Here is a 121,972-nt window from a genome sequence, read left to right as displayed (position 1 = left end):
CCCCTCGTCGATAGTAGAGATTGAGATGATACCTTTGATTTATTGCACAGCCCTTGTGTTGTGCCTTTTCTGTGGCTTGCCGTAGACAGATTGGAAACAGGGTACAAAAAAGGCCAGGTGATCTACTAGTGCAGTGATGTTGCGTTTTTCTTTTTTTTTAAACTTTTTTTTATAAAAGGAAGTACGACAAATAGCCAGTAAAGGAAAATGAGCTTGTGCTTGCTGTTCCGTTTTAAAATGGGAACAAGAAGGTAATACAATCGCCGCCTGCAACCCACTGCGAAAGATAATATCACTGTCAGGAAGGTATCCGTATTTATTAAAGATGGGGCTCAGGAGCAGATTTTAAAAGAACAACAGCAAAGGGGGGAAAAAAATGAATCGGAAAACGGTGCATCCTCGATGTGAGAGCGGTTTGGATGTGTCTAATGCTCACCTGACAAAGTGCTCTCAGATCCAGACGTTCGACCATTCTTTTGCTTAGTAACCATTTTGCTTTCAAGATTTTGCTAACTAATGTTTTTTCTTTTTTTTTTTTCTGTGTATGTTCTATTTATTCAAAGATGCAAGTTAGTTTTCATTTTTTAGTTCTTGTTTTGATATTGATGATGCAGGGCTGGGGTCCGATGGGTTCCAAAATCCTGCGCTCTCAGGAACTTTTGAAAATTGTTTTGTTTTTCTAGAATTAGATAAAGACAACGCAGCACTTTGCCCCCACCCCCCTAAGTCTAGTGAACCCTAGCTTTCCCAGCGTCCTACACCTGAATGATGTTATTATTGCTGAAGACAATGAATGGCTCAAAGCGGCCAGCTAAACCTATTTAATACTTGTTTACATATTTCTGGTTATTTCTGACGTTTTCACCGGCCTCAGCCACACACTCGACCTGCACAGACCAACTCCACATAAATATTTCCATCTGTACACGCACTTTTCTGCACTTGCTTTCGACAAATTCTGCCTGTTTTCCTACTAAGTAACGTTTCTAACTTAACCATTTCCTTCTATATGGGTACTTTTTGATTTTTCACGTGTTGTACAAAGTTTATGCAAAAAAAAAAAAGCTACATTACTACAAGTTTCAAATGACACTCAGGGAATTGTCGCAATGAATCGAAGACAGAATACAAATAAATGAAGGTCCTGAATTTATATCGGGAGATGCATTTGGGCCGCCCCGAGTCGCAACAGTCAAATGCAGCACCTTAATCTGCAATACAACTATGTATTGTAAAACAGTACTTTTCAAAAAATAATGTTGTAACGCTCTTTCCGTTCTGTTCCTCAACGTTACACGTGGACGCATATTGCTGCATGAATTCTAATTTATTAGTTCCATAGTTTAAATTAAAAAAAACATTGTCAGATATTTTCTTTCTTTGTGTCGTTTCTCTCTTCATTCAAAATGGGCTCTGACTGAGCAGCACTTCGTTAATCAAGATGAAGGCATTTTCCTTCAGTCTAACAAATGAAGGTTTTAGCAGGGATTAGATTAGAGCATGAAAGAGGTCAATGATCTCCCTTTATCTTCCGGCTGACGTCTTGTCCTGAATGAAGACGACTCTATTCACCCTTTTTTTCCTTTTGCTTTCAATTCTACATCTTCCTATGTGTTTAATTACTTTTTTATTTTGATTATTTTACTTAAGCTAAGATAAGAGATAAGATCATCCTTTATTGATCTCACAACGGAGAAATTCACTTGTTACAATTGGCATTCAACAAGACCACTCAGAGTCAGTTAAATAGTAGAAAAACGAGGTATCTTAGGTACAATAAGTAAAGCAAAAATCTTAGGCGACGGAATTATAACAATAAGGATACAATAGTAAATAAAAAAAGGATAAAAATTAGAACAGATTATACAAGAATATTGGGGTGTAAAGTTACAGTCCTAGTGCAAGTTAATAAGTCAATAAGTGATGCTGGTACAGGGAGTAAAGTGCAGCTGATACATAGATTATTGCACATAGTTTTACAAGGGGGGTTATTGCACATGTTACTTTACAGTCTGACAGCAGTGGGGATGAAGGCTTTGCGGTAGCGCTCCGTCCTGCACTGAGGGTGTCTCAGTCTGCCACTGAGAGAGCTGCTCAGCTCCTCTACAGTCCCGTGCAGTGGGTGGGAGGTGTTGTCCATGATGGAGGTGAGCTTGGCTAACACCCTCCTGTCCCTCACCTCCTCCACAGAGTCACCTGAAAGGACTGGAAAAGATATTGCCAGGTCTGATGATTGATTTTGGTCATTTCAATCACGCTGTAGAGACAAATCCTGATGTAAACATTGCAACTCAAATGCGGCAGTATGACACATTTATTATTAGGCTAAATGCGGAATTTTGCATTTCAGTAAAAAAAGCATAATTTGAGACAATGCTTTGATGTAGTACTTTGACCAACATCTCACTTTCCTGACATTACCATGTATGCCCCCAGAAGGCTACTCACCCGGCTCAATGCGAACCCACGACACCATCTACGGTGCTATAGATATGTACACTCACTGTAAAAATATCAGACAAACTCGGACTCTTCATGCACATACTGCTCCTCTGTTGCCCAATGAGGCAGTGCACTGCTGCCCGAGTGATGATGTGGGAAATGAGAAATGTGAGCTTCTCCCTTCAAAGCCAGTCTTCCTCACTTGAGCGGCGATGTGGAGCCTAATCACTTTCCAGTTCAGGGTCAGCCTGGAGATTTATGCATGTGCTATTTCTGATGGACTGTCCTCAAAGCCATTTTTGGTAAGCTTCCTTCTTCCCTCTCTCTCCCTCATTCCCATTGCCGTCTCAAACTCACTCGAGACAGTCTTGTAATCAGAAACCATTGTCATGAAATATGAATACTAATTATATTTTTGCACAGTATCATTTGGTTAGGTTTTGCAGACTAAAAATGTAGCTGCAGTCTTGATTAAAGCCACGCTGTGGAAGGTTCCAAACATAAACAGACCAGCAACACCCTAAGCATTTGGAAGAGAATGTAGCATGTTTATAAGTCACGTTAGAGAAGATCTGGTGTTGTCCCACTCCAGCAACATTAAGAATCAGGTCTGAGGAGAGGCTCAAAGTAAAGATGCATTTCCTCTAAAGGCACCGTGATGTAATGCATAGCCCATTCTCGTGCATCGTCATTCACAGTTAAAACAAACATGCACAAATACAAGGGATAGATACGGCATAGGCACACTTATTCAATATTTAGCATGATGGAGCACACCATTATGTAAGAGCCCACTTGTTTTTTAAATGGAGTCTGCATGTGACTAACTGTTACTAGCTTTGAAAAGTAGTGGTCTAAATTTAGAGCTCTGTAATCTCCACCCCCCACCCCAAACACTGACATGAAAGGCAAATCTTCTTATTTGACATATTTATATAGATAGACAACCTCTTTGCAAAAATGATCCAACAAAATCATGGTCCTTTGACGCATTTTTATTATTATTTCACTTTGACATCAGTACAGAGACCACACACTTTTTTTTTCCAATTTTCTTTTTTTGTTTTTCTTGCAACAACTTTCCCAAAGCTTAAAATTTTAAACAAAAGTCATAGCTAATACAAAACAGCTGATGTTAGTGAACACCATCTAGAGATAAAAATAAGACTCGCAAAAAAAACAAAAAACAAAAAAAGACATTAACAAAAAAGTCCTCACACGCACTCCTTGCACACGATGTGGACGAGGGGGCAAAAGGCGAGAGGGGAGGGGACAGGGGACAGGGGGAGAGACATGCTTCAAGATGGGTGAGTTTATGAGGGTTTTACATTAGAGTCCCAGTCGTCTGCAGTTATAGCCTTCAGAGATGCTATTATTATGCATGCTTTCAACACGGCAGGAGCAGCACAGAGGTCAGACATTAGCGCTCGGCCTTGAGGCGAGAGCGAGGAAATTTGAGGTCATTTGAAAATTCAAAAATAGCATAGTTTTTTTTTTTTATTATTCACGTCCTGGCTTTGGTTTACATGTGAGTAAAATTAAAAGGTACTGTCGGACACATTTGCACTAAATGGATAAAAAATAATAATAATGCACTGCGGTCGTATTTCAAAACATGTTCCCTCTTTCTGATTGGACAACTGGGAAATGCAGGCTTAACCAAAACAAAAGTATTTTCCTGTCCGTTTTTTTTAAATATTTATATATTGAAATGAAATGCTTTGGGCAAAGTTCATACAGTACCTTTCATATTTTACAACCTTTTGAAATTGTTTTGTGATGGCGGGAAAAAAGTGCGATGAACAGTCTTCAGATTAGCATGTAGCATCTTAGCTTGCTAATGCACAACAAAGCCACACACTTCTTTCAAATTCCATTTACGTTTTTTCAAATGATCTTTTTCACAAACTAGACCGACCACAAGGACGTAAACTTGATATAATCTTATATGGACTATAATGCAACGCTATTAAAAAGCTAAAATACATTAGGATCTGGTTGCGCAATTGATTAATCTTTATGTAAGCATGAGGCAGTTTCATGGTAGGCCACAATAGCCAACAAGAAGAAGCAACTCCAACTTTTTCTCTTTTTTTTTTACTTGACCATTGTTGGTGTGGTGGAGTACATGATGGCAGACTAACAGCATGCATAGTAGGGGATGTTATGTTGATGATTAGATACTGCGACTAGGGGGACATCTAATAGGCAAACTCACTTTTGGACAGGACAGTGAACTCAAACAGTCATCTTACTTCATTCTCTATAATCATCTCTTAAAAACATATGGAGATGTCGTAGTAGTGCTACATGACTTTTAGCAAGACACCACTGAAACAATCACAAAAATGGAGAATATGGTACAAAGCCTATATCAAAAGGGACATCCAGCTCCAACTATGACATGCGTGCAACGGTGTCAAAAAGAAGAAAAAAAAATGGTCCTTAGATGAATATGCGATGCAAAAATCTGCTACGTTCCCCACAACACTTCGTCCTCCCTAATGTTGTACAGCCAAGAATAAAAAGCATGTTCCAAAGTGGCAATGCAAAAGTAGAACTAAATAAATTAATCTGCTAAAGAAAGTAAAGTATTTAAAAAAGGGCAGGGAGAAGGTTTCAAGGGCATTTTTTGGGATTGCAGGCCGTGACCTCAACATTAGGGAGTGTGCCTTATCTCAAACAGGACTTTTAGAAAAAGAAAAAAACAGCACAAGCTCCTGTTTAAAATGTAAGCTAACTGAGACTACGCCAAGCTGAGGGTGAAAGCAGCCATTCTATGTCAGTAAAGTGAGAAAAATCGAAAAAATTGTTCAAGTGAGTGTGAGACCTCAACACTGTGTGGCTAAAGGGCTGCTGTATACGAGCTGGGGTATAAAAAGCAAGGCTAATGTGTTAAATACAGCAGAGCCTCTTGGGGTGGTGTATGTACAAAAAGAGCGTGAACTAGACCAAATTATCACAGCTGGCTCAGTGTTCCAGTCCTTTTATTTCCACCTGCTCAAGTCCAGGTTTTAGAAAACAAAACATCAGTGCATTGCAGAAAACGTATACACAAGCGCCTGTAAAAGGTGAAAGAAAACAACAGGCCAATCCATAACAGCGTGCCTAAAACCGGCTTCTGACATAAACCAATATCTGCAGAGCAAGAGCAGGAAAAAGACTAGTCACGATAGCATTGAAAAGTTACATTTTTTTTCTTTTTTTTACATATTTATTTCTTATGGTCTAGCTTACCCAATGCATCTACCTTCAAGGAAATGTGTCATTTTAAATACAGACATTCGCTTTTGAGTGACAAACAGCCATCCTCCATCCCCTGCTCAATGTACAAAACCAAACCAGCTCGTGGATTCAGTCTAGTTCACTCCACCCTGCCTGCTTCCCCCCCGCGGGACACCCAAAAACAGGCTGGAGGGCAGGATTGACATCACTTCCTCACCGGTGGTGCACTTCTGTCTGCACAGGCACAGTTCTTTACCGAATGCTCGAGTTAAGCTGCGCAGTAGTTCGGGAGTGGAGAAGCTCAGATGTTGTTTTCTACCTAGCGAGGTTCGGTGGGACAGGGCGGTGGTACGGAGGCAAGGAGTTAGACTGGGGTGGGGCGCGGTAGAGGGGCTAGGGCAAGTATGTATAGTGATGTAAATGACAATGATGGTGATGGAACGCGCTCAGGGACGAGGTGGGAAATCATTCACTTTTGGTGCGTTTCATGGATCCAGGAAGTTTCTCTTGCAACCTAAAAATACAGGGACAAATAAGCCTCTCCATTATATTTAGACACCAATGAAAGACTATTAAAGCTTCAGAGAATAAATGAGGAATGCTTACTTGGCCATGGTGGAGTTAATCTGAGTGCGTACCAGGTCGATGTATTGGTCAATCTGGGTCTGCAGAAAAGAACACAGTGCCAAAATGGAGTTAAAAATATGCTTTACCAAGTCATTTCATCATTCAAAAGGCTCTCTTTTTTGCACACAATAAAATAACCAGGACAGCCTCAGCGGCAAAGCATGTTCACATTCCTAATGGCAGTGTTTGGCTTTCAGAGATTCTGGTTACATATTTGTCCATCCAAGCAGTTCAACAACTTCACCTGCGAAACTGGCGGTTATGTGCATAACTTGTGCAACATCATAGATTTTACAGTGACATTAAACACTGTTTTTTTTAGAAGTTATGCAGATTTAGGCCAGAGATTTTTTTTTTTACTGCATTATAGAGAGTAGTTCTCTTTTAGAGCAACAGATCATAATAAACAAAGGCAAAAGAATATTGTCTAATTGCCATAATAAGTATAGTAAAAACATGCAGTATATCAAATAATGTATGTATTCATTCTTGTCATATCTGCCACCCCTGGCTTCTAACATTTCTAACATTCTGAGTCATTTGGTGATGACTTCATGTTGAGCAGCTGTGCCTCAAAGGCCTCAGTGTGCGATAAGGGCTGTGCTCATCAGTGAGCTCACTGCTTTTAGACCATATGAGGTCACAGCTCTGTGCGGCTACAGCACACTCACCTTGTTCTTTTCGTAGACTGGAGGCACAGCAAAGAGCAGGATATCAGCTGTGGGCAGAAGAGGATAATATGCATTACATACACACAGCATAATAATATCACAACACGGTTTAGAACATTATTTAAATTATGCACCTAAATTATTATTTTTTTTAAATCATATGCACGAGTGCCTGAGAGCACTGGGCCTGGTCAGTAAGAAGCCACTCGGCCTAATTAAACCATCCAGAGCCACTGACCAACAAGCCCCCAATAGGAGCTGAGAGCTGTCAGCCCTTTGCACATCACTCATGTTCCTATGGCCTCATTCCTCAAGAAATCTGGAATTAAACAGCAGTGCCCAGTGGGTCTCATCGGGCACTGCCATTTTTTCCAAGCGAATTTGAAAACTTGTCTTCGAATCCTTGCCTAACAACATTCCTTACCCAGGATGAGAATGGTGATGCCGTTGAAGACTGCGCCAACATAGGTAAACAACCACATGACCACAGCCAACTGCACAAAAGACACACACACAAGATAGAAATTTTATATCATGACAACTTAAAATAATTTTAGTAACCTTGTTCATAACCTCCCCAATTAATACAAATATGCAATATAATAATTAACATATCGATGCCACTCCTCCTTTCAATGAAACTACAAGTGTGAGAAGATATGCAAGGTACGCAAATGCTTCCCTTCGGTGAGTAAGCTAAAGTCACATACAAACGCAGACACACACCCATGACCCAGCCCTGGAGGAGCCGTCACAGATAACTCTGCTGGATTCACCTGTTTGTTTTGTTGCACCTGTTCAGGGCGGGGCAGTCACACCGATGTACAATGCTGTACACTAATGTTCTAATCTTTATTAACTAAATACTCAAGCCTATTCCTATGTGGCATAAACAGAAACATATCATAACATGGATTTGAGACTACACATGTGTATGTAGTTAATTAATAAGTTAGTTTTTATTAAAGAGGGGGTATTATGCTTTTTTCAGCCACATAGCACCAGTCTATAGCACACTACAATGATGACCAAACCTTCTGTTGGTCTGTCAATGCAGTAAATTAGAATAACTGCCTTGTATAAAATTGCTCTTTCAAAATGGCGGAAGCAAATGACTTGAAATAGGCCCCTGTCTCTTTAAGAACCTCTGACCCTTTCCGACACGCCCCCTCCACACGCTGTCAACACTGCGCTCGTTGCGCTCGTTGTCTCAACAGTATTGAAACTACGATCGGTGCATTTTAATTTTTATTGTTGGAAAGGAGCTACTGTTTATCACTTTGTGAACAATGGCCACACAGGATATTATTTGGAGACGAACCTTCCACACCGGACGCTTGGAAGGGGCTCTTGCCTGAAAAATAACTGCTGTTTGGAGGCTTCTCTTTGCATCTGCCATGCCCTATGGATCTCTAACTATACCCCCATGGACGACACCAGGATCTGCAGGAGCCCATACGATTCAAAAGACGGACATTATCTGTGCAGGTGGACAATGGTTTTTCGAGGTTACCCGTTAGCTTGTTATAATCGACTACAGCTCATTGTTGATGAAAAGTCTGCAATAAACCACAAATGTGTAAAGCCAGGCTCATTGTGTGATCATCGTAAAGGCTGCTTCGAGTAGTTGCTGCTTTATTGACGTTATTTGTGCATAATATGCTGCCTGTTTTCAATGAATGTTGTGAAGGTGAAGGTTGTTAGCTTGTCGCGGCTAATAGGGCCTTAGCTCCGGGAGAAACCACTCGGCTACGACACACTGCAGATGAAATGTGAGCAATAAACTACAAAATCAACAAGCCAGGCTCCGTGTGTGATCGTCATAAAGGCTGCTTCAAGCAGTTGCCTGTTTTAGTGACGTTTTCAATGCATAATATGCTGCTTGTATTCAGTGAATTTTCCCGTTAGCTTGTCGCGGCTAGCTTGTTAGCTCCGGGAGAAAGCCACTCGGCTATGACCCATTGTAGATGAAATGTGAGCAATAAACTTCCAAATCAACAAGTCAGGCTCCGTGTGTGATCATTGTTAAACGGTTCTTTATGAGTGTGGTGGTTTTATTGACTTTATTTGTGCATATTTCTCGTTTTCACGTGATGACTCGAGGTTTAGCTTAGCATTAGCTTTCTCCGGAGGCTCTGTGCATCATCAAGGCCCAGCGCAGAACCAGACACTGAAATAAGTGTTCTTGTCACCGGTTTTAATCCTGGGTGTTTCGGTAACAGAAACACTGATGTGTGTCTTTGTAAAAGTCTGCTGTGGCTCCGGTCCACAACACATGAAGCTAATCCTCCATGATGACTCTGTTTACATCTTAGGGCTAGACACTGCGGGGAGGGGGTTCTGCTGAGGAGCAGTGGTTGGTTACTCGGCTGGTGACGAAAGGTCGGAGGCGTATCCTGGAGGTCGAGGGCGTTTCCTGAAGGAATCAGGCGTTTTATCCCTAAAATGGCCGCCATCAGAGTTTTTACAGATTACTCGAAAATACGTGAATGTGCTAAGGCAACACTTCAGGCATGTTTTCAATGAGGGAATGACTTAATAACATGATGTAAAGCTTGAAAAAGTCGATTTTGCATAATACCCCCCCTTTAAAACTGTCACTTTTCATTCATTGATCCTTTTAAGAGTCTCACCTTCAGGGAGTCAACAAGGTCCTCGACCAGGAAGAGGCGGCTCAACTGCTTCAGCGCTCGGTTGATGTAGGTCAGACTGGCGTCCACGTGCTTACGGAAAGTCTCCGGGGGAATGCTGACATCCTTTTCTATGAGTGACCTGCAAATGGAGCAGCACATTAGCAAGCAGTCGCACCAAAAACTTATTATGGGTAGACTGCCACTACTAAAGAGTGCTGCTACAACATACTGTAACATTATTTATAACTACACAATTTTGGTCTATTGTTAATTCACACCAACTCCTTTACAAACAAGCCGAGATTTATTGTTAAAGGTTTTCATCAGTCTAGAGCTAGATATGGAAATGGAAATGACAGTTATGACAGGATCCTATGGTGTGTATTATAAAAAGTCTCATCAGTAAGAATGTGACGTACTTGAAGGGGTGTCCGTCGCTGGATTTCTGCACAGCCTGGACCACAGACTTGTAGATGCGGAAGGTGATGGTGACGCAGAGCAGGGCCAGGAGCAGGTAAGAGATCACACTGATGACGCTGAAGGCTGCCAGCGACAGCAGCATCAGCATGGACACTCCAAACACCACGCCCGACTTCTTGGGGTCCCGCCAGTGGATCAGGTCCTTCACTACGAAGACCAAACCAGACAAAACATGAGTATATGAGGGGGATACAAGTAAAAGATATATACGATACAACACTCAAAATCTCCACTTAATTGAGGACTAAGTGACGGATTTGTGAATAGATTTGCGATGCAAGTTTTAAACTCACGATCCAGTTCACATTACAGGTCTTGGAGCATTAACATTTAAGAAGACTGAAATACTATGAACTGCTAATGTAACACCAGAATTGCTGAACCTATTTGAAGAGTTTAGACGTTTTTATACAAGAAGTGGTAAAAAAAGTGACTGAAAAGGAATTACAACGATGATGTTATTACTGAAGTGAAGTATAAAACCAATAAACAGCAGATCACTAGCTGCAACTGATAATCCAACTCTGGCCCAGGGAAAACCTACTCCCAAATCAGAGTTTTGCCACCATGAATAGCCTGGCTGTAGTGCGTTGGAATGCTATGTCCTGGAGAAGTCGTGCATGCAGAAGTGTACAGAAGAAAGGCAGTTATGTAACGCTGCACTGGGCTGTCGGAGTGGCACTCCCTGCCTGAGCGTGGTGGAGCAGGGGATCTGAAAAGCCTTGTATGAGTGGTGGTGAGGCACGTGGGGTGGTGCCTCGGGGCCCTTCAGCTGCTCCAGCACGTTCACAAGAGCATTGGCTGTATAGGTCCACAGAAACACCACACGCTTCTCCCCCCATGCACACAACCTCTATAAACTTATTTTGGATGTCACATACTGCACTGTCATAACCCGGCCTGAGAAATATAATTTTACAGGATCTTAAAGTGTGCGCTCTTAATCTATAAAATAATGAAAGAAATATCCACATTTAATTGTTAACAGATTATGATGTGATTTGAATCTGAATCTGAAAGTCAAGTTCAGGTTATATACTAATAAAAAAAAAGAGAGACTATTGACCTGTGTGAGACGTGACTGAACCACCTTTTTGTGCCTCATTTTGACTGAAATGTAAACAAATCTTTGACCCAATTTACTCCACACTTCACTCGAAAAAGACTATTTAAACCGCTCATATAACAATACAAAATTACTGCAGGGATTAAAGAATGGACTATGGAGGTTTGTCTTTCCATAAAAATTGACAACAGCATCTCCTGCACCCAGCATGACAACTAGCACAGCTAACACCCAACCAACAGCACCCGCCTAATAACCCACAGAGCTGAGGAACAGCAGTGCAGAGGGGCACCAAAATAGCAACAGCGCCTGACTCCAGGACAGGGATGCAACATTATAGTTGGATTTACATGATCTTCTATAGGTGTACAGTGTTGTACATGCACAGTACTGCACTTGACATTTTCTTCATCTCTCTCTTGCACATTTAGTGTTGCTAGAGGCCTCCCAAGGACACTGTTGTGGGTAGTATGAAGTTATGCATTGCACACAAACTGAAGCACAGTGAGTTTGGATTACTGTCTGCTACTTCCAGGCCTGTGTGTGTGGAATAGAGATCAGGTTGTGTCGGCGCGAGAGTGGCGATTGGCTCTGTCAGTAACTCTACCTCCATTTAGCACCAGCACTAACTAGCTAATAATTATGACAGATGCCATACAAAAATACACGCCACATGGGCAACCTTATTCTAAATTGAACAACCGTTATAAACGCACAGACCCCAACGTTTTTTTCTCATGTTTGTTACTGAATTTTTACATGTTTTGTGCATGTTGAAGGAAGACGGACACCTGACACCAGAGACTCCTTATTGAGCCTTTAACAGCACTTGTAAACCAACACCTGAGCTCCATAATTAAACCGCAACAACTGCCACACAAGTAAAGCAAAGGACAACAGAGTGCAAGTTGGATGGATGAACGCATGGTTTGATCTTATGATCTTAAAAACATACCCAATAATAAAATTGCCCACTTCATAATATATGAACAAATGACAAAGTATTTCTCATCAAATCGCTGCATATGGACGTACTTCGGACTTCTATACATTACACTTTGTGCACAATGGGTAGTATATTCCTATAAGTAGAATATAAAATTAGCACTAGAGCTAATTTCAGAACATGCAGCTGGATTACGGGTCAGGGAAGTCTATGGTTAGCAGGCTTGAAAAGAAGAGGTTACCTGATAAGTGGGTTAGTACTGCAGTCAAGACATGCTCAGCAAGATGATACGCTTCTGCAACCCATTCATCGATGGCTTCTACCTCTCTCGCATACAGGCTGTCGGGTGCAGGGTTAGACTGGGAACTTGTGGGTTGGGTATTCGGGGGACAAGGGGACTGTGCTTTGGGCTCTACTTCGTACTGTTTTACAGATTGAAGTGGGGGCTCCAGCTCTTCCTCTTGACTGCTTCCAAGCTCCTTGAGGGCACTGATGGTGAGCTTCTCCTGTTCAAGGTCCGTAACCACAGACGGAGAAGAGTGAGCATCTAGCAATATGTTTGAGGTCACACAATCTTCTGTACGGTGCGTTTCTTCATCTTGCCTTGACTTTAAACATTCCCGCATGAATTCTACAAAACTGTCTGCTGGCTCAGAATTTGACGTAGGGTCAAGGTCATCTGGGTCTGCTTTTGTCTCTGGTATTAGATCTTCTCTTTCTGTATGTTGAGGTTCAGATGCCTGACCTTTGATTGTATTGCAGTTATCATCTAGATTCGTCTTCTGGGTTCTATTATCAACATCTGGTTCACTGCTGCTCACTGGTGCAGTATAGAAAATGGAGTATGGATCTTGCGGATATCTCTTCGACAAAACATCCTGGTTGTCATCATTGTCGTTCTTGATGGCACTTTGGGAGGCGTTTTGCTCCGTCTTGACAAGGAAGGGGTTGGTGTAAGGTTGATCTATGCCAAGTTCGGGCTCACTGTCCTCGCCATCATCTGCCGGAGACGTTTGTGCATCGTAATCATAATCAAACGATTCCCTATCATAGATCTCATCCTTCATGAAGCTAGATTTTGGATTGTGTGCTTCAAGGGGAGCCTCCGTGGTTTCTGTTTTAGCTTTTTCATCTGTTTTGTACGTGGTAAAAGATGATGGATCGGGTGTCGCACTGATTGGTTTTACCAGATCCATTGTTTGGTCGCCCCATTCATCTTCATGGTCAGAAAAGTCATCAAAAGGCTCCTTATCTGGCAAATGGTCTTTCGATTGCGGCTTATAATCATCAACTGGGTGGGGTTCTTGTGGTCCTTTATCAACAACTTCATGAGATAATTCCTGTACTTTGTGTTTAGGAGAGAACTCTGTGTCAGACTCCACAGGTGAGGATGTGGGAGAGTACCCCTCCACGAACTGATTGTCCACTGGATGTTTGTCGGCTACTCTTTCGACACAGCTTTCTGGAATGGTTGTATCTGACATCTTTACATCTTGATCCTTGGATAGGTTTACGCCTTTTTCCTCTTCTTCTTCTTCTTCTACTTCCAGCTCCATTTCTTCATCGCTGTAATTGGGCTCATCGGTCTCGATAACATTGATAGTTGGAACCTGCATTAGCTTCCTCTCTGACTTCACTGGTGGTGCCTCCTTTTCGTCTTCGGGAGCATTACAAGGTGTGGAAGCAGAATCAACATCTTGTTGCGGCTTGGTAGATTGTAACGCAGCAGAAGCATGAACAGGAACACCATCCTCTATAACTGTATCATCAGACTCCCCTGAGCTGTCCACTTCTGGTGCTTCTGGTGGGTCTGGATCAGCTGTGAATTGTGTTTTTTCATTGCGTTCAGGTGATGTAGACTCAAAACCAGCAGGAGGCGACATTGCAACCACAGCATTGAAATTCTTTTCCTGTTGATTGCACATGTAGGCCGTCGGCAAGAAGCTGAGGTCAAAATCACACTCCTCCTCGGCGTATGGATTCTGGGGAACGGTGGCATCATCAAAACTTTCACCTTTAACAGGAGAGTCCATGAAAGCATCCGGGACACCAGCAAAGGAGACTGGAGCGTCAGGGCCAGGTGTGGGTTGTACTCTTTCTTGTTTGGAGGAAACATTTTCAGTAACTGGAAGTTCTTTTGGAATGTCATCCGATGATTGGAATTCTGTCACAGAAGGTAAGTGAGCCTTCATCCACTCTTCAGTGTCTTCAAGTTCCTTTAACGGCTTATAATCTCCAAGTATTTCAAATGGTGAATCAGGGGATTCTTTATCTGAGGAGCTTCCTTTTTTCTGAGCAGTTGAAGTCGTTTTCTCATTTTTCTCAAAGGCAGCTTTTTGAATCTCAATGGAAGAACGTTTGTCAGTGTGACGATCTCTATAGTGGGAGTAACCTTCGCTTCGAAAATCAGGCTCTTTTTTCTTGGCCACGAGTGCTTCCAGAGCCTTGATGCGCTCGGAAACAGGTGAGGTCTTTACTGGGGAATCTGGAGCTTCATCTGACTGACTGCCACAGTTTCCAGGGGGTGAGGAGGCAGATTGTGAGGAGACGTGTAGGGGTGTTTTCACAAGTTCACTGTTCTTGTCAGAGTCTACCCTTTTGTCTGTTTCACCAGGTGGGACCGTGGGGAGGAAAGAGGAGGAAGGTCACAGATATAACACTCTATACCCGTGCATTTTATTAAAATCTATCATTATTTGTAGATCAAGCATTCATGCACTGTGCGCATGACTGAACATTATGGTTGATGCCATGCAGCAGTACTTAAACAATTATTTAATATTTGAGATGACACATATCTAAATAATGGAGGCCAAGGGAAGCAGGAAAGAAAAAACTTGGCTTGCCAATGTTTTGATGGTGGCTAATCGAAGTTACTTGGCTTACTATGTGTGTAGCAAAGCGGTTCTTTTTGCGTGTGGAACGGAAAACCTATAGTAAAAACTGTATTTCGTCAGTATTACACACTTTTATTATGTTTCCAAATTTTCTAAACCAACAAGGTCCAGCATAATAGTATAACATCTACATGACAATTCATCTGTTTAACTGTCTTTAGTCTCTTTTATAATGCCTCGTTTCCTCTGTGTTATCAAATATTTCCTGACACACACTTCTTATTTTTCATTTTACTTTTCATTCTATACTTAAACATACCACATATGGCATATTTATCTCCAAAACTATGAAGACATTTTTAGAGATTCCTAATAATAAACACAAAGGTGTTGGTATCAGTTAAGAGTAGACCATGATTTACTTTGGCACCTGTTTTAGTCAAGTACATAAATGTCACCTTTTCTCAGCATGTGGCCACTCTTGAATGGTAGAGACAGGACTGTTTCACATGATCTCTGCCTCTGTGCTCCAGTAGTCCTGTCAAGTCATGCTAAACCTTCATGCCAACAGCAACTTGACTATTAGGAGACCAGCTGCTACAGTCAACCTGTTCAACCTTGAAATTTCAGACAAAAAAAGTTTGGTGCCAAACTGGCTGTTCTACAATGCCCTGGTTAGAGGCGTCACCATTTCAACAATACGCCTTTGTGTGGTGAGCCACATGAATGGACTTCCAAACAGCATCGTAGTAAAATTCCTGAACAGCTCAAATATGGCTGCTAGTGTTCAAGGCAAGACATATGGAGGGAGCTACATAATCACAGCTGTGTTTCAAGTAAAATGATCAGTCGCACTGTCGTGAGCCTCTGGTCACACACTGGTGCCAAATGAGCAGCAGATTTACGTAATCTGTTGTCAGTCGGTCGCCACACAAGTTATGCAATTGTGAATCAAAGGAGTGTTGTTTGCTAGAAATAGCAATGAACAAATATCATCATGAGACTAACTTCTTACTTTTACACTGTTTGAACTCAAATCCAACACTGCAGGTAAATTTCACACCAACATAAAGTCACCGTTCCAAGTTTCTGTACATCACAGTGCCACAAAACAAATTCAACAGCAAAGGTCCGACACTCAGACCCAAACTTCTAAATTGCAACATCTACCAATATATCCACTAACCACCATTTCAAAAAGAACCTCAAGGTGAATAAGCAAAAATGATCAAAGGAAACCTGATAAGTCTATGCAGTGAAGTGAAACATGCACAAAGCCTAGAAGCTGCAGCAGCCGAGTGTCGGGGGGAACGAGCAGCAACAGCCAATGGCCATCCAGATTACTGGATATTCTCCAGTGCCACTCATCCTCCAGGGCAGTGGGGGGCTCTGATACTGGGGCAGGAGGAAGGTAGGACCACCCCTCTGGGACATCCAGCTCGTCCATTTTTAGATTTCGAGCTTGAACTTCTCTGCTTTCTTAAAATAAAGTGGCAATCTTGGGATTATCTTGAACCTTGTGTAGTGCTGGTGACCTACATAATACTCACAGGCAGCAGAGTCTGACATGGATCTGACTACCAGCAGCTGCAGAGCTCAGATTTTACAGCTTTAAAATCATGACAGTTCAGTCTGATGACTTCCTTTAAAATAATTACATACTCTGTTTTGACAGATTTCGGTTAGTAAACTGTAGAATATACTTCATAGTTAAAACAGTCCATTCAGCATCACATAAAAAAACAAAACAAAACATTTTTAGAAGAACTTTTAATCAAGAGAGGACATTTCTTTAGAAAAAGATCTACACATTTAATTTATTGGGAAGATTATTATCATTATAAAGGATACTACAACCGCAAGCAAGAGGTATCCAAGTAATAGGGTAAAGTGCAGGAACACGTTATGTTAGGCAGAGGGCAAAAGAGAAGCCATTATTGCCATGAGGAATTGAACAGCTAAAGCTACGATTAGGGCAGTTGCTGCACTGGGAACAGATGGAGGAACATCTGAGAGCTTTGGAGGAGGAGGGTTTAACAGGCAGCAGGTCTGGACTGGACTTTCTTGCTGTTGTTTGGGTCATTGTTTAATTTGGCATTTGCATTGCGAGCAGGTGAGGGGCACTAGAAATAAAGGATGAAGAGCGGCAAGCCAGCGAGAGACAGAGAGAGGAAAGAGGAGCAGGCGAGCAGCAGAAAGAGAACCAGACACTTGCCTTGAGGAGACTGAATGAGAGATACAGGCGAAGAGGAAAGAAAGGAATCTGAAAACATAAAAAAGGACACAAAAATGATCAACTCTTATCCTAGCAGTTAGACAGGACTTATCCAGCCTCTATACACCCAGCCACGACATCAGTGGACCTGAGTAAACCAGAAGCATCATGCAGAGCTATACAACTTATCTGATAGACAAATTTGCAGACAAATGTGCAAATGAGGCAAACAAATACACCAGCGAGCAGACTACAAACAGGTTCCATTGCTGAAATCATTTACAAAGAAATATCTGAACCTATTTCACAAATGAGTGAGACTTTTGGAAGTTTGCAAATCTTGTGACGAGTCAGCCTCATGCTCAAAGTAACTTTTGACCCAGTAACTTCAGCACTGACTCAGGGAGTGGGATGTGGCAGAGGTTTACTCAGGGGGTGCGGTGTCTCCTGTGGGTTAGCCCTCATGGAGTGGTACAGGCCGGGCAGGTTGGGGATGCCGTACCCTCGTCCCTCCACATTCCTTCACTCGCACTCATACGGCTGACTCTTTAAATGCCACACCTCTGTTCTTTGACCACAATAAATCTGACACATGCGAGACAGCTGGAGGACTAGCTCTGGCATGTGTAAGAAATGCTCAAGTGAATGGATGATTATACTAAACCCTGACATGTATTTCAATATTGGTAGTATTAGAAAAACAAATCAAGCACTAGAACTGCGGCAGTTAAAACCAGGGTAAACTGCACTTGGACAAGCAAAAAGCATCATATTTAAATGGGAAAGTATTGCAAAAAAGCAATTGAGCATGTGAAATTATATGTACTGCCCACATAAGAACACCTAAAACATGTTTCAACCTGGAGCCCTTTTGATGAAAACAGCTGTTTTTCACTTGTACAGACTAGTACAGGGCAAAGACCAAGCATTTTTACATTTTCAACTATTCTGTATCCAGTCACATTCTACGTAGCAGGAGATTTCAATTCAGTCTATCATTGGCAGCTCTGTCTGTAGCCTCAGGGCTGAGAACAATCGATGGTGGTGGTTGCGACAGCGAGTGTGGTGGTGCAGATAAAAGCTTCATGTCCACTCCGTGGACAGTGGGTCAGTGCTTGAGATGGGGGAAGTGAGACCACAGAGACAAAAGAAACAGTTCTCTTCACTGTTGCTGGATGCAAACTATCATAAAACATGAGCTATGCACTGCCTGGCCCATACAAAGTAAACACGCTGAAATAATAATGACCGGCTGCTATCAAACAAAGTTAAAGGTTAATCGTTTGTAAAATTTGATTTGTGATCCACAGTGCACCTCTGAATAAAAGCCAGGGTGAAGCATGAAGACGGTGCATAGGAAGCTGATCCAGTGAAGTGAGGTGGGGTTGAGGCCTTCAGGCATCAAAAGGTTTATCTGCTCACAGAACATTCCAGTGAGGAACAGGAACACTGTGAGCCTTAGACTTATGTTTTTCCCTCAACTTTGGTACAAATGTATAGTGTGCAAAAGCAAATAGCTGGAAAGCGTTTAAAGATGTCCAACTTCCTGTTCCAATCTGCAGCAACAGTGGTGTAATGAGGTCCTTGTTGTAATGTGTGTCACTTCCTCTGTGACTCGTGTCACTTAACAGCTTGTATGTCAGAAATTAGGCTCAGCGATGAGACAGAATCAAGCCAAGGCAAATGTAAGATGGATTCATGATATGAAAGTACCGCTGTATTCTCCGCAGGCTCTAATGATGTTCATTAGAGGTTGACCGATATATCAGCCGGTCTAAATAAAATATGAGTACTTTACAATATCGGCTATCGGCAGATATTATGTCGATATCTCCGGAACTAAATTGATAGACTCCCCGTTTTGCATCGGAAAGAACTCAGTCAGAGCCACAAAAAGAGCCTCCCACAACTTCCAAGGCCTCAGGGGAGCTGAAAATCTATTTTGTACGACGCTTGGATTGTATTTATATATTTATGTTGCAGACTTTTGATTTTAATTTCAGAACCAGAAGATGGAGAGACTTACCGTTTTTGGGTTTGGAATCTGCTGATTTTGACTTTCAAAACCAGCTCCATCTGAAGAACCTACCAAACATGAATGTCCTAAATATATCAGCCCTATGCCCCTCATGAAGCGCCCCCTGCTGTCACAGTTTAACATTTTACAATTAAGAAGCATCATACACAGGATTTTAGAAAATACATTTTTAAAAATCAAAACATTGGCATTGGCCTTAGAAGAATCAGAATCGTTTGTATTGACACTGTTAGAGAACAGGTTCACAAACTAGCAATCGGTCGACCTCTGATATTGATGGCATTTACTCTGCCCAACTTTGTACTATGCATGATTTCATTCAGTAAGACGCATGTACAAGCCTTCATTACACCCCAAGTTACTACAGCAAATACAGTCATTCATTGCCCAAAGAATTCAAAATAAACTAGACCAGAATAACCTTTTCCTCATGTGTGCTCCCCAAGTGTTTTAAGCCGTCATCAAAAGTGTATTAGTGCATGTGTGGTGTGCAGCTGCCATGTCTATACATGTGGATCTGAAAACACACTCAGGTCTCGGGCTCAGCACTAAACCGAAGGCCAAGAGATCCACATTTCAAAATAAAAGTTGATTCAATAAGACTGTGTTGAGGTGACACATCCAACTCAGCGTAAGAACCAATCTTGTTTTACAACATTGGTTCTTGCCAACTATACTCATTCATTCCCAATCCTTTACTCATCATCGCTTACGTTTTTGGGGTTGGAGAGTGTCACAAAATGATGCAGTTAGGAATGTTTAGTAACGGCCATGTTTTGGTGACTCAGCGTGGCTACAATGACTTGCTGAGCAGAGGCCTGTTATCTGTCACGGGATTGTTTTTGTCAAATCACAGTTAGCTTCAGGACGATAAGCTTATTTGACAGCAAACGAAATGAAAATAAATATATCCGTTAAATAGCAAGCAATCTCATGTAAATGTCTGTTTAAAATGCACACCTTAATGTGACTTTCATTCCCAAGTAATGCATCTCAGACTGACACTACGCATTAAGAGGACACCATTCTCTGCCAGATACAGCTCAGGCACAAATCCACGTGCCATTTTCTTTAAATCCAACAATCCTTTTGATTACAAGTAGTGAACTTTAAAGGATTTTCAAATGCTTTGCTAGATGCAGAGGCCGGCTATAACCAAGCGGGATCAGATGGGGGTACAACATGATGGCCTGAAGCTGGAGATGCCACTCCCTGCCTGTAACACAATAAGCTGTCAAGAGGCCCTGCTAGCATCAGTCTGGCACCTCCCTTTGTTACCCGTACACCTGTCTGCGGAGATGTTCACTACTAAAACGCAAACACTGGGTCATGTTCAGGGGAAATTGCAACAGAAATAATTCTGATTGTGAATAAGCTTGAATTTGGTCCCATTTTCAAAACACCAACACAAACGGGCAGTGTGCCTTTAAGGGGTCCTCCCTGTGTTGGCTCCAGCCCAGTAACAATCTGCAATGCTGCGCTGTAACATTTAGTTCTGATCACTATTTCTCCAATTCAAATATAATAAAGCAAATGACTTTCTAATCTGCCAGCATTTCATGTCATTATTTACATGTATTTTCATTGGCATATCCCAATATCCATACAAAGAGTGAACAGACAGCAACCAGGCACCTATAAATGTGTGTGCTGTTCAATAATACCAGGGCATCCTCAGTGTCTCGACAGTATTCTGCTTAGAAATGGCATATGACCATGTTTACAGGCAGCACACAGTGTTCCGTGGTGGCACTAAATACAAAGGGCTGAATGTCTATTCATGCACACCATGACAATGACAAATGTGACTTCCACCTCACTGGGACTTTAAACGGTGCAGGGTATTGGTCATAGGGCACACGGGACAGTTGTCCGCATGTAGATCACACAGGCCGTGGTAGATCACCACAGGTGATTCCTATATTGGCTAAAACGAGCTTAACCCCACAGGCCATCAGTAAAGATAACAAACACGGAATACAGCGCAAAGGCGACCGTCAGTGTTTTACCTGGCCAGACGAACAGAAACAAACGGGAAATATTCACCAACAGCGCGCTTTCTTACCGGACAGCTTTGACTCTTTGGCAGCAGAATTGTGTCCATCGGCGAGCCCCTGCGACGATGATATCTGGGCGGATTGAGTCATCGGATCCATTGTACTGTAGCTTCAAACCAACTGCACAATAGTGGTGAAATGCTCAGCTTTACGTGTGCGTAAAGTGTCCGATTAACGTATCAAAGTCGACTGACTTTCCTCAAATTTCCCCACGAGCGGGACTTGGTTCCGCACCTACACGCACTGTCCGAGCACTGAGAGAGCGCGGAGATGGAGGGAACAAGGCGGACTTTGGAGGAGGGGAAAACATGTCGGCTGGGAGGCGTTTACGGTCTGCACCAGGGCTCAGAAAAGAGCGCTCTACGTTCAAGTACAACGTTTTCCTCGCTTTGTTTAATGTGCTCAGTATCCTGTATTGCCCTAAGAGAAAGCCGAGGAAACGTTTAGCATTTTAAATCCATGTTTCCGGATTTTGTACGTTTATTGACCAAACGTAAAATCATGTTTTAATTTTCGACAGACTGCAAGTGAAGGCGACGAATGGAATATTCTTGAATTCAGCCTAACATGAATAAACACACGATTAAGGAACAAATAGACCAAATAAAAATATTTTTTGGATCTTTCCAACAACTATTAGAAACAACAAGGAAGTAAATCCCAAACAATTGTATAGTGTATATTTTAGCAAATAAGTCTTTTAAACTTAAAATGTGATTAGCTTTAAATTATGTAGTAAAATACTGGCATACTTCGTAACATTATGCCACACAGCAGCTTTTTTCCATTATGTAACATTTACCTTTGTTCTATTTTCCACCTGCTCACAGCACCGCAGCGCCCTCTGTTGGTACTAGAGAGGACAAACTTCGTGAATTATCCATGACTACAAGTCCCAAAGTGCAATGAGGCAAAGTGGACGGTAAAACTGCTGATCTGTAAGCCAATGGATGGTGCTCACATGGCATGCTAATGCGCGGCAGATGCGTGTTATATCTGTGGTGTTACGAAAGCGAGGGGGCTCGTAGCGTACGTCAAAAGAGTCTCTGGCAGACTGAACTGCGCGGCAAAAGAAGGAGAAACAAACAAAAACATGTGGTTGAGGATGTGAAAAACGGGTATGTAATTTTCTATACCGGAGTCATATCTAGCGCTGGTAGTTGGTCTGTTGATCGCCATGAATCTGATGATGATAGTATAATTTTGATAAATGTGGTAGATAGAAAGCGCTGACCACAAGAGATGAGTTTAGCTAACTAGCACTTCGTTAGCTTATTAGCGGCAGCTGACACTAGCCTCCATTCAATCTATTCATCAGGTCTTCTCGGCGCATTTTGCACTGTTTTACCTCTCGCTAACGCTTCCCCTCGCTTGTACTTATTTTATTTTCATTTCATTATAGAAATAGCCAATTTGGACTGCTATTAGCGCCAAAAAAAAGTATTAACCAATTTTTAACATAAGAAAAAAAAAAGAAATATACTTTGAATGCACCTTAAACATTAACGCTATTTGGCGTGGATCCGTGGTGTCACCGCTGTTGTTTAAGTGAGTAATATGTGGGAATAACGCCCTGGTTGATGTCGGTATTGAATGTACGCAGTCAGCTATAGAGGTGCCCCGCCCACCTCAACGCCATATAACTAACCCAAGCCCTATGTTCAAAGCATTGATGTAACCATTACGCAACCACTGTCTGGGTCAATGTTCTCAACAAAAAATATCTATAAAAGTGGGCAATTAAAGATTATAGATATTATATAAACAACACACATTTGTAACTTTGGCTAGTGTTTTGTTATGGTGGTGGTGTTATTATCAGGTAGTAAGGTTTAATCTGGTTATTTATATGGGATGGGAGCTAAACAAACTGTAATCGGAACATTACAGTTTGTTTAGCTCCCATCCCATATAAATAACCAGATACATACACATTTTATATGAACAAAAGACTTTATTTATTATTTTCCACATTGGTATTATTTTGAAATGGTTGTATCTGTTCAGTGGCACTTTCTTTTTTTTTCAATTGTTTATTAAGGGAAAAGTAAATAACCCATTTTATCAGTTGCACTAAATGTGTGTTTGCTTCCCACAGGTGAGGATTATACACCGCACTCTCTGGAACTTATGACTGACAGCAAATATGGGTTTGCAATCGGCCCAAAAGAAACACTTCCCTTTACGTGGGATCGAAGGAGTAGTCCAGCTATTTGAATATGAGCTCTCGAAGTCTGAGCCGGACCTGGCCCTCCTCTCGCTGGTCTTGGGCTTTGTAGAGCACTTCTTGGCTGTGAACAGAGTTATTCCCATAAATGTGCCTGGAGTTCGCTTTGAACCCCTGGAGCCAGACTGTCCCAACTCTTGCTTTCCGACGGTGGAGCTGGGAATGATCTCTGCCCTGTACGAGCGCTTCACTGCGCAGATCCGGGGCGCGGTGGACCTGTCTCAGTACCGGAGGACTACTGCAGTCTCCAGCAGAGAACTGGTCAAGAAAGTGTCTGACGTCATCTGGAACAGTCTAAGTCGCTCCTACTTTAAAGACAGAGCCCACATTCAGTCGCTCTTCAGTCTCATCACTGGTAACGTTGCTTTGTCTGATTGTATATTTAAGATACTTTCTTGAAAATGTGTTTTATGTGCAATTTGTCTTTAACCAGGTACCAAACTGGACAGCTCTGGGGTCGCATTTGCGGTGGTGGCAGCGTGCCAAGTCCTAGGTCTGAAGGATGTCCACCTGGCCTTATCTGAGGATCATGCATGGGTCATTTTTGGGAAGAACGGAGAGGAGACCGCGGAGGTGACGTGGCACGGGAAAGGAAACGAAGACCGCAGAGGGCAAACTGTAACAGCAGGAGTCAGTGAAAGGGTAAAGGCGTCATCGTGTGTCTTCATGTTTAAATTAGGTTGCGCAGCATCTTTGAATGTAACATCTTTTTGTGTTCTTTTTCTCTGTGTTCAGAGCTGGCTGTACTTAAAGGGGTCTTATATGAAATGTGACCGAAACATGGAGGTGGCCTTTATGGTTTGTGCCATTAACCCTTCACTGGACCTGCACACAGACAGCTCCGAGCTGCTGCGGCTACAACAGGTAAACAATGTAGCCAAGATGTAGAGTCATCAAGAGCCTCAAAACCTATAAATCTTTTAAAACAAACTAAACCATTCATTATAAATATTCACTGTCCACTCCTTCATGAGCACGTCTCTAATCCAACCTGTTTTTTCCTTGACATAGAAACTCCTCTGGCTGCTGTATGATAGAGGTGATCTTGACAGGTATGCTGGCACATAACACCACAAACTCACTGCTTATCTCAATGTTCTTGTGGAAGATCTGCTTCTTATTTTGATTGTCAAACTAGATATCCAATGGCTATGGGTACACTGGCAGACCTTGAAGACCAGGATCCCATCCCAGGAAAGGACAACCCTTTGAATATTCACCTCAAGGTGCATATACACACCACAGCTCCACTTCAGGGCTTGCATTCAGTGAAGGATTGGAGAAATAAAGACTTGGCTTGTTGTTTGTGTGTTTTCCAGGCTGTGGGTTCTTCCCTGAAGCACTATAACAACGAGCACATTTACCCGTACATGTACTTGGCCGGGTTCCACTACAGACACAGGAATGTACGCGGGGCTTTGAAGGCTTGGGCTGAAGCGGCCCAGGTCATGCAGGAGTGAGTCACTGCCCTTTCACTGAACACTTTAAATCAATAAAATAAAAGATAAGGGGGAAACGCCGTGACATTTTGAAATATTTTGATTTATATTACATACTCAATTTGTATTTCTCTGATTGAAAACATCATATACACAATAACACTGGTTAACGGCATAACTTATCTTTTATTTAAATACATGCGTCACCTTCACACTCGGATATGATTTTATTTTACCACTGTAGAGCAAAAGCCAGTGTAAGTAGCTCTTGAACATGCATTGTCTTGCGTGTGTCAGTCCGAGCCGCTGAAATAGAACATAATGGAATAATACATTGCTCTTACTGAGATCCACCACATAACAATGACCACAGACTGACAGCAGATGGCAGTAATTGCACATCAGTGTGATTACTGGCATAGATAGTTGTCAAGGCAACCAGGGTGTTTTGTTTAAACCAATAGTATTCTAATGCCGTGCCAGTGAAATTAGCCTACATTACCCTCCTCTTATGTAGGACTGGAGCCCTTATCAGATTACACGGGTGCGGTGTTGGAGGAAGTGTCCAGCACCAGTTTGTTTGCTGACCCCCCTCTCCTTTACACAATGTCCATGAGCCAGACTAAAAATACCATTGACCGATGCACACATTCCCTCCGCAGCTTGGCGCTTCCTTTTCCTGACCCCTTTTGTCCGGCTTCCACCAAAAACAAAACAAAAAAAGCGATCACTTTTTCCAAATTGTTTCCTCACTTCACTGGTGGAAAACTATGATTAATACTTACAGGCATTATCCCATCAATCTAAGTAATAATTACAAAAACATGACACCTGTCCTTTGCAGGTTTAATAGGCTCTACTAAATTACATGTCCGAAGTGCTATTCTTGCCTCCTACCATTATCCAGTCATTATTCAACGTCCCGCTCTCTTTCTCTCTCAGCTATAACTATTTTCGAGAAGATGAGGAGATCTATAAGGAGTTCTTTGACATCGCTAATGACGTCATCCCCACTTTGCTCAAGGAGGCGGCGGCGGCTGCTGAGAGCGCCGCAGAGGAGGGTGAAGGGGTAGAGGGAGCGGGAGCGGAAACAGACAAGGTGAGAGGCCAAAGCTGGGGAAATGATATGGCCGTCATGTTGCATTATGTTATTTAAGAGAGAAGAATATTGATATAAAAGTATGATATGTCAGTGTTGTTTTTTTAAATTTGTGATTCCTATGCCCTTCTTCAGGAGAAGGAGGATACAGCCCTGCAGGACTCTGAATGCTTTGCTCACCTGCTGCGTTTCTATGACGGGATCTGTAAATGGGAGGAGGGCAGTCCCACGCCGGTCCTTCATGTGGGCTGGGCCACCTACCTGGTGCAGTCTCTCAGCCGCTTTGAAGCTCAGGTGACTAACCACCACAGTTTTGACTTTGAACTTGATAGACGGTATAAATGTGTGGGCCGCCACGGAGACTAAGTCAGATGGTCATGGGAACAAACAAAAAAGATGTCTGTACGTGTCAACAGGGGTTAGTATTGAGTTACAAATGCAGTTAAGGCATATTTGGTTCATAATTGGGCATATTACTTTATACAGTATGACCTATAGGTGAATGAATTCTAAATGACCAGGGAAATTATGATTTGTTCAAGTATTTGCTTTTGTGCATTCACTGATTCATCTGTCTTCGGAAAACATTCCACTGGCTTTTTATTATTGCTCAGTGTTTTTGAAATACTGACCATGTTAGCTTACCTGGATGTGTGTGGTCATGCCCCTAAACCCCTCGCTGCCCGACAGGTCCGGCAGAAGGTGTCCATCATTAACAAAGAGCCGGAGTCCCAGGAAGAAGACGACCAGTCGAGTGATAACCCCGCGGAGGGCCGCCGACGCGTCCCCAGGAGAGAGTCCAAACTGGATGAACCGGGCTCCTCTCCTCCACCCGCACCCCCCACCTCTCCCCCAGCCCCACCAGCTCCGGTGGCCCAGCCCAAGAAGGTAGGTGAGGCGGGGGGTCGGCGGCGCTCCTCACAGGGGGTCCGGCCCGGGGACAGCGAAGGAAAGCCCAAGTCCCCCAGCCCAGAGCCCGCCCTCTCACCCCCACAGCAGGAGACCTCCCCCACCACTGTAGCCGGGCCCGTGGTCGTCTTCCAGAGCGAGAAGATGAAGGGCATGAAGGGGCTGCTGGTCGCGGCCAAAGTGAACTCCAGCGCCATCAAGCTGCAGCTCACGGCGCAGTCGCAGGTCCAGATGAAGAGGCAGAAGAGTACTCCTCCTGGGGACTACTCCATGTCCTTCATGAAACGCCAGCGCAAGTCTCTGTAGAGATGAACAGAACTGTGAACTCCAGAAACACCGAACCATGTTTCTGAACCTTTTTATCAGTATTTTCATCCAGGCATCATTTCAGTCAATGTTCTACTTTCCAGCAATAGATCAGCATTTACATTTAGTTCTGCAGTGTCCAGGGATTCGTCTTCTTGGACATCTGTGTCATTTATTAGTGGTAGTAGTAGTCAGGGCTGCACAATATCAAACAAATACACAATGAGTTTACAACTAAAAGAGTAGTCGTTTGTTCAGTAACCTTTCAAAATGACGTACTTATTGACGTAGTGCTAGAGTGTTGAATGTTTATTTATATTGTGATATTGCTTCCATTGGCAAAAAATGGCACTTGAAGCATGAATTTAATTATTTAATTTTGTTTGCAATAATGACACTGGTTTATCTGGTATTGTGCAGCCCGAGTAGTGCGAATAGTCTTAGTGTAGGTTATTTAATTGGCAGCCAATTGCACATCTCACAACATTCGTTCTATTCCATGTGTCTGAAGTTTGAGATTCGGAGGGACGAGGACAGCCTGCCTTCTCCTGTCCATTGTGTAAATATCAGTTTGTACTGGAATGACATGTGTGGACAACTGACGCCTTGGAAGTGATTGATTTAGATTAGTTACTGTGTAACGTTGTCCACTTCTGTTCTATCGACAGCTTGTTTCTGCTATTGCTCTATGTTGCCTTACTTCGCCTTTGTCATTTTATAACGTAGGTGGCCTCTAGTTTTGGACAATTACTGATTAGGCCTGTTTCTAATGACCAGACATACAATAGGAAGACCGTGCACTGTTGAAAGGAGGTCACACTAGGTGGTCCCGCAAGACTAGCAACATGACTTCTGTTTTTGTATTTGCAAGAAATAAAGATCTGGTTAATAACACGTCTTTTGTCGGTGGGTAGTGTCTTTTACCTGATTTTTCAGCAGATAAAGCCAAGATATGGATCACTTGTATTGGGTTGCCTCTTCTCGCGACTACAATAGAATCTTGACACACAAGAACCTTGGTGTGAATGATACAGGGAGTGCATTGATGCAGCAGTAAAGTACATGGCATTAGCACAAAGACTGCGCGCACGAGGAAATGCTTCTGCTGAAACCAAGTGCCACTTTGGAATTTTTGCAATGTCACCCAAACAAGAAATTTGACTAGTTGCAGTGGGAGCGGTTCAGTGAGCTATGCATGTAAAGTGAAGTAGGATACGATTCATAAAAATAATGACAATCTTTAGAAGGAGGCCGATATCTGTGTCTCAATGTACAGCGTGTCACAAAGGGTGTGTTCTTTGGCACCTGCATTGTCCTTATTGTGCGCGCTCATAAAAGGCCATCACGTTTTCCACCAACACGAGACCAAAACTTGTTTCAGTAAGAAGAAAAATGCGACATAAACAGAGGCCATTGTTGTATTGTTCCCTTCACCTGCAGCCTCGCACAGCGGCGCGCTGATGATGGGCGCATTTTTCCCCGTGTGGGAGGCGTTTGCTCATGCGTATTGGACTCGAGCGCCAGTCCGGAGTGTTTGTGCAGGCTGCTGCGCTGCGCTGCGTGCTTGTGTTGTCAGCGTGGAGTTGAGAGCGAGGTCCCGTGCGCGTGAACAGCGTGTGCTCTCAGCCGGATCGATACTGAGCCTTTCAAAAATCTTCGCTTTTGCCGTCCCTCCCCTCGGTCGGTCAGCGCGGTGCTCTCCCGCACGTTCCCCCTGTGTGTCCCCTGTCCCGGTCCGCCTTTAGGTCACAGCAGCTGGGATGGAAGAGTGAGAGGAGAGACCCCAGCGCCAGGCAGGCTGGATCAGAGCGCAGCGCACAGAGGTGTCCGCAGTCATGAACAGGATAGGGGTGTCGTTTCTGGACCCTCTGGATGATTACGAGTTAATCCACCGGATCGGCTGCGGCACCTATGGAGATGTTTTCAAGGTGAGTGTCAGAGTGGCTGAGATTTTTTTCTTTCTCTCCTCCAGTGCAATGCAGGGACGACAAAAGGCAGCACTCCGAGGGGGACGTGTTAGATCATGAACAAATATTCTCTCTACACACACTTCCTCCACACTCGTTGTGATTTTGCCAAAAGCCCTTGGGGAGCTAAAAAATAGACTGAAGGAAATCAATTTCGTAATTGAATGAACCTTTTGGATCTCAGCCTGTTGCATGATCACTTGGACATGCAGCGAGGTCGCTCCTGAGGATCTCATGTCACAAACATCCTGACTTTTACACATCCTGCAGAAAGAACATTTGCATTGTTTTGTTTTCTTAAAAGTCCCGATGAGCTCACTGCTTTTATGGGGGGTGTTTTGGGCTGTTTTGTTTTGTCCCTGGCTGTTTTCTATCAATTTCTTTTTTTTACACACATCATTTCTGAGTCAAGCACTGATTCTGATTTGTTTCCTGCACAGTGATGATGATTTTCATAATGAATTCATTCAGAGAGGTTTTTGTGAGCAGTCATATTTACATCAGGTTGCCACAGTAACGCCATGCGCTTGTAGTATGATAAATCAGATACATCTCCTTAGTTTGTTCATGTTTTCTTTACATTTCCAAACTACAGACAGTGCTGGATAAGTTAGTTTAAAATTGTGATGTATTCTATATTAGTAGTTACAGCTTCAAAACTAAGGTGCACTACTTTGAGTTACTTCTGAGTTACTTTTGGCAAAATATATATGTTATATGTTATGTTATATTCCTTAGTTACTGAAAAAAGTCATATACTTTTGTAACTTGATACTTTTGTGACACGTTACCCCCAAAACTGACTACAACAGATGCCTCATGGTAAGTAACATCTCTAGAGAATAGGCCAAAATTAAAAATAATGTTTGTGGCATCACCTAAACATCTTAGGCCAAACATTGGTTTCATTCTGAGCCACTTAATGGTACTTTCTCTGGTTATCTCTCCTTGTTGGGAAACCATAATGATTCAGGTAATCCAGTGATTAGAAGGTCATCTTGGATACTGCAGGTCCCCAGAGCCCCTGATCAAAGAGCTCCAGACTAGTTTAACAGAATCTTAATGGCGTTGAGGCATTTTCATGTATTGTATGTTGAATTGGTCTGGAGTGTAAAAGCCTGGGAACCACAGATGTAAACAGATAGATACGCATCATCGTAAAGTATGAGTGGCCTGTAACATCAACAAAAGCACCTTATCGTTCACAAGTGGCCCTGGCCTGAACTATTAAAAGTGCGATTGTTTCTGCAAAACAATAGGACTAATGATAGATTCCGTATGTAAAGTGAAGAAGGGGAAAACAGTGCAACATTGACCTCCCACTGCTGCTTTCTGCTGCTGCTGCTGTGATGGACATGTGACTGAGTGGGCCTACAGTGCAGACCCCTTGTGCCCAAGAGGCTGAGAGCGCGTCACTTTTATGAAACAACACATGCCTGTCCTTACATAGTCACTCTGTATACGATTGAGGTTAGCCATGCTATCCTCTGGTTTCGTTGTCTACTTTATGAATAAGTGCCGTGCGTTACATTAGAAGAAATTAAAGCATTTGGCTTGACAGTTTTCAGTATATTTGTGTATGTGTGTTTTCGTACACTTGTGTCTGTTTCTGCATGTGGGAGTTTGTAATCTCAGGCAAAGACAGGAAATAGTGTGGTGCCAGGTAGCTCATGACTTACTTGTTTCTGCCACAGATACTCTTTCTGTTTTTCTTTAGCATTTCATACTATATGTGTTGAACTAGGAAAGTTTCAGTTCTTCCATGTGAATTTAGGATGAATTTATGATGTTTGGGTTGTACATTATTTAGATTTTGAAGTAGTACGCTGTGGTTCTCAAACTTTTCACTCCAAATGCAAAGTTAAAATCAGACCAAAGTTGTTTATAAACCAGGACCAATTCAAAAGAAGAAAAAATAGATGAATTCTCTTTTAATTACACAATGAAAAGAAGTGCAGAGCAGTTTGAGGTTTGCCACACCTTCATAGCTTGAACATTAGTGTTAACTGTTGCCACATTCTGTCTTGATCTTTGTTCATTTTGTGAATTGTATTATTTCATCATGATTTTAGTCACACAAATATTTTTTGCTGATTAAAATTAGACTGAAACTTAATCAAAGGTTGTTAACCTCTTAACCAAGTGCATTTTCTCCAGTTCGGCTAAAAATCTAAAAGCTTCTGGACTGGAGCCAGTGTAACGCTTCATTTGAAAGCTAAGACCTACAAAACTAATTGAAGCAGATCTTTCTCCTTTGTTGCCGCGTTGTTGCTTTTTTCATGTCCTTTTTCATCTCATTTTTGCCACTTTTTTGTTGTGCGTTTGTTGAGTTTTGTGCGTTTTCATCCCGTTTTCTTCTCGTTTGGGTAAAGCCAAACTGGAGAAAATGTGCTCGGTTCAGGTGGGGGTTAAGAGGTTGATTATGAATAGAGTGGACTAAAATATCCATATATTTTTGTCGGCTATAAAAACAGAATAAAAAAGTTAAGCAGGAATTATGAATATCCTTTAAATTCATTGGCAAAGGAGCCGGTTTGCGCTTTGTTCATATGAGAGAAGCTCCGTGAAGGACAAAATATCATTAGATATGTTTGAATACAATTAAAATAAATATATGCCAATAGATATCTCTATTTATCCAGGCCTTGGACCGGCACAACACACTTTCTATATACATTGCATCTTTGTCCATTTAGTTGCAGTTTCATAGATATTGCCATTTCAGGAACCACTCCTTTACATGGCATAATACTGACGTTACAGTTCCTTATTTGGCACTGAACCCCATCAAGTCTGGACAACGGCAAAGCCCAAAATATGCCTCATGTCCGTCCGTCTTTCATTCTGAATCAAACGACCTGATATGGTTCAGCAAACATGTATGTACGGACAGAGTACAGTCAAACTTCCTCCCCCTCGTCACATATGTGTTATTTCAGGCTCCTCTAGGTGCAGAAAGCCATAGGAGACATGACTATCAGTGCAGTCACAGGAAGCAAAGTGTGCGGGGACAGGAAAGAAAACAGGAAGTAAATGCAGCTTAGCAGATTGTTTGAGGTGAGCGCTGCGCCTGATTGGTTGTCGTTTTTTGTTTGTTGTGGACATGTGACGTCAGAGGCCCCGGGTGGATGGGGATGACTGATGTGCCCGGGAAAGAATGGAGGAAGTGGCCAACTGTAAGAGTGGTTATGCTGCATCCACATCGGTGTTTGTTCTGTTGTCGACGTCACTTAAAGGGAAATTATGTAAAGCTGTGTAGTTTTTAGATCAATAAAATCCAGTTCATTTTGAGTTTTTTGTTTTGTTTCTGGGTATTTTCTCTAAAAAGGCACTGATGTTTGTGTTGTGGGATTCAAATTGAGGTGAAAAGAAAGGGAACGCTTTTAAACAAATTATAGCTATAGGTCCTCTGCTGTCAAGACTTTGGATGAACGCCCAGCTTCTGTTATCTTGATGAAGGCGTAGCGGCAAAGCTCCAGCAAAGCTTTCCATACTGTGTACACTGTGTAATAGTCAGCAAAAAGATGCACCCAGGGCCCGTAAATGCCAAGTGCTGAAATTTTCCTGAGAATCATTGGTCATCAACAAGAGAGGAAGATATGTTTCCTCTTCGATTTAACGATTGTGGTTGGGAGAGAATTTGGAAACTTAAATTGCAATATCTTGAATCATCGTGTTTTAACTTCACTTTTATTTGACGTTGTAGGCTCGTAACATCCGGACCTCGGAACTGGCCGCGATCAAGATTGTCAAACTGGACCCAGGTAAGCTAGCAAACAACAAGCCAACAAGTGCCATTTTTCCAAAACACCATTCACACTTTACTAGTCTGGGCCCCGTAATGAAGATCTTTTTCAGGTTAAGAGGACATTCCTTTGTCACAAAACAACTTTTACAATAAGTGATCCAGTTCAGGGAATCATGTAGGCCTAAATGATGTGTATGTTCTTCTTGTGTGTCCAGGAGATGACATCACGTCCATCCAGCAGGAGATCACCATGATGAAGGAGTGCAAGCACAAAAACATCGTGGCGTATTTCGGCAGCTACCACAGGTTCGTCTCTGTAATCGTCCTGAAAGTTCAAGAAGTTGAACAGTTTGAAATTCATGTTCGCCGGATGTCTATGAAAGATCTTGTAAGGAATTCCTTCCTGTCCCACTGTTCCATTCTACTCCACTCCCACTGCAAAATGACTTGCATAACACATGAGTCAAGTCAGAAATAATGCACATTTAAAGCAGTACTAAGTAACTTGTTTACCTCAATGAATCCTTTCCGGTGTCCATCTGGGGGTAATACAAGTGTTAATGAGATGATCGGGGGGTCTTTCATCTTCCCCGGTGTCTCTGGACAGAAAACCACAATTGCAACTTCGCTGCCTACGGGTCGGAGGCCCCAATGCACTCTAATGGAATCACAAAGACGAAGCTAACAGGCTAATGGGCAAAGCTAACTGCGGGCTAGCACCACTTAAACAGTATTTACAGCCAAGTTTGAGGGGAAAAAAAAGATCTCCATTGTGTAATTGGATGTACAATATCCCGCTCTCCCTTTGTCTTTTCTGTCAGTGTAGTATTTACTCTCACGGACAATTAGTGAGTAAAAAACACATGCTACGACACCTGCAGTGGCGCTTATGGCCTCTAGGGGCATGAGTTACTTCTCTACACTTTTGAAACACACATTCTCTGTTTGTTTTTCTTTAAGGAACACAAAACTATGGATCTGCATGGAGTATTGTGGAGGGGGATCGCTTCAAGACATTTACCAGTGTATGTAAACACTACCACTATTGTTATTACCCATTACTGCTTTAAATAGGCTGAAAAAGACAGCGTTAACTTGTTTTGTTTGATATTTTAGACCACAGGAACCTGCAGAATAGCTGTTGTTTTAAAGTCATTTAAGCGAGCAGTCGACTGTAATTGTTCTGTAGCTTATTTACATCCAAAGGAAACTCCCCCGGTGTCACAAAGGCAGTGTCGGTGAAAAGAGCCATGTAATTATCTGGAGGAAAAGACTGATGGACGGTCTAAACTTGGATGAGCTCGCGTTCATCTTTTTCGACGCACACCTGAGGGCTCGTTCGGCTTCTCACTGCGAGCTATTAATCACTGTTCTTTTTTTTTTTTTGGCAGTGACGGGGCCGTTAAAGGAGAAGCAGATCGCGTTTGTGTGCAGAGAAACTCTCCAGGTGAGCGCCTCCGTCGACCACGTTTCCAAAGCAAATTGTTGACAAAACGAGTCATGTTTTGGTCCCCGGCTAAATGCAGGAGTGCTTGAGCTTCGCCCAGACATTTAAATATAGGCCACACTTGCGGTAAATGCTGCTGCTGCTTTGACAAAACATGCTTAACTGCGGGCCACTGTTACTAAATATACATTCACTGAGGTGGCAGCTCTTAAGACAGTTTAAGAGTGTATGTACATTAGCTTCTTCTGCAGTGTGTTATTGATTTTTCCTTGGGACAGCCGCGGATTTGGAGCTTATCCTGTTTTGAGTTGAGTTCATCCTATTATGTGAAGAGCTTTTATTTGGACAAAGGGTATTTAGTTGCATGGTAGACATTGACAAGACTATTAGACACAAAAAACCCTAAGATTTTCAATGCCTCGCTCTAAACCCAGCCTTTTCAAATTGGATATGTCTTTGAATTCTTCTGATCCATGTTTTGCTCACTCTGTCTTGTTATTACTTGCTTGCGGGCACAAACTAACAAGCCGGAAATGCAAATGCAACCTGTTATTGGGCAACTGTTCTTTTATTTTGTCTGTTAACCTCTTAACCCCCACAAGAACCAAGCTTATTTTGTCCAGTTTGGCTCTACCCAAAGAAAAAAAGAAAAAAAAAAGCATACCCTGGCAGAACTTTTGACCCTTTTTTGACCATTTTTCAAAGAATATGAAAAAAGAAAGTACCAAAATGACCCTGATCCGAAGTTTACATACCCCAGTTCTGTGTATTGCCCCCTTGAGCATCAATGACAGCTTGGAGTCTTTTGTGGTAGTTGTGGAGAAGGTTCTGTATAATCTAGTGGTAAAGCGGCCCATTCTTCTTGATCATAAACTTTGGATCAGGGTCATTTTTAGTATTTAAAGAGCAAACTCTGTTTTTTCACCACAAATGGCTTCACACAACTACTAACTATGAGTGTTATCGTTCATATTCTTTGAAGCATTTAGCATGTTTTAGATGCCACCAGCGATCATATGTGTTGCCATTATCATATATATGCATGTCGCACCCAATAATGCCCAAGTGAAAGTAAAGAGGAGTTCTGGCAGTGCTAACGTACATAAATCCTAATTCTGGTGCAAAAAGGAGGCCTTCTATTTTTGTTTTTTGTTTCAATTTCAAATCCCCAAAAAGAGAATCGAACAAACGGTGACATGGTTTGATTGCGGATGTGGGAAATACTTTGTTAGTATCTGTGTAAGTTACTGGACAATATGTAAACAATATGTAAAATAGTTATTTTGAAGATATGCCAACAGTGATTATACTGTATGTGGTTAATAACAAGACCTCAACAATATATCTGTAACCAACTTGCTGGCTGAATAATAAAAATACTCTTTTTGAGCAACACACTGAGCCAAACTGTTTGCATGTACCGGTACAAGAGATCCAAATTTTTCATCACTCTCTAATGCTTGACTGTTTTGTTCAGGGCTTGTATCATCTTCATGAAACTGGCAAAATGCACCGTGACATCAAGGTAAGAAATGGTCTAAAAACATGTGTGTAGATTTATTTAGAGTGGAACTAAAAGGGGTTTATGTCCAGGGCGCCAACATCCTTCTGACGGACCGAGGAGACGTCAAACTGGGTGAGCGCTCGCACTGTGGCGGGGTTGTGGCACTTATGTAGCATTTGTCTTTGACCTTCACTTATGAGACAATACTTTCTGTTTCTTTGTCATCAGCCGACTTTGGAGTAGCAGCGGAGATCAGCGCCTCTGTCGCCAAGAGGAAGTCCTTTATTGGAACCCCATACTGGTAAGATGGATATATAGACACACAGTCAAGAGGTGCAGACCACAATCTTTTAGATACTGTGGGAGGAAAATGTATGTGAACGCTTTGGAATCTCTCACATTTCTGCCTAAATGGGTCATAAAGTGTGGTCTGATCAAAATCAAAACCAAAGAATGAATTAACAGTGTCTGCTTGAACTAATACCACCCAAATAAAATTACATGTTATCATATTATTAATGGCCATGACATGTAAACATTCACAGGACAGAGGGAAAAAGGAAGTGAACCCAGGAATCTCGCTGGACTGCAACAGTTTTGTAAAGAGGAATGGTCCAAGATTCATCCTGACCAACAGAAGAACTAAGTTTATCACGATATTTTGCAGAAAAACCTGAGACATTTACAACAGCGTGGAATAAGTAAGTGAACCCTTGTATTAAACAGCTGGCTGACCCTTCTTTTGCAGCAATAACTGCTTTTTCACAACGATCATGATGAATCTCGGACCATTCCTCTTACAAAACTGCTGCAGTTCAGCGGGATTCCTGGGTTCACTTACTTTTTCCTCCCTGTCCTGTGAAGGTTTACATGTTATGTCCATTAAAAATATGATGAAATTTAAATGTTTGGGTGGTATTAGTTTAAGCAGACACTGTTTATTCATTCTTGGGATTTTGATGAAGATCAGACCACATTTTATGACCTATTCAGGCAGAAATGTAAGAAATTCCAAAGCACATCTATTTTCCTCCCTCTGTAAATATAAATGATAGTCTCTTAAAACACTTCCACAATGATATTTCTGGTTTATTGACTTGCTATTACATGCTCATTAGTAACGTTTGTGCTGCCTTGGGGCTTGTATTCATTCTGCTCAAAATCCAAAGCATTCCCGCTGACTGAATGAGTCACAGAGATTAAAAAGTAGTGATGTCACAGTTTTGGAAACCTCCTCAAATTGCCTTTTGGGGCTGATGTAATACACACAATAAACAAAGCAATTACAGAAAAAAGATGTCTGGGTTGGAGTAGCTCTTTTTTTGTTCCTGCAGTGGATTGTGAAAGGAGTCATACCTCTTTGTTTGGGCTAATTTTTGTTGTTTCACATGCTGATCTGTGCAGGATGGCCCCGGAGGTGGCGGCGGTGGAGAAAAAGGGCGGGTACAACCACTTGTGTGACATCTGGGCGGTGGGCATCACAGCGATAGAGCTAGCAGAGCTGCAGCCCCCCATGTTCGACCTCCACCCAATGAGGTCAGTGCGCGCTCTCAGTTTTCTTCAGCCCCCAACAGAGTTCTCTGGCGTTATGTAACTCCCACCTGGAATGCGTTTAGTCAATACGAATGTAAACCGCAGCGACAGTCTTCCACAACAGTGACATTTAAAGCTATGTTGCAGAGCACTGATGCTGATGTCCAAGAGCAACTTCCAGCCGCCAAAGCTAAAAGACAAAACCAAATGGTGAGGGCTAAAATCCTTATTCTTAGCTGGTTTTGATTGCGTCGTTTTACGAGTGCATTGTGTTCTCCGTGCAGGTCAACTGGCTTCCAAAGCTTTGTGAAGATGGCGCTCATAAAAAACCCGCGGAAAAGGCCGTCAGCTGAGACACTGCTGCAGGTACACACGAGCAAGATGAGGATGTGGATCATTTTTATACAATATAGTTTAATCTTTTTTTTTCATATATATTTTGGTGCTTCTTTATTTTTTATTATTAAAGCTGCATTATGCAACTTTTTATGCGGAAAAAAAAGTTTATATTTGACCTTGTAGTGAACCAGCGGCTGTATGAGGTCAGCGTGGTGCCTTTACTTTCCATCATAGTGGTCTCTACAACGCTCCAGAATCAATTGCTTTGTAGGTTTTCTGGTGAGAGGCTCCGTCAGCAGTGAAAACCTTCCAAACAATTGATCCTGGAGTTTACTAGAGAGCACTGTGATGGTAAATAAAGGCTCCATGCTGACCTCATACAGCCACTAGGTCACTACAAAGTCAAATACGCACAAACATCAACTTTTTTTCCACATTAAAAGTTGCATAATGCATCTTTTAAAAGTATTTTATTTCAATAAATAACGAGACAATCATTGTACACTGGGACCAGATTGATTGCTGTGCTGGGATGAAGAGGAAAGGAAAATATGACAAATAATTTCATGCAGGAAGCATCTGTTTGGTATAAAATTTCACGGTGTGTGCTGCACAATGGCCTCGTGGTTAAGGCTGTCAGGTCTAACGCCAAACGGCCACAAAACAAAAGAAAGAAATAGTAATGAAATAAAAACATGTGAAATTGTGTTGTTTTTTCTGTTCGTCCAGCATCCGTTTGTGACCCAGCTGCTGACGAGGAACCTGATCATTGAGCTGCTGGACTTGGCCAATAATCCTGAGCTCTACAACAGCCACTCCCACGGTCTGGATGACAACGATCTGGAGGTCTGGAGGCCGTGGGGCAAAAAGAACTCCCATCTTTTGTCCTCTCTGTGCTTTGTAAACGTGTTGTTGTTGGCAGGTCGGGGAAGAGGCTCCTGACAAGATCCAGTCGGCGGGGAAGCACCTGGCTGTGGAGAGGACCTCGTCTGAAGAACAATGTAAGGTCACGCCCCACACACTGGACACTCGTGATGAATCGAGAAATGCTTCAGGAAGTCTGTTCAAGGTGCTGCCAGACACAACGGGGGGCTGCTGAAAAAATATCTACTTTATGCCAATATTTTTAGCTATGAAGGTTAGGAGTCAAAGTTCAGTTACTTCTAACCACTTTCTGTAGTTAAAGGAGATATACAACATTATTTAACCTGTTACCTGCCACCTTAGGGTTAGGGTTAACAATTATGCATCCAAATCTCAAAGCATATTGACTGTAGAGCCTTTATGCCAGGGTGATGCATCATTTGAAAGCCTAGACCTTCTAGTTTCTTGAAATATGTGTAAGATCTGTGTGAGTGAAACACAACGTACGTGATATCTGCTGTTCCTAACTCTAACCCCTGACGCCTACCCTAGACAGATGTCATTTATTTCCGGTTTTGATTGATATGATCTGCGGTTGTTACAGCGTCACAGTCTAAAATGTCTCCCAAGCCAACAAAAAAACTGTGAATGTAAAACATGAAGTAAACATATCTTGGAAATTTCCAGAGCAAAAAAACACACAAGAACAGGGCAGCGCATTATTCCTCAAGCATGCATGAAAGTACACTAACTACACAAGTAAATTTTCCGTAATATGTCCCGTTTAACTCTTAAAGGTGCATTATGCAACTTTTATGCGGAAAAAAAACAGTTGATATTTGTGAGCATTTGACCTTGTAGTGACCCAACATTTGTGTGAGTGGTCAGCATAGTGTCTTTATATTCCACCATGGTGGTCTTTTGGACAGTCCAGGATGAATTGTTTGGAATATTTTCACTGTTGACCAGAAAACCTAGAAAACAATTGAGTATTGTAGAGATCACTGTGATGGAAAGTAAAGGCGCCGTACTGACCACTCATGCAGCTGCTGTGTCACGACAAGGTCAAATGCTCACAAATATCATAATGCACCTTTCAATTGCAGCGTCATCGCCATGTTCTGAGATATTTATTTTTTTAAATGTCATCATCACATTCCTCGGAGGTTACTACTGGCTGACATTGTCACTTCCTGTTGGTCTCAGTGTTATACAGATCAAATGTTTGTGAATTGTTTATGACTAGAATACAGTGCGAGGAGGAAGTTGTGGTTGACGTGTGGGAGACTTTTTGCATGTACCTGCCCAAGGTGTTACATTTAAAATATCGCGTAGTAGTATCAAACCGGAGAGGCGAAACGACCCAGTAAAGTCGACAGATTGAAAAACTTTTGCGCCATGCTTGTTTTAGTCATTTGGAAATCTGGAACGACGGATTGGTGACCTTAAGTCTGGAGCACTAACCATGAGTCGTACAGTGAAATGAAGTCACCCGGGCCAGCGTACAGAAGTGGCACTGTCCCTCACATACCACTGGCATGTTTGGTGCCATCCTCTGACGCAGCCCCCATCCCACATGTATGCACCCCCCCCTGCCCGGACAAAAGAAGGCTGACTGAGGACCCTTTGTGTTCATTCATTCATTTTATGGAGATATCAGGCTGCATACAGAGTTTGACTGTAAATGGTAAGACCACTCACGTATCAGATAAGACCGCACACTTCTGGTGCTAAAATCAAGATGAGAATTAGCAATGTCTGATATCAAGGCAAAGGAGCAAGAGCCTGTAAAGTCCCTGCAAGTTTCCCATCATACTTAAAAATGGAGGCGCACTGTTGCAATCAAACCAAACGATCATTGCGCGTCATTGTGTTTTGTGTGTGATTTTGCAGTCGACCAGGTGAAGTTTAGGCCGCCCTTACGGAAAGTCACAGAGCCGTATCCTGATTTGGTGAGTCATTCAAACTACGAGGCTCTAGTCACACACGCACTATTGTTTAAACGAAGATGTAAGATGTCTTTGGCTATGACCTATTTTGTGCTTCGTTTCAGCAGGGCTCCTACGATGACGACTGGAGTTTGTCTGGAGATGAAGACAATTCACCGTAAGATGGCCTTTTTTTAATGAGAAATATCCACCGCCATGTGCAGTGTGCCTAAATCATGATCCAGTGTTTCTATTTCCATTACTGTAGCTGAGATAATGAGGTCATTATGAGATATATATACTTATACTGCATACTGTATATCAAATGTGCAGCACTTTGGAAACTAGATTTGGGGGAAATGTGCCATAGAAATAAAGTGTATTGGACTTAACATTTCATAGACCAAATGTTTTCCTCCCGTAATGTATAAACTCTTGCTTCAAAGAGACAATACAGACGTTGCTAATTTGGGTCGGTTACGGACAATGCGAGCGGGCGCAGTAGTGAGAAAGTTGTACTAGCGGAGCCGATTCCTTTCCCGTCCCATTGTTCGCAGCGGAGCCCGGCCCGTAGCCACATAAACAGAGGTCTTCCTGTTGCAGGAGCCTGCTGGAATGTGTGGAGCAAGCTTTGCAGCTGAGGTAGGACACGGCCGCCATCCTCAGCCGCTAACCCCAGTGTGCCAACAACCCACCCCCCGTCCCTCCCTTCCCTGGACCCCCTCCCATCCCAACACCCACCCGCCACCCACATGCCACATCTGTGCCATCTGAACTCCACTGCTTCTCCTGGGGATGAGCTGCTTGTTCCTGTGTCCGCTGGGTGTGGAGATGATTCAGTAGATCATATCGGTTGCTTTAGTTTCAAGCTTCCTGTGCTTTAATTTTGCTTTTGTGGTGTGTCCTGTTTTTGGGTTTTTGTTGCTGCTTTTGAACGGTCAACAAGCTTTATTTGTTGTTGGGTTTTCTGGCAAAATCACTATCAAATGGCATGAAAAAAAAAAAATGCTGGGATGATTAATTGGTAATTCATATGGTCTTGTCTTTCAGGAGTTTAACTATCAGGAGAGCGCCCTCTACTGACGTAAGTGATGAGAATAGTTTCATTAAAGCCCCTTAACCCAGCACATTTTCTCCACTTTCCCAAATCCAAAAGCTTCTTGAACAAAGTGTCAAAACGATGAGAATACAACAAAAAAAGCAACAAAAAGACAATCAACAAACACAACATTAAAAAGTGAAAAATAGAGCTACAAAAAACTCACAAAAGAGCGACAAAAAGCAAAGAAAAAAAGCGACGATGAAAGCTACGGAAACACGATTAAAAAAACGTACAAAAAAAGAGACGAAAACACAAAAAAGCTCTGTAAGCTCTGGTCGAGAAGCTTTTAGATTTGGGTAAAGCCGAAATGGAGAAAATGTGCTCGGTTAAAACATGCTGTAATATTCTAATAGTGAAATTGCAAAGTATGCCGTCGCTATTTTACAAAATAGCTACAGCAGGTATAAGAGTGTGTTTTTGTTTTTTATGTACTATTCAGTGTCTGGTGTCTTTTAGGCTGGAAAGAAGAGTGGCCTGTTCAGCCCCACCACAGCCTCCCTGCCAGCCTTCTGCTCTCTGTCCACGCACACAGATGACCAGGACCTGACCTCCAGACCGAGCTGTACGCTTGGCCCCGACGCCGCTATGAACAATGACAGTCACTCTTCGCCAGGTAACACCATGGACAAAACTGGTCAAACTGTGGAATTTAGAAACGTTTTAGTCATATTATAGAGACATTATCCTGACTTTTTTTAGATGGTACTGGGAACCACTGACATAGACAATTGTGCATTTTGGTCGGAGTAGCTCAAATTCATACCGCCTTTGCTCTGCAGAATAGTGCAGAAGAGCGCGATATAAATCAATGCATTATTATTATTATTATGCCTTGCATTAACTTCTTGAACCGAGCACATTTTTCCAGTTTAGCTTTACCCAAATCTAAAAGCTTCTTGGTCAAAATGGTCAAAACAGCAAGGGAAATGAGACAAAAACAAGGATGAAAATGCAACATCTAGGCCACAAAAGAGCAACAGATGAAAAAGTGATGAAAAGGTGGCGAAAAAAGTATTTTAAAAGTCATTAAAAAGTGATGAAAAAGAGATGAAAAAGCAACAAAAGAGCAACAAAAAAGTGACAAAAAATGTGACAAAAAGTGACGAAGATCCAACAAAATAGCCATGGAAAAAATGTCAAAAAAGTGGCAACAACAAACGCAGTGAGGACAAAGCTCCATTTAGATGAGTTTTGTAGGTCTATAGGCTGTAACCTTTTAGATTTGGGTAAAGCTGAACCCGAGAAACTGCACTTGGTTGAAGTGGAGGTTATCAGGTTAACTCCAAAAGCCCATTTCCCTCCAGGCCTGTCCCGGTGCTCCGCCACTCAAGACATCCGACAGCGCTGCAGTGACCCGTGCCCGCCTGAAGGGGATGCTCTTCCCACGGAGAATAAGAGGCAGAGCGCAGTTTCAGCATCAAGGAGGGACACCCCTCTTTCCCCGGAGTGGAGCACGCTGAGGAGACAGACAGAGGACTCTGTAAGTTTCATCTGGCGTGGTAACAAGTGTGTGCTCTTCGCTAACCACAATAACTTTCTAATGCCATTGTGCCGTGACTTACGTGTGGTTTGTATCATTAGAGAGCTGATTGTCATGGACTTCCTCCTACCCCTCAAGTCCATGTAAGTGTGACCTCTAACGGCATGCTAACCTGTAAATGGGTGGGAAGGGGTGCAGTGTTGGAAATACACAAACATACACATTTAACCTCTTAACCCCCGGCCTGAACCGAGCACATGTTCTCCAGTTCGGCTTTACCTAACCATAAAAGCTTTTCGACTGGAGAGCAACAGTGTAATGTCTCATTTAAAAGCCACAAAAGTGATAGTAACATTTTTGTCACGTGGGCTCCGCGTTTTTGTCGCATTTTTGTTGCTCTTTTGGCACGTTTTTGCGTCACTTATTTGTTGCTTTTTCATCTTTTTTTTTCATTATTTTTTTATGTTTTTGTTGCTTTTCCTGCACCTTTTGTTTTTGCTTTTCTTTGCGTTTTTGTCACTTTTTTGTTGGGTTCACATCCTTGTTTTTGACGCCTTTTTTTATGCTTTTTTTTTTTTTTTTTTTAGCTTTTAGAGCTTTTAGATTTGGGTGAAGCCAAACTGGAGAAAATGTGCTCGGTTCAGGCGGGGGTTAAGAGGTTTTAACTGAGTTGATTTCTGAGTTGTACTGGTTTCTTTAGATGGGAGCGTGCTTCTCCAAAGTCTTCAATGGCTGTCCGCTCAAAATAAATTGCGCTGTTACCTGGATTTTCCCGAAGACGAGAGGTACTCGACTGCACCACAGCCCCGCCACGCAAAAATCCATCAATCGAAAGACACACTTTATTAAATACTTGTTTTAAGAGAGCACCGCTTAATGAATTTTAATAATCCATATGCGTTTCCTATTTAGACCAGTACATGTTACTTGGTGCGGAAGAGGGGATTTACACTCTCAACCTAAATGAACTTCATGAGGATACACTGGAGAAGGTAAGGCTGTTCCAATGTTCAGAGGAAAATCGTCTTGTGGCTGAAGAGCACAGGATCTGCGTGATACAAATAAATGTTTGTTTGCAGCTGCTGCCACAGAGATGCACCTGGCTGTACGTGATGAACAACGTGCTGATGACGGTGTCCGGTAAACAGCGGAACGATCAGATACTGAATTGCGGCAGGATAAAGATTTTTCATTCTTGTTTTTTTTTTTTTGCGTCCAACAGGGAAGTCATCGCAGCTCAGCTCTCACAGTCTGACCGCTCTGTTCGAACACAAAGACACCGAGCCTGCGCACAAGAGGCCCAGCACCCTGTCACTCGGCACTAACCGCTTCACGGAGAGAATCAGCCACAGGTAACAGGGATGATGGACTTTACTGCGAAATGTTATTGAAAAGTTGCATAGTGTTTTAATTCTGACTTTGGATTTGTTTTAAAATGAAAATAAAATATGAATGTTTACTCTATAATGTTCTCTTTAATTAAACTTTGGTCATGGCGTGTTCACAGTGATGTTATTGATGATGCATTCTGTCCATCCACAGGAAGTTCGCTGTATCAGTGAAGATCCCAGACACTAAAGGCTGCAGGAGGTGTAGCGTAGGTAAGACATGCCAATGATTCTTCAGCATCTTCAAATTCAAATCCCTTTTTAAAGACGAGGCCTCTTTGTCTCTCACAGCCAGAAACCCCTACACAGACAGCACTTTCCTGTGTGCGGCCGTCCCCTCGGGTCTGGTGCTGCTCCTGTGGTATGAGCCTCTACAGAAGTTCATGCATCTAAAGGTCAGTAAACATTTGACCCAGGGGCCGGTTTGAACTTTTTTCACTGCGCTGGCTAAAGTATTTTTGTCACATATTGGAAGCGTTTCTTGTCGTGTTTTAGTTTTTGGGGGTTTTTGTCATGTTTTTGTTGCTCTTGTAACTCTTTTCTCACTTTTTTGTTTTGTTATTGTTGCTTTTCTGGAACGCTTTTATCACTCTTTAGTTGCTCCTCATCTGTTGCTTTTTTTGGTCAATTTCTTGTCGCTCTTTTGTGGCTCTTTTGGTTGCTTTTCCGTCATGTTTTAGTCACATTTTCTGTCACTTTTTTATTTTGCTATCGTTTTTGTCGTTCTTTCGTTAGTTTTTTTGTAACATTTTTGTTGCGTTTTCATCCTCGTTATTTTGACGCTTTTTTTCAAGACGCTTTTAGATTTGCATACAGCCAAACTGGAGAAGATGTGCTCTGCTCAGGCGGGGGTTAAGAGGTTAAATAGTGATGTATAAATACTGTATAAATACCTTTAATCTGTGCACACTTGCAGCATATAGCGGTGAAGCTGCCCGACAGTCTGCCTATATTCGAGCTCCTGGTGGTGGTGACAGATGAGTTTCCTCAGCTCTGTGTCGGCGTGAAAGACTGCAGCAATGGCAAAATTGGTCAGGAACTCAAATTCGACATCATCGAGCTCAATGGCGCACCTATCTGTGTACCAGGTTTGGCGAGGCTTTTCTCAACCTTTTACTTGTAATTCTTCAACTGTGTAGTATCCATTAATAAACAAAGGACCTACTGTCCCTCCCTCCACAGATAGTGGCGCACTCAAGGCCGGCCAAGTGACCCAGCTAGACAGAGACACCGTTCTTATTGCTTTAGAAAGTAAGTAGCCCCTTTGCCTGTTTTGTGGCAGTCCTTTTTAAGCAACAGTTTCCTACATTCAACCATTTTCAAATCTGTGACACTGATTTGACAGAAATGGTTAAGATTGTTAACTTGAAGGGACAACCATCCAAAGAGCTCTCTGCAGAAATGCTGTTCGAGTTCCACATTGAAACTCTAGGTAAGACATTTTGAAAGAGAGCATTTGGTTTTGTGCAAACATTAATAGACAATGCTTTTTCCAGTGTGTTTACAGGACAGTGTTTTGGCTTTCTGGAAACATGGGCTCAAAGGGAAAAGTTTCCATTCTGGTGAAGTGAGTGACGTTAATCCTTTCTTGGTCAATCTCATTTGTTGTTTTGCACATATATTCATTGGATGTTTATGTTAAGGTGACGCAGGAGATTACGGATGAGAGTCGGTCGTTCAGAGTCCTCGGCACAAACAGGTGTGGGAACTATATTATTTAAAACAGCATTACTATTAGTGAGCATGTGGCATCTAACTCTGCAGGGGTTCCCAAACTTTTCAGATTGTGACCCCCAAAATATGCAAAGTCAGGGATTGCCACAGTAAAAAATAATTTGTACTAATAATAATACTATGCAGCAAAACACTTAAAATGTTAATTAACAGTTTACTTGAAAGCTTATTTTTTATTTGACCTCATTTCATTTTTAAGAAACATATAAAATCTACTGTTCTTGAAATCATCTTGGAACCCCAACTTCAGAGCCTCACAACCCCCTGTAAGGTCCTGACGCCTACTCTGAGAACCACTGGTCTAACATACAATGATTTACATAAGCTGCTCAGTGTTTTGGCAGGGGGCGACTCTATGGCATGTGATTCATATGAGTGTATCCTTCTGTGTCACCATGTGCACAATTAGTTTAGTATTTGTTTTGATAGAATATCTGATTCCAAGCACTGTATATAGTATCTTTGTGAACACGTATATATATATATTGCTATAGCATTTTTTATGCTTTATATCTTCTGCTTTTTTGTTCTTCCACAGGGACATTATTCTTCAGAGCACACCGACTGATGATCCCTCAGCACTGAGCAACCTCTATATTCTAACTGGACATGAAAGCAGTTACTAAAACAATGTGAGAAAGACAATTATTTATTGCTACTTTATGTTGTAAAGCTGTGCCAGACACCAGCAATCTCTATGACATGGGAATTTGGTTAAAGACTCTTTTGAGATGACGGCCTAAATCTGAAGCTGCTTATTTTTGCTCAGTATGCGTAGGTAATGCACTTAAAAGGATGTGCTGGAAGGATAACACAAATATACTTGCCTGGACTTCTAGAATCAGAAACAATGAAGTGTTGTTTCCCTCTGGATCTAGTCGTCATATTGAGACATGAAAGTGAAAAGAACTTTTTAATGAGCGTGAAGAAACTTCTCAGATGAAAGGTGAAACATCCTCAACTCATATACCCAGTTCATTTGATGAAAAACTTTGCTACAATGGAGAGCTCCTGGACGACTGAGAGCTTACACAAACCTTTCGAAATGAAAAAGGACAATGTACTTCAGCACTAATGTCTGTACATTTATTGTGCACAATAAACCACTGTTTTCGAATGTGCAAGACTGACAGCATGGACTTTAATATGGAATCTTGTGTGCATAATATTTGTGAAAACATCAATAATGTGATAACGCAAACTGGGCTTTTACCAAATAACAATCATTTAAGAATGTCTGTATAGTTTGGGATAACTGTAATCAAGAGTTTTTGTGTTGTATGCTATTGTATATTCCTAGGCCTATTGAGAAAGTGTAAAAGGGCATTCTATGTTTAAAGGAATTATTTACATTATTGTTTCTGTGAATATTCTGAAAACATTCTGAATCTCACTGATTGTTCAAAGCATTTTCGAATTTGTACCCCAGTTCACTAAATGAAGGCCTCGGCCACATTACGGCACCAGTGCATTGATGAGGTTTGTCATTGTGCGACTCACTTTTGGGTCCCGACCTACTAGTTGAAAATCACTGTTTACATTACAGTGGTTTTCTGAAATACTGAAAATACTGACACTATTTCTGGCATTTTTAGAGTACTTAAACAAGTATTTGATCTCTTATTTGCATAATAATATTTATAAAAATCATCTTAGGTTCTGTCCTGGAGGGCCGGATTTGGCCCCCGGACCTGACGTTGCCTACCCCTGGTCATACAACAGCCAACAAGTGAAAGTACACAAGACTATCATTAAGACTATTGAAGCCTTAGACTGAGCTTATTTAGGAACGGCTATTTATAAATGAGTTGCTCAAAAGACAGAAGTGTGGTTTGTTTACGTTAATGCAGAAGCGTTTTGTTTGTACTCCCATAGTTATTGTTATAGATCCATGACTCCCACAGACACTGACCACCATTAACCACTACGCTACGCTCTCGACGTAACGTTCATACGTAGTTCCGCCACTTCGGGACAACTAGCGACTGTCTTCGATCGCATCTTCTCTCGTCGAAAATCCGAGATATTGCCAGGTAAAACTTACACACAGCTTTGAATTCGACCTTGCATTACATATATTGTTCACTCAAATGCATTGATCGGGTATATGGTATGCGTAGTATCTTGCTGCATTATTTTAAATCCGAAAGGCTAGTTAGCAAGAACGTGGTTAGCCTATGGTTAGCCACTGCGTTAGCTAGCTAATGCTAACGCCTTTCGAAACAAGTATTGACTAGAGTGAAAATATTTCAGTTAATTGATAAAATGGTATCTTTTCTAAGCTGAATTGAGTGTAATACATGGTCTTTGTTGACATCAAGAAACCATTACCTTCGCCTCATTACACCCTCGGTCCATAAAGTGTTATGCTTGCGTTGTGAATGTGGCGATCAGATTGAGAAAGAGACGCTTACGTAGCGCTGTACTTCGCTTCCTTTAACTCTGTTATTGAAAGGCTTTTATGTTTTACTTGTGTATTATATTTTCCTTCTCTTCACAGCACGATGGTGAAAATATTCGTTGGGAATTTGGCAGCAGAGACCACGTCCGACGAACTCCTATCCCTATTCTCTCAATATGGGAAGATTTCCGAGTGTGACATCGTCAAGAATTTTGGCTTTGTGCACATGGATGACAAATCTCAGGCCGAAGAAGCCATCCGTAACCTTCATCACTATGAGCTGAATGGCCAGCCTATGAATGTGGAACTGAGTCGTGGCAAGTCAAAAGGATCTGCAAAGCTCCATGTTGGCAACATAGCCTGTACCAACCAGGAGCTAAGAGCCAAGTTTGAAGAGTTTGGTCCTGTTTCTGAGTGTGACATAGTTAAAAACTATGCCTTTGTTCACATGGATAACATGGATGATGCGATGGAAGCCATTAATAAGTTAGACAACGCTGCTTTTAAAGGTGAACTTTGGGCGGGGGTTACTTAATTTATTGAAAATGTCTCTAAAATGTTCTGGTTTTGTTGGCTCCCAGGTAGGTTTTCTCATTCTGAGGTAAGTAAGCACATCACGAGTGTACCTACATTCCATACTACCACTTAAAAAGATCAATGTCTGGTGTATGTAAGCTTCAGTTTTTCAGGCTTTCACAGATTGTTATTGATATTCACCTTATTCCGGAAGTTCGTGTGGGTATTAGTTTATATAGGACTGGAGAGTCAGGAGAAAATCTTTTCTACACGGACACAAAACTGTTTTTAGGCTGCGCGGAGAAACGGTGCAGTGTTGACTTGTAAATGAACATTGGATTGTTTCACAAACCATTCTTCTAAACCTCTGATTTTTGTCGAACATTTGCCCTTGTTCTCTGCTTAATGAATGGACTTCGCGCTGTACCGGAAAAGTCAATACAATTTAAATCCCAAGCCGTGGCAAAAGTGGGCGGGGCGGAATAAGGTGAATAGACCAGTGATTTCTCCGGTTTAACCCGTTTGAAAAGAGGACAAAGTTTTGCCATTGCTTTTGCTGCTGATTGGATACGCATGCCAATCACAGTCAAGTCTCAAACCGCAGATCCATTGAATATTTAGTTTTGAGAAATGCTGTGTGTTTGGGAGTTTGTAGCTCCATACCTCGTGTTTTTCCGTTGTCGCCGTGTTAATTAGGATCAAAACTGCTTGTCGGCAAATGTTACACCTGCCCACTCACGGCAATTGACTCAAACCTCTGGTGGTTCGGATTCAAACACATCAGCAGGAGCAGCACAAAATGGATTCTCATGTGTTTTTAAACTCACAAATACTATGAGAATACAGATTGTTGGCAAGGTTACACACATGGCTCGATATATAGGAGTATGCGCTCTGTTACTAATATTAAATATTGCCTGGCACAGTTCGCAGAACATAAACATGCATAAAATACACTTAACAGTATCGTGAAAAAAGAGTTGTTGGGTCCTAATATAGTTTTCCGTGTTTTCACTGTTAATATATATATTTTTGTTAGCATATGCAAGAGGAGCTCAATGGATCTCGGTAAAAGTTTTTTTTCTGAATTTCTTCTTTTTAAGGCAAACTGATGAGCGTGAAGCTTTCGACTAGTCGGCTTCGTACTGCGCCGGGAATGGGAGACCGGGCGAGCTGTTACCGTTGCGGGGAGGAAGGCCACTGGTCCAAAGAATGTCCTCTAGACCAAAATGGCTACCGTAACGGCTCGGGGCCAAGGTCAGATGGATTTGATGCCCCGAGATTTGCTGGGCGCGGTCGCAACAGGGGTTTTAATCCGGGTTTCAGCGGCGGTGAACCAGAGTATGGTGGTGGTTATCCTCCTGTACCTAGTTCCCGGGGCACCGGTTACAGGCGTGGTACGGGCTTCGAGAGCTCGGTGAGATATGCTCCTCCTCCTCCGACAGCGTACGGTGGCGTGCCTGACCAGGACGTGACTCGGATGTACAGCGGTGACGCGTCATACAGGAGCAGCGGGTCGTACTATGGCGCGGTTCCATCCTACCCGGCGCGACGGTCGGCTTACGAACGGGATCCGTACGTGGACTACTACGAGAGATACAGGGCAGGTGCCGGTGCGTATGATGGCAATTATTATGATGAGCGTCGTGCCGTTGCCATGCCTGCTCCTCCAACATCGGCATCTTCGGGAGTAATGAGGGAACGTCTGCCCCCTTCTAGTCATGCCTCCCTTGACCCATACAATATCCCCAATATCCCTCCCATTCCCCCTCCTCCCGCCCCTCCCTCTTCATACTTAACGCGTGAGCGAAGTCCAATTCGAAGAGTTCCCGAAGCCGACGGGTACTCGTACGCACGCCCATCTGTGCCCACCCTTCAAAGAAGTTCAACCTTTGATCACCCGCGGGATCCCGCTGCTGATAGAGCACGCTACGGTTACTAGTTTTAGTTAAGCTGCAGTTAGAAGTGACATTTTGCAGGTAACTTTGTTTCAGCATCTAAAAGGTCAAGCGAACTCTCCATCTTTAAAATACAGAATATCTTCATTCAATCTATTGAAAAATCTTTTGATCACTGGAAGATTGAACACATTCTCACGGTCGGACCGATGTTAGTGGGGCATTCATTTAGAGCCACTGCCTTTGAAATGGCACCCAATGGGGTAAACAGAGTCGACATGATTGACACACGTGTGACCGCCTCATTTCAACCAATGCATAAATCAGTTCAACTCGTAGTTGTTGCTGATGGTAGTAGCAGTGGAATTCCCAAATGTCCGACCGTGAGGATCAGTTGTAGTTCCTTCTCATTCCAGTTCAAAATATTGTTTATTTAGTAGTGTCATTGATGCTAGGTTCAGTCTTCAGCGGTTGAAGTGTAAGTGCACAATTTGGTGTTTTTGAAAATCTGTTGATAAAATCTAAGTAGTTTCTTTTGTCTATTCAAATGATGAATCATCACTTTGTACATGCTGCATGTTAATGAGGAGTCCTTTCATCTGTTTATGTATTCATGCGTAGGTATTATTGGCCTAAAACATTGTAGAAGTTAAATATACAGTTTTGGTGATTGTGGTGAGTTGCATATAATTTGTGTTATGCGTTAACTTTCGTGTGTTGAGCTAAATACTTCAAAGTTCGTCCTTGTGGATTTTGACCGTAGCTGCAAGTGTTTCTTTTTAATTAAATTTTTTTATATAAATAATTTGCCTGCTTTGTCGTTTTCATTCTAGTATATGTCTTTGTTTTCTGTGCCCTGAATTATAAATGAAAGTAAAATAACCTAGCAAAATGGAGTAATAAGAGGAGGGACCCAACTTGGGAGGCACGTGACCTGAGAGGAGGGACTTCGTGGATGGACCTTTGTGGCTTTTTGGAGTGCGCCATTTTGATAACGATAGTAACGGAGGTCATTTCAATCACCATTTTTTCTGTTATTGCCCGTTAATTATTTGAAACATACTGAGAAGCCGCCATTAGGGTTTCCAGGAATGGCCACCGGAGCAAATGCAACTCCGTTGGGAAAGTTGCACCCAAGTATTGGTGCAAAACGAGGGTTTGATGCCGGGCCTGGATCGGGGAATGGGCTAATGCCAACGCCAGGGCCTCCCGCATCTTTCCCGTCTTTACCGGGATTTCAGCCTCCCATGCCAAACCCACCTTTTCCACAGTTTACTGCTCCGCAAGGCTTTCCTTCTCCACCGCAGCCAGGAGGGCCTGGTGCTATTATGGCTAAACAAGGTAAGATTCAACTAAACCAGTGCTGTAACCCTGTTTAGCAGCCATGCGCATCTTTAGCAGCGTGTTGTTAGCACTAGCCAGCTAATGCTGCTAAGCTAGGTCGCGATCAGGCCTGCCATAAAATAGGGCATTATGGTCAAGCTTATGAATAGTTTCTAACACACATTGTGACATAGTTTGTTAAGCGAAGAACATAAAAGAAAGCCATGCAACGTGTAAAATAAATGCTTGGTGATCATTGCTATTTCAGGTACCAAAGCTACGCAATCATATGTTAGTCTATTGGTATATTAAATCCGATAATAAACATTATGATACTGGTGCCATGTAATGCCACAAATGTTCTGGTAGACTCGCATTTTTAATTATATCAATTGATATTACCCTGTGCCCCTTAATCAAACGACAGGAAAAAAGTAGTGTCAACATCAAAATAAGCCGTTTTGTCCATGTAGATTTTGGTCAGAAGAAGAGGAAGAAGAGTCGTTGGAGCAGTGAGACCCCCGACCAGAAGACCATCATACCTGGCATGCCCACAGTTATCCCACCTGGCCTCACACGAGACCAAGAGCGGGCATATATAGGTAAATACCGCAGCTTTCTTCTGGAACATAGCTTTCTATATTGATAGTGATATTAATATGAATGCCCTCTTGATGTATCTGTCATCACAATAACACGTTTACCCCCATGAAGCACTTGAGGATAAATGTTCTGTTCTGTTTGCCAAACACCAACAGTTGGAGCTCTTAAAGGCACAGATAAGATAACCTTGCCATCTTGCTTAATTTAAGATATAATCATTTGCATTTAATTAATGGTTTTGAATGTCTTAACATGTTCCAACTGTTGCTTGTATGCAGTTCTATTCTATGAGTGATTATCACATCCTAATTTTACATGTTAGAAGGAAATGATTTCAGGTAATGTGATGTCACGTGGTTTTACAGTTTGCATACCATTGGGCACCATTAGCAACAAGAGTTTATACAGATGCTTGCTGTTAATTGTCCTGAGCTGCAGGTCACTGCTCACTGTGTTGCCTGAATCTCCCACACATCATCTGTAATGTTCCTTTGCACGGAGGACTTCCCATTATGTCCTAACATGCTCAAGTCTGTCTGTTTTATTATTGGGCTAAGTGTGAGCAATGCTGCTTCTATGGCATCTATCCTTCACAATGAGCCTATGTCAAACATTACAAACTATTAAAACATATATTTATTTACTTCTTGATTACCAATACTTTATTCTATTTTTTCCATAAATGCATTTGCTGACAAATGCCCTCGAGCAGCAGTGTAACACCGACATGCTGCCTTCTCAGGCTCACGGCGGAGATCTTAGTCTAAAAATCTTTTTGTCAATAACTTACATTGTTATTGATATTGTTTTTCATTGGTAATGGTTGTTCTTCCATGGTATGTAAACATTCATTTGTACATACTTGCCGCTGTCACTGTCGTTTCTTTTTATTAATTTTGTAGATCCTCTAAAACAGTGTGAGGAAAGCTTATGATGAAACCTCTGAGAAGCACAGGTCACAGAGCCTGCATTCATCACTAATAATTTAATGACACCAAGCTAATTCCAGAATCCATGATGTGCATGGGATGAATGACCTCTTATTTTCTCCTCATTGCTTTTCAAATTTGGTTGGTGTCTGACCCTGCACTCCTCAATGTTCAATCTGTGGTGTGCAGCAAGAGACTGTGATCATTTGCTTCATTCTTAAAGATCAGTCAGTAATTTGACCGAATGTGTCCTTGAAATGTCCTACACGAGCTTCACTGAAAGACTTGATTAAACTCAGGGCAATTTGTCTCCTGACTTATTCGGCAGGTCATTTTCGGATTCACGGTCTTGTCACTGAATGATAATTCTATGTTAGGAGCACAGATGAAGTCTAGTTTGTTAATGCTTAGAAAATGTTGCATTAGTATTATCATTTTTTATGATTGATTGAATGCTGGTATTTTACTTAACTTGACTCACCACTTGTCTTTATCTGAGTTGATTGAGACTGTGCTCGTGCTGAGCGATGTCTCTCTGATGTTGCTGTGGTAACCACATTTCTCTCCATCCTTGTTTTTTTCTTTCCTAACCTGAATTCTTCCAGTCCAACTGCAGATTGAAGACCTGACTCGTAAACTGCGTACAGGAGACCTGGGAATCCCTGTTAACCCTGAGGACAGGTCGGAAAAAGATTAAACCACAAACAGTAACACTTTCTCTACCTTCTTGACTTTTGGAAACAGCTGTTTTCAGTTTATGTGGCCATTAGACTACCTTTCTTATTCTATTTTAGATCTAGATGTTAGCTGTAGAAATTGTTACATGTAGTGTTGGAGTAAATTAAGTAGAATATAGAACATTTATGAACATTGAAATAAAACACCATAGAGACTGATTAGACAATGTCATATCTTCATAGTAAACACGCCATGCAAGTAATTCTTCTGTTCATAGCAGATGCTCAGAGAAAGTTCAATAACTTAGGTCTTTGCAGATTTGTAATAACAAATCCAGTTTTTGAATCTAATCCACTTATCTGCTATAAGCAGGAGATATCATTTTAGCACAGCATTTGTGATTAAATCAGGCACACACCATGAAAAGCCACTGCACACATATTCTACATAATAATCTTCACACTAGTTTAGTCTTCTGCATAATTTCAGTATCTTTATTATTTTAGTTTTTAGAAAATTCATAGCAAAATGTTCTTGTTAATGACGATGTTTATACAGTGTTGTAGCTTGATCTGACTTTATTTTCTGCCTTCGCTTTAGTTTATACCATAACGCACAATAAAATGGTGTTTAGGTTAAACGTTTCTCCTGTTCACTGATCATTGTTTAAGAGCATTTCTGTATATTCCGTTTAGCCCTGAATTTCTCATTTCGTATCGTAACTCGAGTCCAAAAGTACACTTGACCAGTGAATGCTTTATCAACTAATACTGTCAAGCATTTACAAATATGACATTTCAGAAATGCAGTTCTAGTGTTCTGTTTTGCTTTTGATCCATAAATTATGTATAGTTCATTTGGCATATTTAATATTTTGACTGTTAGTTTTTTCCCCCCTTATTTAGCTTTGACTGATTAAAATAATATCCCAAGTGCACAATACAATCGTTTCCCTGCTAAATTCGTACTACTGAATGTAACAAACATTAGGGATCAACAGAGGTTTGCACTGGCTTCCCGTCACGTGGCTTCTCATCCAGCAGAAAGCGGGTCCACAGTCGTCTTTTTGGGTCTTTTGGATTTGTGAAGAAAAGTGCCAGAAATCCAATGGCCAGCTCATAACCTAGACACTAAAAGGATGTGATCACGCAGGAAGTGGGTCTGTGAAGAGTGTTTGAAGTTGACCCCTGTTAGCTAGAGTCCCTGTCGTATGCACATTGTTCAGTTTCTCACCATAATCAGATATTTTCACAGCAACCATTAGGCTGTTCTGCAGCTGCAGCATTTGTAGTCACTGCCCAGTCTAAACATGACTTCACTGGGGGTGTTTCAGGTTGTCTCCGTTGGAAGAGAAACGGCAAAGACCTTTTTTCTTAACATTTGCAAACATGTGAGCTCTCTAACTGAGAGCTTAAGAAAAGGTTGATCTAATCATAATTCCTTTTCTCTAACCCAAATTAGCCCTCGTCGACCTAACCCTTTTTCACGCACAGAGCCTTGTAATGCAGCAGCACAGGTTTTCAGCATCCAAGGGGAGGTCCGGACCTCTTCCGCCACATCAGCATCAAGAAACGCTCAAAGCCGGCATTTCTGCTTAGGGGTGCAAATTTTGCTTCATCTCTTTTTATTATCTCAAACTTTTCCTCCCCTGCAGGCCAGTAATCCTGTATGCAGGTTTAGTATTGGCCCTGTATTTTGGTTTATGCCCCCTCAGAAAATAAACTTGTACCACTACTACTCACTTTCTACACTTAGAGAAAATGGCTTTAACTCTTCAAAAGGCAGTGCTGATTATTTAGTTCTTCGCACTGTTTTTGCACTGACCCCTTTAGTAGCAAAATTGCATTACAGATAAAGTGAAAATGTTTCTTTAAATTTGTAGTTATTGAGGCCTAGTTAGCTGTAGGAATTTGATTGTGGAATGGTAATTGGCATGACTCCACTTCTCACCGGTGTTGATAAAGCGTTCCTTCTGTTTTGTCTGCCGCCACTCAGGTCGCCCTCTCCTGAGCCCATCTACAACAGCGAGGGCAAGAGGTTAAACACCCGTGAATATCGCACACGCAAGAAGATCGAAGAGGAGCGCCACTCCCTCATCACTGAGATGCTGGCACTTAACCCTGACTTCAAACCACCTGCTGATTATAAGTATGAAGTGATCAATGCCATCTTTGAGGAGAAATAAATGGGACAAATCAAAATGCTTATTTCTATGGTTGTTATATTTTCTTAATCTCTTTTTCAATTTTGTGTGTTCAGGCCTCCTGCCACAAGAGTCAGCGACAAGGTTATGATTCCTCAAGACGAGTACCCTGAAATCAACTTTGTCGGGCTGCTTATCGGCCCACGGTGAGTTAACCCAGGGACAACCAGATCTGTAAAGAATTGGGGAAGTTTGAGGGGAAAATAACTCCATTCATTCTTTTCAACAGAGGTAACACGTTGAAAAACATTGAGAAGGAGTGCTGTGCTAAGATCATGATCCGGGGGAAAGGCTCTGTGAAGGAGGGGAAGGTTGGCAGAAAAGATGGGCAGATGTTGCCTGGGGAAGATGAGCCTCTTCACGCTCTGGTCACTGCCAACACCATGGAGAATGTCAAGAAGGCAGTAGAGCAGGTAAACATGCTACCCGGCCTCTCACTTGCTCAAGTATTATTTGTAATGTTAAATCATGCCCATAAATTCCCCTTTTAATTGGAATTGTGCCGTTATATTTGACAGATTCGCAACATTCTCAAACAAGGCATAGAGACCCCAGAAGATCAGAATGACCTTCGAAAGATGCAGCTGAGAGAATTAGCCAGACTCAACGGCACATTGCGAGAAGATGACAACAGGTTAGTGCAACTAATTCATAGCTTTGTTCAAATACCTACATTTAAGTCATACGTCTCAACTTTTTTTTTCCTTCTAGGATTCTTCGTCCATGGCAGAACGCTGAGCCTCGTAGCATCACAAATACTACTTTATGTACCAAATGTGGTGGAGCAGGACACATATCCTCTGACTGTAAATACTCCAGGTACTGAGCCCTATCATAACTAGCTGCACTATAATATTATTGCTGACTGAGATTCAATACCTGCTTCTGTTTTGTCCAGCACTTTTGCTGCTCACAGGGCCACTGGCGGAGAACCCCCCCAGTCTGCCCAGGACAAGGCTCGCATGGATAAGGAATACCTGTCTCTAATGGCTGAGCTGGGAGAAGCACCTGTCCCATCCTCTGGAGGTGGACATGCCAGTCCCACAGGTGGAGGTCCTCGACAGGGAGGCCCCAATAACAACCAGCCCCCACCAGTAACTTTTTTTTCTTAATTCTGTTGTTAAATTCCTCATCAGAGCGTTCACTAACACCTGCACGTGTTCTTGCAGAACCGGCCTCCGTGGATGAACTCTGGACCAGGTGAAAACCGGAGCTTCCATGGCATGCCTGGGGGACATGGAGGACCTGGGGGCCCACACAGCTTTCCTCCTCCCATGGCCAACATGGGGGGACCTCCTATGCCTCCAAACCCTAATGGAATGCCTCCTCCATGGATGCAACCTCCTCCACCACCAATGGGCCATGGGCCAGGACCTCACGGACACCCCATGGGTGTGTAGTGTACTGCAGAAACTAGGCCTTTACACGTCATCACGTGTGAAAGTTAATACTTACATGTGGATAACCTTTAAAAATGTGACTTTGTAGGTCTGCTTCCTCCACCAATGGGCATGATGCCACCTCCACCTCCTCCCCCTGGCAATCAGCCGCCACCTCCTCCGTCGGGGCCTCTTCCGCCATGGCAACAGCAGGCTCCGCCCCCACCTCCGACCAGCAGCATGGCTACCAGCACCCCAATGCCTTGGCAACAGAGTGAGTATAGCAATAGCAGCAGCCATGTTAGTGAATGGGTAGACTACAAACTATTGGTAGAAATGTCAGCTTTGTTAGGCTTGTGGTTACACTGTCAGTAAAATGTGAGTACAATCATGTCAAAGTGAAAGATCGATGTCCTGACCTCTCCGCAGATACCACCACCACGTCCAGCCCTGGCACAGGAAGTCTGCCACCATGGCAACAACCCCAGCAGCCTGCAGCCTCAGGGGCCCAGCCGCCACCCCCCATGGGAAGCCCCTCTATGGTCCCTCCTCCTCCTGGAGTCCAGCCTCCACTGCCCCCAGGTGCACCACCACCTCCTCCTCCACCTCCTCCAGGCTCTTCCGGCATGATGTATGCCCCGCCACCACCGCCTCCACCCATGGACCCTAACTTTGTCACAATGATGGGGATGGGAGTCCCGGGCATGCCTCCGTTTGGTATGCCTCCTGCACCCCCACCGCCCCCTCCGCAGAGTTAGGCCGGCCACTGCAGAGTCGACTGCACCGTGTTGTTCAGCAGATCATTAATAGACTGTGACTGACAGAGCTTTATATCTGCTCGTGCATCATTAACAGTACTTCATTTTTATTCAACCTCTTACCAATATTTTGGATGCGTATCGTTCACTTGACCTGAGGCATTACAGTTTGTGGTGAAGATACAACTCCACATGCCTTGACGAAATGTTCAGCAGTGCTAATGTTGAAAGTTTAGTAATGTAACTATACACAATAATTGGAGTCACTTACCTAAAAGAACATGCATGTTGAACATTTGACAACATTGTATTCCCTTCATTGCTGGCTTTAATTTGAATAAGGATAATATTTTTGTAAAATGAGATGTGAATTGTATCTTAGTTCTGTTCAGGCAAAAACCCTTTTGTAGAAATGTATTTTTTTTTTCAAAAGCTTGCTTTGTTTTTTTAATGTTTTGTTTGTTTTTTTGTGCAGCCTCTCATTGCTAGTTCATAAAAAAAATCCTTGGAAATACAATTGTGTAATTCAAGGCTCCAGCGTTAACTTAAATGATAAATTAATCTTTTCATTATCTCTAACTCTGTGCAGTGTCTGTAGCTTCTGCTGGAATTAAAGACATGTTTCAATGTTTCTGGGATTACATTACGAGGCTGTTAATAACTGTTGATCTTGTTTGGTTAGTATTAAAAATTAAATTTCAAATTACGCTGAATGTTGCTTCAGTTTTTTAAATCACACGTTTTGTGCTGGTGCTGGACCTCAGTGAGGACCGCACCAGGGCAGAGTCTGGACAACGTGTTCTTACATCAGGGAATCTTTCCATATTTCTTGTGTCTTTTATACTAATGGGCTGTGGGTCTACAGAGTTCATTGGAGTTGCTTTTAGGCTACGATGTTGCTCATCACGATGTCTGTGAAGCAACATCCTAAATTGATGAAAGATCTATTGCGCTGAGGCTCAGGAACAGCCGCAGTCACGCCCCCCTCTCAGCGGAACATGCGGAACACGTATGTGACGGCACACAAGTACACGGTCAATTTGTTAAAAGCATCTATTTTGAAATCACCTATAACATGATAAACTACTCCTCAGCTTTTGTAAGTAACCGTGAATGGATGGAAAGTTGTATTTGGTTTCGGTGTGAACAGTAGTTACAAAAAGGAGCCTTCCAGATGCTTTTATTTTGACTTCGCACCGGAAGTGAGCAGTCCGACGCCCCGCTCTGGCTTGACCGGTGTGTGACATAAAAAGGAGGCAGGGACGGCCCATCCCACCGGCCGTGTGCACTCAGAGGGACTAGGGAAGAGGCTGCTCTGGCTCCAGGTGAAGTTACAGTAGTTTGTTTGGGGCGCGAAACGTCATGGCTAAGCCGCTCACCGACCACGACAAGAGGAAGCAGATATCCGTCCGCGGCCTGGCGGGGGTAGAGAATGTCGCGGACCTCAAAACTAACTTCAACCGACACCTCCATTTTACTCTCGTGAAGGACCGAAATGTCGCCACCAAAAGAGACTACTACTTCGCCCTGGCCAACACGGTGCGGGATCACCTGGTGGGCCGCTGGATCCGCACCCAGCAGCACTACTACGAGAAGGACCCCAAAGTAAGCCCTGCAGATGCCGCAGTCCAGGACATGCACGCACGCACACACGCACACGCACACGCACTGACACACATGCACTGACACAGCTGAGTGATGCAGGCTCACTTCACTGCAGGGTCACGGCTGTGGCTCGTGCGCGCGTGACATGACAGCCTCACTGTTTCGAGATATATCCTTTTATAGCAGTGGAGTGTGTCGTGGTGCTCCTCGCAGTGCAATGTGTGTGTGTGAACTTGAGGGATGAACTCAGACTCCGCTTCTGTACGTGCTACGAGCCGCCAGTGTTACGTAACCGTAGTACATCCGCATCTCTAACCTTGATCTTTCCCTGTGAATGGCGCACAGGCACTCATCATGCGCGTACATGGCCACAACCAAACCCTCCACATCATTCACACCTCTCCGCGGCGCTCTGAAGCTCAACTGGTTGTTAAGATGGTCAGACACGTTACGTAACAGAGTGGCCTACGTGCCCTGCATCTCTATCCCCCCCACTCCCCTCCCCTCCCACCCCCCACCCCCACGAGCCAGTGTGCGCGGAAAGTGCATCACAAAATGGCTTCATGGTTAAGCCACATTAAGCTACTTTCCCTGTCTGGATCTCACCGACTGTAAATCCTCAAGGCAGCGTGCGTGACTGTTTACCTGGTCAAATTTGAGGAGGAGGAGGTGGTGGAGGGAAAGACCAATAGCCTGTCATGTCTCGTGTTGCCAGGCAGAAATCCCTTCACACAAAATACTACTGTGTTGCAATTTGGGCCTGGCTGTTTCTCACCAGGCAAAAGTGATGGAACAACTCCTGGATTACCCAATTGTTGATCTGGTTGGCAGTGAAAAGGCATTTGTGATTGGCAGTGGCATACAGCTTAAAGACAAGACCGAACACGATTGTCTCCACTCTTCCTGTTTTGTGGGACAGTGTCGTCGTAGCATAGTTTTATTATAGCTTTCTGCTCTGTCTCTGCGTACACTGCATGCCCTTGGTTGCAATGTGAGCAGCACCAGAGGACACGTGCAGCTGTCCACGGTCATCCTCCTGAACTCTTGTGATAATCGATCAATGGGTGGCAATTTAGTTGATGCTAAAACTGAGAAATACAGCATTACATTTGGCTCCTTGCACATTGTAGTAGGTCAGATAACTGTAAATGGGACTAGCTGAAGCCAAAAGGAGCTCATGTAATATTGAGTGATGTATTTTGCAGAGAGTTGAGTGCGCTGGAAAATTCTGTGCATTTATTGATTTCTATCTTGTTACAACACTGTTTACTTTGTGGCATTCGTCCCCAAACACATTGTAACATACACACACACTATAAAATGACACGAAAACTATTAGTTGTATAAAAGAATGAAACAGAAGATGCACTTTGTAAGAGTTGGAGTGAGAGGCACTTAGAATAACGACGGAGGCAGCTGTTGTTCTTTCCACAGATATGTCACAGGCCCTCAAGTGGAGCGTGTTGTTTTATTATTAGCCTTGCCCCTTGAGAATCCGTGGAATGTTTCGACGATTAAAACAAAAAAAAAGTTAGTAAGCAGAGCATGTGTAGAGCATGAAGCTTGAGGGGATGAATAATTGAATGAGCCTATCGAGTGTCGCGTTACACCTCCATGTAAAAGCTATTGTAACTAACGGGATATTACTTTTTGCAGCGCGTCTATTACATCTCCCTGGAGTTCTACATGGGCCGCACTCTGCAGAACACTATGGTCAACCTGGCCCTGGAGAACGCATGCGATGAAGCCACCTACCAGGTACAGCAAAGGATGATGGTTAAAAGCAACAAGTGTCCCCACTGAATGCAGATGTTTTAGGGTTTTAGGTTTAGATTTTTTTTTACCAATGTGTTTGATGATCGTCTTCACAGCTCGGACTTGATATGGAGGAACTGCAGGACATTGAAGAAGATGCTGGACTCGGCAACGGGGGACTTGGCCGACTAGCAGGTGTGATGAGGCAAAGCTACCAACATTTTTCCTGAGCGCTTTTGCGGTTGTCCCGAGTTGTGAACCCTTTCTGATCTTTGCCTGCAGCTTGTTTCTTGGACTCCATGGCCACTTTGGGCCTGGCTGCCTACGGTTACGGCATCCGTTACGAGTTTGGGATCTTCAACCAGAAAATAGTGAATGGGTGGCAGGTACGTTCGCACTCACTCAAATCAGAGTGCTCGTCAACGTTAACTTTCACCTCTATTTGGAACTTAAATTGGCACAATACCAAGTTCATATCATAGGTTGAAGTACCCATTTCACTAGAACATAGTTAATACAATCCTTTTAGATTTTGTGCAGTTGTTTCCTTATCGGACAAAGGCGTAGGATATGACATAAGTAAACATTCAGTGTTGGCCTGGAGTGACCATACTGTGCATAAGGTTCATAAGGGAGAGTCCCAGTCCCTTATTTGGAATGTGAGCCTCTACTCCTTTCTGTATCACTTAAAGGCCTTGTGCCGGTTTTGTTGTTTACAAAGCAAGTAAATTAAATGGTTTGTTGTGTCCAAACTCATTCCTAACTTTCCTAACACATTACTAACTTCCAAATCCTTCACAGGGATACGTTTATAAACACTTCAGGATCCCAGTCTCTGAAATGCTAACAAACTAAGATAAGATAAGATAAACCTTTATTAATCTCACAAAGGAGAAATGCCTGCAAGTTACTGAAATTGATACAAATGCTCTATTTTATTATTTTTTTCATCTCCAAATTTCTGAGTTCACAATGTACTTAAGGAGGACAAAACAAATTTCATTCCACTAAAAACTATGAATTCAGTTCTGAATAGAGAATCATTCGAATAGGACAGTGATTATGGCTTTAATAGAACTATAATTAATGTCTCCAATATGATCCCATGAAGCTAAGGGATAAATAATTAGAAAGGTATTAAAACTTGTCCTACACATTTTCACAGCGTCTGAGCTATCTGTGACTGAAAAGAAAATTGCACGTCTCTTAGTTATAAATGGGACCCCACGCCATCACCAATATGCAGCATTATTGTCACTTTGTAATAATCTTGGGACGCATGTACAGAAAACAATGCAGGTCATATTGAGCTACAGGAAACATGATCTCCCACAGTAGAGGTCTGCTCGTTTTGGCAGCAAGACAATGGGCTGCCTGTTTACGTTATTTTTATATAATTCACGAAATGGGCTAAAACAACTCTAAGGCCTGTTACCTTGCATTCATTTGGTCAAAGTTTGTAATCCTACACTGTAAGGCCCGCTCATGCACAATGACCCGAGTGACCGGCGTGTTTTTGCAGGTGGAAGAGGCTGATGACTGGCTGCGTTACGGGAACCCCTGGGAGAAGGCTCGCCCTGAGTACATGCGGCCGGTCCACTTCTACGGCAGAGTGGAGCACACTGACGAGGGGGTCAAATGGGTGGACACACAGGTAGACCGACTTCAAAGTTAGCAAATGTTTTGAGCGCTTGTTATTCAAAGGATGGTGCTGTTTCTTCAGGTGGTGTTGGCGTTACCGTACGACACCCCAGTGCCTGGGTACAGGAACAACATTGTGAACACCATGAGACTGTGGTCTGCTAAAGCTCCTTGTGATTTCAACCTGAAAGACTGTAAGTGTAGCAGTCAGATCTTCTGGGATGGCGTTATAAATGAGTTGTTGAGGCCATACGTTTTTGTTTTTCTTTCTCCACAGTCAATGTTGGTGGCTACATCCAAGCCGTCCTTGACAGGAACCTGGCTGAGAACATCTCCAGAGTCCTCTATCCCAATGACAACGTAAGTATAACCTTGCCTTATACAGAGGCAAGTGCTAAATCCCGAACATGGGCGACAGTGTGTACATGTGTAACTCGTGGCCTTGTTTATGGTGGATGCCCCTATCCCGGAGAGGCCGACTCCTCATACAACTCAAACCCATGTTCCCTCCTTGCAGTTCTTTGAGGGGAAGGAGCTGCGACTGAAGCAGGAGTACTTTGTTGTAGCAGCCACGCTTCAGGACATCGTCCGCAGATTCAAGGCGTCCAAGTTTGGCTCCACTGAATTTGTGCGAATGGACCTGTCCACGCTGCCAGAAAAGGTTTGTGGAGTAATTACCATAAAGGGAGTTCCTGCGCATGATACATCTACTCAAATAACAAAGTTGGGACACAGCTGGTGGGGTTCCTCTGCTCCAGATTCCCACTTTGGTATATAAGGATTACGAAGAACATTATGAATTTCTATAAGTTTGCTTTGGGGTCAAACGTGAGAAAGCGCTCTTCTTACTTTGCAAATATTAGCTTTGTACATGTCTTGCAGTCCTGCTTGAGTAAGTCCTTTTCATCACTGCTCTTTCCTCATGTGCTGTTCAGGTTGCCATTCAGCTCAACGATACCCACCCGGCTCTGGCCATCCCTGAGATGATGAGGATCCTGGTCGACGTGGAGAAACTCCTTTGGGATCAGGTGAATTTCGATGCATTATTTGACCGATGCACAGCAGACAATAACACAGAAAGTGGGAGGTGATCTTATAAACATACCTGGGTATCTGCCAAAGTGATTGAGTTTGGTGCGATGCTTGTGTCATGTCAGGCCTGGGACATTGTGGTGCGTACCTGCGCCTACACCAACCACACTGTGCTGCCCGAGGCTCTGGAGAGATGGCCCGTGGACCTCTTCCACAACCTGCTCCCCCGCCACCTGGAAATCATCTATGAGATCAACAGAAGGCACCTCGAGGTACATGATGAGCTAAAGTTTGATGTCTTAGTATTTTTTGAATGGAATAACGTAGAACTTTATCATTTTTGCTGACAAGTTAGTGTTATTTTATCAAACTCATCCATACCTACTATCTTGTCCCCTTTTTTTTTTTTACAGCGTATTGGGAAGCTTTTCCCCGGAGACATGGACCGCCTCCGCAGGATGTCTCTGATCGAGGAAGGCGATGTCAAGAAGATCAACATGGCTCACCTTTGCATCGTCGGATCCCACGCCGTCAACGGAGTGGCCCGCATCCACTCCGAGATCATCAAAGACACTGTGTAAGCGCATGGTCGTATCCGGATTCTGGCGAGCTGTCGTCTTCTGCAGTTGTTTAACTTTTGTCCTCGCGTTCAGCTTTAAAGATTTCTACGAGGTGGACCCTGACAAGTTTCAGAACAAGACCAACGGCATCACCCCCCGGCGCTGGCTGGTCATGTGCAACCCTGGCCTGGCAGAGGTCATCGCTGAGGTGAAGTTAACAAAAGTCAACATACACTTTGCCATCGAGTCACAGCTCTGTCAAATAATGTTAATACTTTGTTTCCCTTCCCCCCAGAGGATTGGTGAAGATTACATCCGGGACATGGATCAACTGAAGCAACTTCTGAAGTTTGTGAACGATGATTCTTTCATCGCGGATGTTGCAAAAGTCAAACAAGTAGGTTTATCTCTTTGATTCTGGATGGAGGTTTGGAGTCACATTCTGGTTACCAACTATGCTGTCTTGCAGGAGAACAAGCTGAAGTTTGCTGCACATCTGGAAGAACACTACAAGGTCAAGATCAACCCGGACTCCATGTTTGACGTTCAGGTGAAGAGGATCCACGAATACAAGAGGCAGCTGCTCAACTGCCTGCACATCATTACCTTTTATAACCGTAAGATGAATACGAGTGTAATACCATGATCAAAATCAGAATGAGGTCAAATGGCTTAACTTTTTTTCCCACCAGGCATTCGGAAGGAGCCACAGAAAAAGTGGACCCCCAGAACGATCATGATTGGAGGAAAGGTAAATGCATCTGAAATCACTAAGACAGTCCTAGTCCTAAACTAAAGGCAGTACAGAACCACTGCTCTAATGTATTTTCTTCTTTCCGGTTTTAATAACCTCTTAACCCCCACCTGAACTGAGCACATTTTCTCTAGTTCGGATTTATCCAAAAGCTAAAAGCTTCTCGACAAGAGCCTATAGCCTATAGGCCAGTGTGACGCCTCATTTGAAAGCTAACACCTGCAAAACTGATCATAGCTTTTTTTAGAAGAAGTATTATCCATATATTAGTAATGTGTAATATGATTTTTTTTGTGCCACCTTGGCCTTGTTTAACATCCTACATTATTTACATCAGCCTTAGTTTAACATTCTTTTCCTCTTGAGTAGCATAGCCACTCCAGTCGTTTTTCACACTCGCTCAGCGTATTTGACACCTGCCCTGAATCCCTCCAGGCCGCTCCGGGATACCACACTGCCAAGATGATCATCAGACTCATCACTGCCATCGGAGACATCGTCAACAATGACCCCATCGTAGGAGATCGGCTAAAGGTCATCTTCCTGGAGAACTACCGCGTCACTCTGGCTGAAAAGAGTACGGTTAAGTTTTTTCTTTTCCAATGGTACATTTTGTACATCTTGCTACAGCGGTTATTGATTGTTTGTGTGTGCGCAGTCATCCCTGCATCAGACCTGTCTGAGCAGATCTCCACTGCCGGCACTGAGGCCTCGGGAACTGGGAACATGAAGTTTATGTTGAACGGAGCACTCACCATCGGCACCATGGACGGAGCCAACGTGGAGATGGCAGAGGAGGCCGGGGAGGAGAACCTCTTCATCTTTGGGATGAGGGTTCCTGATGTGGAGGCTATGGACAAGAAAGGGTGAGGGCTAAAGTATTTATACAGGACTTTATAGCTTCATGGAGTAAACTTAAAGTTTATATATAACAGGTTTTAATGCTTTTGAAAATATGACTTATTTAGGTGGATAACATCAGTGGCAAGTTCATCAGTTGCGTAATTTGAATTTTACTTCAGTGAAGCAGCAAGAAAAATTGGCCAGAAAAGTTATTTTTATTGGAATTTTTAAGCTGCTGACAGGAAGTGACATAAATAAAGGTAAAGCATAGCAGTTTAACTCATTTCCCATTGATTTAACATGGTTGGTACGGCAACAGTTTAAAATTGTTTATCTATTGGTGCGTTCATGTGATCCTTGGAAACTCGGGTGAACGACTTCCCCAGTTGGGGAATGCACGTGAACGCTCGCTCAACTGGGGAAAACGACTGGGGAACTCGGGTCAGGACGAGATTTTTATTTGATAAAATCCCTACTTTCCCACATAAAAAAACACAAACCAACTGGGGACAATGATGTCACATCTCGGGAAAACAAGCTCCCCCGGCCACATGACTGGATAGGAAGTGTCACTGACATGTCACTGCCTATCAGTGTCCTCAGTGTCCAATAAGGAAGTGAAACTATAAACATCACAAAAATGGCCAAACCTAAGAAAGCTGGTTACAATCATTTGCAAAATGTTATATAATATATATAATATAATCTTGTTAACTATGTTTTAGTAAAAACTGTGTCTAATGTGCCATACACTTTAATGAGGGTTGGAACTTTTCTTGAGACCTTTGCAAGAACATCTCTTGCTTGGAATAAGATTTTTGAATACAATATTATTCAAAGATCGTATTTTATAATCTTCATTGCTGAAATGCAATCGGTTTCAGCAAGAAGCATAGCAATATGAAAGTACAAAGTCCAAGACACTGGCCCATGAACTCTGCACTCCTAAAGATAAAAAATAACAATGCCTTAATGAACAGTCTGATACAATTGATTAGAGTTATGAACAATTATATTTTTAGACCTTGACCAACATCCCTAAAAAGAAGTTGAGTAAAAATGTGCTTCCTCTGTGTTGTCAGATATGATGCCCTGTCCTACTACAACCGCATCCCTGAGCTGAAACAGGCCATGGACCAGATCTCTGGAGGCTTCTTCAGCCCCAACCAGGCAGACCTCTTCAAAGACCTGGTCAACATGCTCATGCACCACGACAGGTGAGGCCTCGACCAGAGCATACGCAGTAGCTCCATCAAACACTGCACTCATCTTCTGAATGTTGGAGGATGTTACAATGTTTACTCTTGTGTCTTTTGCAGATTTAAGGTCTTTGCTGACTATGAGGACTACATCAAGTGCCAGGATAAAGTCAGTGCACTGTATAAGGTGGGTCTGATCATAGCACTTACCAGCTGAGTTAATAAGAACCATAAATTAGGTCAAAACATAAGCATTTCGGGCCAACCTGCCATTATTCTAAACTGTTACGATGTCACGTGAGCCGTCTATTAACTGCTGTGTCAATGTTTCCGAGCAGAACCCCAAAGAGTGGACCAAGAAGGTGATCCACAACATCGCCGGCAGCGGGAAATTCTCCAGCGACCGCACCATCTCGCAGTACGCCCGCGAGATCTGGGACATGGAGCCCAGCCTGGAGAAGATCGCTGCCCCGGACGACCCGCGCTAAACCGGGCCTGGTCCTTGCCTGGTCACCACGGCGATCGCGTAGCTGTTCTCACTGTACTGTACCGTAGCATTTCTATTAGTCATTATGTGGTGTCTGAAGACTATGTTGGTCCACACCGATGCATTTCATGTTAGAGATGTGATGACAGGCACAAAAACTGCTGTCTTAATCATTATAACGGCACTTTGTAACAAGGTGATAATCAAATATAGGCTTTAAAAATGTTAAAGAACACAAATAGTGATTAAGTGATTTTAGCTTTGTATTTTTAACAGTAGAAATGCATAGTTGTGGGCGTAGTCTCGGAAAGTGTAGTTGCTTTTCTTCATTGCATTTCGTCACTTTACCTGTACACCTTACGTCCACACTGGCCTTGGGGTTTAGCCTGGGTTCTTAACAGAGGGCGCCGTAAAACGTTACTTTCCGTAATTGTCTCTAACAAAGCCAACTCAAGTATCCCGACAGTGGTACTCTAAACCTCTCCGTACTGTTGAAACTCACGCTAAAACCCTCGTCTTCCCAGGCGTCAGAGCTGCACTGTGACCATACTTCCTCATTCTGTCCGCCTCTTTAATGTCCTCAGATCTGTCCATCGCTGAATGTAACCATACTGTGTGTGTATAGCATGCTGCCGTCACTCTGCTGTAACTGCTCCCCGAAGTGACTTGCGTTAGAGAGGACTAAGCTCTCTCTAAATAGGACTGAAATGATTGTGGTGTTGTTCCCGTGTAGAAAATACTGTACTAAAGATGCTGCGAGCTGCCACCTTTAGTCAGCGCATATACGTATTTAATAAAATGACACTCCATGAACAACTAAACAAGGTCTGTGTTTGGTATGTCAATGCTGTGGTGTTCAAATCGGACTCTGGTTTTACTGGAAATTGTGTGACTGAGCAAATGAGGAGACTTGTTGACATAAATGAAATGAAATCTGTGCTTGTGTCCTCATATGCAGCTAATGCTAACACAAGTTCAGTGGTGTTGAGCTTTATTTTTAACACAAGAGTGCATCCACAAACCTTTTAAAACACTTCTTTTTTTAACCTCTTGACCCTCACTGTAACCAAGTGCATTTTCTCCCTTTCGGCTTTACCCAAATTCAAAAGCTGCTTGATTGGAGATGTTACACTGGTCTATAGGATCAGGCTGTAATGCCTTATTTGAAAGCTAAGATCTACAAAACTGACCTAAATGGATATTTTTCCTCGTCGTGTTCTCACGTTTTGTTTGTTGTCTTTTTGTCCCCTTTTTGTCATGTTTTTTCCACATTTTCGTCTCGTTTTTGTCGCCATTTTGACACTTCTTTTTCAAGAAGTTTTTAGATTTGGGTGAAGCCAAACTGGAGAAACTTTGCTCGGTTCAGGTGGGGGCTAAGACTACATAGTTGCACTTTATCTCGCTCTTCCGGCCTGCAGAGGGCGCTAATGCACTGTGTCTTGATCATTTCTTTGTCAGTGTCACAGGTCAAGTTCACAACAACACTAAACTGAAACGGGAGATATCATTCAGGCTACAAGTGCATTTCTATTTATTATGTTGCAATGCTTTAATAATATAAAAAAAATAGCCTGCAGTTTACTTGACCTAACTGCAGGCAACTCTGGACCTGAGCACTAGATGAAGCAAAACTAACTAACAGAACAGCCACCTGTTTTGAGGTATAGTCTTATAAATAAGGGGCTAACAGGGCTGAAGAACTTATTGAAAATATATCCATTACACTTTATCTTAGGCAAATGGACCTGGTATTACACAAACAAGGGAAAGTCCCACATGCATTTGAATAGTTTTGAATACCAGGTGACTTGTAGGGCTTGGCTCCTAGGTATGAAGGTATGTAGGACACTATCTTAAAGCCACACCGTGCAACATTTGACCCAATAAATAGAATAAAATACAAGCATTTATTTTTATTACACACATTTTATTAAATAAACGTAAAATATGAACAAATAAACATGCGTCTTTGCTGTGAGCTGCTCGCCTCTCCTCAGACCTGACTAACTGTGTCAGTATTTGGGTAAATATGAGATTTAAACAGGTTAGGTCCTCATCCAAATCCATTCTTTGATTACCCACTACACAACCAGCTGGTCACTAGGAGCATATTTTGAATGGCTGGCAACAGTATAATCCAAAATGTTACGCAGTGTGCCTTTAAGCCCTGGATTTTTACTTGGGCTTTGTTTCCTATAATATAATGCTGCGTTTAATTTTGTTTGTACGAAAAAACCTCTAAAGTAACATTTCCTGAACATTCAGCATATATTCGGTGTGGAAACAGTTGCACGTCCCAGGTCCACTCCGGCTGTCTTTAATTGGTCCCACAGCAGTTGTCTGTCTTCTTTGGCCCTTGATTGATCCCGCCCACCTCCAGATGATTGACAAGTGTTCATCATGGTATCTCCCCTCCTCCCAATATTAGAAGCTGGGGCCTCCCCTGGACCCTGTCACTGTGGACCACCCTCATGCCCCTGGCGACCGGGATGGAGTGCCCTGTGTACGGTAAGAACCGCACTTCATCATCCCTTTGTTAGTCAACTTCAATAACATACTATTATTATTGTTATGATCCAATGTACATGTTTTTTTTACTTTTTATATGGAAAGGAATCAGAATCAGAATAGTTTTTATTTTACTAGAATTTTTTCTCGGTGAAGACATGCAGCATTAAGCATTAAAACATGTAACACAGAGTTTAGATAAAAAATAAGCTATATAACTTTAAATGGTAGGGCTATGGGGCATGCATAAAGAATATTAAAACAAATAAGATATAAAAAATAAGAAGTAAAATATGGTAAGATGACAACAATTGACATAGATCAACAGGTAGAAAACCCATTGCATAAAAAATATTTCCGTTATTCTACAGAGACTCAAATTTAAACATCTTTGGTAAATAGACTGTATTTTTTTTTTACTGCATCAGCTACTTATTAACAGGCAGTACTCCACAAACTCTGATGTAGAGTTTAATACTGCTGTATCTGCAATTATGTGATGTGGTCAGTGTGGTCACTTGTAAGAAAAATAATTAAATTCCAATATTCCACCATTTATTGTACTGTTTAAGATGGCATACTTTACCGCACTTGTTGCCGTATAAACTGTCATTTCAGTGTTGCTAAACCAAATTTAAAGTTTTACAACATAGACTTCATCCTGTACTCGGGCTTATTCCTGATTGTAAAAACTAAACGCTTGCACAGTGATTTCACAAATGGGTGAATGCTGGTGTTGATGGAGGTTTGAACTGGCTGCCTTTCATCTGCTCATGTGTCCACGTCCAGAGCTGGACCCCTTGGAGGTCCCACCCCTGACCCCCACCAGTAAAGAGGTCCTGAGCCGGGCGGTACGGGCCAGTTTTGACGGTTTTACCCAGGAACGGCTCAAGCTGCATCTCCCTCAAGGTACTGAAAGTGACCCTGATAATGTACATCCATATACACTCGATCAGAGGGATAACGCTACTACCCTGTCCCCCAGACCTCATGCAGTGGTCCCAGTGGGAGGTGAATCACTGGTTGGACTGGTGCCAGGCTGAATTCGCTCTGGAGTGTGTGGGGGCAGAGCTGAGGGCGCTGCAGGGGACGGAGCTGTGCGCCCTGGATCGGGACACGTTCCTCAGCCTCACGTTGGACTGCAGCACCGGGGAGATCCTGTGGGAGCACCTGGACTCCATGAGGAGGGGTGGGTCCCAATAGGTCAGGGATATCGGCGTCAAAAAAGTGTTTATTTCCCAGTTACGTGCCAGTTGCCTTGGGATTGTTTAGGTAGTCATGATCGGAGAGATTTAGCATTATAATATTTGCACGCTTTTGGAATTAAGTTAGAGGAATGTACTGTACTGTACTGTAATTTTGGCAATTTTAAGAATAGAATAGAATAGAAAAAAATGATTTACTCTAGTGAAATCCTTTTTTTCTTTGTTTCTTTTCACCTAAAGTGCATTTGAAATTAGACACTTTAACACTTTAACTTTTTTCCAGAGAATGAATACGACAGATCGTCATCATATCCCATCAGCACTGTTATATACTACCAGACCTCACCCAACAAAGGTAAGATGTTTGCCCTCTTAACCTCTCCGGTGACGGTGTAGATATTGATTGCAATACATTTGAGGCATGCTAGTAACAAACAATGTAATTTCTCGTGTATATTTTATATCCTGTTTTCAGATGACTACTGTGACTATGAGCATTCCCCCAAACAATACCATGTCCAATACTGCCCACTCGAGTGCACCGACCTGCACACGCTGGATTCTTCCAGTGTCGCCCCTCAGGAGGTGCAGCTGGTCAAGAGAGAGACCGTGACAGCCCAGCTACAAAACGTGGTCGAAATAACAGGTACGGCATGAGAAATTAAAGATTTAACCAATTGTGTTTTTATTACTGTGTCTCTTTTTCACTTGTCGTAATAGAGGTAGAGCCAGAAGGTGTTGCGCCGTGTGACGTGGAGGACATTGTCGGCCCCCTATCCTGGGCGGGCCCCCTGCACAGCGCCAAGGAACCGGTGGAGGAAGCAACCGCATTCGAGCAAATGTTTAACGTCCTGCGGCCCCACAGGAGCTTCAAGGAATACGTCGGCAGCAAGACGGAGCTGGGGAGAGCGGTCATCCCGGCGGCGATACTGGCGGGGTACACCGGTGAGTAATGCAGCATAGGAGAAGAGAGAGTTCAGCAGGTTCAGGAAGTGTTCATCGCAGCCCCCCACATTTGTTCCTACGCTGCTAAGAGAAGTTTGAAACCTTCTCTGCGACAGGGAGTGGTCCCATTCAGTTGTGGCAGTTCCTTCTGGAGCTTCTGACCGACCGCGCTTGTCAGTCGTGCATCAGCTGGACGGGAGACGGGTGGGAGTTCAAGCTGACCGACCCGGATGAGGTGAGTCTTGATATAAGTCTTGTATTATTGGGGTTTTGTCCAGTAACGTCCATTTCCATATAGAGCATTGAGCACTTATTAGTTATTAGGTTTCAGATTGTTTAGTTGCTTTTATGACATACAACCTGAAATGTTCTGCAGTGTGGTTTTAAGAAAGAGAGGGCCTCCATTTGCCTACAGCAGGCAGTTTATAAAGCAATTACTGTGATAGGAACTTGGAAAGAACACGGTTATGGTCCTTTGTGCAACCTGTCGCTGTGTTCCCCCAGGTCGCTCTGCTGTGGGGCCGCAGGAAAAACAAGCCAAAGATGAACTATGAAAAGCTAAGTCGGGGCCTGCGCTACTACTACGACAAGAACATCATCCGCAAAACCGCTGGCAAACGCTACGTCTACAGGTTCGTGTGCAACCTGCAGGGGCTGCTGGGATACCAGCCGGGGGAGCTGCACGCCATAATGGACATCAGCTCCAAGAGTCGCTGAAGGCAAAGCCATGTCTGCTCAGATATATGTTGTAACTGTTGATGTGGGATTATTTGTTATGTGTCTTTTGGTAACTTTGATAACTACACACTGTTCAAAGCATTAGAAGTATTGAAAAACTAATTTATAAGACATTCAATCATAAACACAAACATCGCTCAGCAGGTGTACCCCAAACCCTTCTCCTAACCTTTAATAGTGTGTAGTTATTGTGACAGCGCGTCTTATTTGTTGCAGACAGAATGTGGTTATTTTTATATGGTCAGCAGTTACTTTTATAAACAATGTCCAATGAAGAAAATCTGGATGGCAGGCCAAACCAGTATTGTCAGTGCAGTCTTGAGATGGATATTTTAATCATCTTTTTGAAGAATCAGTGCTTCGAAAAGTCGTTTTTATCCCATCATTCTTGCTAAATATTCTTTTTAAGTATTAGCACTGGTGCGTGAGTAAAATGTGGAATTGTTTTTTGTACTTTACACTAAGATGTTTATTTTTCGGATTTTTAATTGTCTGTAGAATTTGCACATTATTTTGTGTTGTGTCTGCCTGGTATTGAAATATACTGATCGCGTTGCTCGTTCGCCATGAGGCTGTCTGACCCTATTTACGGACGCATTTCACATGGATGATCTTCCCTTTCAGCTGTGACACATCCTTGTGAGCGGCGAGGTGGTCTGTTGCGGGTAATGGAACCCTAATTGATGTGTGCACTCTCAGTCATCCAGCTTTTCTGCTTGAGTGATGCTGAAGAAGGCCAGCACTCCTAAATATGGGTCCCCTACAGAGACACAGAATTTAACATCATTGATATTGCGCCACGAGGGGAGAGGAGTCAGCTGGTCAAAAGTGCTAATTTTAGTCTGTTCTCATACTGTGCTCATTGATGCCATGGTGAATTTAATGAACACAGACCAGACAATGCCGTATGTTGGGTTCAAATCACATTCACATTTTGAAGAGCTCAGAGAATACTACTTAAGAAGACAGGCCAAGATTCTATGGTAGAATTTGCTTTTAACTATCCAAAAATGCTGATGTGGCTAATGATATCTTTTCTATCAGCACAAATGAACAGAGCTGAAATATTTATCTCATTTTTGTATAAAAAAGTGGAGAAATTATTCATTGACACAGGTGCTGTTTCAATTACAGATGAACCCCACCCCTAGCAAAATACAATAAAGCTCAGTCTAAGCCCATAAAGTTATATCTAAGGCCCTGTCCCTCATCTGAATCATGACATTAAATCCTCAAATCTCATGAATGCATCCTATTCATGACTGTTTCTTGCTCTGGTTGTCTGTCGTTGAACAAAGCCAGCATTTCGGATCTGCACTTGGTCATGAACCCCCCCCGACCCCCCCCTTATTTCACATGTGTTCATATCAGCCCCCTCAGTGGCTCATCCATTAGAGCTCCATAGAGGTTAAGTGGTGGAAGTAATCCCCACTCTGAACCTGTTACACGTCCACTGACCATGCGATCCCTGATTCTTGTCACCCTTCTGACAGTTTGTTTAGCCGTACATAAATGAGGACATGTAAATTCAGTTCAATTTTCCCTTATGTAAAGAACAACTAAAAAAATGCTTGCACAGTTTCGTCTCATTTGGTCAGCTGCTCTTCTGTGAGACGCTGCAAAACGAAAGTCACAAGGATCTACAGCAGAGCTCAGCGCTTTTACTGTCTGTTTGGCAATTCCCATCTGGTCTTACAACAATTCCACATTTTTTGGTTTCGTAGGCTTGTCATTTACACTATTGACCTTTGGTGTGGCTAATAAGAAGCTGAAAACTGTAAGCTTTGATTTATAGCGATGTTTGTTTTCAAAATTCCTGTCAATAAAAGCTTTTTAATTGACCTGTCAGATGTATGCACTGTTGCATAGTTAATGCTCAAAGACATGATGACATGGAAACATAAGAGTAGATGTTTTGATGCCGCATAACTTGGGGAATTTACAGTCTTCTAGTCATTTTAGACTCAAACTCATTTAATTAGATACATCTTTAGTTATGCAGTACTAAAAGGCACAATATCTGTTTTTTTTCTTCTAGTAATGGAGCAAAATGTGTCTTGTCCATATTGCATTTGTATCAATGTCATGAACTTGCCAAAGCAGTCTGCTAGCGTTCTGTGTGAAAGTGATCCTGCAAGTCACTAATCCAAATAATTACACAAGTAAAAAAAGGAATTGAGCAGAAAAGTCTGATTTCAGTTTTCGTAGCAGCTTAAAAATCCAGAAAATAATTGATAAGGGTTTTTTTTGAGAATGGATGATTCAGCTTGTCCAACTAACCAAAACCCCCAAACCATAAAAATGTCCAAAACACACCGTTGGATGGGAATTACAAGTAGCAGCATTAAAAAGGAGCCGCAAGTTCAGTGAGCAATGAGCACGGCTGAGGTGTGTCACTCCGAGAATAATCCACAAGATGGAAGGCTCTTAATGGACACTTTCTTTTAGCAACAGCAAATTTGGCATGTACACTTGAGAAAGCATACGCTGTACATTTGGTTTGTGCACCGCTGAAATAAACAAGCTTTAGTCGCAAGGAAATGATAACTGTTTCGTTAAAAGGGCATAATGAAAGGCTCCTGGTAAACACTATAACAAACAATGCATAAAAACAGGGCCCAGACGTTTATTGACTTAATTTATTCCTGCATATGGAAATCTTATTTGTATAACACTTTTCACTGATAATAGTCATCCAACATGCTTCACTGCGGACAGTTACTCATGGCAGAACAATAAGTGTATCTGCCACATTAATGAGTGAGTGGAGACATGAGCGATCATTAAAACAACTTCTAAGACCTGAACTTGTCATTGCGATTTCTGTTTTTCCCACTGCTCCGGCGTCAGGGTCTTCTGTTCAAATGCATGGATCTCTTTCAGTTCCTCTGCCAGGCATGTGTTGACCATCCTACAAAACAACATACAGCTTGAATTGATCTCAGCGTTATGATATGAGACATATTAATTATAATACTTATGCATGTACAAGTTTACCTGTGTCTCTGTAACAGTGGCTTGCCCTCAAACTGGGATGACACGACCAGGACTTTGTAGCTGGCAGCACATCTGTTCGGAGACGTGTCTTCTACATCCTGGGAAAAAAGGGAGAAAAATGTTATAAATACAAGTATTCACTTACCTATCAATGACTTTTTCCCTCAAGTCACAGACATGTGAACACTAACTAATTTATACTGAAATAGTGTGTGAAATGTATTTGGGTGCTTACAGGCAAGTGCATACAAAATAATTAATTTTGGCTGAATTGTACTATATTTATAGTAAAGCCACACCGTGAAACATTTTACCCAATAAATAAAATATACGCATTTATTTTATTACACACATTATTGTTGACATATAAGTTTAAAATATGAACAAATAAACATGTGACTTTGCTGTGAGCGAGTGACTAACTTAACTGGGAGTGGGTATGTGGGTAAATATGAGATTTAAATGGGTAAGGTCCTCATCCAAATCCATTCTTTGATTACCCACAAAAAAAGCAAAAATAGCATTTTCTGTCTAGCTAGTAATAGGAGCATGTTTTGTATGGCTAGCAATTAAAATCCAAAATGTTACACAGTGTGGCTTTAAATAAAATCAAGTGTTGCAGGCTCAGTGTAGAAACTATCAATGTGCTTATATTTAGAAACAGTAACGTTAGATGTAAAATGAAAAAGCCAGGGCTCAACAACAAACCTACCACGTGCACTGCCGCTAGCTCCTTCGTGAGTTTGTCCCGAATGTGTTCCGATGTAATAGCCATTTCTTACAGTGTTTTCAAACACGGGCAGTCTATCACTAAAATATAAATGTATTACAGGACTGATGTCTTTTTCACGCAGCTCTCATGGTAAGTGGAACCCGGAAGTGTAATGGTTCAACATTTCGAAAACGTAGTTTATTTATTTACTGAATCGACTGTGTTTTCAAAAAGTAATGCGCATATGTAAAATGTAATGTAAATGGTCGCATTTATCCTTTTTCCCCCTTTTTAACCATAACGTAACGAAAGAGCCAAACATGTGACACGTGACTTTATGTGACCAATCACAGGAAGAGGAAAGCACGTTTTGAAGGAGAGAAGCATACGGATAGATGCCTTGAAAGAAAATCCATTTTATTATTGTAAACACTAAAATCAATGAAATATTAACATTGAAAATATGCATATTTATTGCTTTTAATGCCCAAAAGATAAAAGATAACATTAATGTTTATTTTCACAAAATGAAGGAAGAAAATCAACTTGAAAAAGTACTATGTTTCAGGCAAAGAATGAGACAACTAAAACGGCTTTGTTTACATCCTGTCCATCTCGCTCTAATGCTAACGATGCTAACTTTGTATTGATCTAAAATATCTCTCGCTACAAACATGTTTCCTTCACAATGTACGAGTAGTATATTGGTTGATTTGTTTTCCAATAGTTGGAGGAAAACGGGATTTTGTTGACTAAGAATGGTTTCCAGTATACAAATACATGATCGTAGTTAAGAATGGTAGTTGAAGTAGAGAGCTTCTATGGTGTGTACATGCTGTACTGCACAAACCCTAAATTCAAAGGGCGAATCTACATCGGCTTTACGGTGAACCCTGAGAGGAGAATCGGGCAGCACAACGCAGGCAGGCACCGAGGGGGCGCCAAGAGGACCAGTGGGAGAGGGCCATGGTAAGGATGAAGCCTCCTTTGTTCCTTTGCTAAGTTTCTTTGTAATAACCTGCTTTGTTTATAGGGAAATGGTTCTGATCATTCACGGCTTCCCCTCTGATATTGCTGCATTGAGAGTAAGTATCACTAATGTAATTTGGAATCAAAACATTTGCATGCATGAATTATTGTAGATGTGTAAACATGATTTCAGAAATCTAAGTTACCTATGTAACTATAGTTCTACGAAATGTGCGCGCCGCCCTTAGGCTGTGCTATTGCATATCTCTCGGAAGCGCCAGCTACTCGCCCTGAGAGGATCAAAGAACTGACCGCTCCAATCATACTTGGGGTCCACTCACCCCCTGACCCCTATAAAAGGGGGACTCTCCCTTCAATCGTCTCTTTTGAACTCAGCCATGGAAGAGAGGTCGTGCCTGTTAGGCCCGTAGCTAAGGGCGGCGCACACATTTAGAGAGAGTAGAACTATAGTTACATAGGTAACTTAGATTTCTACTTCAATTGTGTGCTTGCCCTTAGGCTGCGCCATTACATAAAGCAACGCGCAGCCGTGGCCGACCAATGTACTCCCAGAAGGCATGGTCTTGCATGATTGGAGCGGGCCCGGGGCAGCTGTATGCATCCTAGGGAGCAGCCCAGCACTCCCTAGGTAGCAGGGGCTCACGGGCAGGGTGAGGTGCAGCCAATAGCCGTTAACAACGCCAGAACGCCTCACCCCGGAAAAAGACAATCGGGGAACACCTGCACTAGCCGCCTCTCCCAAGAGCGCTAGTGCAGACTCACCCCTGATAACGAGGGTGTCCGAAGCCGCCTCTCCAAAAAGGTCGGCCACTGGTCCGAATCCAAGTGCAAACCCAGATAGACCAATTCCTGGGTCGGAGGCAGTCGACTTTTCTCCCGATTGACAACCAGCCAGCAAGGAGTGCGGTGCGTCATCTTCTATCTTCAATCCAATTCAGAGCAAAGCTGATAGAAAAATTAGACGATTGAAGGGAGAGTCCCCCTTTTATAGGGGTCAGGGGGTGAGTGGACCCCAAGTATGATTGGAGCGGTCAGTTCTTTGATCTTCTCAGGACGGGAAGCTGGCGCTTCCAAGAGATATGCAATAGCGCAGCCTAAGGGCAAGCACACAATTGAAGTAGAACATGTTGGTAATAGTTACAAACAAATGAGCAATAATTAAAATAATACATATATTTGAGTGATACATATTTTCTTTTTCAATAAATTGTTTAACAAGCCTCGACTGCTAAGTTAACTTCTATTCTGATTTTACTTTATTTTTTTGTTTTGAAGTATTGAAGCCTGTGTGTACAAATATGAATTTACTTCCTTAAACATAACTTGTCATGTTATGTTAGTTTGAGTGGGCTTGGCAGCATCCCCATTCATCCAAGCGGCTGACTCATGTCACCCGGCGCTCACGGAAAGAGTCAAGTCTACAGTTCCACTGGCGAGTGGTGTCCAACATGCTGCGGGTGTCTCCGTGGAACCGCCTGCCCTTGACCGCCCGCTGGCTCAAACAGGAGTACAGGATGGACTTTGAGCCTAGCCTGCAGCCTCCTCTGCACATCCCTATTGCTTTTGGCTGTGTGCGGGCCAAGAAGACACCTGCACTGCCTTGTGGAGAGGAGCAGGAGGAGCTGTCCTGGTGCTGTCTCTGTGGACGGACTGTCAAGGTAAACATCTTTGTTGCTCATAGACGGTATCATTTTCATGCTTTTGTCTGATTGTTTATGTAAGTACTATGTATTATTATTACTATAACACAACATTCATTATTCCGGATTGTGTGTAAAAAGATATATTTTTAACTAATTTCATGTCATTCCTCAGGAATCTGAGAAGCTGAGCTGTTTTCACCTATCTTGTAGAATGAATTGTCACATGAGCTGCTTGGCCAAACGCTTTCTGAGGTCCGAACCGACTCAGCTGCTGCCAGTGGAGGGGCAATGTCCTGAGTGCCACCGCACAGTGCTGTGGGGGAGCCTCATCCGCCACAAACATGGCTGCTTCGGAGACCTTGAGGAAACTGCTGCCCCTTCATCACAGGTACTGCCTCTGTACCTGATATGCCATCAAAAAGACTGAACAATACAGCAGTGAGTCGCAGTTGGAATAATGCTTATTTGTTTCTGTTGTTTGGCCCGTGTTCTTTCACAGAGCCACTGGGCAGATGAGCTGCAGATATAATGAAGAGGAGAATCATGAACTGACCACTTCTGAATCTGAATGAATCATGAAATGTAACTGCTTCATGTAAATATCAAACTTTTAACTATATATTTTTAGATGAATAAAACATTGCATCTAATGTGTGCAACAATAATTATCTGTTTTGTTTACGTTAACACATGTCTTCATAGAATAAATGCTTGATTTTTAAAAAATGTTATATTTATTTGTAAAAGAAAATACAGTGCAAACAACTGTTATGAGGGTGTAGTATATTGCCAGCTGTCATAACATGCTGTTAGTACTAACAGACACGTCATAATAATAAATAATACATCACAGTAGCTGATTTTGTTGTATCCCTTTTCATTGTGGTGCTGGCTGAGCTTGTATTGTTATCACCGGCTAAAGGCAAAACAAAGTATCCGTAAGTTAGTGAGTGATTTAGCTTTTGGTTTAAAACTGCATCTACATACCACTTTTGGAGCAGGAGCACAGCAGTGGGCCACCTTCGCGGCATAGACCACCAGAGTGACAGAAATGCCAAACTGAGCCACATGAATGAGTGTTAACTCAGCAAACAGATGGGTATGAGCAGCCTATTGAGAGAGGAGGTGGGACAACCGTCAGTGTCAAGCAGTGAACACCTATACCAAGCTTTCTGTTCAAAATTAGGAGCGTCTTTGTAAAGACAGGAAGTGTATAGTCTTCCGGCCAGGTTAGTGTTATGCTCTATGTGCAGTAGCCTTAACCACTAGACTGCATTTTAACGTACAGTAATAGGTTAGATAAAATAAATAAATGTATGTGTGTGCAAACCTCAGCATTGTGGCAGATCTGTTTCATTTGGCCTTCATGATAATAGCAGTCATTGCCCATGGCCCAATATAAGGTCATATTAATCAGAGTGATGATCAGGTTGAAGAGGGAGACGACACCAGCGACAACCTCCATGCCCAGGCAAGCCCTGAGCTACACACACAAAACAGCAGACGTTTATACAGTAACACATTGTACACTAAAGTACACTTTTTACTTTTGTTTGTAATCAATGAGTACTAGAAGCTTATATACGTATATACATTTTTACATGTCATAACCATTTGAATCTTACACAGTTGCTATACATTCAGAGGAGAAATAAGAAGATTGTTGGTCTACTCTCTAAATGTTTAGATATGAAATTTACTGATGAAATATTGTCATACCGTGGGCAGATGGAGGTTTGTTGCTCCTATGGCTAAACCTCCTGCAATAAAGATCTGCAAAGTGAACATCCATTACACTGTAGCATGTCATAAACGATATCAGATATTTTTGCAAAGAGAAGTTATAGAGTGTACAGCAGCTTACCAACAGGGATGAAATTAAGGACGGTATTTCCAAACCACTTCTGATCAAATCAGTGGCAGATAACAAGCCGGCACAGCTTATGTAAAAGAGGTTCAGGCATATTTGGGTGATCTGGACAGTGACATAGAAATAACACTTCAGAAAAATCGAAAGAGGAAAGTGGGACGTAAAACATAATATGAAGGAGCCCACCCCCAGGGCTTTGGGCTCTCCCTCCAAGAATTTGAACTTCCTCTGCTCATTCCTCTGGAAGGACACAACCACCAGAGGACTGGATGGAGATCCTTGATCTGCAGCCTCTAAAAATACATAATTACATTTTCTATGACTATATACCTTGGACACAATTTGACCAATAAACTCATTCCGCAGTCCTCAAATGATGCCTCATGCATGCCTAGTAGCCTACACTTCACTTTAGACTCAGTTCCTTCTTCACCTTTATACAATTGTGAATTACATGTGTGGACCACTTCGCATTGCTTCACACAAATAAAGATCAAGATTTAACATTGACCATGGCAGTACAGACAATACGCGTTTCACTTAGATCTGTTTGTTGTTGTTTTTGCTCCCCCAAGCACCCCCCACCACAAACCCATTTATAACTGCGTGTTTCTGTACCCGCCATAGCCATGCTGCCCGTGCGCGCTGTGCGTCGCTGAACCAACGCCTTCGATGCGCGTTAATAAGTTACTTCCACTCCGCCTATCCGATATCTTCACTTTTTCGGCTCCAGCCCCATGTCCTGCCCATAGATAAACATACAAGTCCTGCCCTGCGCTGTACTCACACTTCCTCTCAAGGAGTCAGCTGATTGCAGGGAAAACACGCCATTGGCTGCTGTGCTGAGATGATTGTGGGATCACTCCATATAATACCACAAGTTCACCGATTGAGTACTTGGAAAAGAGGAGCTTACATCATTTAGCCTACAACATACTTTTATTCCAAAAAGTAATCTTACAAAATGAAAACAAACATGTATTTATAAACCAAAAAAACAATAAATCATCATCATTCATCATGAACCAGAACTACAAGCGCAAGTCTAAACAATGGCTGGAGAGTGAGGTAAAGTGAGCCTCTTTTTGCTTTGGTGGTTTGTGTAAAAACAATGTCATGTAAATACAAAATGTAACTAATTACATACGTTTGATTTCAGGATGTTTTGTGTTTAAAAACTCCTCTGATTTAAAGGTGAAATTTACACTTAAAGCATAACTAAGTAACTTGTTTACGTTAATAAATCCTTTTCGTAGTTCCTCTGGGGGTAATACAAGTGTTAATGGGATGATTGTGAGGGTCTTTCATCTCCCCCTGGTGTCTCTGGCCAGAAAACCACAATTGCAACTTGGCTGCCACCGGACCGGAGCCACCAATACACACTAATGGAATCGCGAAGAAGAAGCTAAAATATTTTTCCAAGGATAGTTGGTAAATGGTGGACATTCATCATCCAATCAGAGACGTATTAAGATTAGGCACCAGCCCACTATCCTTAAGGTTAGTGGCCAGGGCAGGGTCAGGGTTAAGCTGATTGGTCGATATGACGTTTCACTCATGACTTGTGACTGGTTGATCTACCAACTATCCTAGGAAAAATATTGTCGCTAATGGGCAAAGCTAACTGTGGGCTAGCGCCACTAAAAACAGTATTTACAGCCAGCTTTGAGTGAAAAAATTGATTTCCATTGTGTAATTGGATGTACAATATCGCTCTCTCCCTTCATTTCTGTCAGCGTAGTATTATAAAATATATATGTATAAAATGAATAGCCTAAGTAAAAAAAATCGCAACTTGCTATGACACCTGCAGTTGCGCTTATGGCCTCTAGGGGCAAGAGTTACTTAGTGCTGCTTGAAATGGATAAAATCTCATATGAGTTTTGTTATTAATCACTGTATCACTATGCTTTTTTGTTTGCACTGCACTTTTCTATTGGAATAAATGTTGAAAAACTAAATAAAGGGAATTTGAATAATAATGATAACAATATATATGTATTTATATAGGCCTATACATTTATTTTATGCAACTTTGATTGTGCAACTTTGTCCCTAAAGTGCAAAATTTAAGTGCAAAAAGTTTGTTTTTCTAAGTACCCGGAAGTTGACATTCAGCATGAGTGTTACCAATTGCACTTTCATGAGTCCAAGTTATTTGAAAAAACTGTCGTTGGCAGATGGAGATTTTTTGCTGCTATGGCCAAACCTCCCGCAACAACAATCTGCAAAGTGAACATCCATTACACTATAGCATAACCTGGTCATAAACGATACCACCCAAACAATTTTATCATTCAACATTTTACCATGTTTTTTTATTGGCCTTAACGTGCAAACATTCACAGGACAGGGAGGAATAAGTGAGTACACCTCCTGGCTAAGGATCTTCCAAGAGCTAATTCGACAAGTTTATGCAGACATTTAGAGTCAGGTGTGAGCCAACCTGAAGTCCAAATCACTGAGCGCAGAATACTCGATGAGTGTCGGCTGAAGACTCTTAACGTCTCTTTTGACCGCTCTACAATACGTAAAACATTGAACAGAAATGGGGTTCATGCGAGAATGCTACGGAGGAAGCCATTGCTGTCTCTTGGCATGGATTTAGGGACCAATCACAGAACGGGGAGGGACGGCAAAACAATTTACATGTGATGGCCAATAAAAAGATGACAACATGTTATTGTTTGGGTAGAAGCTTCCTCATTCTTGTAATTTTAATAAAGATCAGCCACATTTTATGACCAATTTAGGCAGAAATGTAAGAAATTCAAACTTTTTCCTCCCATTGTACTTTTGCAAATGGAAGCTGGAGAACTACAGCATACCTGCATTGATGAAATAAAGAAGGTTACTTCCATTTCATAACCACCCATCAGATCAGAGGCGATTAATGATGCTATACAGCTCATGTGGAAGACGCTGATGCATATTTGAGTGATCTGGACAATGGCAGATAAATCACAGAGATCAGATGTATAACAGAACATGAAGAAGCACACCCCGAGCACTTTGGGCTCCCCGTCCAGGAATTTGAACTTCCTCTGCTCATTCTTCTGGAAGGACACAGACAGCAGAGGACTGGGTGAAGATCCTTCGCCCGCTTTCACAAGTGCAGCCTCTAGGAAAAAAAAACATTACATATGTACTTTCAAGATTTGCTTTGAAAAATAACGGCTGGGCCAAAAGATCCTGTGTGTAAGGGCAAGCGCAGTACAAATTGGGTCAGGAGTTTTTAACCTTTTACCCCCCGCCTTAACAAGCACATTTTCTCCAGTTCAGCCTTACCCAAATCTAAAAGCTTTTCAACTGGAGTTTACAGCCTCTTGGTCCAAGTAACGCCTCATTTGAAAGCTAAGACCGACAAAACTGATTGTGAGTTTTTGTTGCGTTGTCGCCGCTTTTTTGTCAAATTCCTGTCTTGTTTTTTTTGGTCATGTTTTGCTGCTTTCTTCATCGCTTCATTGGCACATTTTTGTTGCTCTTTTGTTGCTTTTTTTGTTAAATTTTCATCCTTGTTTCCGTCGTTATTTTGACGCTTTGTTCAATAAGCTTTTCGATTTGGGCAATGCCAAACTGGAGAAAAGGTGCTCGGTTATCTCTATTATTTACCCCTATTCAGTTTTATTCATATTTTACATAATTGCAAGCTTTATCCATCCGTCCATCTTCTTCCCAGACACGACCAAACCATGAAGGTGCATCGGCCTGTTCACAGGTCGCCATACGCAGCCAGTCCGGTTTCCCAAAAACAAAACAAGCTTCACCACAAACCCATACATAATAACTGCAGTTCTTTACCTGCCATGTTCCCCGTGTGCGCTGCGCTGTGGTTAGACCTAAATCACTGAATCTACACTCAGTAGTGTTTCAACACTTTCTCACTTCACTTTTTTATCTCGTGCCCCTGTCCTTGCTCTTCCTGTCCTGGAGTCAACTGCTCATAGGGAAACAAGCTGCTGTGCTGAAATCACACTAAATACTGACCTCAAGTTCACCAGTAAAATGTTAGGGAAAGGAATCACAACAGAATAAAGAGGAGAAGCGTCATAGGTGTCATTTAAACATCATTTTATTACAAATTTCATGACAAATTACTTTATTTTCATATGCACCATCTGCAGATTAAAACTGAATATTTAATTTGAATTTGCTTGTCTCAGCAAAGCTCAAACACCACCAAAAAACAATGCACAGCGTTTTATTGTAAGTGACTGATTGTTCCTTATGGACCAGAGGCGGCTCAATTTACCCTGAAGTTGACACATGGCATTAGTGTTACCAAGTATACTTTCACGTGGAGGTGATTCTTCAACGACATTGTAATTTCCTGCTCTTTTTGCAGCCCCTTTCTTCTCACTGAGGTGCTGGTGGAGCGTGTATTGTGATCACCGGCTGAATGCACAACAAAATATCCATACGTTATTAAGAGGTTTCATTTTGGTTCATCACATCATTGCGTCTACGTACCACTTTGGGAGTCGGAGCGCAGCAGTGGGCCACCTTAGCAGCATAGACCACCAGAGTGACAGCAATGGCAAACAGAGTCACCTGGACGACTGCTAACTCAGTAAACAGATGGACATGGGCAGCCTACGGACAGAGGAGGTGTGACAACAATCAGTGAAAGGGACACAAGCTCTTGCCAACCATACTTTGGCCACTTTTTTTTAAATGTGTGTGTGGTTTTTTTTTTCTTTTCTTGAGTTGACAGGACAGCTCAGGATGAAAGGTGATGAGGAGCAGTCGGGACTCAAAGCCACTGACACTGAGGAGAACAGTGGTCTGGCCAGCCAAGCCACGCCCACTTTCTGTTCAAAATCAGGAGCGCCTTTGTAAACAACAGGAAAGTGTGTCGTCTGACTGGCCAGGCAAGTGTTCTGCTCGATAGGCTTTAACCTCTTAAGCCCCACCTGAATGAGCACATTTTCTCCAGTTCGGCATTGCCCAAATCTAAAAGATTCTTTAAAAAAAAGCGGCAAAATAGCCACAAAAAACGAGACAAAAAAAGCCACAAAAGAGGACCGAAACATCAACAAAAGGGCAACAAAAAAAGGGGGAAAAAATCCACAAAAGAGTGACAAAAGGAGATGAAAACACAATAAAGGAGTAATGAAAATGAATCAAAAACGAGGAGGAAAAATGCTATGGAAAAAAATCACGTCAAAAGTCAAATATGGCAGAAAGGCGAGGGAAAAAGATCTGTTTAGATCTGTTTTGTCGACGTTGCACTGGCCAATAGGCTGTGAGCTCCAGTCGAGTAGCTTTGAGACTTGGGTAATTTTTAAATTTTATTTGCAAACCTCAGTGTTGCGGCAGTTCTGTTTCTGTGGGCTGTCATGGTCGTCATAATAATAACTCCAGCAGCGATAGCGAAAATGGCTCATGCTAATCAGCGAAACAATCAGGTTGAAGAGGGAGACGACACAGGCGACAATCTCCATTCCCAGACAAGCCCTGAGCTGCACACACAAAACAGGAGGTGTTTATACAGTAAAAGACACGGAAGACTTTGGACAATTATATGTGTAATCAAATGAAAATGCTAATCTGTGCATGTTTCAGATTAGTCTACTCATTTAAAGATGTTGGAAATGACTGATGATGTCATACCACTGGCAGATGGAGGTTTTTTGCTGCTATGGCCAAACTTCCCGCAACAACAATCTGCAAAGTGAACATCCATTACAGTGTAGCATAACCTGGTCATAAACGATAGTTACTTTTGCAAATGGAAGCTGGAGTACGACAGCTTACCAACACTGATGAAATAATGGATGGTATTTCCAGACCACTTCCCAACACACCAGTGCCGAATAATGATGCTATACAGCTCATGTGGAAGATACTGATCAATATTTGGGTGATCTGGACAATGGCAGATAAATCACAGAGATCAGATGGAGAAAGTGAGTAACTGTACAACAGAATTTGAAGAAGCACACCCCGAGCGCTTTGGGCTCCCCCTCCAGGAATTTGAACTTCCTCTGCTCATTCTTCTGGAAGGACACGGACAGCAGAGGACCGGGAGAAGATCCTTCGCTTTCCGCTTTCACAAGTGCAGCCTCTAAGAACATATAACATTACATATTCTGTTAAGATGTGCTTTGGGTCAGGAGTTTTAAACAGCAACTATTCTGGCAGTTATGGGTCTGTTATCTCTATTATTTACCCCCAAAATGTGTCATTTATTTAGTTTTATTCATATTTTAAAAGAGTGTGAGCTTCATCCATCCATTCTTCCCTGACTTTATCCAAGCTCGATGACGGGGCATTGGCTCTACTCTGAGCTATAGTGGGAGGAAAAAGTAAGTACACCGTTTGGAATTCTCACATTTCTGCCTAACTTGGTCATACAATGTGGTTTGATCTTTATTAAAATCACAAGAATGAGTATGAACAGAGAAGAACAGTGTCTGCTTGAACTAATACCCAAACATTTACATTTTATCATATTTTATTGGCCATAACATGTAAACATTCACAGGACAGGGACGAATGAGTGAGTACACCGCCTGTAGCTCGCTGAACTGCAGCAGGTTTGTAAAAAGGAATGATCCAAAATTCATCCTGATCGTTTTGAGCGTCTAATCTCTATTCAACTTTGGTTTGCAAAAGAGCACTTGGACGCTCCACAGCACTTATGCCAAAATATTCTGTGGACTGATGAACCCAAAGTTTAATTTTTTGGGAGGAACACACAGCGTCATGTGTGGAGGACAAATGGAACAGCACATCAACATCAAAACCCTATCCTCAATGTGAAGTCTGGTGCAGGAGAATCATGGTGTGGGGCTTTTTTGTTGCCTCAGGGCCTGGACAACGTATCATCTGTTAGAGGATAACATTAAATCTCTATTTATCAGACTGGGTCAAGCTGTAAAGTCGTACTATCCGTGAGTCAAGGCTATGATAGAGATAGTACGATAGTTTGACTTTACAGCTTGACCCAGTATGATAAATAGAGATTTAATGTTATCCTGTAACATCATCAATGGAAAAACTAACTCTCAAGTTTATCAAGATATTTTGCAGATATTCACAAAAGCATGGAATAAGTAAGTGAACCCTTGTATTAAATAGCTGGCTGATCCTTCTGTAGCAATAACTGCTTTCCTATAGTTGCAGATTAGGCGCTCTCAACGATCAGGATGAATCTTGCACCATTCCTCTTTACAAAACTGCTCCAGTTCAGCAAGATTCAGGCGGTGTATGTTGTGCATGTTTTCATGTTATGGCCAATGAAAATATGATAAAATGTAAATGTTTGGGTGGTTTTAGTTTAAGCACTGTTTAATCATTCTTGTGATTTTAGTAAAGATCAGACCATTAGGACCAAGTAAGGCAGAAATGTAAGAAATTCCAAACGGTGTACTTACTTTTTCCTCTCACTGACTGTAAGGGTGCGCCCAGGCCAGCTGCTCTGCAGAGGAAATGCATGACCCAAGTCTCATGACCATAAGTGAGAGTAGGAACTTAGATTGGGAGCTTTGTCTTTTGACTCAGCTCCTACATCTTTATAGATCTGTTTATTATATTTGTTGGCCAGAATCATAGCCTAGTCAAGACAAAGTAAGACCAACGTTAAGCATGGACCACTGCAGTCATCAGAGAACATATCAGGTCTGTTCAGAGGTTCTCATTTGCAGCCAGTCCACTTTCCCAAAACAAGTTTCACCATAATAACTGTAGTTCTTTACCTGCCATGTTCCCTGTGTGCGCTGCACCGTGTCGAGACCGATATCCCCAAATGTATGCACAATAGTGTTTCAACACTTTTCTCACTTCACTTTTTATCTCGTGCCTCTGTCTTCGCACTTCCTGTCCTGGAGTCGACTGCTCATAGGGAAACAAGCTGCTGTGCTGAAATCACACTGGGATCATAGCTTCATAATAAATGTTTCATAAACACTAAATAATATTGACCTCAAGTTCATCAGTAAAACATTAGTAGGAATCACAAGTCACCCAGATGAGCTGTTAACAGGCTACAGAATAAAGAGAAGCATCGTAGACGTAATGTAAACATAATTTTATTACAAAAATAATCTAACAAATTACACGCAAGTCTTTTACAAAAAAAGCAAAAAGTGACACATAGAAAAACATTATCACATGACAGAAACCATAATCGTTTTTTTTTTAAGCGATCCAGTGTTGTCTTAAATGTACTTGGATTACACACATTTACATGAAGGAACTGTACTGAGTTACTAGATCAGCTTATGACAGATTTAAATGGCAAAATGAGTCGAGTGTGATACGATGTGGCAATGGATATATTATAAAAACGATTAAAATATTATCAAAAAGTTTAAAAAAGTGGCACACACTGTGGCCCTCCATGTGCTCCACACAGGCATTGAGGCACTTGATAAGTGTCGACGCTCGGCTGGTTTACAGCCTCAGCCACATGAGCATAAAACACATGCAGTCATACATATATACATACATATATATTACAAACAATACTTGTGAAGGTATAGAACAAACACGCTCTTAATGCTGACAGACTGACACTCGGATTACATCACAGCTCGTTTCACTGTGCTGGTGCAGGTGGAGCTGGTATAGTGATCACCGGCTGAAAGAAAAACAGAAAATCTCCATACGTTGTAAATTATTGAGCGCTTCAATTTGTGGTTTACAACATAACTGCGTCTACTTACCACTCTTGGAGCTGGAGCACAACAGTTGACCACCTTAGTGGCATAGACCACTTGAGTGATCGAAATGGCAAACAGAGCCACCTGGACAACTGTTAACTCGGCAAAAAAATGCACATGGCCATCCTATACAGGAAAGAGGAGGAGTGATTGTTAACATATTAATTACCATAACAAATGTTTAGAGACAACTCTGAGTGGGGAAAACAGTGGGGAAAGAAATGAAATTTGCAGTTACTCTGACTATTAGGCTGGCTGTAGGTAATTTAAAGGACTGGTGGAAACCTGAGGTGTGAGAAACATTAGTGGGGACTGTCCCAGTGAGCTCACAGTCCCTCATAAAGTTATGATTAAAGTCCAGGGCTGGATTTAAGTCCCATTTCACGCCTGCTCAAATTCATCACACCACTTCAAAAGAGTCACTACTCATGTACAAACAAAGCACTGTCCTCTGTCTAGACTTGTACTAGAATATCAAATAATAAAAATGTATACCTCTGTGTTGCGACACAACAGCCTCTGTTGGTCATCAAGTCCATAGCAGAAAATATCCATGTTAATCAGTTTAATGAGGGTGAAACTCAGGTTGGTAAAGCAGGCAGCAATGGCTACAATCTCCATTCCCAGACAAGCCCTGAGCTTTAACGAAAAAACAAAAAATAATAATACAACAAAAGACACATAAGGTTCTTAAGCTGTTTATATACGGAATATAAGTGGTGCTGCTCGTGCCATTGCTCAGGCCATTCTTGACAACCAGTTTAGCAAAGAATACAATTAAACTACTGCCTACTTTACAGCTGTGGATATACTTGTTCATAAGCGTTCAATTAACAGTTTAGGGGAGGCCGGATAGAAGGTTTATGCACAACTGCAGCATCTGGAGGGTCCTACACCTTGATGTTCAGGAGACTGCAGAGGCACCAGCTTCAAATACCTGTCTGCTGCTTTTTAGCAGCTGTTCTCTTAATCTGATGTGTTTGTCTGGCTGAAACCGTCCTTATTGTGCCTTTATCTGCACAAACCTGTGTGTGCTCTGAATCAGTCACACATCTCTTATTAGTATGATGATTACACTTACACCTAGACCAAGTCATTCAACTATTTCACGCTTTTCATCAGCAGAGAGATCCTTTTCTTTCCCATATTTCTTGAAAATGCTGCTTAATAATATGGAACTTATCACAGGCATCTGAGATTGATGTCAGTGATTCAAAGAGCCCTGAGACACAATACCATTCATGAGTTTCTATTAATTATTATTATTATAATTTCTCTGAAAAATAGTCCAAATAACAAATGAAATTCTGCCAAGGTATGTAAATGTTTAATGTAACTATAAATAATTTTAAAACACATACCGTGGGCAGATGGAGGTTTTTTGCTGCAATGGCCACACTTCCAGCAATAAAAACCTGCAAAGTGAACATTTTTTTCTTCTCACAAAATATATATTATATATTTTATACTTTTTGTGAATAGAAGCTAGATAGTATAGTCCTGCCACATCTTACCAAAAGGGAGCAAACAAAGGAAGGGATCTCCAGACCAGTTTCGAGCAGACCAGCAGCAAATAATGATGCAACACAACTTGAATGGAAGACGCTCAGGCATATTTGGGTGATCTGGACAATGACAGAGGAATAACAGTTAATAATCATGATGATGAAGAAAGTGGGAGGTAAAACAGAATAAGAAGGAGCCCACCCCCAGGGCTTTGGGCTCTCCCTCCAGAAATTTGAACTTCCTCTGCTCATTCTTCTGGAAGGACACAAACACCAGAGGACTGGATGGAGATCCTTGAGCCGCTTCCACAAGTGCAGCCTCTGAAAACGTAACATTACATCATTTACTTTGCAAAATATTAACCAGATCAAACGATTTTTATTCACGCTTATTCAGTTTTAGTCATATTTATATATTATCATTTATATATTAGGAGTAGTTATATACTCAATATATGTGGCCTACTTAAACACTCAAGTAAAAGTAAAAAAGGTAGGCTACTCAAGGTTGAGTAAATGTATCTGAGCACTACCCGCCTCTGTATTATCATATATACCATGAGATGGTTTGTTCCACGTGTGAACTGCGGTGTGTCGCAGTCGTCAGGTAATACGTCTCATTTCGGCCTGGCTGTAACGCGCGGCCAGACACACTTTAGGTGCGCTCCCCCAAAACAGGCTTCACCCCAAACCCCTGCATGACTCTGTGTCTGCAGTACCTGACATGTTGCCCGCGTGCGCTGTGCGTCACTAGACCGATATCACCAACGCGCATTTAGAATTCACGCCCAGAAGTTGCTCCAACAGTTTCAAATCTCTTCTTTTTCCTCCGTATCCTCGGCTCACTTCCTCTCGGAGTCAGCTGTTCACGGGGAAACTAACCATTGGCTGCTGCGCTGAGGTCACAGGGAATCACTGATGTCGTCCCAGCCCTTCCACGAGTTACAAGAAAAATAGCTTTGCTTCAGAAAGACATTGCTACTGTGCCTTATGGCTTTCATTACTGGAGGGAGTTTGTACCTGATACCAAATGGACTGTAGGCTATGGACTTTACCGTCTAATACCTTGTTACAAACACATTTAGGGATGTGTTTTTTAAACTTCTCCACAGGTGCTACCCAGCAAAGCATCTCCACACAAGGGCATTGACTGTTGTAATTCTATGACTATTTAATAAAAATAAAATAAAAAATAAAAAGAATTCCCCTTATAATCACAATTGGTTCTCTCTGGCAAAATTAAGTTATTTACACACCGGCTGAGAACAAACAAACAACAAAGTCTGTTAATAATATCGTATAAGGGCAAAAGGGTGAGTTAACTGACCACCTTACGAGCATAGATCATCACAAACTCCACCTCTTTTTTTGCCTAAGTAAGTTTTCCTTTTGCTTCGAAGCAGGGGTAGGGAACGCCTGGCCCGGGGGACAGATCCAGTGCCTCTGCGTACATCCTCTGGCCCCACTGATGATTCTGATCAAACTGATGAGATCTACACCAGTTTCGTGAAAATGTTATCAATTCCAATAAACTGTTCCCAGAGGACTCCCACACGAAGGCACATTTCTGCCATCACTGTGCTCTAATTATTCTATACGCTTCCTGTATGACACTAGTATTTATTGAAAAAAACAGCTATATAACAACATATATAACAATATGACAGATCTTAATGACAAAGTGAATCGGCTTCTGAACATCTCTCCGACTGAACTCGTGCTTTGTTTGTGCTCATGTGCGTGATACGATGTGATGATGGATATTATAAAGACGATTAAAATACAACAGTTTCAAAAAGTGACACACACTGTGGCCCTCCATGTGCTCCACACAGGCGTTGCTTTCTGCACTTGATAAGTGTCGGCGCTCGGCTGGTTCACAGCCTCAGCCACATGACTATAAAACATTTGCAAACATGCATATATATAACAAACAATGCTTGTGCAAACACGCTCTTAGTGCTGACAGACTGACACTCGGATCACAGCTCGTTTCACTGTGCTGGAGCAGGTGGAGCTGGAATAGTGATCACCGGCTGAAAGAAAAACAGAAAATCTCCATAAGTTAAAAGTTGAGTGCTTCAATTTGTGGTTTACAACATAACTGTGTCTGCTTACCACTCTTGGAGCTGGAGCACAACAGTTGACCACCTTAGCGGCATAGACCATGAGAGTGATGGAAATGGCAAACAGAGCCACCTGGATGACTGTTAACTCGGCAAAAAGACGTACATGTCCAACCTATACAGGAAAGAGGAGGGATTATTAACATAGACTTGTATTGGAATATCAAATAATAAAAATGTATACCTCTGTGTTGCGACACAATATTTTTTGTTGGTCGTCGGTAGAACCATAGCAGAAAAGACGCAAATCCATCAGTTTAATCTGGGTGAAACTCAGGTTGAACAAGCAGCCAAGAAAGGCTACAATCTCCATTCCCAGACAAGCCCTGAGCTTTAACAAAGAGAATAGAAAATAAAATCCTACAATGTTGCAGATTATATCCTCTTCCTTTTTGATAAGTTCAGCATATTTATCTTAATTAATTCTACTGTGCACTTGTATACAGTGAAGCTGATTTTGTAAATAAAATGTTGTTGTTGGGGTGCTAATGGGGATCCTAATAAAACTATATGTAGTTTTTTTAAACATACCGTGGGCAGATGGAGGTTTTTTGCTGCAATGGCCACACTTCCAGCGATAAAAGCCTGCGAAGTGAACATTAATTATTTTATCAGATGAGCTAGAGAGCAATTACAGTCCTGCCACATCTTACCAAAAGGGAGCAAACAAAGGAAGGGATCTCCAGACCCGATTTGAGCAGACCAGCAGCAAATAATGATGCAACACAACTTGAATGGAAGACGCTCAGGCATATTTGGGTGATCTGGACAAAGACAGAGGAAAAACAGTTAATATTAATAATGAAGAAAGTGGGAGGTAAAACTGAATAAGAAAAAGCTCACCCCCAGGGCTTTGGGCTCTCCCTCCAGAAATTTGAACTTCCTCTGCTCATTCTTCTGGAAGGACACAAACACCAGAGGACTGGATGGAGATCCTTGAGCCGCTTCCACAAGTGCAGCCTCTGAAAACGTAACATTACATCATTAACTTTGCAAAATACTAACCAGATCAAACGATTTTTTATTCACGCTTATTCAGTTTTAGTCATATTTATTTATATATTATCAGAGGAGAGTAGCCAAATGATTTACTCGAGCAAGAGTAATGTTGCTTTGAAATAATTTTACTCAAGTACAAGTAAAAAGTAGTGATCCAAATAAATACTCAAGAGTACTGAGTAACTATTTCATTATTTCCAAAGAAACTCCCATAAAAATGTATTGAAAAGATATATTTATGCAAAAAAAAAGTTTAAAAGTTACTCACAGGGGCATAAGTAACTATTTTATTTTACTCAAGAGTAAAGATACGTCATTACAATATTACAAAAGTAGAAGTAGAAAGTAGTGTACTGAAGGATATAACTACTCCAATAAGTACAGTTTCTTCAAAAAGGTACTCAAGTTTGAATAAATGTACTCTAAAGTTAACTGAGCACTACATATTATTTATTAATACGATGGTTTGTTCCACATGTGAACTGCATTAACGCTGTGTCACAGTCATCAGGTAATGCGTGGCCAGATCGATACACTCGGTCTGGTTTGCTCCCCCATAACCAGCGTCTCCCCAAACCCCTGTGTGACTCTGTGTGACTGCAGTACCTGCCATGTTGCCCGCGCGCGCTGTGCGTCACTACACCGATATCACCAACGCGCGTTTACAATTCACGCCCAAAAGTTGCTCGCAGTTATTCACCCCTGTGTCCTCGGCTCTCTTCCTCTCGGAGTCAGCTGATCACGGGGAAACAAGCCATTGGCTGCTGCGCTGAGGTGACGTCATACAAAAAATGAAGTTATTTACACATTGCTGTTCCTGGACCTGTAGTGTGTAGTATATCAGTGCTGTGTAGATCCAGTGCATTGTGAAGGTATATGGGCAAAAACATACGACCCATTTCCATGTATGTCTTTAGGTAGTCAAAACTTTTAATCAAAAACTATCAAAAATACTCAGAAAGACCTGTATAATTCTGAGACATTTTCACCACAAGCATTTACAAAGAGGCCTATAGTCTGCATGCATTCCTCTTGGTCATCATAAGCACAGTGACAAAGGAAAATACTCGCTACATTTGGATACATAGACTTGCTAAAATGACTAGTACTTCATTGTGTATTGTAGTAAGGCAAAAACGTGCTTGGAAATACTCCTTCTTTGAGAACAGAATTTAACAACATTTCACAAGATACAGAAAAGGCAACATAAAAATGATGCATCAACGTCCCACTATTTAGTCCTGGTTTACTCTTGTGGGATTATCACCACCACAAGTGGAGAGCATCGCTTGTGTTTCAGTCGTGTTCTTAGTCCATTGAGCGTACAATCAATCAGCTTATCACATTACATTATCACATACATGTATCAGAGGTATATACTGCTCTGGGCGCTTATTTCTGCTCATCTAATCCTTCACTGTCGGGCAGGAGAGGCTTGAATAGTGATCACCGGCTGAAAACAACAAACAGCAAAGTCTGTTGATAATGTGGCAACAGAGCAATTATGTGAGAGTTATATGTGTGCATCAACGTACCACTTTTGGAGCAGGGGAGCAGCACCTGACCACCTTACAGGCATAGACCACCAGAGTGACGGAGATGGAGAAGAGAGTCACCTGGATGATGATTAACTCCGCATACAAGTGAACATGTGCAGCCTGTCAATGGACACACAGTAATTAAGTAAGTAACAATAATAATAATAAAAATACAAAAAAAATCGATCAAATTTTGGGTAAAAAAAATCCCCAAACTCTTATTTTGCCATGGTAAGTTTTAATTTTGCTTCACCGCAGGGGTGGGGAATGCCTGGCCCAGGGGACAAATCCAATCCAGCCATAAGAAGAATGGTGGTTAGTGAATCCAATCACAATGAAATGATGCTCAGGGGAAACATTTGGATATTTTCTGTTTGGAAATTTCTTTCAAAAACTGTTTCTCTGATATACAGTCGCATTGGCACCTGCTCAAACTCAATTCTAGAACATGAACGCGACCTACTGGCCCGGCTGCCTCCGTTCTAACATCACAAAACACTTACGTCAATTTTTCTGCAGAGCGCCATGTTATCGTACGTGGAGTTTTCATACACCAGGTGAATGCAGTGGTAATCCTCCATTTGAGACAGGCAGAGTATGACGTTGAAGAGAGAGGACGCAGTGGCTACGACCTCCATCCCCACACAGGCCTTGAGCTGAAGTCGACACAGACGAGAGCCGCATGGAAAAGAGTTGATGAATGTCCTCACTGGTCAGCGTTTACTCATGCAGAGCCATTCAGGACGCCGCTCTGGCTACAGTGATCAGGCGTCATTGGTCCTGAGCTCATAATATTTTGTCAACGTACCGTAGACTTGTGTAGGTTTTTGGCCGCTACAGCCACACTTCCTGCAATCAAAATCTGCAAAACAACAACATAAGGACATTTTGTCATTGCGGTTGAGAACTTTTTCTGGAATCATCAGGCACACTGCATTTTGCTCGGCTGAAAGGACTTCCACAAGTTCAATAGGTAGAGGCCGAGGTTTCGTTGCTTACCAAAATTGACGTGATTATGAACACCACCTCCAGCTCATTTCTGTCCAGAGCACTGGTGATAAGCGAGACCATACAACTGCCCTGGAAGACACTCAGGCAAATCTGGGTAATCTGGAAGAAGTGGAAAATATATGATTGTACAGAGGATAAACAGGACTGGACAATGAAGTGCACTGATAGGTCACCCCCAGGGCTTTGGGTTCTGCCTCCAGGAATTTGAACTTCCTCTGCTCATTCTTCTGAAAGGACACAGACACCAGATGACTGTGTGACGATACGGACTCTGCCGCCACTACTGCAGCCTCTGAAAACAAAATGACACATTACAAATGATACATCACAAATGGTAAATGGTCTCAACTTATATAGTGCTTTTCTACCTTTATCAGGCACCAAAGCACTTTACAGCAAGGAACCAGTCACCCATTCACACTCTCATTCACACATCAACGTACGGAGACTCTGGAGGCAAGTGAAGTGTCTTGCCCAAGGACACAACGACAGTGTGCATGTTGTGGGATTCGAACCCCTGACCTTCCGATCACGAGACGACCTGCTCGACCAACAGCGCCACCATCACAAACTAATACCAGTTATGTCATTCATTTATCAAGTTCTCCTACACTAGTCTGCAACATCAGCATTGCTTCATTTTAATTCCATTTCAAGTTCTACATATTCTTTATTGAGCCTCATCATGAGCGTTTATGGCCGAGTCTCATTTTTCTCTCTAATCAGCGGAAATGGAGAAAACACATTTACATAATCGGGCATATAGGGACATGAGCATGGAGGAAGTCCGGTTAAAGCAAATGAGAGGAAAGGGAAAGGGGAAATCATCCCATGACTGACAAAACTTGTGAGTCATAGGACAAGCTGTACGCGTGGAATCCGAACATAACACTTTTCAACTTTGAAACAAACGCAGAACAATCCGTGCGCACACAAGAAGCACACAGCAGTGAGTTCCAGGCACATCTGGACTTGATGTCCTCCAGGTGTGAGCATGCGCAGTCTGACCCATAAGCAGGAATAAACTGTTAACCAAACAGTACCTGCCATAGTAGTGGCCATGAAGCCTGTGCGCGCACAGCGTCACTCCGCCGATGTCACGATGTCTCGGCTGGAGCGGTTGGTGTCTGGTGATTTCACGCCCAATCCGGTTGTGCAACTTCTTTCAGCAGAACTTTCTGCGTGCGCGTGGATCCCGCCCTGCGCGTGTGTGCAACCCGAGTCCTCGCGCGTCCCCTCTCTCCAGGGGGTCTGCTCTGGGATGCGCTATTGGCTGCTGGGCAGGATGGACATCAGCTTGTTTCAGGACCATCAAAAACGCCTTTATTACATTTTCTTTTATTGCGCAGTTTTACACAGTCGGCCATCCTTATAATCTCAATTAAGATGATGAATAAACCAAACTCACGCCTGGAGCAAAAAAAACAAAAACAATAATAATTATAGTTGTTGTTTTTTTGTTCTCTTTTTATCACAACTTATACATGATTTCTTTTATAACAAACAATGAAAGAGAGCCACCAAATTAAAATCCAAACACATTTGTAGCATCCCAATTCTTCATAGGGATGACTTTTCACTACTTGACAGCTTTTCAGGGTCACTTTCAGAGAAATGCAAGAAAACTAGCCTGATAGTTCATTAAAGTCTTCAAAGTGCTTCATAATTAGAGGCCAAGTCTTTTCCCCCACGAGTCTATGAGTGCACAATAGACCAATGGAGGACACAGCAAATGTCGTAGAAAAAACAATAAACTAGTACATTTAAGCTTTTTAATCAATTACTCATGAATTACAAAGTGATCTCAAAATGTTTACACACATTAATTACAACAGACATTGGGATTTTTATAGGTTTATTAGCACATTAGGCAACAAGGTGTCAGAAACGTAATATAGCCCTACTTTCACATAATAGTAAGTTCCAATAGTAGAAGTGCAGTATGTCACAGTGACCTCTACTGGACATTAATGGTGCTACTGTACATCCCCCATTCGTCCTTCATATTTAAAAAAAAAATGATACAAATGATTTCCTTTTTAACATGAGTGCAATATCACATGGTGCATGGGTCAGTTTACCTATGTTCTATTTTCTTTTGTAGTTCAATGACATGAATTGTTTATGTCAGTAAGTATACATGCGAGCTGGTGCAAACAACAGTATGAAAAGCACAAAATCATAAAGATGTGTGTGTCGTCTGACGAAGCAAAGCCCAAAGATAGTCAGTTTGATATGAATGAAATCAGTACAATTGCTATTAAACTGAACATTTCCCTTATGCACCTTTAAAAACAACAAAAACAATATCCCTTCTTTTACATTATAATGCCTGGTAAGTACAAAGAATTACTTTCATGATATATACGTAGAAATTCCTCTTCCATTATTCCCAAATTATTAGAATAGAAACATTCTAGGCATTGTTCCTTTGGAGAAGTACAGTGCAAAACAATATGAGCAAACATGAGAAAATCTTTTTTTTAAGTGCTACCAAATATCGTGATTGGAATACTGCATGCCGTGATATTTTCAGCGCCATTACCCTGTTGTTGATTAGCCCCACGTGTGGCCTATGGGGAAGGTGATTTTTGCAGTGCGCTTTAAGCCCTGAGGAAGGTAACAGTCTCACAGGTTGTAGGGTTTCTGGCCGCTTCCCCCCCTTACAGGGACTGGTATCCGTCGCTCCTCTTCTTGCGCGCCAAAAGGTAAGCCACGACCACCACCACCACCAGCACCAGCAGGGTGATCCCCACCGCAATGGCCACGCGGTAGTTGCTCTGGTCGGCCGGGCACGGTTCGGCTAGAAGACACAGAAAGTTCGATTTAACTATTTTACGAATGCATGCGGTGCTATATTATTGAATGTAAGGCTTCCTGATTCTGCTACTCTGCATGTTTTGGGTTGGTGGATGGGGAAAACAGAGCACTTGAAGGAATTCCAGACATGGGGAAAATCGCAACATTCAAAATCATAGTGGATACAACAGAAAAACATTTCAGGCCTGACACTTTTTGTTTGATGATAATAATGCTCTGCGGGAACCCTGAAAAGATGATAGTGAAGTGTTAGCAAAGTTCACCGTCTTCCAAGTAAAACCTGATAGAGCAACATTCTTATCTAATGACGGCTCTGATCTAAACAGAGAACACTCGGGGTCGATTTTCTGCTCTGACCCACTTCAGACACTTGTTGCTCATTTATTACGGCCACACTACACTCACCGATGCCAAAATCGTAGCTGGTGAAATTGAACGCCTGGATCCGTTCTTTGGAGATGTCGAGGAACAGCCCCTTTTCCATTTCATGCGACTCCTTCCTGCACATGTAGGAATGCCCACTTGTGGCGCTGAAGAGGTGAATGGACCGGTCGTCGACTTTGTAGGTCTCCGCAGCGTTAATCGAGCCTGTAAAAAAAAAAAAAAGGATCGGACTCGTGAAAACAAAATCGTCAGTTATTGAGGCAAACTGGTTCGGCAGCATAGCATCTTAAGACTGGCCTTGTTCCCGGCATCACATGGCAGGCTTTACCGTAACAGTAAGCACTTTGCTCGCACAATTAAGGAAGTTGGAATGTCCGAGATGCTTTTTGTCTCGGGGAATGCGGCGTCGTCTTGTGAGATCAGCCAAAGTAATGCCTCAGTGGAGTTCAATAGTCCCGCTCACCTCTGGGTTACGGAAATATTTATTAAAAATACAGCAATGATACTTACTAAAGGCTTTCAAGAATTGGGGAATTGGCCGCCGTGTTATGAAACTATGCAACTTAAAAAATCCTTGTGACAAAAATAAAAGGGAATTTTACTTCCGGGCCTCGTGGTGGGCGGGACTGTTGACTTTGCAGATTTGAATAGCCATAAATGGTTTGATTATTAATAATGGCAAAATAAAAATAATAAGCTGCTTACTCTCTTTGAAGTCGAAGGTCAGATTGAAAGCCAACCTCTCCACAAAGGTGATGTGCTGCTCGGTGTCATTCTAAAGAGGAAAAACAAAGTCAGCAGTGAAATGGTTGACGTCAATAATAAATGGGATTTACTCATATTATATTTAATTGGAGAAAAAACACCGTACCCTGGTGAACCACATTGTGAGGTTGAGGCCGTTTCCGCGCAGGGTTAGCATGGCATGCTTGTCATCGCACTCCCCGGATATGCTGGTCTTATTTGGAAGCAGCAGGAAGGTTTTTTTGACCTATGAATACATGACTTTGATTAAAAACCACGTATCATCCATCTAACACAGGCTTTCATGTCTTTTTCCTCTTGGTTTTTTCTTTACATCTGCCTCTAGTCTGCAGTGACGTTCAGCAACACCTCCAAACCTCCTTTTTTTTCATACTTCCTGCCTATTTGGACACCTTGAGTTTTTTAAGAGCTGAATGTAACAAGTAAATTTCTCCATTGTGAGATCAATGAAGGCTAAATCTTATCTTGTTCAGATTAAAATGTTGTGTTTTATGGTTGGATTGTTTATGTGATAAGTGTGTGGCTTTACACAAAACTAAAAGTCACAAACATTTTTACAAAAACGAAAGCTGCTGCAAGAGTTGTCAAACTGGAATCTACTGTATGAGTCATGGTCTTGTGACACACATTTAACCCCATGAGCCACAATGAGGAAATCAAAAGTGCCGATTAATGATGATGCGCCTGAATCTGCAGATGTTGTAAAAAAAAAAAAATTGTCTGCCAAGTCACCTTGTCTGCAACCAGTCGGATCTGCAGCTCCATCTGAACCATCAGGCAGCGCTGCCCTCCGTTGTCCAAGGTGTAGTTCCCCACAGTGCTGTTGGTCACCATTGGGGGCTTGGTTGTGGTTGGTGCCACGGTGGTGGTGGTTGGTATGGTGGTAGTTTGCTTGGTGGTGGAGGTGGTGGTGGTCGGTGTGGTGGTAGTTTGGTTGGTGGTGGTTGGTGTGGTGGTAGTTTGCTTGGTGGTGGAGGTGGTGGTTGCTGTGGTGGTAGTTTGGTTGGTGGTGGTTGCTGTGGTGGTAGTTTGCTTGGTGGTGGAGGTGGTGGTTGCTGTGGTGGTAGTTTGGTTGGTGGTGGTTGCTGTGGTGGTAGTTTGCTTGGTGGTGGAGGTGGTAGTTGGCTTGGTGGTGGTAGTTGGCTTGGTGGTGGTAGTTGGCTTGGTGGTGGTAGTTGGCTTGGTGGTGGTAGTTGGCTTGGTGGTGGTAGTTGGCTTGGTGGTGGTAGTTGGCTTGGTGGCGGCAGTAGCTTCTGTCAGTGGTGGATCATTTGTATTTACTGCTGGTGACACGGTTGCAGGCGGTTTGGCCAGCACCAATGCTAAAGCAAAAAGAGACATGGAAAGTAAGCCATCAAACTAATTTACATCATATAGATTCTCAATAACAATGACAGCTTTTGTTAAAACACTTGTTTCATTCTGGAATTAAAATGGCTACAAAAAGCCTGGAATCCACTGTTTCCAAACAACACAAATGATTAAAAAGCTTGTCAGCGTTATCAAAATGCATTATTGACATCTATTGTTTGGAACATGTCTTGTGACTTCCTTGGCTAAAGTCAGGTAGTTAAACCAGGTGAACCTGCCAATCAAACACATGACTGTCTTTTGTTTGAACTCGAGTAGATCTGTCTGTGATATACTAAGCCTTGGCATACACAATTTCAGCTGTACAGTTCTTCGTGCGTGCTGACTTGGTTGTACACAACAACACCTTGCTGACTATGACCACCCACCTGCAGTTGACCTAACTTCTTATCTGAGTTTTATGATGATTTCGACATGCAGCCACCGAGCCACCAAACAGAAGTCTAGCCACAAAGTCGGTGAAACGCTTTCAGTGCTCAAGGGACCCAAAAGCATTCTATAATAGTTATCTAAATGGAAAGTGAAACTGGAAAAATGTTGGAATTGTGAAGCTTTCCTGCAAATTAAAGGGAAAAAAACAACAACTTAATCCTTCAAATGTGGGCTTTACTTTATGTAGTAACTTTAAACACAGTGAAACCTTTACAAACAAAACATTTGAAAGAGGCATGTGACTCGACTCTCATGAAAGACAGAGTGCGGAAATTTCTGTTCCTTAAAGAATCCAGGAAGTCAGTGTGTGATAGACTACTTAATAATACATTGGTAATCTCTGCCTGTGGCCAATTTACAGGCGCAAAATAAATGGTATATGTAGGCCTCATTTTGAACTTTTGAGCTGAACAGCTGGATTTCAAGACATTTTGCGCAAAGGTAAAAGTTATCAGGCAGATCTGTAATGGAACATGTCAAACAGACTATATGCTTGTTGTAATATAGATAGTAAATGCACAATGTGTCTTACCTGAGAGGGCCAGCAGAAGCAGCACGGTGGGGGTCTTCATGTTGGCGCAGTTGTGGACAAGGACCAGAGCTCAGCAGTGCACCGAGGTCAGCTTCTATCTGCGTCTGACTTGACTGCGGGTTCGACTCCCACATAAACACTTTACCTGCGGCAAGTTCGACACGCGCACCGGAAACGACGCAGTTCCGCCCTTCAAAATAAAAGACCGCCTCAAGGAGGAAATAGAGAAGCGTCGAGTAAAACAAGTCGTGCGAAGCTATTGTTCATTTAATCATCGTGAAAATAATTAAATCATACTTTTTTTGTAACACAACAGTCAGCCAATTATCATTATAACGAATTAGTATTACTTTGAACTGGAAGTGCGCGCGCTCTGGCTCGCTCCTGTAGGTGATGGACAATGATCACGCAAAACGCGAGAAACGAAACCAATGTGGCTTTGGCTTGACGTTGAGAGTAGCCGCGTTTGAACTGATCTATGCACTACAGCAGCAGAAAACAAATGTCTCGGTTACACGTGCCTCGCCAATACTCCCTTGATTTAATTGATATGGGACAAGTAAATGCAGTTTTACGCGTGCTTTCTGGTAATGAAGTGTGCTGATCTGATCTTAGTTTTAAGGCCTAATTTCGTCACACTGAAAGGAAAAAGTCCAGTCATATAGGCCAGTGGTAGTCATTGTAGAAGGCACGTGTGCTGTCAACATTCTATAAGATGAAACCGGTAAATGACAACATGAGAAATCGACAAACTGTGAGCAAAATTAAGTCCATAATGTCAGGATCGTTCAGTGAAGTGAACACGAAAAATAATCTCTTGTTAGACAGGCGGGCCTCGGTCGGGGGAAACAAACAGTGAGCATATGTCATTATTTGTTGTATCTCTTTATTAAACATGTAGCTTACCATGTTGTTTAAGTTACATGTTTAACTTTAACGTAAACTGTGAGGATGAAGTTTTGGAATTGCCAAAAAAAAGCTCACAAAAAAAAAAAAAAATGGGGGAAAAAAGCATCATGTCACTTTAACCCCTTAACTCCCACCTGAACCGAGCACATTTTCTCCAGCTTTACCCCAATCCAAAAGCTTCTGGAAAAAAAGGTGTGAAAATAGCAACAAAACTGAGACGAAAACAAGGATGAAAATGTGAGAAAAGTGAGAAAAAATGACAAAAATTGACAAAAAATGGATGAAAAAGTGATAAGAATTTGACAAAAAAATGTGAATAATTTGACGAAAAAGTGGCAAAAAATGTACAAAGAAATGACAAAAAAATGACCAAAAAGTGAGAAAAATTTGACGAAAAATTGAGAAAAAATGGACGAAAAAGTGAGAAAAAATGGACGAAAAAGTGACAAAAAATGTACAAAAAAAGACAAAAATTTGACAAAAAAGTGAGAAAAAATTGACAAAAAAGTGACAAAAAATGGATAAAAAAGTGATAAGAATTTGACAAAAAAAATTCGAATAATTTGACGGAAAAAGTGACAAAAAAGTCACGAAAATTTGACAAAAATGAGATGACTGCCCAACAAAAAAAGTGATGGAAAAAAATCTGATGTGAGGGAAAAGGATCAATTTAGTTTTGTAGGTCTTAGCTTTCAAATGAGGCGTTACACTGGCCTAGAGGATTTGGGTAAAGCTGAACTGGAGAAAAAGCTCTCTGTTCAGGCGGGAGTTAAGAGGTTAACAGCGAACCATAATAACAAAAAACATACTTCGGACAACACCCCCACCTAGTGACTGCTGTGAGTAACACACAGAGCTAAATATTTGCACATTACCCCATGTCACAGTCATTTACTTTACTAAAGTTTGTCGCCATTACAGTGCTTTGCCTGTGCACGTGCTGCTCGCTGGTATAACACACACACACACCTCTACCTGCGCTTAGGGGACAGTCTGAAGTCTACATTCTTCAATCGGCCTGATTTCCCGGGAAAACGCACAGTGAGTAAAACCTCCTCCAATCGCGCGGCTCCAAACCCCCCAGAGGCGGGCCCCGGTGACGTCACAGCAGAGGAAACATGTACATTTCCTTAAAAGGAGCACCCTCGCGCATGCGCAGTGGCGTGAGTTTTGTTTGAAGTGAACTGCCCTACGAGCTGCAAAGTCGCCAAGCAGTTCATTTCCCTGGCTTCTTTTTCCCCCACATTCTGCACCTCTTTCGAGCGCCCTATGCGTCGCCGGAACAATGCTGGGCCATCAATTCCAGAACAGCGACAAGTCACAACAACTGGTCAACTATGTGGAGGATTATCTGGAATGTGTGGAGTCCCTGCCTTTGGACATACAAAGAAATGTTTCATTGCTGCGGGAGATTGACGCCAAGTATCAAGGTAACGCTGTGACTGAGCCCATCCTTTCTGCGCGTAAGTTTGGGAGACGGAGACGTTTCTCACAGGGTGTGTTTGTAATGGAGTAGCCGCCGCCAGCTGTGTTCCCGTTTTGCTGAAAAGCCCCAGCGGCTCATTCCCCTTTTTCCTTTTTTTAATACACTAAAAGCACACGACTGAAATGCAGGAGAGTCTGTTTACGTGCGGTGTAAAATGGCCATTAACCAGCGCCTCGTACGCTTCGCGGTGCTTTCTGTATTGTTGGTAACCAATTCGTTGCGCTCTTGCCAAAATGGAGTTTCAAGCCACAAAACATACTTCGGCGCACTCTGACACACACCTATGCCTATTATTCACTGTCTAACACCTCGCGTGAGACGCAGGGGTAACTTTTCTGCAGAACCGTTTTGCCCTGTGCGTTTTGTGTTGCGCAGAAATGAACGATGTCGGGGAAATGTCAGATTCTGCCTCAGCGTCAAACAGGGAAACAGGGAAAAGGGGGAATGTAGATCGTGTTGAGTTCGATGGTGTGTTGAACTGGCTTTGGTGCGGATGGGTGTAGAGCTTTAGTGACAGTGCTGCAGATAGAGTGATGATCGCACAAATGTCAAGGCTTGAACACCAGCGAAATCATGTCCGGCTAAACGGTGTCAAACGATACAACAAAAGCCCCCACGAGCGCAGTCGAACGCAATTCGTTGGCGTTGCGATCCTTTGATCATCTACACCTGGTCACTGCCGACCACACAGCACTGAACCACGATGTAATCCAGGCCAATGCACGTTTAGCGTAACGAACAAAAGGCATATTCTTCTTTTCCGAGGTATTGTACCACATCGCTGGTCGTACTCAGCCGGACAGCTCCTCCGCCGACAGGGACCTCCTCAAACTGGCACCCCTTCAGCAGCTGACCTACGTCACTTCCCCCAGCGCCTTTCTCTCGCTCCCCCTCCTACACATGAACAAAATAATATAAGATTTATCAAAACGGAGAGAAGAGGGCGTCACTCATGTAATCATTCAGGGATAATCCATGTACTTGCATGACACTGATGTTTTTGTGTTGCAGAGGTGCTGAAGGAGGTGGATGAAGTGTTTGAAAAGTACAAAGCGGAGCAGGATGCTGCACAGAGGAAGCGGCTGCAGGTCCAACTGCAGCGTGCGCTCATCCTCAGCCAGGAGCTGGGTGATGAGAAGATTCACGTGGTGACGCAGATGACTGAGCTGGTGGAGAACCGCTCACGGCAGATGGACTCCCACTCTTTGAGTTTGCAGGAGCCCATTGAAGCGGAGCGGGTCCCCGTAGAGAGGCGCTCCAGTGTCCAAGAGCCCCCGCCCCCTGAGCGCATCTCTGCACGCCGCCCGCGCAGATACAGGAACAGCGAGAGCCGCGACTCCAGCCACCCCTCGGCCAATGGCTCCCTGGTAGATGATTCTGTGGACGACCTGCCCCTCCCTCCACCACGAGAGAAGACCAAGACTAAGACCAAGAAGAAAAAGCGCAAGACCAAACAGGAGCGCGACCCCTCCCCGGTCAACTTCGCCATCGACCCCAATGAACCCACCTACTGCCTGTGTGAGGAGGTGTCCTACGGGGAGATGATTGGCTGTGACAATGACCAGTGTCCAATCGAATGGTTCCACTTCTCATGTGTGGGGCTCACTTACAAGCCCAAAGGCAAGTGGTACTGCCCCAAGTGCAGAGGGGACAATGAGAAGACAATGGACAAAAGCTTGGACAAAAACAGAAAAGACCGCCGGTCCAGGTAGTGACCAGACCACCCTTATGAACTTCCGGTCGACGACGGTAAACTTGTTGCTAGAGCACAATCCGACTCTTTTTGAGCAGCGCTTAATGATAAAGGACATTCTGAAAAGGCCCACTGCAGATGTTGACCTGTGAGACTGAGGTCCCAACCGCACAAGACGCTGATCCAACAATCAAGCTGATTGACACTGATTTTCAAATTATGATAATGAATAAATGATGGTTCTTATTTTGTTCTGTTCTCACAGAGCAAATATACATTTTCTTATTTTTATAAATCTCGATATTTCAGATCCATATCTGCCTCGGTATTATGTGGCTCATAGACAACAGCCCTAACACGTACAGTATGTTTACAATAGATATTTAATTCAGCGGCTTGACACTGGAGCAGGATGTCGCGTATGGACGTTTTTCATTTGTAACTACTGTGTATATTTTTTTTTATAGTCATTAAAACGTATTATTCAGTCGCAGTTTGTCTGACTCACACTGTTGTGCTATGAGTGTCCCTCTTCTTCACTGCTACTGGACTCTTCAAAGAGGTCATCGGCTCGTGACCCCCAATGGGTGGTGCTGGTGCTCCCAGTGTTGTCCCACACAGTGACCAGGGCTGGGCTGTGGCTCAAGCCCAACAGGACCCTGGAGTAGCGCTCTCCCAGAGGCTTCACACAGGTGACGGCAGAGTCCAGGGAGAGGGAGGAGAGGAAGCTCCCCTTTTCAACATCCCACAGGCTGAGGTGTCCTGCAGGTTTAACACACAGCTATTACTGCACAAACAAAAATCTGTAAAGGTTGTTTTCACACATGTTGGAGCGCCTTGTGGGTCAACCCGAGACCGCCCTAGTTTAAACTGTATTTACTCCAAAGTTGGTCCGTGTTCACACGCGCTCGTATCAAAAGCTGCACCATAGCGATCAGCTGTTTGCTGAACTTATTCCCATGACGACGGCCGAAGAGAGATGTACCTTGATATAAAGTTGATACCGTTTTGCCTCGTCAAAGCAGTAATACATGTTCGTTCCTCACTCAAAGAGGAACGAAAGTGAGAGCAGTTTGGCTCCAGGTCGGCCGCCTTCACATCACACCTGCCTGTGTGAGAACGACCGAAGACTGTGCATTTTTATTCGGCCCTTATTTAATCAGGGAAGTGCCACTGAGATTCCGAATATTTTTCAGAAGACCATCCAAAACATAGAAGCGGTTTGGTTCAGGAACCTGGGACTAATAAGGATAATGCATTACGAAAACAAAGGTCTCTAATTTACAATTCCTCCTATTTGTTCAAATCCCGACCACATTTTTTAAAGCTCATTTGTTGCTTTACAATCACATAAATCACTATGTGTATATAAAGGACATTATGCTTGCTGATTGCGTTCAGACCTGAGAGTAACAGCACTTTAGCTCCGCCTTCGGTCAAGTAGACGGCACTGGAGGCTTCTATCCTTAGGCCCTCATAGCCGCAGATGCTTTTCACGTTTCCACTGACGGGCTCCCAAACCTTAAGCCTGGATGGAGAAAATAAGCACAGGGACGTTTTTGTGCAAGCTCGACTGCTGCGTCTCTGTGATGAGGCACTATTAATCAAAGCAGTGATAAAAAAAAAGAGTTTACGTGTTGCTTCCTGTCACACCAAAGACAACCCTGCTGGCATCATCGGTGAGAGCCACACAGCAAACCCCAGGCTCATGCCGCAGCTCTTCATCCACCTACACACAATTAGATTAGAATTCCGCTTTTCCAACATGTCAGAATTGTCCAGAAGTCAAGTGTACAGTACTGTGCCGCTTTGAAGCTCCCATAGCGTGATACTGGGGGAGTGATCCGCCTGGTTGTAACGGGTTAGGACTAAATGGGAGCCGCTGTGCGTTAAAGCCGCCGTGTGGAGGTTGAGCAGCGAGTTTGCGTCCTCCAAAGTGTGAAGGTGCTCCCGGGACGTGATGTTGAAGGCGTTGAGGTGATGGGTGAAGTAAGAGCACACCACCACCTAAGACACGGATAGAAAAACACAGCTTGCACAGTGTAAACACAAAGAAGCAGTTTATTCATTACCTGCTCGTCTCCGCTTATCAAATACTGGTCAATCGCGCATGAGGCTTCTTTTTCAGGCTTAGCTTCGTGTGTGTTATTTGCAGATTCTGTTTGAATATCCCATGGCATCCCTGGGCAAAAACAAAAGTGAGTTCAGGCTTCAAGGAGGACTAAACAGTAGACAGGTCAAAGCTATTACATGTTGGTGTCGTTGGTGTGGCCGGGCGCTGCAGGTCCAGTCGATGTTTGATGGTGCCAGAATCCAAATCCCATAAGATTAAGTGATCTCTGAAAACAATATGTGTAAAGAACTGAAGATCGACAAACTGCACAAATAATCGTCTTCAAAATGGCCCTGACGTAATTCACGAAGCATCTGCTCATGTGCAAAAGTGCTTCACGAGTGATTTAATTAGTATCAATATTCAGCAACACTTTGCTATGAAGAATTAAAAAGAGGAAAATGTAAAAACAGAAAGGCAAGTGCAGCAGCGTAGTCTGAAGTCTATTTGTCATTCACCTTGTCTCTGAAAGGCCCAGAAGTGTTGCTCCATTTTCTAAAATGCGGTACTCGTGCGTAGGACAGGGAATAACTGCCAGGCCACTCTGTCTTTTCACGTAGCTCCGCCTGATCAGGTCAAACACCAGGAGAGTCTGGGACAGAAATAACACAGGCACACCGATTGAAGTACATAAAAGTAGCTAATAACCGTTTCCAAGACGACTAAGAACCTGAAAGCATGGCGGTGCGCGGGTTCTGCTGGCCAGGCTCCTGTTGGTCAGGATGTAGAGCTTGAGGTCGTGAACCAGCACCGCGTCGGAGCTGCCGTAGAGGCCGTGCTGCGCTCGGACCGGCCGGCAGCGGTAACGCTTTCTGCCCAAGTTCCACACAAACAGTGTCCCGGGACGCACGGAGAGGCACACCGCGTACCTGCCAACAGAGGGAGGCACACTCCAGCTGTGCAACTCTGCGGAAACACTGTAGATGTTTTATGGATTGATTTGAGTGGTCAATTTATGCAACTATGAAGCACTTTGTGAATGACTTGTGCTCGACAGATAAACTTGAAACAATGCAAGAGTGAATATGTGCTGTAAATCAAAGCTAAAGGTGGTCCAACACAGTATTAGAGTGTGTGACCTTTTATTGGTCTAATGTATATAAAAAAAGGCTTTCTTGTATTCCTAATTAATAATGAATAGAAATCCAATTCAAAATAGATATAACTGGATTATAGCTTCATCTGAACATGCGCAAACAGACAATAAGTACATTTGTCCTTGATTTGAGTACCTCGTTTCTGTAATTAAGACAACAATCAGTCAATGTCAAAGTCAATGAAGATATTAGCAAATCTAGTTTTGAGTGCAATGAGATCTATTTATCTTAATTTAAAGGAGAACTAAGTAACTTGTTTAAATTAATAAATGTGCCTCTGGGGTAATACAAGTGTTAACGGGACGATTGGTGGGTCTTTCATCTCACTGGCCAGAAAACCACAATTGCAACTTCGCAGCCTCTGGATCGGAGGCCCCAATACACACTAATAGAATCACGAAGAAGAAGGTAACAGGCTAACTGTGGGCTAGCGCCACTTAAAACAGTATTTACGGCCAAGTTTGAGTGAAAAACATTATCACCATTGTGTAATTGGATGTGCAATATCCCTCTCTCCCTTTGTCTTTTCTGTCAGCGTAGTATTTACTCTCATGGACAATTAATGAATAAAAAAACACAACATGCTACAACACCTGCAGTGGCACTTATGGCCTCTAGGGGCATGAATTACTTAGTACTGCTTTCAGTGTAAAAAATTCCCCCGTGGACAGATTTCTTAAAATTAGCCACTCAAATCAAGGACAAATTGACTTATTTCTATACTTTTTGCAGTGTGGCAGGTTTCAATGAAATAATGATGGCATGATGTAGACGGACACTTTCCTGTCTCGAGGGAAGACGCTTTATCAACTGTAATATTGAGTGTTTACCGCGGTTGTCTGCCCATAGGGACGAGCTCCCTGGTGCCGTCGCTTCTGCTCTTGTGGATGTTATAGGTGAGGGTCTGGTCCGTGATCCTGGAGGTGAGATCCCACAGTCGCAGGTATCTCTCTCCACTGCAGACGCCCAGGCAGAGGCGCATGTCAAAGCACAGCCCTGCAACATCACGCAGGACTGTTCATACACTCAGACGTATGAAAACAACAACAACAAAAATAATCCCAGTGAGATCACGACCTTTGACGAATGGTCCTGAGAACTGTGTGATGTGCTTGTGGTCCTCGGTCTCCAGGTTCCACGTGACCAGAGCGGTGACGCCTGTTCCCAGGGTGGAGCAAAAGGCCACGGCGTGAGTCCCTTCGTGGTTCACTGTGACTTGGGAAATGTGGTCCTGACTGCAGCCCAGGACGGACCGCTCGTACTGGAGGGAGTCAGTGCCAAAGAGTTCGATGTGGATGATCTGGCTGTCATGTCTGTACGGGTATCTGCAAAGGACAGAACAGAGGACAAATATGAGTCAAAACTTATAGATAGTGGAGATAGAAATAATAGAGATAATAATCAAAAGTGTTTTGAGTGGATGTCCAAACTAAACTATGCTTGATGATGTCAGATTACTTTAGACAGGTTGCTGAAACACCTTTATGAGACAGTAGTTTGACCTTAGTGCACATGTGCAGAGAGACATTAACCCCTTCACCCCCGCCTTAACCAAGCACGTTTTCGTCACACATTTTTGTTACTTTTTCATCACATTTTTGTTGCCTTTTGTCACTTTTTCGTCACATTTTTATCACTTTTTCATCACTTTTCTGTTGCTCTTTTTTGGCTTTTTTTGTTGCATTTTCATCCTTGTTTTTGTGGCTATTTTGACATTTCTTTCAAGAAGCTTTAGAGTAGGGTAAAGCCAAACAGGAGAAAATGTGCTTGAGCCAAGTCCAAAACAGTTACCACAATAGTATAATTAGCAGCCCACAAACTCAATTTGAAATGATGGGCTGCTTTTCGTGGTGCTACGTCATGTGAACGCAACTTAGTAACTGCTTCACAGTCATTATCTTTAATTATTTACCATCCTTTTGTGGCCTGATCAAACCTTTGAATTACAAAAGTATTCAAAACAATACTTTGGGAAATGTACGAGATAAAACAAATACGGGGAGGACGGCGGGAAAGAGGGGGGAAAGAGGGTCAAAGTAGGAGCGATGCCATTCAGCCAGTGGTGTTCACCTGCAGAAGAGGAGCAGATAGTCCGGAGTCATGTCCACGGCCTGGATGGAGGCCGCTTCATGTCGCGCAGACAGGACTTTCACAACTGTCCCCTCTTTAGCCCTTAGCAGTCCCGCCTCACTACCGGACCTGCAACAGGAACACAAGGTTAAACACGGATACTTCTCTAAAGAGTCTACAAATGATTGGTTAGAAATCCCTGACGTGTTAGTGTTACCAACTTTTACTGATGGTACAATAAGATGAATTTGGCTTCAATTCTAGCAGAATGGAAGTGTAAATGAAGCAGCCCGTGAGTTGCTACATGCTGTTTCCATGCTTGACGTCTTACATTACCCACCATCACCAGTGACCTACATTGACGCGTATGTGATCCCTGTCTGTCAGGTGTGAAACTCTGTCGTCCGCACTCATTACTCTGAGACGCATAAGCTCCGCTGACTTTGATACCCGATCAAGAGCTCGTGTGGATATTAGCCCCCCATTATCCTCGCATAATAGGCTTAGGCTGTATTATTTATTGTTGCTTGTTGGCAGGAGCTCGACTGAAGGAACCGAGTTGTGGCCTCCCTTAATAATTCAGACAGTCTGTGGTGAGTTGTCTGGTAACAAAGAGGCCAGATTTCACAGCTTGTTAACAAAAAGCTGCGGCATTGTTTTGGGAAGCTGGCTTGCCCGTCTATGACCTCATCCTCACAGCTACACGAGTGACACGCATGGTTTTATTTGGACCTGTAGGCGAAGAGGACGTAGTCTTTGATGGAGTTGCTGGACAGGACAATGGAGCTGTTTTTGTGGATTGCTTCCGAATTCAGAGAGACGGTCATCGAGTGCAAGAGGGAACAGGATGCAGCCAGGTCAAACACCTCAAAAATATAAAAATGTAATGTTATTATTATTAAAAAAACGTACAGCGAAAACATGGCTTTCTACCTTCACTTTATGAGTCCCATCGTAGAAGACCACAAGGAACTGTCCATCCGAAGCTGTGGTCACAATCGGGACGTCCACTGATCCGGCGTCTGAAAACACAACCCGCCCAGATTCCACCTCTCGAACCTGTTCAAAAGGTCTAATTTTATTATTATGTTTGTAGGATATTCAATGTAGATTTTAGTACCAATAGAAAATAAATGTGAGCTACATAATAAACAGGGTGTGACATCTTTATGAGCCAACTAGCACTGGTCAGTTTCTTTATTGGCTTTACAACTCTGTTAGCCTTACTAGCCACGCTTTTGGTGTACCTTTAGGATTCATCTACATATGAGCAACAGATTTTTAACCCCCACCTGAACCGAGCACAGTTTGGCTTTATCCAAATCTATCCTAAAAATGATGAAAACGCAATCAAAGAGCGACAAAAACGTGGCAGAAAAGCTATGAAAAAGTGAGAAAAATGTTTCTGAACGCACTGTAAATTGTAATCCTGATATAGTTTTCCGACAGGTCACACCTGTAGAGTTTGTCCCATGCGGAGGATCAGCATTGTATCGTTCAAACCGAGAGCGAGAGAATCCGCCACAAATCCACCCACTGGATCCAAGCCCCTGATGATTCTCCTCTGCTCCGGGTCCCAGAGGTGGATGCTTCCATCGGCCGCACACGTCACTGCAGTGGGCCCGGTCTGGGAACCTCCCAGCGCCGTCACAGAGCACAGAGGACCTGGGAGAGGGCGGGGTACTTTATTACAACTGTTGCTTTTTTGTAAATCTTAGCCCTTGAATTAAAGTTGAACATGGAAACCTGCTAGTAGTGCGTGCTGGAGTCCTCCCGGGGGCAGCAGGCAGGTGGAGGAGGGCAGGAGTACGGGCAGGGTCGAGTGGGAGCACTGATCCAGCAAAGCGTGGAGGTACTGGTACTTAAGAGGATCACCTGGATGACATAACGTCAGACCTAAGCCATCTTTCCGTTATCGTAGAAAAGATTATGAGTTGCATTGGGGTACCCAGAGCGACAGGGCGGTCCTCCGTCACCATTTTCCCCAGACGTCCTATGAGCTGTGAGGCGAGCTGACAGGGGTCCTGGAGAAGCACCGGGCGGGACAGTTCCAGAGCACCTGACAGCACCTCCACGTCTACCATATCTCTAGAGAAGCACAAACAGATTGATAGTATTTTTTAGAGGCGTAGTGAGTGTTTAGTAGTAGTAGATATAATACTTTCTACACTGACCCCCCCCCCCCCCCCCACATCTGCAGCAAATTTCAGACTGCAAATACTGTATATTTGTGACAACGTACTTTTCTGGCAGCACTGCCTTCTTCAGGTCCTCCTCTATTTCCAGGACAGACAAACCCCAGGCCTTATGCAGGAGGAAGTCGTAGTGAAACAGACACTCCGATAAGAGGGGGACGATCTGCCCGGAGTGGACCAGGTGGAAGGGCAGACCGCGCAGCTTCCTCAGGTTAAAGCAGTAACGTTTCCCCCTCTCCCCTCCCTCTCCTTCGTCCAGGACCCACAGCGACGGCTGGAACACGTGAGCGCTCGGGGACGTTTCTCTGTAGTAGTCGGCGAAGTCGGCGTGCACCGCCATACGGGACTCCTCGTTCCTGAAGTAGCGCTGAAGACACACTCTGCGCAGCTCGGCGTGCGTCCAGCGGTAAACCCACGTCCCGTCTGTGCGGACCTCGCTCAGGTGTGGGCCCAGCGCGTGTTTCAGACGGGCCCAGAGAATGTACGGCAGTTTGAAGTGAGCAGGAGAGGTGTGAGCTGGGGACACTTCCTGGAGGACTTTCCCATTGTTGGAAAGCAGATGAAGGATTTCCTAGAGATATGGATAATCAGCGATCCAGTCTAATATGATCATTTGCTCAAAAGCCGTACCTCCTCAGTGGCTCCGTGTCGCGAAATGGACAGGAGCATCACGGCCCGTCTGACCAGCTGTCGCCCAGTGTCCCGCTCCAAACGGGACAGCATGTTTGCGTACAGGCCCTGAAGAGTGCCCGGCAGGTTCAAGCTGGCCTGGTCGGTGTAGGACGTCCAGTGTGAGCTCTCGCTATAGGCTGTGTCCAGGTATAAAGGGCTTGGGCAGGCCTCACAAGCCTGGACCAGGAGCTGCCACTGGTCCTGCTGCAGGCGCCTTCGGTCGCGATGAAGTTTGGAGTCTAATGCTTCTGCAATGTCGCTGGTGCTGAGCGGAGGAATGAGCAGGACTGTGGACTGTCCTGACTGTGAAAGCAGAGAATGAGCTTTAATATAGATGAAAAACTGTTTCTTTTCCTCATCGTTCTCATTGCATACAAGGTAGTCTTTTGCCAACTGCATTAATTAAACAGAGGTGCAAATACTCAGGGTTTCTTCAAATTTAATGCTTCTTAATGCCATTTTAATGCATCAATACTATATTTTCTAATAGCACAAATGCATGAAATCTTGGCACTTTTCATTTCTTAAAACAGAGTAATGTTTTGACATTCAAAACCAAATTGGACACAATATGCAACTTTTGTACAAAATATTGTGTAAAATATGAGACACAAGTGCAGCAGAATTTGGTTTAGAAAATAGTTGTGTTTTTGACAAATGTATGCAGTGAAAATAGTTGTGGGTTCTGTAAAGGAAAATGATATCTTAGAAATTTAGATTTAATGCCGGTTGACTCCGATTTAATGCTTTTTAATGACTAATAAGGTCTTAATTTTGGCATAATTCACTGGGTTGGGCAAGTTAATTTAAAATTGTAATATATTCTATAATAGCTACAGTTTCAAAAATGTATCTTAGTTACACTACTTTGAGTTACTTTTGGCAAAATATAAACTGAAAATAATAATGCCACTGAGCAAAAATGCAGTCAAAGATTTCCTTTTCCTTCACTTTCGCATTGTCTCGTATTATGTTTGGACAACATTAACTTGCAGATCGTATTCAACTTGATTTGGTGCTGCATTTTATTTGGGGAGTGTTTGGTAGTTTTTCGTACATCAATACAAACCATCTAAATGCGCTTGTAACTTGAGTTACTTATATTCTTATGTTCCTTTGTTACTGAAAAAAAGTATTTAAATAACTCGTTACTTTTGTAATATGTTACCCCTAACACTGCTTTAATGCTTTTTAATGCCCCGCGGAAACCCTGATACTGTACAATGCCAGTCAATCACAATGGGCTCTATGTGATGCCTCTTGGAGCACTTGACGCCCGATGCACAGTCTGTTATGAGCGTATAAGATAAGATAAGATAAGATGGTACTTTATTGATCGCACAGATGGAGAAATTGCATCTGTGTCCAACATGAGCTTGAACGATGCAGGATGTCATTACACAGGCGAAGCTAATGTGAAAAGACTTCGATAACACTAACCAGAAGGCTTTCAGTGCAGCGCGAGCCGCTGGTCGCTGAAAGTATGAGGTAAACATTTTCTGGAAGAGGGGTTGTGACCCAGGAGAGCTGTGAGCCATGTTCATCTGACAGTTCATCTAACCCGTCCAGCAGTATCAGCACAGGTCTGTCAGCGTCCGCCAGCATCAGCAGGGAGTGGAACTCATTCACCAGCTGAGGAAACCCCTATGGAGCAAAAGCAGGCACTAAAACATGGCCTGACTGTCATTTTATTCTACTATATGCACATTTCTCCTATACAGGAATAAATAAGACAGTACCTCTGATAGCTGGGTCTCAGGGCGGTACGTTTCAGCCAGTTGGAAACACAGACTCTGTAGAACCAAGCGGACGTTTCTACTTTCCCCGGAGAAACCGATAAAGATCACCAACGTCGTCGCAGTTCTGCAGCTGCAAAATACATGCAACTACATTAACAGCTTTGACAGAAAAAAGAACATAATAACTATGACTGTGTCCTCTTGCCCTGAGAGCCAGAATGAAGCCTTCTGGGCGATGGCGGCCATGGCAGTGGACTTCCCCCAGCCGGGGGGTCCCAGCAGAAGGATTCGCCCGGAGGAGGACTGTCCCACTGCTTTTTTCACATCGTCTAGAAAGGCTTGTCTGAGAGTGAAGTTATTTGCTCTGAAAAAACATCCATTAGTGCGTTGTAAAAGGTAGAATAACACATTCACATGACGACAGTGGCTATAATAAGACGGAAAAGCAAAGGTTTTTCCTTACAGATGTAGACTGTGCTGTTTATGCTGCCGGACCTCCTCGTGTATCTGCGCTCTTATCGCTTCTCTCCTCATCTTTTCAAACGTTCCATGTTTCGCCGGAGTCTTTATAACTCTAAAGGAGAAAACAACTTCAAAAGGGCAACACAGGCCGGGTTTAGCGTCAGTAAGAGCCTGTCGTACTTATCGATGGAGTTGACGACAGTGCGGTGGACGTGGGAACAGATGCGCTCGGCGTAGAAGCGGTGCGAGCGGTTGCGTTTGGGGTCCAGACCCGTCTGCCCCCAGGCCACTTTGCGCTCGTAGACGTTAGTGTACCGCAGCTAGAAGAAAGTGACACTGACTATCCAACTGCTACAGCTCTTACGTCTGGTCACTTTACCTTCTTGTGAATCCTGTCCATGAGTCGCTGGTGTTCCGCGCCGAGCACCGGGTCGATCTCCGTCTGCCCCCTCAGCAGGTCCACGTAGAGCGCGGCATGTTTGTTCCCCAGGTTGTAATGCAAATCTGGGATGGTTCTCTTGTAGCAGTGGCAGTGCTCCTCTGGTGGGGCACAGCCTGTAGACCGCAGTCCCTCCTCCACCTCCCAGTCCAGAACTAGAACAAAAACAAACACAATTGGTAACAAACGTGAAGTCATAACATTCAACGTCTTCTCAAAGAAACCTATAACAAACCTGTTCTGAGTAGAATAGCTGCCCGCTCCTGTCCTATGGCCTCAGCTGCCCTGTAATGCAACACCTTCCATAGTCTCTGCAGCGTCCCCATCCAGGCTTTCCGGGCGAGCCTCTGACGCCTCCTGTCCGCGCTCAGTGTGTCAGGGTGATGCGCGCTGCACCGCAACAACAGAAAGAGTGAATGTTAGACACGCGTTTCATCAGGTTAGCAATGTTTAATTCACCATCGGGGTTCGCTTTCACCTAATCTCTTAAACATTAGGACTGATTCAACGTCATCAACCACCTTAGATAATGGCGTAAGTTCAAAATGTGCAGCTTTTCCCCAAACCCAATCCCGTTACCTGACAGGGAGCAGGCGGTAAATTGGCGGGACGCTGTTGGAATCGAGCTTGTACCACTTTTGAAACAAGCCCAGCTCCTTCTCCACGTCCCCGACACTCCTCTCTCCGGGCGGGCTCTGTCGTCCCTCCTCTTCATCTGAAAAATGGGCCTCTCTCTTATCGCGCTGCTCTGGATGGATCGCCTCATCTCCAAAGCTCAGATAGTGGCTGTAAATGGATTCTTGAAAGCTGCCGATGCCGTTGTCGCCGGTGACGCCTGGCGGCCAAGTAAAATTCACCGCTTTTTTCTTGGATATCAGCTCTTTGTCTTTCTCGAGGAGTCGCAAAACAGCTTCGAGGTCTTCTTTTGGAATGGTAGAGGGAAGACAGCGGGCCTCGTATTTCTGACCGACAAACAACTGACAAAAACACACAGATTAACATTTGTGTTCCGCTATTTTTTGGAGGTGGAAATACTTTGGTTTTACTCTTACGAAAAAGCCGGAGCATTGGGTTTCCTGACATTTCTTGAGGGTGTCTAAGTGCAGCCGTACAGTGTCATGGTGTTCGGAAATTGGGTTTCCCACGCCACTGCGGAGGTCAATCATTCTGAAGTCACAGCCTCTCTGCTTACAGTACAGATACAGCCTGGGATACACGTCCTCCATGAGAGCGCTCCTTTCGGCGACCGAGTCTGAAACGCAGCTCGGACCATTTACAATGTATCACAAACGGTCCTATTATTTTTTGTTTGAGGCTTATTCTACCTCATCTCCCTTTCTCTATCTCTCTCACCTTTATAGCCTCCACAGATGTAGACCATGAACCTTCTGCCATCTTTATGAGGCTCCTCTGTCCCCTGAAGGAGAGAGTGCACCCCATTCTCTGAGGTCGTCTGTGGAGACTTTTTAGACCGGTACATTTGGTCAGAAAGATGTGCCCCGTGACTGTCCCGTGCCATGTCCTTATTCTTTGCTTTGACTTGCACGTCATTAACAGGACAATTTGGGGATTCTTCACGGTTAGTTTTGGAGAGATCTTTTGTGCCATTTGCTGTTTTGGCCTGTCAAACATTGCAGAATACAGAATGAGCACATATCTCAACGTCAGTTAAAAAACATTGGTATAAATACAAACCTTGTCTCTCAGTCTGTCAGAAAGCACGTGCAGATTTGTCTCCATGTTCTGAAAGTGACTATAGTAATAACAGGCTAATTACACCTGCAGAGTTTTCATCATCACGGACATTGTATAGGAGGCAGTACTTTACCTTACTTCCCTTTGGTCCTTGGCTTATTGCAGGAAAACAAGACTCACATTCTTTGAAACTAGGAGATTAAATGGCGAATTGTTGTTGTTTACTGAAATGAATAAGAACAAAGATGGGAATCTCTGGAGACACAAAAATAAGAAATCATTAAGAAGTCACAGTTTTGCAGAAGAAACACAAAAGGGAATAAGAACAATCGACTGCTTACCTACATGTTCGTGGAAGTAACGGAACGTTTGCACTGACTCCACATTATCCATTATAACCTGCGGGATGAACCCAACTGCTGGTCCCCAAAGCCTGGGACTGTCAGAGCGGCGCGCACACGCGCTACACACCTGTGCGCTGGGTCAGTGCCCGGAAATATTTCATAATAAAAGCCTTTGAAAATTCAACAGTTTATAAAAAAGTTTAAAAGTGATTAAAACTGGTTGTTCAAGTGTACTACATTTAAAACATGTGTGTACTTAACTAAAAATGGCTTATAGGAACTCAAACTCATGATCAGTAATGACGTCATCATGAGGGAACGCGTTCACTTGGACAAAGGATTGGAGGGAAATTGTATGTTTCAAACTTATTTCAATTAAATGTAGGTTAATGATGATGTTAACATGTATAAACCCATGGTCACATATTCATCTACATTTAAAGTCAGTTCTTGTACTGTAACATCAACCTGCCCAGGGACTACAGG

The 121,972-nt window shown here is 42.8% G+C and overlaps 15 protein-coding genes and 1 long non-coding RNA gene across 25 annotated transcripts; 7 read left to right on the top strand and 9 right to left on the bottom strand.

Annotated features, from left to right (window-relative positions):
- Positions 1–5,398: 5,398 nt before the first annotated feature.
- Positions 5,399–21,539, bottom strand: rtn3 (reticulon 3). Of its 3 annotated transcripts, XM_079579719.1 has the most exons (9): positions 21,246–21,539; positions 17,143–17,190; positions 12,332–14,692; positions 10,018–10,225; positions 9,599–9,737; positions 7,390–7,459; positions 6,966–7,012; positions 6,274–6,332; positions 5,399–6,181 (listed from the first exon to the last, which is right to left on the bottom strand). In XM_079579719.1, the coding sequence occupies exons 1-9, from the start codon at positions 21,334–21,336 to the stop codon at positions 6,133–6,135; spliced, it is 3,072 nt and encodes a 1,023-aa protein (XP_079435845.1). In that variant the 5' UTR covers positions 21,337–21,539; the 3' UTR covers positions 5,399–6,132. The 3 variants fall into 3 exon arrangements, with proteins under 3 accessions (XP_079435845.1, XP_079435846.1, XP_079435847.1); XM_079579720.1 differs by lacking the exon at positions 12,332–14,692 and having other exon boundaries at positions 21,246–21,523; XM_079579721.1 differs by lacking the exons at positions 12,332–14,692; positions 17,143–17,190 and having other exon boundaries at positions 21,246–21,520.
- A 693-nt stretch (positions 21,540–22,232) lies between these two features.
- men1 (multiple endocrine neoplasia I) lies at positions 22,233–28,111 on the top strand. Its single transcript, XM_079579701.1, has 10 exons — positions 22,233–22,355; positions 23,336–23,819; positions 23,898–24,106; positions 24,200–24,328; positions 24,476–24,516; positions 24,603–24,690; positions 24,784–24,920; positions 25,846–26,002; positions 26,138–26,296; positions 26,693–28,111. Exons 2-10 carry the CDS (start codon positions 23,384–23,386, stop codon positions 27,215–27,217), a joined length of 1,881 nt encoding a protein of 626 aa, XP_079435827.1. The 5' UTR covers positions 22,233–22,355; positions 23,336–23,383; the 3' UTR covers positions 27,218–28,111.
- Positions 28,112–28,714: 603 nt separating this feature from the next.
- On the top strand, positions 28,715–47,497 carry map4k2 (mitogen-activated protein kinase kinase kinase kinase 2). 4 transcript variants are annotated; one of them, XM_079580736.1, is made up of 32 exons: positions 28,715–29,145; positions 32,891–32,948; positions 33,148–33,238; positions 33,893–33,957; positions 34,324–34,379; positions 35,857–35,904; positions 35,973–36,015; positions 36,112–36,184; positions 37,288–37,419; positions 37,564–37,626; positions 37,701–37,782; positions 38,485–38,601; positions 38,678–38,756; positions 40,513–40,571; positions 40,673–40,725; positions 41,151–41,189; positions 41,598–41,631; positions 42,106–42,262; positions 42,954–43,129; positions 43,231–43,272; positions 43,830–43,914; positions 44,042–44,121; positions 44,209–44,269; positions 44,352–44,481; positions 44,672–44,730; positions 44,809–44,912; positions 45,434–45,605; positions 45,700–45,768; positions 45,863–45,949; positions 46,014–46,084; positions 46,161–46,216; positions 46,790–47,496. In XM_079580736.1, exons 1-32 carry the CDS (start codon positions 29,053–29,055, stop codon positions 46,875–46,877), a joined length of 2,622 nt encoding a protein of 873 aa, XP_079436862.1. In that variant the 5' UTR covers positions 28,715–29,052; the 3' UTR covers positions 46,878–47,496. The 4 variants fall into 4 exon arrangements, with proteins under 4 accessions (XP_079436862.1, XP_079436863.1, XP_079436864.1 ...); XM_079580737.1 differs by having other exon boundaries at positions 40,676–40,725; positions 46,790–47,495; XM_079580738.1 differs by lacking the exon at positions 41,151–41,189 and having other exon boundaries at positions 46,790–47,497.
- Positions 47,498–48,211: 714 nt separating this feature from the next.
- On the top strand, positions 48,212–58,982 carry sf1 (splicing factor 1). Of its 3 annotated transcripts, XM_079580468.1 has the most exons (13): positions 48,212–48,284; positions 48,752–49,161; positions 52,863–52,991; positions 54,527–54,602; positions 56,595–56,747; positions 56,859–56,948; positions 57,032–57,215; positions 57,321–57,436; positions 57,514–57,621; positions 57,701–57,896; positions 57,972–58,194; positions 58,291–58,455; positions 58,611–58,982. In XM_079580468.1, the coding sequence occupies exons 2-13, from the start codon at positions 48,756–48,758 to the stop codon at positions 58,937–58,939; spliced, it is 2,175 nt and encodes a 724-aa protein (XP_079436594.1). In that variant the 5' UTR covers positions 48,212–48,284; positions 48,752–48,755; the 3' UTR covers positions 58,940–58,982. The 3 variants fall into 3 exon arrangements, with proteins under 3 accessions (XP_079436594.1, XP_079436592.1, XP_079436593.1); XM_079580466.1 differs by lacking the exons at positions 48,212–48,284; positions 48,752–49,161 and adding an exon at positions 52,040–52,407; XM_079580467.1 differs by lacking the exons at positions 48,212–48,284; positions 48,752–49,161; positions 54,527–54,602.
- A 1,199-nt stretch (positions 58,983–60,181) lies between these two features.
- Positions 60,182–69,639, top strand: LOC306980827 (glycogen phosphorylase, muscle form-like). The gene is made up of 20 exons (XM_079580258.1): positions 60,182–60,544; positions 62,201–62,302; positions 62,416–62,494; positions 62,582–62,685; positions 63,822–63,953; positions 64,023–64,134; positions 64,218–64,300; positions 64,458–64,601; positions 64,876–64,968; positions 65,098–65,244; positions 65,386–65,549; positions 65,626–65,740; positions 65,828–65,929; positions 66,002–66,149; positions 66,225–66,283; positions 66,722–66,863; positions 66,945–67,152; positions 68,212–68,346; positions 68,449–68,515; positions 68,667–69,639. The coding sequence occupies exons 1-20, from the start codon at positions 60,302–60,304 to the stop codon at positions 68,814–68,816; spliced, it is 2,529 nt and encodes an 842-aa protein (XP_079436384.1). The 5' UTR covers positions 60,182–60,301; the 3' UTR covers positions 68,817–69,639.
- Positions 69,640–71,088: 1,449 nt separating this feature from the next.
- LOC306981138 (protein C-ets-1-like) lies at positions 71,089–74,314 on the top strand. Its single transcript, XM_079580693.1, has 8 exons — positions 71,089–71,323; positions 72,113–72,232; positions 72,309–72,512; positions 72,812–72,883; positions 73,004–73,174; positions 73,249–73,473; positions 73,590–73,708; positions 73,978–74,314. The coding sequence occupies exons 1-8, from the start codon at positions 71,287–71,289 to the stop codon at positions 74,188–74,190; spliced, it is 1,161 nt and encodes a 386-aa protein (XP_079436819.1). The 5' UTR covers positions 71,089–71,286; the 3' UTR covers positions 74,191–74,314.
- Positions 74,315–76,834: 2,520 nt separating this feature from the next.
- Positions 76,835–78,191, bottom strand: LOC306980938 (bolA-like protein 2). Its single transcript, XM_079580481.1, has 3 exons — positions 77,921–78,191; positions 77,209–77,306; positions 76,835–77,122 (listed from the first exon to the last, which is right to left on the bottom strand). The coding sequence occupies exons 1-3, from the start codon at positions 77,981–77,983 to the stop codon at positions 77,023–77,025; spliced, it is 261 nt and encodes an 86-aa protein (XP_079436607.1). The 5' UTR covers positions 77,984–78,191; the 3' UTR covers positions 76,835–77,022.
- Positions 78,192–78,524: 333 nt separating this feature from the next.
- Positions 78,525–81,208, top strand: slx1b (SLX1 homolog B, structure-specific endonuclease subunit). Its single transcript, XM_079580454.1, has 5 exons — positions 78,525–78,889; positions 78,954–79,005; positions 80,251–80,568; positions 80,726–80,941; positions 81,053–81,208. The coding sequence occupies exons 1-5, from the start codon at positions 78,717–78,719 to the stop codon at positions 81,080–81,082; spliced, it is 789 nt and encodes a 262-aa protein (XP_079436580.1). The 5' UTR covers positions 78,525–78,716; the 3' UTR covers positions 81,083–81,208.
- Positions 81,209–81,307: 99 nt separating this feature from the next.
- On the bottom strand, positions 81,308–86,299 carry LOC306980890 (uncharacterized protein). Its single transcript, XM_079580428.1, has 7 exons — positions 86,225–86,299; positions 85,426–85,544; positions 82,418–82,528; positions 82,273–82,326; positions 81,884–82,036; positions 81,541–81,663; positions 81,308–81,469 (listed from the first exon to the last, which is right to left on the bottom strand). The coding sequence occupies exons 1-7, from the start codon at positions 86,229–86,231 to the stop codon at positions 81,431–81,433; spliced, it is 606 nt and encodes a 201-aa protein (XP_079436554.1). The 5' UTR covers positions 86,232–86,299; the 3' UTR covers positions 81,308–81,430.
- Positions 86,300–86,741: 442 nt separating this feature from the next.
- Positions 86,742–88,515, bottom strand: LOC306980807 (membrane-spanning 4-domains subfamily A member 4A-like). The gene is made up of 6 exons (XM_079580244.1): positions 88,369–88,515; positions 88,181–88,291; positions 88,037–88,090; positions 87,727–87,885; positions 86,894–87,016; positions 86,742–86,818 (listed from the first exon to the last, which is right to left on the bottom strand). Exons 1-6 carry the CDS (start codon positions 88,498–88,500, stop codon positions 86,780–86,782), a joined length of 618 nt encoding a protein of 205 aa, XP_079436370.1. The 5' UTR covers positions 88,501–88,515; the 3' UTR covers positions 86,742–86,779.
- Positions 88,516–90,876: 2,361 nt separating this feature from the next.
- Positions 90,877–96,464, bottom strand: LOC306980891 (uncharacterized protein). 3 transcript variants are annotated; one of them, XM_079580431.1, is made up of 7 exons: positions 93,314–93,454; positions 92,797–92,915; positions 92,604–92,714; positions 92,451–92,504; positions 91,585–91,728; positions 91,093–91,215; positions 90,877–91,007 (listed from the first exon to the last, which is right to left on the bottom strand). In XM_079580431.1, the coding sequence occupies exons 1-7, from the start codon at positions 93,318–93,320 to the stop codon at positions 90,966–90,968; spliced, it is 600 nt and encodes a 199-aa protein (XP_079436557.1). In that variant the 5' UTR covers positions 93,321–93,454; the 3' UTR covers positions 90,877–90,965. The 3 variants fall into 3 exon arrangements, with proteins under 3 accessions (XP_079436557.1, XP_079436555.1, XP_079436556.1); XM_079580429.1 differs by lacking the exons at positions 91,093–91,215; positions 91,585–91,728; positions 92,451–92,504; ... (1 more) ...; positions 92,797–92,915; positions 93,314–93,454 and adding exons at positions 94,713–94,835; positions 94,905–95,051; positions 95,252–95,305; ... (1 more) ...; positions 95,564–95,682; positions 96,326–96,464 and having other exon boundaries at positions 90,890–91,007; XM_079580430.1 differs by lacking the exons at positions 90,877–91,007; positions 91,093–91,215; positions 91,585–91,728; ... (2 more) ...; positions 92,797–92,915; positions 93,314–93,454 and adding exons at positions 94,536–94,630; positions 94,713–94,835; positions 94,905–95,051; ... (2 more) ...; positions 95,564–95,682; positions 96,326–96,464.
- Positions 96,465–96,858: 394 nt separating this feature from the next.
- LOC306980758 (membrane-spanning 4-domains subfamily A member 4A-like) lies at positions 96,859–99,475 on the bottom strand. Its single transcript, XM_079580185.1, has 7 exons — positions 99,312–99,475; positions 98,442–98,560; positions 98,257–98,367; positions 98,066–98,119; positions 97,761–97,913; positions 97,255–97,377; positions 96,859–97,172 (listed from the first exon to the last, which is right to left on the bottom strand). The coding sequence occupies exons 1-7, from the start codon at positions 99,328–99,330 to the stop codon at positions 97,134–97,136; spliced, it is 618 nt and encodes a 205-aa protein (XP_079436311.1). The 5' UTR covers positions 99,331–99,475; the 3' UTR covers positions 96,859–97,133.
- A 1,366-nt stretch (positions 99,476–100,841) lies between these two features.
- On the bottom strand, positions 100,842–104,742 carry cd68 (CD68 molecule). Its single transcript, XM_079580182.1, has 6 exons — positions 104,573–104,742; positions 102,970–103,559; positions 102,344–102,463; positions 102,178–102,247; positions 101,494–101,676; positions 100,842–101,071 (listed from the first exon to the last, which is right to left on the bottom strand). Exons 1-6 carry the CDS (start codon positions 104,610–104,612, stop codon positions 100,932–100,934), a joined length of 1,143 nt encoding a protein of 380 aa, XP_079436308.1. The 5' UTR covers positions 104,613–104,742; the 3' UTR covers positions 100,842–100,931.
- Positions 104,743–106,629: 1,887 nt separating this feature from the next.
- Positions 106,630–108,852, top strand: ing2 (inhibitor of growth family, member 2). The gene is made up of 2 exons (XM_079579693.1): positions 106,630–106,911; positions 107,979–108,852. Exons 1-2 carry the CDS (start codon positions 106,767–106,769, stop codon positions 108,677–108,679), a joined length of 846 nt encoding a protein of 281 aa, XP_079435819.1. The 5' UTR covers positions 106,630–106,766; the 3' UTR covers positions 108,680–108,852.
- Positions 108,853–108,866: 14 nt separating this feature from the next.
- Positions 108,867–119,645, bottom strand: LOC306980752 (NACHT domain- and WD repeat-containing protein 1; the record flags this gene model as incomplete). Its single annotated transcript, XM_079580181.1, has 24 exons — positions 108,867–109,422; positions 110,064–110,188; positions 110,295–110,389; positions 110,461–110,667; positions 110,733–110,842; positions 110,911–110,999; positions 111,232–111,365; positions 111,444–111,642; positions 112,701–112,866; positions 112,948–113,195; positions 113,941–114,069; positions 114,673–114,806; positions 114,874–114,999; positions 115,397–115,605; positions 115,687–115,815; positions 115,889–116,028; positions 116,183–116,706; positions 116,766–117,110; positions 118,248–118,451; positions 118,547–118,676; positions 118,752–118,910; positions 119,010–119,120; positions 119,189–119,328; positions 119,388–119,645. 24 exons carry the CDS (start codon positions 119,643–119,645, stop codon positions 109,178–109,180), a joined length of 4,356 nt encoding a protein of 1,451 aa, XP_079436307.1. The 3' UTR covers positions 108,867–109,177.
- A 101-nt stretch (positions 119,646–119,746) lies between these two features.
- On the bottom strand, positions 119,747–120,582 carry LOC306981137. The gene is made up of 3 exons (XR_013794081.1): positions 120,500–120,582; positions 120,027–120,424; positions 119,747–119,837 (listed from the first exon to the last, which is right to left on the bottom strand). It is a non-coding gene; the product is annotated as an uncharacterized lncRNA (long non-coding RNA).
- Positions 120,583–121,972: the final 1,390 nt, after the last annotated feature.

The sequence above is a fragment of the Gobius niger genome (assembly GCF_951799975.1).
Source record: "Gobius niger genome assembly, chromosome: 21".
NCBI lineage: Eukaryota > Metazoa > Chordata > Actinopteri > Gobiiformes > Gobiidae > Gobius > Gobius niger.
Note: the sequence above shows the minus strand (reverse complement) of the source record. Positions and strands in the feature narration are given on the sequence as shown.

Excerpts from the sequence above, each read along its gene's own strand:
- slx1b (XM_079580454.1), top strand. The coding sequence starts at position 78,717 with ATGGTAGTTGAAGTAGAGAGCTTCTATGGTGTGTACATGCTGTACTGC. Across the intron at positions 79,006-80,250 it reads CTGATATTGCTGCATTGAGA|TTTGAGTGGGCTTGGCAGCA; the intron begins GTAAGTATCACT and ends ATGTTATGTTAG. Across the intron at positions 80,942-81,052 it reads CTGCTGCCCCTTCATCACAG|AGCCACTGGGCAGATGAGCT; the intron begins GTACTGCCTCTG and ends GTTCTTTCACAG.
- cd68 (XM_079580182.1), bottom strand. The coding sequence starts at position 104,612 with ATGAAGACCCCCACCGTGCTGCTTCTGCTGGCCCTCTCAG. Across the intron at positions 102,464-102,969 it reads TCCGACTGGTTGCAGACAAG|GTCAAAAAAACCTTCCTGCT; the intron begins GTGACTTGGCAG and ends ATGTATTCATAG. Across the intron at positions 102,248-102,343 it reads TCACAATGTGGTTCACCAGG|AATGACACCGAGCAGCACAT; the intron begins GTACGGTGTTTT and ends TTTCCTCTTTAG.
- sf1 (XM_079580468.1), top strand. The coding sequence starts at position 48,756 with ATGGTGAAAATATTCGTTGGGAATTTGGCAGCAGAGACCACGTCCGAC. Across the intron at positions 54,603-56,594 it reads CCTGTTAACCCTGAGGACAG|GTCGCCCTCTCCTGAGCCCA; the intron begins GTCGGAAAAAGA and ends GCCGCCACTCAG. Across the intron at positions 58,195-58,290 it reads ACCTCACGGACACCCCATGG|GTCTGCTTCCTCCACCAATG; the intron begins GTGTGTAGTGTA and ends GTGACTTTGTAG.
- LOC306980827 (XM_079580258.1), top strand. The coding sequence starts at position 60,302 with ATGGCTAAGCCGCTCACCGACCACGACAAGAGGAAGCAGATATCCGTC. Across the intron at positions 62,495-62,581 it reads GGGACTTGGCCGACTAGCAG|CTTGTTTCTTGGACTCCATG; the intron begins GTGTGATGAGGC and ends CTTTGCCTGCAG. Across the intron at positions 65,245-65,385 it reads TCAACAGAAGGCACCTCGAG|CGTATTGGGAAGCTTTTCCC; the intron begins GTACATGATGAG and ends TTTTTTTTACAG.
- men1 (XM_079579701.1), top strand. The coding sequence starts at position 23,384 with ATGGGTTTGCAATCGGCCCAAAAGAAACACTTCCCTTTACGTGGGATC. Across the intron at positions 24,691-24,783 it reads CTTTGAATATTCACCTCAAG|GCTGTGGGTTCTTCCCTGAA; the intron begins GTGCATATACAC and ends TGTGTTTTCCAG. Across the intron at positions 24,921-25,845 it reads GCGGCCCAGGTCATGCAGGA|CTATAACTATTTTCGAGAAG; the intron begins GTGAGTCACTGC and ends TTTCTCTCTCAG.
- LOC306980890 (XM_079580428.1), bottom strand. Across the intron at positions 82,037-82,272 it reads CAAACCTCCATCTGCCCACG|CTCAGGGCTTGCCTGGGCAT; the intron begins GTATGACAATAT and ends TTGTGTGTGTAG. Across the intron at positions 81,470-81,540 it reads GTGCTCCTGCTCCAAAAGTG|CCGGTGATAACAATACAAGC; the intron begins GTATGTAGATGC and ends TTTTGCCTTTAG.
- LOC306980758 (XM_079580185.1), bottom strand. Across the intron at positions 97,378-97,760 it reads CGCTCTGCAGAAAAATTGAC|GCTGCACATGTTCACTTGTA; the intron begins GTAAGTGTTTTG and ends GTCCATTGACAG. Across the intron at positions 97,173-97,254 it reads GCTCCCCTGCTCCAAAAGTG|CCGGTGATCACTATTCAAGC; the intron begins GTACGTTGATGC and ends TGTTGTTTTCAG.
- LOC306980891 (XM_079580429.1), bottom strand. Across the intron at positions 94,836-94,904 it reads TATTGTGTCGCAACACAGAG|GTTGGACATGTACGTCTTTT; the intron begins GTATACATTTTT and ends TTTCCTGTATAG. Across the intron at positions 91,008-94,712 it reads GTGCTCCAGCTCCAAGAGTG|CCGGTGATCACTATACCAGC; the intron begins GTAAGCAGACAC and ends TTTTTCTTTCAG.
- map4k2 (XM_079580736.1), top strand. The coding sequence starts at position 29,053 with ATGAACAGGATAGGGGTGTCGTTTCTGGACCCTCTGGATGATTACGAG. Across the intron at positions 37,783-38,484 it reads CAGCTGAGACACTGCTGCAG|CATCCGTTTGTGACCCAGCT; the intron begins GTACACACGAGC and ends CTGTTCGTCCAG. Across the intron at positions 45,769-45,862 it reads CGTTCTTATTGCTTTAGAAA|AAATGGTTAAGATTGTTAAC; the intron begins GTAAGTAGCCCC and ends CTGATTTGACAG.
- LOC306981138 (XM_079580693.1), top strand. The coding sequence starts at position 71,287 with ATGCCCCTGGCGACCGGGATGGAGTGCCCTGTGTACG. Across the intron at positions 72,233-72,308 it reads CAAGCTGCATCTCCCTCAAG|ACCTCATGCAGTGGTCCCAG; the intron begins GTACTGAAAGTG and ends CCTGTCCCCCAG. Across the intron at positions 73,175-73,248 it reads AAACGTGGTCGAAATAACAG|AGGTAGAGCCAGAAGGTGTT; the intron begins GTACGGCATGAG and ends TTGTCGTAATAG.
- LOC306980938 (XM_079580481.1), bottom strand. The coding sequence starts at position 77,983 with ATGGCTATTACATCGGAACACATTCGGGACAAACTCACGAAGGAGCTA. Across the intron at positions 77,307-77,920 it reads AGCTAGCGGCAGTGCACGTG|GATGTAGAAGACACGTCTCC; the intron begins GTAGGTTTGTTG and ends CTTTTTTCCCAG. Across the intron at positions 77,123-77,208 it reads CCACTGTTACAGAGACACAG|GATGGTCAACACATGCCTGG; the intron begins GTAAACTTGTAC and ends GTTGTTTTGTAG.
- LOC306980807 (XM_079580244.1), bottom strand. The coding sequence starts at position 88,500 with ATGTTCTTAGAGGCTGCACTTGTGAAAGCGGAAAGCGAAGGATCTTCT. Across the intron at positions 88,292-88,368 it reads GGGAGCCCAAAGCGCTCGGG|ATCACCCAAATATTGATCAG; the intron begins GTGTGCTTCTTC and ends GCCATTGTCCAG. Across the intron at positions 86,819-86,893 it reads GCGCTCCGACTCCCAAAGTG|CCGGTGATCACAATACACGC; the intron begins GTACGTAGACGC and ends TTGTGCATTCAG.
- ing2 (XM_079579693.1), top strand. The coding sequence starts at position 106,767 with ATGCTGGGCCATCAATTCCAGAACAGCGACAAGTCACAACAACTGGTC. Across the intron at positions 106,912-107,978 it reads GATTGACGCCAAGTATCAAG|AGGTGCTGAAGGAGGTGGAT; the intron begins GTAACGCTGTGA and ends TTTGTGTTGCAG.
- rtn3 (XM_079579719.1), bottom strand. The coding sequence starts at position 21,336 with ATGGATCCGATGACTCAATCCGCCCAGATATCATCGTCGCAGGGGCTC. Across the intron at positions 14,693-17,142 it reads TCTCATTCAGTCTCCTCAAG|ACAAAAGGGTAGACTCTGAC; the intron begins GCAAGTGTCTGG and ends CTGGTGAAACAG. Across the intron at positions 7,013-7,389 it reads CATCACCATTCTCATCCTGG|CTGATATCCTGCTCTTTGCT; the intron begins GTAAGGAATGTT and ends TTCTGCCCACAG.